Consider the following 138,351-nt stretch of genomic DNA (forward strand, 5'->3'; position numbering starts at 1 on the left):
GTTTTCAGTTTTGTATTGTTTCATGTTTGTGCTCCCCTTGTCATGTGACTGTTTCCCCTGTCTTGTGCCTGGTTCCTGCTTCTTCTCACTGGTCATACCCTTCCCTTCTGTTTCTAGAGTCACATGTCTTGATTAGTTCACAGGTGTTTCCAGTTTGATGTGTTTTTTATAGCCTGTGTCTGTGGTTTTTGTGGTCTGTGTCTTCATTCATGTTTCATGGTGGCATCTCCAGGTTTCTGTGTTTGTTCTGTTTAGCCCCTTGTTTGGGGTTTAGCCCCTTTATCAGTGTTTGGCCTCTTGTTCTCTGTTAAGCTCCATGATCAGTGTTTAGCACCGTGTTTAGCTACTTATGTTAGCGTTAGCCTCCTAGTCCATTTCAGGGTTGCGGTGGCAACAGGGTGAGCAAAGAAGCCCAGACGACTCTGTCCCCCCGCAACATCCACTAGCTCCTCCTGGGGGATCCCCAGGCATTCCCAGGCCAACCAGGAGATATAATCCCTTCCCGGGGCCTCCTTCCAGTTGGACATGCCTGGTCTACCTCCAGTGGGAGGCATCCAGGAGGCATCCTCATCAGACGTCGGACCACCTCAACTGACTCCTCTCAACGCGAAGGAGCAGCGACTCAACTCTGAACTCCTCCCTAGTCACTGAGCTCCTCACTTGTTCACCGAGAGTAGGCCCAGCAACACATTGGAGAAAACATATTTCGGCCGCTTTTATCCGTAATATCTATCTTTCTTTTTGTGAGAGTGGGTACATAGACTGACCAGTAAATAGAGAGGAAGGGCACACAAACACAGAGGGAGGCGGAGCTCAATGTGGACTTAAAGTTGTGAACAGTCAAGTTGAACAAAGATACAATGATTCCCCTAACTGAACACATTATGAAACTGATAAAGAAATTGTACAGACACATTAAAGCAGCAATCTGTTATACTGACAGCACAACTTAAAATTGCTAGTTTTAAGGAGATTGTGGTCTGCCTCCCTCCAATCTCCTTCCTCCTCAGAAGCGCTGCTCCTGTGTGTTGCCTGTTAGACGACACTGAACCTACATAAACAAGAGCAATGGCAAGTCACAAGTCCTACACTAAGTTGATCAGCTAATGTATATATACTTGCATTGTTTTTATTAGTTGCACAAAATAAACCAGCTCTTGGGTTTTATTTAAATCTGTCAGTTTTAGCTAGACACACAGCAGGCTACAGTCCATTATCCTGACAACAATAGCCCACTGCTGAAAATACACACACTGCATTCTGAGTTACGACTTTGAGTAGTAGCCCATTGTTCTTCCTGGTTGTAGCCTAATGTAGTTTACGTCTCAGTTTTGAAGTTTGAAACATGCCATAATTAAAACCAGTGTACATTGTTTCACTAAAATATTGACAGACTCTATTCAAATCTCAGCACATTCATCCACACTTGTAAAACGAGTGGAGAAAATTAGCCAACTCTGGATCTGTCTTGTAGTCCTGCTGGGCTCTGTCTCCATCTTTCAAACACATCCCCAGTATTTCCTCGTGTTTTACTCTGTCTCTGGTCATGGAATTGTTTTAAGGCTTGTTAGGTCCTGGGTGGAAAGAGTACTGGGCAAAGGGCAGTGAGTGTGACCACAGGCCAAAACACCGGCCTCTGGAAAGGACACTTGTCAAAAAAAGAACATACTGGCTGCAGCCAGTCTTCAATTTTGAACCTTTTCACAATATTCTAATTTTCCGAGATACTGAATTTAGGGTTTTCATTAGTTGGCAGTTATAAATCATCAAATTAAAAGAAATAAACACTTGAAATATATCAGTCTGTGTGTAATGAATTAGTATAATATACAAGTTTCACATTTTGAATAGAATTACTGAAATAAATCAACTTTTTCATGGTATTCTAATTTCACAGGATTCTGCAGTGAATTTTTTTTTTACTGAACTTCCATGTGAGAGTGTCAGATGATATTTGCTATTTTAATTCGAATGCCAGGCTAAATACCCTGTGTTTAAGATCAATCTAATTAAGGAATCACATAGTCGTTCTCAATCTGATCATTGGTTCATTGTCTGTAAGCTTTATCCAGTTCAGGGTCAATCCAGAGCCTACCCAGAATCATTGTGTTAGGGTTAGGGTTTAGGGTTAGAGTTCCAAGGCAGGAACACACCCTTCACATTCCTTCACAGGGCAACACACAATTACACATTCACTCACACCTATGGATACACTGAGCTGCTGTTATGGCAAATCTAAAATTAATCTCTAAGTATCACCAGGAAGGAACATCGATGCTCAAAGAATTCTTGAATAAGAGAGCATGATCAAATATTATCTCTTATCTCTCCAGTTTATTGAACAAAGCCAAGCCATATATAGGACCCCAGTCACGTACACCATTATTACATCATGTCTCGTTCCATCAACCCAAACATTCCCTTATTGGTGCCTCATTATCTCCAACTTTGTAGCCGCCAGGAAAAATGGTGAGAGATGTCCTTCAGTTGTTGACTGCCTTCCTTCTAATCTGCTCAGCGCCTTCCTCCCACAGGTCACCGTAACCACACAATGCAATAAGTCCCTTCAAGCACTAAGGCCTACATAATTTAGTAAGAATTAATCAAGATTAATCAAAACCATTACTCCCTGAATATATTATGTCATTAGTTATTATTAACCATTACTCATTAGTGTTAATCTGCATTTTTCCATCACATTCCTCCCTTTTTATGATTTTAAAACATAAATGCATGTGAACTTTAATCATAATATGAAAAAAAAGAAAGAAAATGCAAAAGATAACATTAACCATAGACTAGCTAAGCTTTCAGTCTAGGCATCATAACACATGTGCTTAAAAAATATTTTGAATGATTACATGTCAAATGATTAAATCAAATGATTATTTAAACTTATAAAATCATAAAATCAACTTGAAATCAGCATTAACCTGAACCCCGCATTTTGCGGGGTGAAAAACACACCTTATATATTCAGCTTTGTAAGTCTTGAATGTCTGAATACGTCTGGGAGCTCCGTATACCGTTAGAAAGCGCAGATCCTACCGTTTCTAAGAATAGCGCTCTCATCGCGGTGCTGTGAAGCCTCTGGGAGTAATCCAGTGTGAAAAACCACCTAAAAATCAAGGCACTCCTTCAAAATTTTTGTCTTATGTCCTTGTCATGAAAGATTCTAATGATATTCACTATAATCAGAAATGAAGACGCTGCAAAGGGACAAGAAAGACGGTGTTTACTTTCAGTTTCGTTTTGATTCACATAACGTCATCCCACGCTGTCTCTGGGCAGAAAAATATGAGTCATCAGCAAAAACATATTCCTGAAAGTCTGGGCCTACTGTGACTGTCAGAACTTTATCAGTCATACATCCCAGAGCTTAGAATATCAATAAAAATATGTCCGTCTGATGCTACAAATTTATTTTGTCACAGTAATATGACATGTAATAAATTAGCATCAAAAATGCTTATGTTTTCAACTAACAGACTACTCACACTAACAATCTCAAGTGTCAAGATATCCGATGTGTGAATATGATTTCAAGGCTATACATTGAGAAATATGAAAAAAAAGCAGGCGCTAGGTAAATTTTTGGTCAAAACATGACAAAATTATAGAAAAATTGATTTATCGGTCAGCATGAAAACCTCAAGTGATTACATATTTGAGTAGCAAAGGTTCTTTAGAAAATAAAACAACATATCGAATATGGCTATGTCACATAATTACTGTTTACATGCAACTGAAAGAAGCACTGGCAAACAAACCGAATAGCAAAATAGCTATATAAATAGGGTCCATCGGGTTAATAAATGAAAAGTGAGTTTAATGTAAAGATTTACTCCTAATCAAAGGAGTAAATTCTCCTGAGGCATAGAATGGCTGGGGCATTTCAAGAGGCATCTCATCCAGTGGATTTCTTTCATGACCAGAGGCTGCAGGGTCAAGCTTGTACACATTTGTACACATGATAAAAATTGGATTAATTTCAACTATCGTGAAATGTATAGTATTTGCCTCATTGCTCAGTAGTCAAGGGATCTTTTTGTGTCGACTTGCTGGCAACCCGTCTGATCTGGCAACCCGTTTGGCTGTTCCTGTACCTGTTTAGAAGAAGCTGTTTTGATCGCTCAGGTTTTCCTGTTTACTCGTTTCTACTGTTATTTCTGTATTTATATCTGTTTTTATAACCTACTAACCATCCATAGATCTATCTTTTAGATTGTCTCCGCTGGAATATTTATTAAAGAGGCACTAAAACTTCCACCGGACCCTGGAGTAACGTTCATGGTGTAAGTTACTAAAATCAACTAAAAGCAGTAAATACCTGCAATTCCATGGCTACTACTGGCTGTTTTGCCTGCTCAGAGTGTGGCATGTTTAGTTTAACCCACTTTTCCACCTCTAGCGACAAAGATAGTGGTTGTGTTTGTACTAAGTGTCAGCTAGTTAGCTCTCTGGTGAATAAAGTGGACCAGCTAGAAGTGCGCATCCGGAGCTTATTATTGTCAAGGGGTAAACAGCGAGATTCAGTGTTAGCAACTCCGGGTGCCTTAGGGAGAGTTAGCACCCCCACGACTCCGGCGTTAGAGCCCTCACAGCGGGGTGAATGGGTGACATCTCGGCGTCATAGCCGGAAAGTTAAGGCTGATGCTAACGCTGAGGCCAAAGCTAGCCCACCGGGACACCATGCTCCTCTGATTTGCGTGTCAAACAGGTTTGCCCCACTCAGCGAAGCACCCGCTGAGGAGCCTGTTAAGAGTGCTCTGGTTATAGGAGACTCTATTGTTCGACACGTGAAATTAGCTACTCCTTTAGGGGCACCGGCAGTAACAGTTAGCTGTTTATCGGGAGCCAGAGCGCCGGATATTAGTGGCAACCTTAGACTGTTAGCTAATAGGAGATATTCAAGGGTAGTCATTCATGTAGGGGCCAATGATATTCATCTGCGGCAGTCTGAGGTAACTAAGGGTAATATTACAGAGGTGATTAAACTGGCCCAGACGATGTCCGATGCCGTAATCTGCTCTGGTCCCATACCAATGTGGCGTGGCGACGAAGCTTACAGCAGACTTTGGGCGTTAAACTGCTGGATGTCCAAGTGGTGTTCCAAAAATCAAGTGGGCTTTATAGACAATTGGTTACGTTACGAGGGCAAGCCTGGTCTTATAGGTAGGGATGGTATCCACCCCACATGGGAGGGTGCTGCCTTACTTTCTTGCAGCATAGCACATAGTCTTTTAGTTAGTCAGCAGAGTAGTGTAGACAGCTGCTGACAATCCAGAGCCGGGACCATGCCGCAGACAGACAGGCTAAACCGACTGTCTGCGAACTGTCTTGAGGCGTCACCCAGGTTCAACTGTATTGAGATTGTGTATTTCCCCCGAACTAAATGTAAAAGTAGAAAAAACAAAATCAGCCTGTTTCAGCAACCTAATCAATATTAAATCATACACAACACCTAGCAGCAACACCTCAGAACTAAAATTTGGGTTACTCAACATAAGATCACTAAACTCAAAAGCACTCATCGTAAATTATAAGTGATCATAAATTCAATGTTTTCTGTCTCACGGAAACGTGGGTTAGACCAAATGAATATTCAGCACTGAATGAAGCCACCCCCCTAGGCTATAAGTATGCACATAGCCCAAGAATATCAGGCAAAGGAGGTGGAGTATGTGTAATTTATCAAAATACCCTAGAAATTAGTCTTAAACAATGTGACACCTTCTCTTCTTTTGAGGTTCTCTCCATTATTATTACAAATCCGGTCACAAAAAAGGACGCATTTTTATTATGCAACATTTACAGACCACCAGGGCCTTACTTAGAATTTCTGAAAGAATTCAGCGATTTTGCTACAAACCTAGCAGTGTGCAATCATAAAGTTATAATTGTAGGAGATTTCAATATCCATTTTGAGAAGGAAAGTGACCCACTAAAAAGGCATTTACCTCAATCTTAGACTCTATTGGTATTACTCAAAATGTAACAGGGCCTACACACTACTGCAGTCACACTTTAGACTTAGTTCTGACACTAGGTCTTAACATTGACAAAATTAATATCTTACCGCAATCCTCAGCAATCTCCGACCATTACTTAATTTCATATGAGCTACGTCTTAGCCATAATATATGTAAGAACCCTCGTTATTCTACAAAGCGTATAATAAAACCATCTACCGCCCTACAATTTATAGAAAACCTCCCAGAACTATCAACCCCAGTTCCAACTCCATCAGACCCAATGGACCTAGATGTACTAACTGATTACCTAGAAAATACCTGTCGATCTACTTTAGAAAAGGTAGCACCACTTAAACATAAAAGTATAAGACAGAAAAAGCTTGCACCATGGTATAATGATAAGACCCGTACTTTAAAACAAACATTACGCAAACTAGAGCGGAAATGGCGATCAACCAAGCTTGAAGTGTTCCATTCTGCCTGGAAGGACAACCTTATAGGGTATAGAAATGCCCTCACTAAAGCTCGCTCATCATATCTGGCCTCGCTGATCTCCAATAATAAAAATAATCCGAGAGCACTGTTTAGTGTGTTTTCTAGAATTACAAAAAATCAAGCAGGTTCCGAACAACTAATTCCAGCAACTCTCACCAGTAAAGATTTTATGGACTTTTTAATAATAAAATTGAGAATATTAGACAACAAACTCAAGCCACAGTATTAAATCCATCCTGGCTGCCACCCGATGTAAATGATATAAAATATAATGTAACTGTAAAAGAAAGACTTGAAACCTTTTACCCACTCCCACAATTAGAATTAGAGAAGATTATCACTTCCGCAAACTGTACAACTTGCACACTTGATGCAATTCCCACAAAATCAAAGATGTACTACCAGCTATTATCGATCCTTTTTTAACTATAGTAAACTCATCCCTTAGCCTGGGCCATGTACCCAAAGTATTTAAACTAGCAGTTATTAAACCTATGATCAAGAAACCAAATCTTGATGCTAGTACACTGTCTAATTACAGGCCTATTTCAAATTTGCCATTTCTGTCCAAGATCTTAGAAAAAGCTGTGGCCCAACAACTTAGTTCATATCTACATAAGAATCATATATATGAAAAATTCCAATCTGGATTCAGGCAACATCATAGTACAGAGATAGCTCTAGTCAAGATAACAAATGATCTTCTTCTTGCCTCTGATCAAGGCCACGTATCCCTGTTAGTGCTTCTTGACCTAAGCGCAGCCTTCGATACAATAGAACACAATATTCTCCTAGAAAGGTTAGAAAACATGGTTGGAATTACAGGGACAGCCCTATTATAGTTCAAATCTTACTTAAGGGAATGTTATCAATTCGTAAAAGTAAACAATCTAAATTCAAATTATTCTAAAGTAAGATTTGGAATTCCACAAGGCTCTATTTTAGGACCATTATTATTTACATTATACATGTTACCGCTAGGCACAGTTATAAGAAACCATGACATTAACTTTCACTGTTACGCAGACGACACCCAATTGTATATTTCAGCCAAAGCCCGATGACAAACACAGATTAAAGAAAATAGAGGACTGTGTAAAAGACGTGAAAGGCTTCATGTTGCGTAACTTCCTCCTTCTAAACAGCAACAAAACAGAGGTCCTGCTTTTGGTTCCAAAGGTGGCAAGAAATAAATTATCAGATTTAATTTTAAATCTCGCTGACTTTCCAGTTAAATCTGATTCAGCAGCAAAAAATATTGGTGTCATAATTGACCCGGATTTATCATTTGATCAACACATAGGCAGTATCACTAGGACAGCTTTTTTACATCTTCGCAATGTTGCTAAGATTAGAAATGTCTTATCCCTTCAGGATGCAGAAACATTAGTACATGCCTTTATTACTTCAAGGCTTGACTACTGTAACGCACTACTGTCAGGATGCACCAGCAGCAATTTAAGAAAACTTCAACTAGTTCAAAATGCTGCAGCCAGGGTCCTCACTAAAACTCGAAAATTTGAACATATTAGCCCAGTTCTATCATCTCTTCATTGGCTGCCTGTTAAATTCCGCATTGACTACAAAATTTTGTTATTAACATATAAAGCTCTACATGGGCTTGCTCCTGAATACCTTCAAGATACAATTTCCTATTATGAGCCTCCACGTTCACTCAGATCACAGACTACTGGATTTTTAATTGTTCCCAGAATTCAGAAGGCCTCAGCTGGGGGAAGAGCCTTTTCTTATAAAGCCCCCAAACTCTGGAATGATCTTACAGAAAATGTTCAGGACTCAGGCACAGTCGCAATCTTCAAATGTAGGCTAAAAACTCATTTGTTTAGTTTATCATTTGGTAGCTAATGCTCCCCCATAGATAAAGGCGGTAGATCCGGGGGGTGCATGGACACAGGAAATTATAGTAAACTGAGACGCTGGTGCTGTCGTCCCGCCGCTTCTCGCGATCACTCAGGTTTGTTTGAACGGTGGAGCGGAGGGATGCCAGTGTTTCAGGATGCTCCCGTGTCTGTGTGTCCTTCTGGTTCTCTCCTTTTAGTTAAAGCTGTCATAGTCAGATCTGCCGGAGTCATTAGCCACACTCTGGAAATTTTCATATTTTCTACTTTACAAACACAAAACAGTTCAAAACTAATTCCATCCCTTTACATCTTTCTGAGTAAACGACTGCCCACCTGTCTGTCTGGACACTGATGGATGACTGTCGAGATCCTCCTCCACGCTTCAGATCAGCTGCCCACGCTCCTGCAACTACCAAGTGCCTTGAAGCTGCCCCTACACTGAAGTTCTCACGGACTACTAACTATTATCACCAGTAGATTGACCAGAGGAGGATGGGTCACCCCTTGTGAGCCTTGGTTCCTCCCAAGGTTTCTTTCTCAGCTGGGGGAGTTTTTCCTTGCCACTGTCGCCCCTGGCTTGCTCACTTGAGGGTTTTACAATTTGTTTTTACATTTCATGTCAAATCTTGTCTTACTGGAATTCTGTGAAGCCACTTTGTGACAACATCTGTTGTGAAAAGCGCTATATAAATAAATTTGATTTGATTTGATTTGCACTCACCATACTGAATTGTAACAGAACGCTCAATAATTTTCATGACCAGACTTCTGATACAGGGAATAAAACAACATCCGATTAGTGCCTATTAGTACTAATAGAGAAATGATCACCATGACAGCCAGTTTCAACCCCAATGCTCCCCATTTGCCAATATAGGAATCAAACCATGCCATCCAGTCATTGTTTACACCTGAAAATCCATACAACTCCTCAGTAAAAGTTGTTAATGCCTTTATCGCCTTAGTGAATGACCCGTTTGTTGCTGTGTGATGACCCGTTTGCTGCTGTAGGAATGAAAGTGCAGCAGTGATCACCAAACATGTGACATTCACGATGTATAACTGAATAGTTGAATGTTTTTGAGCCAGCTGCTAGAGCACAAGGACATATACAGCCCCCCTTTTTTGACTGATCTAGGATGTCTTCATCCTTACACATTTTACTTTTATTCCCCTGCAGTGAGCATTCTATCTTTAATGGATCTGGATTCTTCTCATGCATTTGGCACAAGTGGAAGCATTGTAAGGAAACGGCATGATAATTGGAATGTCCTGAGCACCCATAATACCATGAAATAACATGATGAATTTGTGGCTGTAGTAACAGCATATTTAGCTTTTTGATGCCAAAAATTTATACCTGATCGTATGGCGTCGCTGGGATAGCCCGAACCTTGAAATGACCTAGTCAATGCTGGAGCCAACAACATCAGTCAAAAGATAAAGAGTAACAGTTGGAAAACATTTATTCTTGTTTCATGGTATCGCTGTCATCCCTCTGTAAGGTTGGTGCCTTTTTGCAGTGCGTCACGTGTATCCAGGGTGCACGTCCCTCGACCTTCACCGCAGTTTCAGTATTCAGCAGGACTTGGAAGGGCCCCAACCACCGCTGTTCACCACCCAGTCTCCTGTTTCAAGGAGTGTAACTTCACCTCTAATGGCTTAGATAAGGCTGCTGCTGCCTGTGAGTGAACAGAACGCAAGATTGTTAGTAATTTCTTACAATAGCACAACATGTGGTCTTCCAAGAGTCCCACGTTGTCCACGTGGCATGGTGGATCCAAACCCCATCTCGGTAGCCTGCCAAACAAAATTTCAAAAGGTGTTAAACCAGTTTTGGTTCTGGCTCACATACGTATATACATTAAAACCAGTGGTAATGCCTGCACCCAATTGAGCCCTGTTTCTACACAACATTTCTGAAGCTTGCTTTTGATTGTTGCATTCTCTCTCTCGACTGCTCCTGCACTCTGTGGATGATATGCACAGTGTAATTTCACATCAATGCCCGATTTCTCTTCTAGCTGAGTGAGTGCTGTGCTGATAAAAGCTGGTCCATTGTCACTCCCAATGCGTCAAGGAATACCCCAACGAGGAATAATGTGCTGAATCAAAACTTTGGCCACTGCCTGAGCGTCTTGTTTGCTGGTAGGAATGCACTCAACCCATTTAAAAAACATATCCACTACCACCAGACAATACCTTTTCCCCTCACACTGGTTGAGTTCAATGAAATCCATCTGCAAATGTTCAAATGGCTCATTGGGTGGAGGATGTGCCACGGTGTTATTTTAATGCCTTGAGCTGCACTGTGCTGGGCGCATATGAGACATTTTTCACAAAACCTTTGTGCAAAAATAGTGAACCCTTTTGTATACCAAGATTGCTGTACTGCAGATTCCATAGCCCCCTTAGATGCATGATCAATAAACAGAGGGTAGGCAAGGCCTACCATCTAAAGCAGTGGCGGATGCTGGTCTTTCAAGGAGGGGAAGCTCAATTTCAGCCTACATCATAAAATGTGTCAGTTTATTTATACGTAAATTCTACCCTCCGTTCCTTTTTAGGAAAATGATATGTGACCCTGTCGTACCAACAAGGCGTCTTTTCCAGGGACTTGACTAGTGTCCTCTCAATGGCCAGCAAAGCTAGGCTGCTTAAACGGCCTTGGCCCATGTGAAGTGTGTCTGCCTGTGCTCCCACGGATCTTTACACCAAAGGATCGCTGATTCGCTCATTTCACTGTCAATCAAAAAGGGATTCAGCCTCAGACAGATCATCCAATCATCATGCAGAAGCTGAGCGTCTGGGCCAGCCGAGGCCAGCCCACTGCCCCATAGACCCCCAGAGACGCTGAGCATCCAATGGGCGGGACAAAGCCCAGCATTTATCCAATGACTCGTCTCATTTCGCTGCCCTTCGCTGCTTCGCTATTGAACTCTGTGGACGCTCAGCATCTACACTGTTTAAAGCACTGTGAAGCTGCGGGAATGATTGAGAAGAAAGCTCACTTTACCCGTGATAAGAAGCTGATTCTGAACGTTGAGCGTGTTGTAGTGCATATTTATTCAATGACATGTACACACAACAGTATATATTTGATCACCTATTTTTTGACGTTTTAGGGGAAGCTGAACTTCCCTTGCAGTCTTAGAGCAATCGCCGCTGATCTAAAGCTTGCCACATTCCATCCTTGAAAACACAGCCTGCTTTGCGCCAAACAGAATGCTCTGCCTCTGAGGCCTGCGAGGTTAATTCTGTGTGTGAGAGTGTGAGAGGGTGGTGCTCCAGAACACAGGATTCCTGAAAAAGAGAAAACATTGAATCATTTCTTTTTTTTTTTTCTTTGCTGCTTGTGTCTGCAAAATGTGTGATATGCAATGTGTTTCCCTGTGGATGTCAGAAACATTCCTGTGGGACCATATCATTCAAAATAAAACACACAGGAATATGCATATTTGGAGTCAGTCCAAATATTCACAGTCTCACCCTCAGCCAGTTTGCATGCTTCTGTGAGAGCCACCAATTCAGCTGCTTGAGCTGAGAATGACCCTGGCAACCTGCCAGAACACAAACACTCATGCAGAGACACAACAGCCAACTTGGTTCTTTCCCCAATGTCATGGATCGCTACCCCATCAACAAACAAATTAAAATCAGTGTTAGGAATTGGAATATCCTTTAAAAGATAGATAGATAGATAGATAGATAGATAGATACTTTATTGATCCCCAGGGGAAATTCAAGGTCTCAGTAGCTTACAGACATCACATACAACAGCAATGGACTAATATAAAACAAAAAAAAAAAAACACTAAAACAAATATCAAAATCGACATAGTACTTCAATATACTATATAAGCTGAGTCATATATCAAAATATCAAAAAATCAAATACCAAAAAGTTAACATAGTGTGCTTAAGGATGATCAAACATAGCCTGGCAAGAATCCGTGATACAGCGAGCAGCTGAGGATGATCTCTTGAGTGCAGTATATAGTTTAAAAGTTGAAAAAGTGTGGATAGTGCAAAGGGTATGGAATGTGCAATATCAGTACAGTGCAATATCAGTGCAGTTTCAGAATTATAAATAAATATAGTGAAATAAATAGTGCAAGGCAAGGCAGTTCAGTGCAATAATCCTGTATTAAGTATAAAACTACTATTGTAGCTGTCAGGTTAAAGTACACATGAGGTAGATGAGTTGGTTGACTTGTCCAGTGGTTGACTTCTCTATAGTCCAGTTAGGTACCGGTACACATGTACAAATATGGAGGAGGTGGATGGGCAGACAGACTATGCAGAGAAGTCCACCTCTCCTCTCCCCTTGAGTGAAAACAGGTCTCCAGGAGCAGACCTGAGAGATGGCTATCAAAAGGCAACAAGTTACCAGCATGCAGCTGACAAATGACATGTCTCCTGTTCTAACAAAAACCATTAACACCTCATGTTAAATCACCAACATCAATTTTTTTTAACACCATGATATCTCTAGAAGCTAGGTTCACCAGTTTTGCTGGAGAAATATGCACCTGTGCATATAAACATTAATTATAAACAATCCCATGAGAACACAACAATGCAACATTATCTTCTTGACATGCTTCAGCATCAGACAAACACACCAATAATCTATGTACTGAAGAAGTGCACTGCCTCCTGGAAAAATAAATCCTTAAATCAGCCGTAAGGGCTGCATTAAAAATGATCAGTGATTGTGCATAACCCTGAGGCAATTGGGTCCATGTCCACAATTTACCCTTAAATAAAAATGCCAACCAGTACTGGATTTCTGTGTGCACTGGAATGCTGAAGAACGCATTCACTAAATTAATCACAAAAAAGTGCTGTTAACAGGTTTAACAGGTATCTGGGATAAGACTATGTGCTGATTTGGAACTTCTGGACAGGGTGGATGAATCTCAGGATTCATCTCAGAATTTACTGCCTTCAGGTCTTACACAAAACTCCACTCTCCAGATTCCCCTGGAGCACTAGAGTTTATTATTCTTCACCAAATAAATTAGAGTATGAACCACTAAATTAAGGCAGAGAACAATCACACCAGCAGTGACGAGCGAATTGAACACTGATGTGATGCCCTCAAAAGTGACGCGCTTGAGCGGCTTTTTTAGTTGATAGTCCCTTTTAGGATTAACTACTACAGGTTGGGCGCATATCATCATCCCCAACTTTATTTGCACTTTGCATATCAGCAGTCTGGGACTGCAGCCAGATCCTCAGGAGGAACCGAAACCCATACACTGCTCTGGTTTGTGTCTGTGTTCATGTCAATTCAGAAAACAGAAACCACAGCTGTATATTAGATGCGGAACACTTCAGAATTTTTCACCCTTTTTTTTCTATACACCCCCTCCATGATCCCGTCAATCATTCAAGGAGGTGCACTTGCACTGCCATGGACCCAGATCTCTCCACCCATCCTCAAGAAGTTTAGACAGTGATATATGAGGCTCAGAATGCAAAAATATACTTCTCTTTTGAACAAACAGTTTAAACAATTGCTTTTGTGAGGGTGAGAGGATGATCTGAGCCACTGGGTGACAATTTTCCCCACTAGAGATAAACAAGCTTTAGCTTTTCACTTAAAACCTATCAAAGTCCTCAGGCCCTTCATGCATGTGCACAGTGCGATGAAGGTCATCTACTGACATGACATCGACCCAGTCTGTAAGGAGGTCAGTGGATTGCAGAAATTTAGACTTAACCGTGGGCAGTAAATCTGCTGATAAAGCCAAGCTTTCCCAGCTTCCACTCATATGTATAACAGCAAGCCACGTGCCTGCTTCACCATGACATACACCACTGTATCCTCCACACAGCCCTCGGTGCCCACATAGACTCAGTATATATTAAATACTCAATTACACATTAAATCCCTGAATCCCTGCCCAGGAGATTAATTATATCCCGGACAACGAGCCCCCAAATTGTTATGGAAAATCTAAAATTAATCTCTAAGTATCACCAGGAAGGAAGATCGATGCTCAAATAATTCTTTGGGGAGAAGAGAGGAATAATATTCTCTCTTATCTCTCCAGTTTATTGAACAAAGCCAAGCCATATATAGGACCCCAGTCACATACACCATTATTACATCATGTCTCGTTCCATCAACCCAAACATTCCCTTATTGGTGCCTCATTATCTCCAACTTTGTAGCCGCCAGGAAATATGGTTGAGAGATGTCCTTCAGTTGTTGACTGCCTTCCTTCTAATCTGCTCAGCGCCTTCCTCCCACAGGTCACCGTAACCACACAATGCAATAAGTCCCTTCAAGGCCTACATAATTTAATAAGAATTAATCAAGATTAATCAAAACCATTTACTCCCTGAATATATTATGTCATTAGTTATTGTTAACCATTACTCATTAGTGTTAATCTGCATTTTTCCATCACAGTTGCCAATCCACATACCATTCTACTTACTATAATCAGCAAATTGTTGACCTACCTAGAACAACGGCAAGCAGACACTCTGGATTTTGAAAAAAATAGGTATGTAACTTCAGTACAGGGAACAGATTGTTGTTCGTAGAGTTCATTGCCTTTTGTTACAGACAATCTCCCCTGATTTGTATTGAATTTGCCTCCCAGCTTTGAGGGGACCCCTGCTCAGTACATGCCATGTACACATCTACCGTTTACATCTGCCGTTTATTACTGTTTATCTACAGTAATATTATAAATGTAGTCACAGTCATTAAACAACATTCAGCATTAATAACTTACTTCATCCATCATTAAAGCTGTTTTAAGTAGCAGATTATTTTCTTACTGACAGCTTCTTCTACAGAGTACCTCAGACTACTGTCACCATTTGATTGGCACCAAACTATCACACACCAATGTGTTTTTAAAGATTCTCTTTATGTGACAAAGACTACATTTCTATTTGGGAGTATATTTTTACACATCCTAGCTAAAATCCCTTCAAATACAGCTCCAAAAGAAGAGAAAAAAGTTGATTAATTTAAATCATGGGCGCTTTCAAGAACTCACTCATTCTTTCAGTCCTTAGAAAAAATATTAAAAAAACTCCCAAAAGATTTGGAAACCTCTCATCAACGTAACACACATTTGAAGCTTTTACTCCAGCAACAGTCCATGAACCCTGGGTATTGCTTTCTTAATGGTTTTGTGCATCTTTTTATTAATGATTGTAAAACTATTTTATTGATGTATAAAGCCCTGCAAGGTCTTGTGACTGAATTCCTGCAAGAAGTAATTTACAATATGAACCATCATTCCTTGTAGACCACAGGCTTTCTGCGTGTAGTCTTGTAGGCTTTCTACTAGTTCTACGTGATAAAATATATCACTCATAATATATGTGTTATTACAAGCAAAACCTGTGAATTTCGTGGGACACTAGCCAGAAAAAACTGGTCAACAAAGATTTGGTTCCACCAACATAATGTGTAACTCCAGCCATTACAACCACACAGTAACAACAGAAAAGTACATGCTATCAGAATCATTGTCTACAGGAGCAGCCAAAAAGTTCACTAATCAGGCTAAAGTTACCAGCCATTAACCCTGGCTCACTTATCAGTAACTCTTAAAAACCTGATAATGACTCTTTGTAATCAATAAAGCTTATCATTAACGAACAAAGCAATACAACAAGAAATGCAACAATGTTATTATTACTTAATAGTCCAAGAAGAAGGTCTCACTCATGTCCTTATGTCACTTCCAGCTATATCCACTGAGTAAAATCAGTCCAATATTAACCCTTGAACATCCTCTCTCACTAATTGTAAATTGTAAACAGTTTTTGTGACTGAATGGGGACCATGATAACACTTCCTGTCTTGACCAGGATATATTAGGATCATGTTTTCTGAACCAGGGTAATCTCAAAAAAGAACAGAAAACTAAAATTAAAAGGGCACTTGTGGGTACACTCTTAAAAAAAGGTGCTGCAAATGGTTCTTTGAGCGATAACATAGAAGAACAACTTGTGATTCCATAAATAACTATTTTTACTAATACATTTAAATGGGTAAAGAGCCTTGAGATCAAGTGATGGGTTTTTAAACCTTTAAAAGTTTCTTCACACTCACACACATCTTAATTAAACAACGTTTTTTTTATGAAACAAAATATGGTTCTTCTATGACATCGCTCAAATAATCATTTGTAGAACCTTTATTTTTAAGAGTGTCGTTTATCAGAAATGGAACACTCTCCAACCAGCTCCTCATCTAGGCCAGTCACCCTCTGGAGGGTTTTCAAGAAGCTCCATGGCAATAGGACTTTGGTTGACCAGTCAACAATAGAGCACAGTTTGGTGACAGTATTTGGGTATCAGATAGTTTGTGAATACTCACCACATTAAAATGGAATCTCTTCCATGTGCTGTACAGAGGCTGGAGACTGAGATCTGTGCAGATCTCCAGTAAATCGATGATATCCCTTCTCTGGTGTCAAGCCAGAAATATTACAATGCCCAGGACCTGTTTGGATTTGATCGTCCTTGGTAACACTTGGATTTTGGGTGATAATTTAGACACTGCTTCTTCTTCTGGATATTTGTTCATGCAGAAGCTGATCCAAAAAAAATGGTTGATGAGATAACTTAGTCAACCAACACCTTGTCTTTTTTACAGGTCTGTCCAGTAAGTACTTCAGGCTTAAGTCCATTTCTGAACATTACTATCATAACAGGTTCCCTGATGAAGTTTAGACAACAGTTCCCCACAAGCACTACTCTTAGGTGGATGATCAAAGAGAGCTTGGAAATTGGCAATATACTGATCATATGTGAAGGTGGCCATAACCGATTTTAAAATGTCATCAGTAAAAGGGACATCACATATGAGATTTTAGCTTGGTCAGAGCTCAACAGAGAGCTGCACAGATCATTGAATTAATCATCTGAAACACTTATGTGAAGTACCATAAAATGTACCTGGTTTACTTATGGGACATGTGGTATTAGACGAAGCTTCTAGATAAAGGAATCACAGCTTGTTAAGTTCTGTCATGCTGTTGACAAGCTTTGATAAGTGTCTGTATTGTTGATTCTGCTGCTGGGCTAGAGTACTTACAAACAGAGCAAAAACCTCCAGAATTTGTTGTTGTTGTTCCAGTAGTTGACACTGGTTAATGATAGATTATTGTAAAGCGAAAGATGGCCCAAGAAATATTTTGTAAGGTGTCAGAAAAACACAGACACTCACAGATAAAACAACACTGAATATTTAAAAAAACAGATGGGGAAAATGACCAAGTAGAGGTCAAAACCGGAGTAAGCCAAACAATCCAGTGACACAGACCAAAAGAAAAAAGAAAGGAGCAGTAAAATAAAAACAGTCAGGGCCACAAGACAAACAAATACAGAACAAGGAAGAATGTTCAGTATGCTCAGAAAAAATAATGGAACAGAGGAACTATGCTCTCTGGAGTGATGAAGCTCATCTATCCATTACCTTTGGGATCTAGAACTAATCCCAATATTAGAATCAGATATCACTAATGCTCTCAAGGCTGCCATTAAAATCCTCACAGAAATATTATTATCTCTAGTGCAGAGGTCTTCAGTTCACACTGTGAATCCAGTGCCTGGTTCTTTATTTTCTGAGAGAAAACTGACCCCTTGGTGTAATCGGCTGGTTCACTATTGTCACACCTATCCCACAGTTCTCTCTGGCTGTTATTTCATTTATAGGGGCAATGAGGAAGTCATGATGTAAATGAAAGGTATGAAAAACCAAGCAATTTCTAAGAAATTATTTTCCTGTCATTTTCATTTCAGGTTTTTACAAGTTTCACATTCTTTAAATCTTAAGACTACATATATGTAATCTGGCAGGGCATGAAAGTGGAGAGGCTTTAATGAACAGAAAGGGAAAGCCAAACTCTAAGTGAAAATACAAGCAGATGTCAAAAGCAGAGATATAAAACACAATACAGTGACACCTAGGGCTGAATAGTTTTCATACTCATAACACATTGTTCCATGCTGGTCTGGACTCATGAGACTGGTTATGGTTTCTGTCAAGGTGAAAACAATACTGAAATGGTTATACACCTTTCTCAAGACCATTCGAACCTGCAGCCAGTATTATGTTACAAATTTTGTTACAAATTATGTTACAAAAATTTTCTGATGTGGTTCCAGACAGAAGCCCATCAAACATTTGTGTCTGTGGGTGTAAGTGCAGACACTGCAGATTATTATTCACATATTTTTACATAAATGTACAGTCCAGAATTTATTGAGATTTGGGAAATTAGAGACCTCTCTGGTGAAATTTCTAATTGCCCTTAGCCTCTGTAAGATTATTTCTAAAAGGCGAGTTGTGGATCGGGCTCTTTCTAGAGTGGATGAATCTGCTGAGTAGTCAGAGAGAGCTCAGTCAATAAAAAATATTTTCAGAGGAAGTAATAGATTTATATAATTAGGTCCCTGTATCATTTTTTTTTAAATAAAAATAACTACCAGTAAAAACAATACCAAAATCACACATTTCCAACTATTGAAATTGCTTCAATAATTTAGCAATATTATATAACAAACTTAATAAAGTTGTCCAGTATGTATAAGCCAAACAGTGTCTAAAACCAGTAAACATTACTAGACATCTGTAAACACTGTAGGGGCTTAACATTTAGCATGTTTAACATGTCAGCAGACATTTAACATATCTTCTGATCTCACTATGACCATTGTTCAACCCAGAGGCCTCCTGCTTGCAGCCTCACCTATGAGCCAAAGACACAGATGGACATGTAAATGTAAACAGGAGTGGGGAAGGTACCATACCAGACTTATGCTACACAGGTGAATAGCACATTGTGCTTGACTGCATCAACCTAAAGTAAGCATGAATTTTTTGACAATTTCAGATTCTATGCATTTCGGTCTTTATATCTTCATTTCAGTTTAAACTCTGGTCTAATGGTTAAAAGACCAGTTTTGGCACTGCATAGTTGCCGGTTCAATTCCCAGGACTGCCTGGAACATTCATGGCTGAAGTGCCCTTGAAGATATCAAATCTAATTTATTTGTATAGAGATTTTTACAGCTGATGATGTCACAAAGCAGCTTCATAGAATTCCAGTAAAGATAAGGTATTGAAATGAAATGTAAAATTGTAAAGAATGTAAATCCCCAGGAGAGCGAGGCCAGGGCGACTGTGGCACAGAGAAACTGAGGAAGAAACCTTTGGAGGAACCAAGACTCACATGTGGGACCTACCCTCCTCTGGTCAATCTACTGGTAATAACAGTTAGGAGTCTGTGAGAACTTCAGTGTAGGGGCAGCTCCAAGGCCAGTGGTGGTGGCTGGAGTGTGAGCAACTGTTCTGAAGCGTGGAGGAGGAGCTCGACAGTCATCCATCAGTGTCCAGTTGTATTCAGAAAAAGGTAGAGGGATGGAGTTAGTTTTGATCTGTTTGGGTGAATGTAAAGCAGAGAATATGAACGTTTCCAGAGTGTGGCAAATGACTCCGGCAGATCTGACAGTTTAAACTAAAAGGAGAGAACCAGAAGGACACACAGACGTGGGAGCTTCCTGAAACACTGGCATCCCTCCGCTCCACCGTCAACAAACCTGAGTGATCGCGTGAAGCGGAGGACGACAGCAGCGTCTCAGTTTACTATAATTCCCTGTGTCCATGGACCCCCTGGATCTGCCGATCTGCCACCTTTGTCTATGGGGAAGCATTAACTACCAACAGCTAAACTGAACAAATGAGTTTTTAGCCTTGATTTGAAGATTGCGACTGTGTCTCAGTCCCAAAAATTTTCTGGAAGATCATTCCAGAGTTGGGGGGCTTTATAAGAAAAAGCTCTTCCCCCAGCCGAGGCCTTCTGAATTCTGGGAACTATTAAAAGTCCAACACTCTGTGATCTGAGTAATCGTGGAGGCTCATAATCTGAAATAATATCTTGCAGGTATTCAGGAGCGAGCCCATGTACAGCTTTATACGTCAGTAATATAATTTTATAATCAGTACTGAATTTAACAGGCAGCCAATGAAGTTATGAGTTCTAACAGTCATGGAGTTTTCACAACTTTCAGAAATGTTTGTTCCCTCCACACCTAGGAATTCTACTGCTTTCACATTAGGTCAAGTTAAATTTATTGGTCTAGTGCCAATTACAACCTGAAGGTATATCAAAGCAGCTTTACAGACAATTAAAATAAAAAATTAAACTAATAACCCCAGGTGAACAGCTAAATATGAAACTGTCTGGAAAACTCCTTAGAAACTGGATGAAGAACCTTGGAAGGAACCAAGACTCACAAGGGGGCCCATTTTCTTTTGGTTGAACAAATTATAAACAATAGTTTTTTTCATTTAAAACAACAAGGAGAAAAAGCCTTGGAGTGGGTATAGGAAACCTGCATCTACAGCCTTTACATAAGGAAAAGACTAATGACTAAAAGCTACACTAAATGGGAAAATTTCATCAGCACAACAGTGGAAGAAGAACTCGTTTCTTAATCAAAATTTAATTGCTGCTCATTGCTGCTCATCATGCTCATCAAAAGCTGTACGTATGTGACTTAAAAGAGGTTTGATTATAACTGGTAGTACTCCTTTAAGCAGATTTTTTGGAATTGTGTCGAGTGAACATCAGAATTTGATGAATGATTAGTTTTTCCAGTTCCAGCTGCTGAAATGTGGAGAATGCTTCTAGCAACTCTTTAATGTTTTGTGCTATATCAGCCTCATCAGATAATGGACAGGCAGGAGTCAATACTCCTGGCTGAATTTTAATTATTGAATTTTAATTATTATTGATTTTATTATTGATAAAGTCCATAGAATTGCTGTTGTAGAGAGCCTGTATAGTAAGATTTAAATGAAAAACCTTACAAAATGCAGCTTTAAAACTAAAATCAACATATACATTAAAAGCCTGCCTTCAGTCCCATTATTAATACATTTAAAATAATATAAAATAATAAAGCACTAATAATGTAGTCATTCTCTTTGCTTTGTCTTCAGAAAAGGCCCTATTCCTGTACACAGAAAATAAATACTTTCACTTTCAGACACACCTCACCTTCTCCTTATAAGGCATTTCTGATTCAGCTGCTCAGACACTCCTCCCTATAAATTCAGCTCACCTTCACTTGAGCAGGTATTCTCTTCATCTTCACTTCAAGAACACCATCCACAGTTCAACAGTAGACTCTCTGTACTGAGACACAACAACCCAACAAAGAGCATACGGTAGGGTGTAAACTAGACGTCAGTGATAGATAATTTCTATCTATATACAGATATATTAATTTTTGGTGATAATTTACCCTTAGTTAGGGCTGAATGTTGAGAAAGTTTGAATTTATGTTATAACGTCTTTAAAATTAACTTACTAAACTTGTGTGAAATGCCCCTCTGGTCATGGAATAAAACAATCTGAAAGCTCCTCTCTGTTCAGAGTCACAGATGTAGAAGTTTTTCCAAAATAGATATAATTTATAAGCCTTAAAATCTCTTTCCAACGTCTTGTAATGTCACTATTGAGATGCGTTTTTTTTTTTTTTTTTTGTATATGTGCCACATTTTAGAACCTTGTACTGTTCCCGAACCTGTGCAGGGGCTGTCTGCGTTTGGCTCCTTGTACACTGCAGTGTTTAAAACATGAATTTTTAAGCCCTCATTCATCTGAGAATCATCCCAGGAATTCTAAGCTGTTAAACTTGACACACTGCAACTGGCACGAGGGTGTGTGTGTGTCAAAATGATACAATCACAGAGTCTGAGTGACCTGTTGCTGCATGGGTCAGGCACCTCCAATGTTTTATAACTTGCTTCATACAAAACGAACACATTTAAAGGAACACTTGCAAATCAGGAACAAATCCACAGCTATTTATTCCTCTATGAGAGAGTCAAAAGGGCCAAAACATATAGAAGAAATTGGGGCAGCTGTGACCTAATGGTTAGATACTGGGCTTGGTACTGGAAGATTGCCTGATTGACTGTTCGATCCCCAGGACTGATGGGAACATCCATGACTGAGGCGTCCTTGAGCAAGGCACAGAACCTACAGCTGTGTGTTTACAGCCATAGTGTGTGTGTGTGTTCAGTACCACACCGGAAGACATTCATGATGATCAGGTACCGTCGTAATTCTGACCGTAAACTATGCCGACCCGCGATCCGGCGGCGTTGAGTTAACGACTAGGACCCGCCGGGCAGCGTCCGGGAAACCACGAGTCTTTGGGCTCTGGGGGGAGTATGGTTGCAAAGCTGAAACTACCACCAGGAGTGGAGCTTGCGGCTTAATTTGACTCAACGCGTGGATGTTCCTCAGGTGTCCCCGCGTTGAGTCAAATTAAGCTGCAAGCTCCACTCCTGGTGGTAGTCTCAGCTTTGCAACCATACTTCGTAAACATGTGGAAGACATGTTTCTTTGTACACTGTACAATGACAAATAAATGCACATTACATAAATGCCTTTACCTTCCGTGCAGTTCCCCACCTTTAGCAGAATTCTGCCATGAATTTACAGTTCTGTGCAAATGTCTGTAGGCCCCTAAAATTATCATTTTGTAAAATAATATATCTTCTACATGAGTCATGCTTATATACAATTATATATAATTATAGATGGAAAATATGATATTCTTTTGTAAAAGTGTCGGTGCTGTGAGTAAGTGTGAAGAAAAAGTTTGTGTTCTCCTTAATCATATGGATTTGTGAAATCAGCAGCACACTTTATTTAGCATAATGAAGTATGATACCCTCAAATAAAACTGCACTGCCACAAGGAGAGATGTTAATGGTTAAACCAATACATGAACACCCAGGATATCACTGCTTACGGTAATAATGTTATTTGTTTTTATTTTTATTTGAGCAAATAATCTCTTACTGCTCAGGTAATAGCTTCTTAAATCTCATATTCTCATGTGCCTAAAAGTTTCTGCACAGTACCATGTAACTCAGCTTTTAGACGGCATAATGAGTCTAAAGTCTCCCTATAGTTTCCCATAAGTGAGTAAATAATATACATTGAATTAAACTAAAAAGTGCAGATTTGAATGCACTTGAATAAAATTGATTTCTGCTCAGAACATTTGTTTTGTTTTACTTCTCTGTGGAGATTTTTAATGCTTTTTGCTGCAGTTCCTTAGTCCGTGCACTTCCTTATAAGGTAGTCATTAGGAATCCATGGGCAGAGATTATGGCAATGGGATGTTAATTGCAAAGAAATGTGTGCATCCTCCCAATTTGCAAACATTTGGTATTTAAAAACATACAAACATTCTACTAAAAAATCTGATGTTTACGCAGAATTCATGAAAGTTTTCGGGAATGTTCATTTCTTCACAAATTATACATAGTTTGCTCATGTTTTTTTCTGAAGACTTCATGAATGAGGCCCAGTAAGTGCAATACACAGCATCTAGTCCATGCTCATACCTAGAAAAAAGGAGTTAAGTGCAGTATAAGTGCAATACAGTCTGTTATGGTGTTCACTGAGATTAGTGCTCACTAAAGTGGGTCACAAAGAGATAGATCTTCAGTCTGCGTGTGAAGACAGTGAGAGAGTCCGCTGCTGAAAACCAGTGGAAGTTCGTTCCACCATCTGGGCACCAGGACTGAGAAGAATCTTGATGCTAGTCCTCAAAGTCTTCACTCTCAGTGGAAAATCACGAGGAGGTGGAGTGTGCATCTACATCAATAACAACTGGTGCACAAATGTTAAAACTGTCTCAAGCCACTGTTCACGGGATATTGAATTTCTCACAATAAAATGCAGACATTTTTACCTGCCAAGAGAGTTTACTGCTATTTGCTTCATAGCTGTTTACATCCCCTCTGATGCAAACACAAAAGATGCACTATCCACAATTTACAGATCTACCAGTTTGTCCCAAAATGCCAACCCGGACTGTGTTCATATCATTGCTGGAGATTTTAACCAGTCTAAATTGAGGACTGTACTGCCACATTACTACCAACATGTGGAATTTGCAACAAGAGGGAAAAACATACTGGACCATGTTTAATGTAACATCAAGAGTGCATTCAGAGCAGTTCCATACCCGCACCTGGGGAATTCAGACCACCTCTATGTCATGTTAAGACCAGTATACAGACCCCTGCTTACCAGAAACAAACCATCCGTGAAGCAGATTAGATGCTGAACAGAGGGAGCAGTTTCAGCTTTACAAGACTGTTTTGAGTGCACGGACTGGATTATGTTTAGAGAAGCTGTCACTGTCAACCAACACATCATTCTTGAAGAGTATGCTGAGTCAGTAATCGGATACATATCCAAGTGTGTGGAAGATGTGACAGTCACCAAAAACATCACCACACGGGCTAATCAGAAACCCTGGTTCAACAGTGAGGTGCATGCTCTACTGAGAGCATGAGACACTGCTTTTAAGTCTGGAGACAAAGATGCACTCAGATATGCAAGAGTCAAACTGAATAAGGGTGTGAGATCTGCTAAGTGTGCCTATGGAAAGAAAATCAAGAGCCACTTCACTGACTCAAAAGACCCCAGACGGCTGTGGCAAGGCATCCAGTCCATCACAGACTACAAGCCATCCACTTCACTCAGCAATGCCAACATCGACTTCCTCAACAAACTCAACATATACTTCAGCAGGTTTGATGAAACTAACACCACACCAATTAAAAAAAAGCCCATTTGGATCTGGTCGATGAAGTACTTAGCTTAGACCAAGCCAAAGTACGGACAGCCCTACACAGGGTCAACCCACGAAAAGCTGCTGGTCCTGATAACATATCAGGTTTTGTTCTTAGGGAATGCATTGACCAACTGGCACACGTGGTTACTGACATCTACAACACCTCCCTGAGCCAAGTATTCCCAAGTATTGAAGTCCACCACTATTGTGACATTACTAAAAAAAATCTGTATCATCACTTAATGACTACCGTCCGATTGCACTCACCCCCATCATAATGAAGTGCTTCAAAAGGCTGGTCAAAAGTTCACATTACAGCAAATCTCTCTGCTACATTCGACCCACTCTAATTTGCATATCGCCCAAACAGATGATGCCATATCAATAGCACTTTACTTGAGCTTGACTCATCTGGAGCAAAAAAAACTCATATGTACGAATGCTCTTCATTGATTTCAGCTCCGCATTTAATACAGTCATCCCCCAGCACTTGATAAAGAAGCTCACAAAGATAGGCATCAACACACCACTATGCAACTGGATATTGAACTTTCTCTCCGATAGACCCCAGATAGTAAGAGTGGGAAAGAATACCTCTCAAACCATCAGCACGAACACTGGGTTTCCTCAGGGCTGTGTTTTGAGTCCCCTGTTGTTTACACTGATGACTCACGTCTGTTGGGCAAAGTACAGTTCCAACCATATCATCAATTTTGCGGACGACACAACAGTGGTGGGCCTCATTAACAACAATGATGAGGTGGCCTATGGAGATGAAGTGAACCAACTGGTGGACTGGTCTGACAAAAATAACCTGTTACTGAATGTCAACAAAACAAAATAAATCACAGTTGATTTGAGGAGAAAACACACAGTTCACACTCCACTCATAATCCGCGGCAGTATCGTGGAATCTGTTAAAAGCACTATATTTCTGGGGGTTCATATTACAGACAACCTCAGTTGGACAAACACACAACCTCTCTCATCAAGAAAGCACAGCAGCGCCTCCACTTCCTGCAAATGCTGCGGAGGGCACATCTTTCCCATCCTGTCCTCACCACCTTCTACAGGGGCACCATTGAGAGCATCCTGACTTGCAGCCTCCCTGTCTGGTATGGTAACAGTACAGCTGCAGACCAGAAGTCTCTCCAGAGAGTGGTGAGAACAGCAGAGAGAATCATCAGTACCCCACTCACATTCATACACCAGCTGCACCAGTCACACTGTCTCAGCAGAGCCACAAGGATAGTCAAGGATCCTACCCACCCTGCACACGGACTATTCAAGCTTCTGCCCTCTGGGAAGCGTTACCGCAGCATCCAGTGTAAGACTGCGAGACTCTGCAAGAGCTTCATCCCTCAGGCCATCAAACTTTTGGACTGTAAAAGCTCACACAATACATGCTGACAATTAAAATAAAAAACTCATCACCCTTATCTTGATATAAATCCATGTATATTATGTATACTACAATAATGCAGACGTGCAATAACTGATGTGCAATATACTCAGTTTATACAGCACAACTTACATTCATTTATATACCTGATGTGCAATATTCATGTGCAATATTTTTCTGCTTCATATGTATATTACATTCTATGCGTATACCTATTTATTTATACACACTGCCATTCCTTGCTGCTTGCTGATGGTCTCATCGTAATAACAGTGAAAGTGAATGTTGTTATTTATCATTATACATTTATTATTACAGGATTAGGCACTCTCTCCAGAACGATATCAAATATAATCCTCTTCCAGATGTAGGCAGCTGTAGTGTTAGGAGTCTGGCCCATGGACGCTTATTGGTGTAGGATGTTCGCCCAGACAGGGAATTAAACCCTGGTCTGGCATGTTAAAGTCAATGGTGTTAAAAACCAGACATATATTTATGGATATTTTTTGTTCCAGACACGATGGCGTTTGGATATAACAACATTAAAATGTCTGCCCCAATTTGTCTCATCAATAACACGGAAGATGGAGGGCTAGAGGTCTGTGGAGAAGCGCTGGAGATCCTGGATCAGATCACTCAGCCTGTGGTGGTAGTGGCAGTGGTGGGTCTGTACCGAACTGGAAAGTCCTACCTCATGAACCGACTGGCAGGAAAACAGACAGGTGAGAAGTAATAGTGCATTATAACTGTGCTTACAAATCGCTGTATTGAAATCCAGTTACTTCTTCTTCTACTGCTTCCAGGATCAATATTTCAAAAACAACTTAGCATAGAAATGTTTGTTCTAAATTTGTTGCGTAGGTCTTGTAAATGGCACAGTAGCTGTGACTTTTCTATTTTCTACATTTTATACTGGACTCAGTAGCCATAATGCTAGTTTCTTACTGCCTTATGCTTGTAAACTTTCATTATATATCATTTATTATGTAGTATATTTTTTACAATGTTTTTCAATTAAATGTTTTTCATATCCTCTACAAAAAGAGATGCCCATATGTGCATGAAAACAGACTTTGGGATATGACTGTGGGCACACAATAACACACAATATCATACAGATTTTTGAGCCCTCTAGTGTCTGACTAACTTAGAGCACATGACCAATGGCAGTTCTCCTCAATAGACTCCCTGATGGAACAAAGAAAAGTATTTTATTGTGAAGGGTATCAGGGGATGATGAGCTGGAAATGACAACTGCTGCCAGATTTACACAGATTTATATTACAGTTACAAATACAATTTGTGTTGTTTCATTGAATTCTGTCATTATTAGCTGCCTTGTCGATTTTAATTTCACCTTTATTTCACTTTTTGTTACATATTTAATATTTGTTTTCTCTTTTTTGGGTCATTAGTTTTTGTTTTTAAAATTGCTTTATTGACACTGTCCATTCAGACAGCGGTGCAATAACACCTTCAAAACTTTTGTGTAAGGAAATTAGACAGTTGGGAGTAAATGTGAATTAAGATTTCACAAATATCTTGTAGAGTTCAAAACTGCATTTCTACTTTCACGAACAGTAATACATTTACAATTCAGAGTTACAGGTAAGATACACATTTAAAGCATATCGTATGACTGTGATTCTGGGAGCAGTACAACAAAACCAATGTTTTCACTTAGCAAACTGACCCACAAACTCGTAAACGCTGATCTGAATGAACGAAAACTAGAAAATGAAGGCAAAATGCAAACTGATTTAAAAAAGACCCCAAAATAACTCACCTTTTGTGTTTGCATTTTAATAAATTTGCATTCAAAAATTAATGTCCACCTTCAAATCACAGTTTACAAATACAATAAAATTTGTCAAAGTCTAACTCAATAACTGGGTGTGTGAGTGACTGGGTGAGTGTGTGGTGTTCTGTCCAGGGTGTGTTCCTGTCATGTGCCCAGTGATTCTGGGTGGGCTCTGATCCCATCTTGACCCAGATCAGGGTAAAGCACTTGCAGACAATGGAAGAATACAATATTATTTACTATTTTTAATCTAATTTTCAGGTTTTGCTCTGGGCAACACCATTGAGTCTAAGACGAAGGGAATCTGGATGTGGTGTGTGCCTCACCCTCAGAAAAAAGACCACACTCTGGTGCTGCTGGACACTGAGGGACTGGGCGATGTGGACAAGGTGGGGACTGAAACATTAAAATTAGAAAATGATGAAAGATTTTAACAGAAAGAAAACAAACATGTTTAAATTAACTTTTGTATCTTTTATCTAATGAAGTGATCAAAACACTGACATCTAGTGGCCAGGGTATATCAAGGATTCTGTACTAAACCTGCTGTAAACATGGCCACACTTACACACAAAGGGATCTATTTTACAGAGTATACAATGGTCAAACAGATCTTCATAAGTGAAAAGGACAACAGGGGTTAATCTGCCACTCCAAGCACTTAACGATGATGGGTGTGAGTGCTATAGGATGGTATTCATTGAGGCAGGACACTTCCTAGGGGATGATTGTGGTTGCCTTGAAGCACAGTGGGACAAGGAAACTGCTCAGGAAATCTCTGAAGTTGTCAGTGAAGACATCTGTTAGCTGCTCTGCACGTCTTTTGCACTCTGCCAGGAATGTTGTCTGGTCTGGCAGCTTTGTTTGGGTTAACTCACTGCCATCCGCCCTCCTCCACTTAAATAAACACATGAACCTGTCCACATGAAATTCAGTAAAAGCAGTGAACCCCAGGCCAACCACCGTCTTCGCTGAAAATTACTGCACACAGGTTCCACATCTGTGGCTTCAGATGCAACATCACATAAACTCATAACATTTAAGTTCAGTTAAAATATATACAACCACAAACAGGAGTCTGCTAAATCAAAAGTGTACAGTTTCACAAGCTCAAAGAGAAGAAATTATTGAAGATATTTGGATTGTTAAATTAGAATTTATCGATATATTTTAAGTTAGGATCGCTCAATCCATTTAATTACTTTGAACATTGGCGTTTAAAGTGCATGGTCACAGAATTGGAGATGCTGATTTACATACTGACCAGTTCACACTCAAATTTTACCAAGTGCCTGCTTTTTTTTGCATATGTCTCAATGTACAGCCTTGAAATCATACTCCCACCTCAGATATCTCTGCACAGATTGTTAGTGTGAGGTGTCTGTTAGTTGAAAACATAAGCATTTTTATGCTAATTTATTACATGTCATATTACTGTGACAAAATAAATTTGTAGCATCAGACTGACTTATTTTTCTTGATATTCTAAGCTCTGGGATGTTTGACTGATAAAGCTCTGACAGTCACAGCAGGTCCAGACTTCAGAAATTTAGTCTAGGGCTAATATGGACAATATCCCAACAAATAAAAAATGTTTTGGTACTTTGGCAGATTTCTCAGATGCTGATAATAATAACAATTATTATTATTATTATAATCTTTTAAAAATATGATGAAATAATACTTGTTTATTTAGAATACACACAATGAAGAATTATTTAAGATTTTTAGTTTATATTTGTTGATCTAATGTAATATTATTTGATGTGAAACCTACAAAAACTTTGAAACACTATAAATCATTAATAGGAATATGTTTTTGCTGATGATTCTGCCTGGAGACGAAACTGAAAGTAAACACCATCGTTCTTGTCCTGAGAATGATTTTATTACTCATTATTATCCTCAGTTATGATTATATTACAGTCCTTTATGAGAGCAACATAAAACATACATTTTGAAGGAGCCCTTGTTTTTTTTAGTGTTTTTTCACACTGGATTACTCTCAGTGGCTTCAAAGCACAGCGATGAGAGCACTATTTTTAGAAACGGTAGGGTCTGCGGTTTTGTATACGGAACACACAGATGCCTTCAGGCATTCAACAATTATAGAGCTGAGAATATAAGTTGTGCTTTTTATTCGAATTTGGGTCCAAGGAGTTAAAGAAACTCATGAAATAATACAGTGTTTACAGTGATGCTTCTGATGTTTAATATTTGTAACCTATTGATAAAATGTGTTGTGTGTTTATAGGGAGATGAGAAACATGATGTCTGGATCTTCTGTATGGCTGTTCTCCTCAGCAGCACTCTGGTCTACAACAGCTTAGGAACGATTGATAACACAGCACTGGAGAAACTACAGTATCCTTAATCTCACACACACACACACACACAAATCCCCTGAAATTACCAAGTGATGTGTATAATATATTAATACATTTATTTGCCTTGCTGCAGCCCCAGTGGACTGGGTCCATTGTTAATATATAGTTATAAATATATAAATATATACTATGTTTTCCTGAATTAAGTTGTTACACAGCTATGTGGCAAAGCTGACGGAGAATATTAAAGTGAACTCAAACCCCAAAAATGACAAGGCGAAGTACAATACATCCACAGAGTTTATGAGAGTCTTTCCCTCCTTCGTTTGGGCAGTGAGAGACTTCATTCTGAAGCTGGAGCTGAACGGAAAACCCATCACAGCAGATGAATACCTGGAGAATGCTCTCAAACTCAAACCAGGTAACTATATAAATATAAAATGCATCACAGTAGATGAATACCTGGAGAATGCTCTCAAATTAAACAGGGTAAATATATAAATATGAAACCCATCACAGTAGATGAATACCTGGCAAATGCTTTCACACTCAAACCAGGTAACTTTTGGGTAACTAGCTTGCTGATAAGCTTATTTTCAGTCATGTGTAAAATCCGTGTTTGTGGGCCAAGTTCATAGTTCTGATGTTTTGCTGATACCTGTTTTTGAAACCTTGCTTTGTGTTTTGGACTTTGACTGTGTATTGGCCTGTTATTATTATATGGTCTCATGCGACACCAAGGACAAAACATTTGTTTTACTTTTAAACGATGACTCTGCCTTGGTATAGGCGAATTATATGTGGACCTATCAGCACGAGTTAACTTACTCACTGGCCTGGTTCTGGCTCCACTCTATTTGGAGTTTGACCCCTGGCTTGAAGAGGAAGAGGCCTGCAAAGATCTGTATATATGGGCATGAATCTAAATTCATAGCTGATAAATCTTAAAGGTGCACTATCTGAGATTTTCCAGCACTAGCGTCTCAGAGCCAAACATAAACAGTAATTTTGAAATGACCTTCCCTTCAGCTTTGCCCTCCCCCACACCCTGTCTTAACTTCTCGATGCTTAGAGCAAAAGCTGAAAAAGTCACACTGACTCACTCACAACTAACTCCATAACAGCTAAAGTTATCATGGCAGTCATTCAAGAAAACAAACATGGAGCATTATAACAATAACTCATGAAAAAACTTTGAATATTCCTTTTCACAGTGTGTGTTGTGTGTTTGTATGGTGTGTGTAATGATAATGTGCTAATAATAATGATGATAATGTGCAGTTCTTTGCCATTGTACCACGTACAATGAAATGTGTCTTCAGCATTTGACCCGTCTGTGGCAGTGAACACACACAATAGTGCACTAGGGACTGTGAACACACACCCAGATCAGAGGGCAGCCATCCCCGGTGCCCAGGGAGTGTTTGGGTGTTCATCCACTTCAGCCGTGGATGTTCCTGTGGGTCCTGGGGATCAAACCTGGGCAACCTTCCAGTACCAAGCCTGGTCTCTAACCATTAGGCCAAGGATGCCCCAAAGCAGGTGCCTAAGGTCACCCTCATTAATTTACAAACACAGGTCAAATACATAGGGCTCATCCGGGATTTGAACCTAGAACCTATCGCACCCTAAGTGAGAATCATATCCCTAGATAAATGAGCCTGGGCACATCACACACAGCTGTGTGAGGGGTGTGTTTGTGTGTGTGTTTATATATAATGTATCTTCCAATTATTCTGAAGTTTTGAAATTCTGCAAGGCTAAATTTGTTAGATGTTGGTATTTACGCTATACCTGTTAAAGTTAGGCACAGTTATAAGAAACCATTACATTAACTTTCACTGTTACGCAGATCATATCAGTCCAGTTCTGTCATCACTTGATTGGCTGCTTGGGTTCCGCATTGATTACAAAACTCTGTTATTAACATATAAAGCTCTACATGGCCTCCCCCCTGAATACCTTCAAGATATTATTTCCTATTATGAGCCTTCATGATTCCTCAGATCACAGTCGCAATCTTCAAATCTAGGCTAAAAACTCATTTGTTCAGTTTATCTTTTGGTAGTTAATGCTCCCCCATAGATAAAGGTGGCAGATCCAGGGGGTCCATGGACACAGGGAATTATAGTAAACCGAGACACTGGTGTTGTCCTCCGCTTCAGGTTTGTTGACGGTGGAGCAGAGGGATGCCAGTGTTTCAGGATGCTCCCATGTCTGTGTGTCCTTCTGGTTCCTCTCCTTTTAGTTAAAGCTGTCATAGTCAGATCTGCTGGAGTCATTAGCCACACTCTGGAAATGTTCACATTCTCTGCTTTACATTCACCCAAACAGATCAAAACTAACTCCATCCCTCTACCTTTTTCTGAGTAAACGACCGCCCACAAGTTTCTCTGTGCCACTGTCGCCCCTGGCTTCGCTCACCTCAGTGGAGGGACATGTGAATTGTTGATTTGTTCTGAATGTTTGGTAGTGGAATCCACCATCTTGTTCAGAGAAAGCTTTGTGGGCATTGCAAGTCTCATTGGGGAGGACCAAGTTTCCACAGGGCGGGGCTATCTGTCATCCTTGGGAAAACAAGGGCTTGAGAAGCGCAAAACAGAGCAGAGTGTGGCTTCTTTCTCTGCTCGGGATGCCTTAACTGATATATAAAATGTGTAGTATATTGAATACTGCACCTTTAAATGAACACTATGTAGTATTTCTACCTCAAAATTAGAGCTTCTTAATGATGTTGCACTGTGCTGTATCAGGGAGAATACAGCCTCTGTGGCTGCTACACCGGGTCCGGGTGTGCGACTTGATTTCATGACAGTACTGTAAATGTGAATTACACTCAGCAGCCAGTAGGGGCTCAGAAGACAAAAAAGCCATTTCTTACAGTGTATTCCTTTAAATCTGGCTGGTTTGCTAAATATTTCTCATTGAGACCATTTGCGTTTATATATTATGAGGCCACTTTTAAATGTACATTTTGTGATGAACTGATCTCACTAAACATGCAGCACCAAAAATCTTCCACTTTAGCAATACTTTTACCTACATTGAGTCTAGAAATATGAAATATTAGCTAAATTAACTGGATTTCACTATGAAACTTGATAAAAGATCAGTGTCATTGAAAGGCCATTAATATATATTAATACTCATACTTTTTGTGTTTAATGTAAAGGAGACAGCACAAATGATGTAAGGAACAAGACAAGGAGCAGTTTGCGAGACTTCTTCGCTGTTCGAAAGTGTTTTGTGTTTGAGCGCCCAGCAAATTCCAAGAAGATGATGAATATGGAGAGTCTAACCGACGCTGATCTGGAAGAGGATTTTGTGACGGAGGCAAACACTTTCTGTTCATATATTTACCACAACTCTAACCCTAAAACCATGAGGGGAGGCCTGGAAGTCACTGGGAGAAGTGAGTACATTAATCAGTCATCACATACATGTAAAATAGCATATACATGAGGGAGGAAGGAGATTAATACATGAGGGAATTCTTCTATGATAACTAGCTTAAGTTTTACAAAGGGAGCTAGATATTATCCCATAAATATATTCAACCCCAACCTCTGAGTCATGAATGAATGAACCTTACTTTATCCCTGGAGATGAGTTGGGGCGGCGTGCAGAGGACTTCACAGACACGCAGAGCTTTCTGGAGCTTCTTGTAGCCTGGGGCCTTGTTGCAACGAGGCAGAATTCATCTATTGTTTCTCTTCTTGCCTGGGCTTTGCTCACAGACATCACCTTAGTAGGTGACCACTCTGAAGGAGCCCGTCACAGGATCTGCCTCCTTTGGTGAGTCACGGGCCATCTGTCCTAGGCCACAGACTGGGGCATGACGCTCGTTCCACAACTTCAGGGCTCAGAGGTCTGTGGTCCCTTTCATGCTCAGGGAGTGGCGTTGAGCGTTCCTGAATTAAACTAAAGCTTCCTAATTTGTTAATATAAATGTTTAAAAAGCTGGGTGTGACGAACAATTTGGAGGACTAGAACCTCCCTGAAGTGATGACAACGAATATAATTTATGACATTTGACAAGACAAAGTATTGCTACATCTGAATGAATGAATGAATCATGCCTTTGCAATTATGAACGGACAATGTTGCTTATACAATGTTCCCACACATGAGTTTCTTGCATGAGCTTAGTTACTCCAAGACTGCCTAGAGCTGATTACACGTTGATTACTTTTCAAAAAGATTAATTAAGATGCAGTGTAAAAAATTATATGTTAACACAAATTATTCAGACTATCATTCCGACTAAATATAATTCAGACTAAACATAATGTTTTACACAATTCTTAACCAAAAGACACACAGAATATAAAAGATAGCTGCCTTGAAGATTCTGTTATTTGTGATTAAAAGGTCATTTTAAACATATAATTATAATTCTAATTTTGATTGTCCAACTGGAATTAATTTTACACCATGTGTACCATGTGGAAGAGCATCCTTTTACAAACATTGATAATTAAGGAAGGTTTAATTCCATGGTTTGAATAGCTTTTGATTAAGCAGTTTTATGGAGGTAATACATTGATTTGGAGTGATTTGGAGTGTCTCTAGCTTTTTGTCTTATTCCTCTGTGTACCTCTGGAGACCTTGTGTCATGAACAGAGTCTGGGGAGTCATTTTATGACCCTCTCTTCACACTAGAAATGGGTGAAGGGTGTGGAATCTCTGAAAGTGAGTAAGCTACATTTCTGAAGAGTAACAGTCCCAAAAGTCCACATCCACTAAACCACATTCATCTCACTACACATATATACATATCAACTACAAGTGAAATACAGATGTGGACAAATGTGTTGGTACGCTCCCATGATAAAAGAAGGACCCACAGTTTTTTTTAAAATTACTTGAATCTGACAGAAGTAATTTCCATCCATCACTGTCTATTCAAAACTTAACAGATTTTAAATAATTAAACTCATGATATCATTACAGACAAAAGTGAAGGGACATGTAAACTAATATTATGTTGCACAACCTTAAACCTAGTACGTGATTGTAATAAAAAAAACACATTTTATAAATTTCTGAATATTTTTCCTCACCATTTGCAAGCTCTCTTTGCGTGTTCGAAATTGGTGTAATGGTGTTTAAGACGCCGTAGTGTCTGTAAATAAATGAAAAGTCTAACTGGCTCAGTCTGGTATGCTATGCTTTCTTTCTCTGCTCATGTCAGAAACATCTGGAGTATTGTTAGCCAATGGAGAGAGTAGAAATGTTGAAAAATATGGACTAAGATGAGGATATTACTCATGAGTGATCTATAGGTGTAAGGGTTGACATGGGTGCCAACCCCACTCTAGCCACCAGGGGGAAGCAGCAGGGGGGCAATCAGCCATAACACTCCGCACCTGGTTACGGGTCTATAAAGACTCACTAGAAGCAGCCCAAGTTGCCAGTTTTTTGGCACTAGATGTGTGAGTGAGTCTTGCTGGTAATGTTGGGCAAAGGGCTGAGAGTTTTTGCGCTCCCCCTTCTTTTGGAATGAAAATAATTATTCTGAGAGTTTATTATTTCTCAGAGAGTTTACCTGTTCCCTATCACTGTCTCTGTTTTTCTCCCCTGCCATCACATTATACTGGGGCTAAGAGATTCCTCTCTCTTTCCCCATTTGTGGGGTCTCTATACTGCGGATTTAAGTAATCATGCCCCCCTCCTCTTTCTATCTTCTCTGTTCTCCTCAGCTTCCTATTTGTCCAACTCCCTTACTGCTTAACACTTGGGTTCGTTCCTCAAATGTGCTGGTAGCTCACCCACTAGGATTTCTGGATAGCATCATCATTTAAGAACCAATATCTGAGAATAATTAATTTCTGTTGCTCTGAGTGAGGCATCTCACCTGTTGACAGGTAGTTCAGCCCTCTTCCTGAGCAGACTGCTAAAGTCTCAGATTTGAAGTTTTTTTCAGACACAGATTTAAACTCTTCCCAGAGATGTTCAATAGGATTCAGATCAGGGCTCAGAGAAGGCCACTTCAGAACAGTCCAGAGTAATGTTTTCAATTATTTAGTGCTTTTAGCTAACTTGCAACTGAGAGTCTGTGTGCTGAACTGATACACCACCAGAAATCCCAGAGACTTTTACACTTTTTCAGAAAAAAACTGTCACTGTGGTGTTATCTTCAAGGGAACATATTTAGTACCTTGTGTTATGGAACATACATGAACCTTATTCTATTATAATTGTAGATTTTAAAATTGTGTTGATGTCATTCGCCCCGTTTCATCTCCAGGACGTTATTCTGTTCATTTATTTGACACAGCTGTATAACGAAAGATTAGATAGCCCCCTCTGCTTCTGGAGAAGAGAATGTAATTAACCTTTAGGGAACAGAAGTGGACATTAACTGTTTTATTTATTTATTTTTACATTTTACATTGAGGTGACTAAAACAAGAAAATAATTAACTATACTAGAGACTACACTGACAGATTATATAACAATTTAAAATTTTAAATAAGTTGAATATAGGAACTCTGATTCACTCATGCCAATAGGTGTCAGTATAATGATTGTTTCATGACATAAAGAAAATCAATTTTGAAAAGACTACCTTCCTTTCTTTTTGTAAGGAAATTGTTTTTTTCTCTTGTATAAAGCTGCTTTCACATTCTTCTCCAAGCAGAAAAACACATACGGTTGATATGTAAATTGTTCGTGTGCAAAAACCTTATTACCATTGTTTTGTATCATTTTAAAAACTTTGTATGACAAATTAGATATGCAGGTAGTTATTTAGAGATACAAATTTTGTTCCAACTAGCATATGAACTCTGCAGTGCAAAAACCTTCAATCTCTAATTTATTTCACTTAATATGTAATTAAAAAAAGTGTCAAAAGAAATGCTGCAAAAATCCTGCTGTATTTACAAATTAATGCTGTGATCCATCAGAGTACTATTGCAGTATCTGGTGTAAACCTTCCCTGAAGAGTGGAAATTGTTCCTGCAGAGATCCTAATTAAAGAACTATTATAGAAGAAATATTATAACAGAAGAACTATTATAACACATATCAAAGTATTACACAATATTGTGAAATACAGTTCCTCATACATACACCATATTGCCAAATGTATTCACTCATACATCCAAATCACTGAATTCGTGTTCCAATCTCAGGAGCTCAGTGAATTCCTGTGCAACACATCCAGTCGTGAAATTTCTTCTCTACTAAATATTCCACAGTCAACTGTCAGTGGTATTATAACAAAGTGGAAGCCATTGGGAACGACAGCAACTCAGCTGTAGCGTGGTAACAGTATTTGAATTATTTATGCTTAGTGGTGATTATCACTTATAATTATAATAATTATTACTGAATTTAAATAATATTAGTAATTCATCAGAAATTGGGATACTGTTCACGCTAGGGAGTGAGTTTCAGTATTTTCAGACTTTTATGAATAGACTCCACACACAGTATTATTTCAAATCAAAGAAAGCTTTATTGAAAAGGAATAATAATTATTTGACACATAGCATAATTATTAAATATTAACCAAGGGATCAACTGGGGTGAAACCCATCTTCTGGCTTAATAATCAGCTAGGCTATATGACTTGGGACTAATGTGTTGCTATATGAAGTTAATTCATATGTAACTTTATCAAAAGATTTAATTAGACATCAGCTTCTGAAAATGAGATTTTATGAGCTTACGTGACGCTGTTATAACCAAGCCGATGGGTCCAGCAAACTGAATCTCCGTTCTCCGGTTCTGGGCTTTCTGTCCTCCCCATGTCACGGCTGAAGATAGGCTTGCTATGGAGGAGATTCCCTCCAGGATGAGTAGGCTGCTTTCGGCGTCCTTGGACGGAGTGACGTCAGTCGGTGATTCCCTTCATAAAGAACTGCTGGCCTGACTAGAGAGTACCCGAAATAAAGGGGCATCGAAAGGAAAGCTCGCTGGTTTCTCAAATTTTCAGAAGCGACGTCCTCAGAAGTCAGAGTATAATGCTAATATACCAGCTATCAACTAATCTCAGAGGTGGTATCTTATTCTGGCCAAAAATAAGTTTTCACCTGCTTTTGATCAGCCGTAAGAATGAGGCTTTGATTGGGCAATAGGAAAAGACAGACCTAAAATAATTTGAGACTCGCTGACGAAGCTAGTCGAAGTATATCGCTGGCTCAATCACTGTTTTAAGCAATGCTAACTGACCAAAGGCATCCCTTGTTCATTTGCATGAAGATCTGTCTCTTTCAAAGTCTTATTTCACTAAAGCACTTCTGGAAGAATGGTCAAAAATTCCCATTAACACACTCCTAGACCTAAGAAGAGTTGAAGCTGTTATAGCTGCAAAGGGTGGGCCTACATGTTAAACCCTATGTATTAAGAATGGGATGTCATTAAATTCATGTGTGTGAAGGCATACAAGCAATGTGCATAAAAGTTGTATTTTTGTATAAAATCAATTGTCAATTTAAAACAACTCACAGGTAATCTCACAGGAAAAGCACAAAAAATCCTGGTATGATATACCTGGTATGTTCATGTTTTTACATTATATACAGTATATTACATAATTTTACATTTGTCACAAAGATTACAAATGACAAGGATCTATTATGTTGACAGTCATCACTGTGTCTGCTCTTGTGGGAAGGCTGTGTAGCAGCTGCTGATAAATGCCAGTGGTATTTACACCACTCCAACTCCTGCCAGTTTCATTGCTCAGCCAGTCGTGTTGAGCTTTATATCTCTATACTTGCAGTTTTGTGTGTGGGGTTTGAGAGTCGAGTTCTCACTCAATATGACATTTCAGCTGCTCAACAGTCCGTAGTCACTGTTGTCTTATTCTTCCCTTCATGATGGCCACAGGAGACAGATCTGTATATTCTTAATAAAACTTCAGCTGTTCCTGTAAATAAGTCATCGGCCACTCTGGCTCAGACGTATGTGGACTCAGCAGTGGTCAGGTTCTGTCTCTGGACAGTGCCATAGAGTCTTTGGCTCAGATACAGAACAGTCGAGCAATAACAGAAGCTGTAGACTTTTACCGCAGTGAGATGATCAAAAAAGTGAAGTTACCCACAGAGACTCAGCAAGAGCTTTCTGACCTTCACTCAGCCGTAGAGCCATCAGCATCTTCATCAGAGACTACTTTAATGTCCTTGACCAGAAATACCAGAAGGAGCTACAGGTATGAAATGTGATGTTTTTCCTCATTTTAAAACTCAGAAATTGATGTAGGAAGGAGAATGAGCTGTAAACATTCCTATTTTCTGTGGTGTTCAGATACAGCTGGATCGTGAATATGGGGAGCTGGTTAAACAGAATATTCAGGAATCTCGTAAACTGAGCAGAAGTGTAATCTCTCGAGTGTTTGGTCCTCTGGAGGAGGAGCTGAGGCAGGGGGCTTACCTACAGCCGGGAGGATAGTCAAGATTCTGCAGAGCCCTGGGGGCAGCAGTTCAACAGTACAAGCGGGAGAAAGGACAAGGACTTATGGTGAGTCTTCATTTAGAGAACAACAATGTTATTATTTTAATAATATTTTGTTAGGTTATTGACACAAGTAATTGTACATACCTCTGAATACTGTCTTACTCAGACCCTTGCTACATGTGCAGCCCTCATAATTATTATGGAATATCTTTAAATCTGCTACAAATGTGAACAAGCTAGTATTTGCTAACCATGTTGGCTGCCGGTGATATATACGACAAGCTTACTAACTGTACTAGCCGCCAGGCATTAGAATCTGAAACACCGCTGAATGGGAACTGGGTCATCAGAGATGTATAGAGCAATAAGTTCTATAAGTGTTCTGCTTTCCTTATATTACTCTGAAGTTATACCAAAAACCCACCCATGCGTCATGACCATGTAGTGATATTTACAAAACACAGTCTCTAGTTTTTCAATCTCTGGTTTGATATTCTGAGTTGCTCCCTCCTGAAGTGTTCATCTGTAGACCAATACCAAGAGTGCAAAAAAGATGTGGACCTTTCTGCAAACTGCTGGCTCTAAATAGTTGGCACTTTTCCACTGCATGGAACCTACATGACTCGACTCAACTCGGTTCGGCTCTTTTGCTTTTCCACTGACCTCATCTGGTCCTAGTCCCTGGAGCCAGGGCCTTTTTCAGGCTTTTTTTTTTAATACTTTTAACTGAGACTTGGCACAATGTATGAATGAATCTAGTGCTGAAACTGTTTTATTGGAGTCGGCTCCTCCAGATTTTAATTTTTTTAAATGCATCTCGTTCCAGTAGAAAAGGTGGAGGTCTAGCTGCTCTGTTACATGGTTCTTTTCAGTGCCATCAGTTATCATTTGGTAACTTCACAACATTTGAGTACCTCTGTGTAGTTCTGAAAGGGACACCACAGATATCACTAGTAACGGTCTACAGGCCTCCGAAGTACACTTTTATTTCTACTGACTTTGACCATTTTGTTATTGCTGGTGACTTTAACATATCGACAATCCGAAGGACTGTTTTGCCAAGGAACTACATGCCATATTGAACTCTTTTGGCCTTTCACAGCATGTTACAGGGAGTACACATTGTCATGGTCACATGCTGGATATTGTTATCTCAGAGTCGCAACATATCAGTGGCTTCGCGTTGTCAGATCACTACTTTGTGTTTTTTGATGTGTGGGCCTCACCAGTCATCAGTGACAGAAGAGTTTGTGTCAAGAAAAGGATTGCACAGCTAAACTTTTCATAAGTAAAATGTGCACTATACCATGTGAACGATCCAACTCCCACTGTTGATGATCAGCTGAATAGTTTTAATTAAAAAATTGTTAGTGTTATGGATGAGATTGTGCCAGTTAAAGTGAAGGCTATGTCTTTTAAACAGAAAGCACCATGGAGAAATGCTTCTGTTGTTCGAATCCAAAAGAGGAAACGTCGCAAGGCAGAACACAGATGGCATAAAACAAGTCTTCATTTTCACAAAGAGAGGCTACGTGAATACAATACGATAATATGCAAAACACGACAATCCTATTTGTCTAGCATCATCATCAATAACATTAACAACAGCAAAATCCTCTTCACCAAGAATGACAAACTTACAAACTCACACACACTAATGGCCCCTGAATTATTAACAACTAATTTTTTTTTTAATAATTAAATTTTAATTGACACAGTTAATCATCTCAAACCATCCACTTGCAGTCTCCACACACTACCAACCAAATTTATACAGAATGTGTTTCACATTATAGCACCAGACATACTCCACATTGTAATCACCTCACTCATGTCGGGGATCTTTCTGAACTCACTAAAGACTGCAGTTGTAAAGCCTCTTCTAAAAAGGAAAGATTTAGAATCGTCTCTGATAAGTAACTACAGACCAATTTTTAATTTACCGTTTATTGGCAAAATCATTGAGAAAATAGTTTTTCTACAAAACAGTAGTTTCTTGTCCATAAACAGTAGCCTAGACAAAATCCAGTCCGGATTCCGGTCTAATCACAGCACTGAGACTGCTCTAATCAAGGTAATTAATGGCATTCGCCTAAATACGGAGAATGGAAAGGTATCTCTTCTATTACTTCTTGACCTTAGTGCTGCCTTTTATACCACTGACCGAGATTCTTATAGACAGACTCGCAAACTGGGTTGGACTCTCAGAAACAGTCCTGAAGTGGTTCGTTTCTTACCTGGAAGGCAAGAACTACTTTGTAGAAATAGAAAATAATATTTCAGAGAACATGCCAGTGACCTGTGGTGTCCCTCAGGGCTCTATTCTTTGTCCACTTTTATTTAATTTATATGTGCCTCCTCTTGGCCAGATTCTACAGGACTATGGGCTGTTCCTATCACAGCTGTGCAGATGATACTCAGATTTACATGGCCCTCTCCCCAAACGGCTCTGGTCCAGTTAACTCATTAAGCAAGTGCCTTTTACACATCACTAACTGGATGGGGCACAACGTTCTACAGCTGAATAAAGATAAAACTGAGATTATACTATTTGGGAACAGCAATGAGAGACAAAGATTGGCTGTGTATCTGGACTCGAGAGCCCTCAAATTTAAGAACTGGCTCACAACCTTGGTGTATTAATGGACTCAGATCTCATTTTAAGTCTCATATTAAAGCGGTTACTAGATCATTTTACCATCTTAAGAACATCAGTAAGATTAGAGATTTTCAGACTAAACCAGCGCTGGAGAAACTTATCCATGCCTTTATTTCTAGCATTGATTACTGTAATGGTCTCTTAACTGGACTTCCACAAAAGACCATTAAACAGCTTCAGTGATTCAAAATGCAGCTGCCAGAGTCTCACTCGGAGCAAAAGAAGAGATCACATCACCCCTCCCCATCCTCAAATCCTTACACTGGATACCAGTCTGTTACAAAATAAATTTTAAGGTGTTATTACTGGTCTATAAATGTCTAAATGGGGTAGGACAAGTGTATTTATCAGATCTGCTACAGAGATATGACCCGAGCAGAGCTCTCAGATCTTTAGGAACTAGAGTTAGTCCTGCCTCAGGTGAAAACTAAACATGGAGAGGTAGCGTTTAGCTACTATGCCGCTTTTAAATGGAACCAGCTGTCTGAGAATAATAGAAGAGCCTGACTTTAGACACTTTTAAATCAAGATCTAAAACATTCCTGTTTGAGCAGCTACAGCTCAGTTTAAAATATTCTACACTTTTATTTCTTTAACAGCATTTGATTTCTTTTCTTTTATTGTATCATTTTAAATTGGTTTAATCATTTTTAATCATTTAATCATTTTACTCTTTTTATGTAATTGTTTTATTGGACTTTTATAATTTTATTTTGGCTTTTAATTTAACTGTTTTTTTTCCCTGTAAAGCACTTTGAATTGCTTCTTTATGAAATGTGCTCTATAAATAAACTTGCCTTGCCTTCAGTCCCTGCTTGGTTATTGTTCCAACCGAGTTGAGTAGAAACCCTGCAGGGCTCTGATTGGCCAATTACTTGTCTATCACCATGAAATGCAAAACTCCAGCACAAATTCACTGCTTGTAAAATATCTGAAGTTACAGCAGCTTCAAGTAGAAGTTCAGTAGACTTTCAAACGTTCCTTGGGCCACTGGAGCTCACAGTCCCCTCTGTGAAAATCTCTCAGAGACAGAACTGGGGAGGTTGATGACATTCTCCTTCTCTTACACAGATGGGAACTGCTTAGATCTGATAAACTGGAACACATGCTCTGTGTCAGTTTTGCATTTCACTTCTTTCCAATAGCTGGTGGCATAGCTTTCAGAATCAAAATAAATCATAATTAATTCAGAAGTACAAGATGCATTAACTAAAAAAATCTGAGTAAAGAGTAAAGAGGTTCTAGCTGCCTGTCTGTCAGAGAAGAATGAGGCTGGATGTTATATTCTGGCTACTGACCACTCCCTAACTGAAGCCCTGCAAAGAAAGAAGGGTATAAACACATTGTGGGGAAAATTACAGTTTGTGGCTTATGTGCAACTGTCCATTTTTTTTTCCTATAGAGGAACAACTCAGGAGAGAAGCTCTGGACCAGCAGAATAGATATCTAGAAGAACAGAGGAAAATCCAAGAACAACAGATTCGGGATCAGCAAAGAGCCCAGCAGGAATATGCTGAGCAGCTGAGGAAGAAAACGGAAGAAGAGAATGCACACAGGAGGGAAGAGATGCAGAGAAGGATAGCTGCTGAACATGAGGTAATGAGTTTTCCAAGTCAACTGCATACTGTGTGTGTTATTTTTTATTGATTTTAATACAGTATTTGAAGCACTATTTATATTGTGTGGATAGTTGACACTAAAACTGAAAAAAATTATGTTAATTAAATAAATGTTTACATTCTGTAAGGTGGTGTTTCATGTCTGATGTTTAATATTTTCAGGAACAAATGAGGATCATGGAGCAAAGATGCGAGAAGGAAATTCAAATGATGCAGATGGAGATATACAGACTCCAACTACAGAACTATAATAATCCAGATCCCTGTGTTTTTTCTCTAACCCTGTTGTTCAATAATGAAGTGATTGTTCTACTTTCATCTCAGTCTCACACTAACACCATTTTCCTAAATTTTCAGTTGAAAGAAATTACAGTTTGTACCTCCAATGTCTGTCATTTTAACAGATGGTTATTTTTCACTATTTTAATATTTTCTCTTAGTCCATTTGTCAATGTTTTTTTACAGAAAGTAAAGACTTATCTGTTTTGCATTAGCACAGCTTCTGTTTTTGACTAATTCAATTTATTAAAGTGCACTGTCTGAGATTTTAAACATTTTATATATAATTAAGCGGCTCATTTTAATGTAAAGGTGTAGTGGAGTTGAGGCGTCCTGAGCTGAGAAGGAAGCCACACTCTGCTCTGTTTTGTGGTTCCACGCCCTGTGGAAACATGGTCCCTCCCCAATGAGACTGGCACTACCCACAAAGCTTTCTCTGAGCAAGATGGTGGACTCCACTACCAAACATTCAGAACAACAAAGCAAGCCACATGTTCTTCCACTGAGGAAAAAGATACATTCTTCAGCAAAACCAGTCTAAAACAGAGAGAGAGACGACAAGAAGCAATGCTGGACTGACTTTTATGATATTAAGAACACTAAGTTCTGCTGAAAGGCTCTAACTGGAACCTGAACTCACGGTTCTTTTCCTAGAAGTGCTCTCCCTGGTCAGTGACTTTCCTGCCTCTGCCTCTACCTAAATGTATCTGGTTTTACTCATAGAGAGCGTCTATCAAATATATTGTGTACATCAACAATACAGAAACTTGTTCTGAATAATGTGAGTGATGCACCACAGACAGGGACTATCCCCAGCAATGTCGAAACAATTACATACCATAATTAATACAAAAATGTTTTAATTTATGCTGAAATCCAGTTTATTTCCACAGGATCGAGCTCTTCAGATAATTATTGTAATGTGTGTTTCAGTGTTGGCCACTCTGGCTCAGACATACGTGGAGGCGATCAGCAGTGGTCAGGTTCCATCTCTGGACAATGCCGTTGAGTCTTTGACTCAGATTCATAACAGTCGAGCATTAACTGAAGCCGTAGACTTTTACCGCAGTGAGATGATCAAAAAAGTCAAGTTCCCTACGGAGACTCAGCAGGAATTTTCTGACCTTCATTCAGCCGTAGAGAAGGAGGCCATCAGTGTCTTCATCAGAGGCTCCTTCAACGATCTGGAACAGACATACCAGAAGGAGCTGAAGGTACAAAATGAGATGTGATGTTTTGTCTGATTTTAAAACTCAGATGATTAATGCAGGGGAAAAAAAATAGCTGTAAACTTTCCTCTGGTTTCTTAATGTGCAGACACAGCTGGAGCATGAGTATGGGGAGCTGGTTAAACAGAATATTGAGGAATCTCGTAAACTGAGCAGGAGTGTTATCTCTCAAGTGTTTGGTCCTCTGGAGGAGGAGCTGAGTCAGGGGACTTTCCTGTGCCCAGGAGGATACTCAGATTTCTGCAGAGCCCTGGAGAGAGCAATTCAACAGTACAAACGGGAGAAAGGACTAGGACTTATGGTGAGACTTCTTACTTTATATAATCTCAAAGACAAAAAATCAAAAACACACCAAGACATTGTTGGAATGGAATGAAATTGAATTGGATTAGTGTTACAGACAATGAATGAATGTAAAGTGCAATAGAGGTTATAGACTAGTCTGGATAAAAGATGAGATATGGATGAAAATGGAGGAAATACAGGTTCTGTATGTTGCAGCTGGGCCTGTAGATCCTGCACACACACATGTTGCAGAAGTTGCCATCCCTGCTGGTCACATAAACCCTTGATTGGTGATAAATCTGGCGAGCAAGGCTGAAGAAGTATTTATGCTGAATGATGCCAGTCTAAAGCCCTATGATGGGAGGAGCGTGTGGCCCCAGGACATTCTGCACATATCTCTGAGCTGTTCGTGTCCCTCGTATGACTACTATGGATGATCGACTGTTGAATGCTATGGCTCCCCATATCATACCAGCAAGGGGCAGTGTGTCACTCCACAGCAAAAGCAGGATTGAAGTGCTTACCATGAGGTTTCCACCCTCAAACCAGACCAATGTCTGATCTCAGGTAGAACTTGGAATCGTCTCTAAAGACAATGTTCCAGTCTGTAGCAGTCTACATTTTCATCCATGACATCACTGCTGAACAATCCTGCTTCTCTCCGTCCAATGATGCACCCCCCTCAGTCTGTCCTCTGGGCAAAATGTCTTTGAGGTCATTGTAGAGGCATGTCTCGCAGTGAATGATCTTTCGCCAAGAGGTACATGACCCAAAAGTAACCCCTGAGACGCTATATACAGGGCAATGGGGATGTATTTTATCTCTTGCAGTAAGACCCAGTGTCTAATCAGATCACACCAGTAATTATTTGTGTATCTGTAAATAGCGAAACATCGCTGCATTCAACTTTTTGTAAAAGTCTGGATTTTCTTCTTTTTTTGTTTTTGTTCAATCAGTGTTTCAAAAAAGCAGTGAGTGTATAAATATTCATGTTCTATATCATGTACAATTTATTATTTTTTCAGCTTTAAATTACAAAAATGCCTCACCAAACAAATATCAGTGTTTACTTTGTCCACTCTTCACCTTTATTCCAGCTTCTGTTCTTTTCAGGAGACTAGTCTTAGTTTCTCAAATTTAAAAAGCCTCTGACTTATTTCAGTTCAGTTTCTGGATGTTCTTTTTTTATGTCTATATCCTTTCCCTGTGCAGGCTTCTTCTCTCTAGCTCTACATACTTTCAGATCACAGGGCTGAGATATTCTTCTCATAGATGGAAGATGCACAGACAGCTGTGCAAGTATTCAGAAATAAAGTGAAATTTGAAACATGTTCTCCCTGTGTTTTTCTCAGAGTAAAGAGGTTCTGGCAGCTTATCTGAAGGAGAAGAATGAGGTTGGGAGCAGTATTCTGTCCGCTGACCGCTCCCTTAGTGAAGCTGAGCAGAAGATACAGGGTAAAACACACAGAGGGAAAATGATTAAAAAACACAGCGGTGAGATTCTGTGTCTTTTTTGTAACTGTACATCATTCTGTTTCTTGTAGAGGAAAAACTTAAGAGAGATGCTCTGGAACAGCAGAATAAATATCTAGAAGAACAGAGAACAATCCAGGAACAGCTGATTAAGGATCAGCAGAAATCTCATGAGGAACACATTCAGCAGCTGAAGATAAAAATGGAAGAAGAGAACGAACGCAGTAGAGAAGAGATTCAGAGAACTCTAGATGCTCAACATAAGGTAATAGTGTGAAATATTTATGGATTATTAAAATGCCCTGTATTACACCTCCCCTTCTAGATTCCAAAATTAAAACCAAATGTTTAGTAATTTATCACAAAATCAAAACATGCTTTTTTGAGTAGTTTTAACCAATTTTAACAAAAAAAAAAAAAAAAAAAAATTTCCAGGCAGCTTTTTGTCAGCCTCACTTGCTAACACTGCTTGCTAAGGGCACACTATATGACTGAGTTAACAAGAGCTTCACAGAAGTTGTCTAATTTAAGGTACCAGGCTGAAAAAAAAAGAGCTATTGCGTGGTCACGTGTTATAATTTAGCTGGTTTAGCATAAAACTGTTTTATGCTATACTTGTAGAAGGACTTCTAAGGTGATGAACCCAAATATGAGAGATGATTATTCTTTTGTTTTCCCACTGGAGAGACTCAATACAGGTAGCCTAAATGTATTCAGAAAATGAATATCCATATATCAAAAAAAACAACAACGAATACCTGCACAACAAACAAATATCTATATAGCTGAATATTCGGGACTAGCTCTGCAGTCTATTGTACTTAAGTTTTTTAGTTCTTGCTTAAAGTTATAACTTCATCATTTTCAGGAGCAGTTGCGGAGCATGGAGGAGGGATTTCGTGAGAAAGGTTTGGCGATGCAGAGGCAGATGGACGAGCTCAAAGAGGAACAGAATAAAAAGGGTTTCTTTGAGAAGATTGGGGGAGCTGTTCTAAGCGTTCTAGATGTGCCTGAAAAACTGGTTACTTCAGTTGTGGATTATTTCATGGATCTGTAGCAGATGAAAAAACAAGAATCAAAAGAAATAATGAATGAAAAACAAAAACCCAAAAAAACATATGAATAAGCTACTGAAAGAAATCACACACCCAAACACTGAATGATGATTAGGCTATGAATCTAAGTGAAATTAAAAAGAAAACATCTGTCAATATTCAGTTTCTAAGGTTAGATATTTGAGTTTGTGAATACGCCCCACTATTAAATTAATAATTATACATTTTTATCATCATTTTAAAATAAAACCTGCCTGGGTTAATATAACAGCTCGGCTTATTCTATGTCTTGTATCCAATGATTCCAGGTGGGCCTCGGACCCTGATCAGGATCAAGTGTTTATGAAAGATGAACGAATGAAGGTTTATTCTACAATGTTCTGTTCCTTGAGTAGTAATCAGAGTGTTGATTCATTATAAAATCTAATCATTAGCTAAGAGTGATTCTTGTTTTCAGTAGGAGTAGTAGGACACATGTAGACTTCAGTCAGGGTTTAGCTTGGTCCAGGACTAAAAATGCCTGAGGTTACCATGATAAAAGTCAGACAGGTCATCAACATCATCTGGAAAAATAAGCTGCACAAGGGGCCTACAGTCTAGAACTGAGAGATTTTTGTGACTTGAAGCTGTGTCATTGAGTTACACGTACTTTAGCTGTAACTTCACTACAACCCCATTTCCTGAAAATCAGGGACATACTGTAAAATGAATTACAAACAAGAATCTGATTTATTAATTATCTTGAAGTTTTATACAACTGATAAGAGAAAATATTATAAAATTAAAAAGACTTTCACATTAACAGCACCATTTGTAACTTCAGTACACTCTATAAAAAATGTAGTATGATTTAACCCATTCTGTTATTTTCAGATTTGTTATATTCTATATATCTTATATTCTAAATAAAAGTTCAACCTTCCCCTATTTACCATCACCTTCAGAAACAAATATTTTAGAGACTGAGAAACACAAGGCCTATTTCTAATATAGTTAAGATAATACTATCCCTTAAACCTGCACCACAAGAGAGGATCAGAACAGTTTTGGCAGAGGGACCAGGTAAAGGAATATGGAACTTGGTGTTTTGCTTTAACACACATCAGCTTGTCACACGTGCGGGGTGCACCAAATCGACTCTCTAAATTCACGCTTATTTCATGCTGTCCCGACATTTTTGAGAGTGTTGGAGGATTCTAATATAAGATCATTCTTTAATAGTCCCACAGTGGGGAAATTTACAGCGTTACAGCAGCATAGGTACAGCACACAACAATAAAAAGTGGCTGCAGAACAAAAATTAAAGATTAACAATATGAACATTATATTATAGAAATCTGAGCATCAAGAAATTACAAATAACTTGTACTGCACATATGTAGGAAACAAATATATTCTAAACATGTTTATTTTTTACAAAACACATTGGGTGGTGTGAGTGTGTCTGTGTTGCCCTGTGAAGGACTGGCGCCCCCTCCAGGGTGTATTCCCGCCTTGCGTCCAATGATTCCAGGTAGGCTCTGGACACACCGCGACCCTGAATTGGATAAGCGGTTACAGATGATGAATGAATGAATGAATTGGGTGGTGGGAGTAGTCTGCTGTAAGGATCCTGTGTGATCCATTCCCTGATAAACGCCTAATGTACTAAATAAATGTTAACCCCATTTGATTGAAGTGTTTGGATTGGATCTTTTTTTTTTTTTTTTTTAAAGATGTCTGTAGAGTCGGTTCAGCTCAATTATTTGAAAATAGAATCACTAATGAAATCAGTCCAAAAATGTCCAAATAGATTAGTTTCACTCAATCAACATAAGTATTCTTAATGTATATTTATTTGTTGTTTTAAATTTTCTGATTAATATATAACATGTTTTGGAAAAGATGCGGTGTCTCAAGATAAATAAAAAATACATATATACACCCAGACAAATATATACAGTATCAGGTCTTTCATCACAAAATGACTAAATAAAAATTATTCACAACTTCAAATCAGATAAAAAGAAGCTGAGACCATATGGAAAATGCAGATTTTTAAAATAATGCAGTGTTTCTTAAATTTCCATCGCCTTTTATTACACTGTAGAGAGAATATACCCCAGATATTCCATGTTGTGTCTGGTGAACATCATCTCATTTTTTTATATCCATTCTCTGAGTTTTAAGCTTGTCACACGTTTCAAAATAAGTTTGGACGGTGAAACATTTATCATTTTGTAAGTCTGCCATTCTTTCTCCAACACTTAAATATATTTTGTGCTTTTGTGGATACTGCTTTTCAACCAAATCATTATCACAGTCACCTGCTGACATCACCTGTTTAAAATCACATCATTATTATTGTTTTTAAATCTCAATACTCACCCTAAATTGCCCCTTACAACTTATTTGGAATATTTAGCGGGCCTGAAATGCAGGGATGTACAGAATGTAACAAATTAAATAAAACAGATCAGACATCTATCTACTATATGTTTCCAAACCTGGCAACATTTGGAAAAAAAGAAATGTCTACAATAAGGTAGAACTAAAAATACTGAAATTCTTATTGTATCATTTTACAAACTAATACTGAGATAAAACCTGAATATACACATCAACTACAGTCAAATGCATGCAGCATGTAACTGTTACAGATTTACAAACAGCTGCTTCCAGAACAGTTTGGAATTATGTGAAATGCAATAAAAACCTGAATCTTGAATGTGTTAAATGACAAATGTATGCAGAGTATATTTCTAGTGTTACGACCAACAGAAAGGCTGCAAAATTACTCTGAATAAAATTCTTTTGACTTCCACTGAAATTTAAAAAAGGTTTTTCTTCTTCTGTGAAGTTACTATATTGGAGATTCATGTATTTCTTTGGAAAGTGACAAGTGAAGTTATGTAATAACATAATTTTGGGAGTAGAACCATGCCCGAACTCCTCCTCTCAGCCCTATATATACTCTGCAAATTCACGTCATTTCCACGTCAGACAAACTTGCCTCATTTAGTTCAGGACTCGACTGCTTCACGACGTCAGCTCGCTCCTCTGCGCTGGGTCATTCCTGCTGATCCCCATATTTGGAGCCATGTTTGGCCTTTATCAAGCCCACTGAGCCTCCTGTTTTAAACTTGCTCCCACCTCAACCGCATCTCCACCCTTTTCTCATATTCATTTATCCAACGGGGGGATCCGGCTGAACTCTTCCCCAAAGACTTCTGAGATCACCTCCCTGTTTCAGCCTCTGCGGGCGTAGTCCGTACTAGCAAATATAACTATATATATATTTTTTTCAGCGCTAACACATCAGACATAACATTTAAGTTAATATAAGCATTTCCCTCCTTCCTTTTTCCTTTCTTTTAAACTCCTTCAGCTATTGAATATGAATGTATATGAATGACGTATCAAAGCAAAGCCTGTGATATCTACAACAAATATATTGAAAGTTAAAGCCATTTTTAAAAAAGGTCTGGGGATGAACTTTGTGAAATATTTGATCTTTTAAAACATTGATGGAATTTGTATATTCAGTTTCAGGATATAAAATTAATCTTTACTTTTTGAAACATCATCTAAATAAATATCAACAAAATGTACTGGATTTCTTTCTAATTTTACTTATTATATCACTTTTAAGAATCTTAACAAATGTGGATGATACAATCCACAGCCAACACGCTGAGCTTGTGTAAGAGTGAACCCCAGTTCCCCATTCCGTTTGAATGCCCTCTGTAAGTTCTAACTCTAGTTATTAACATTTACACTTTCTCACCCAATGAGGGGCAGTCTGTCCACTAACAGAACAAATACATGCACTCAGGGATATTGATGATAGGGGATGGGTTGCAGATATAAATTTGAAAATTATCTGACTTTAAATGGAACTTAAGCCCATGTGAATGATCTGATCTATGGGGGAGATTTGAACAATAAAATAAAAAATGTGTCCAACTACAGAATTTGGGGCACTCTATGTCTGAATGGAGTGATGGTTGACTTGTGGGTGCTGAAAGATTTCAGTATTGTGAAGAAGACGCTGAAAAAGACCTCTATGCCGACACCAATCTTTCATCGCAAAATAATCAGGTTTATTACAATGAAAAGAACAACATCTTAACAAGCCCCTATAGACAGCTTGCTGAGAAGTTAGCCAATATCTTCTGACATGCTAACTGGCAGGTTTAGTTTATATAGGTTGGTCAGTGTCAACATATGGTGAATACTATGGCTTTTGTTTACTTCATTTCCTGTCCTAGTAAAAAGAGATAACTTGTAAGGACATCCTGTCTTTCTAACTCCAGGAAAGCTTACCCAACATCCCATTCACACAGAGACAAAATCCCTATATAGGCAAAAATTTAAGAACAATCGGTCATCCTATGTACTGCACCCACTTAATAACATATGCCTATGTAAGACATTAAATTCATGTATGTTGCATGTAATGCATGTATGTTGTAGCAATTTAATGTTAAACCCTACACAATATTATAAATTTGTGTGAGTGTGAGAGCAAATAAACCTGCCAGGCCATCTTTCTTGAAATATCCTCCAAACATTCTAGACAGGAAAAATTCTCTCATGATCCTGCTGCCAAGCAATCACTTAAAAGTACTCCTGTCCAATTTAAATTATTACTATATGTGTAGGGACTTAAGTAAATGTATATAGAAACCTCAGGAAATAAAATCACAGACTATCAAATGGACTAATGTCCAAATTCAGGCTGGTCGACCCATTAGACCTTCCAATGGACCTGTTCCTACCTGAAAAACCCCATATCCCTATCATTGAGAATAAAACAAAACATCTGAGATTCCAATACATTTACACAGATTAAATGACATCAGTCTATAATCATCATTGCAAACCGTTGTTACATTTTTAAGTATCACTCATCCAAAATTCTATCAATATCCAAAAAGTATCAATTAATTAAACAATTCAATATTAAGAAACAAATGGAATTGTGTCACTCCACAGTCCTTCAGCAGTATCACCTTTGAATGTAATGATGAAGACGTTGAATCTGATCAAGTTTCCACAGTTCTGTTTCAAAGTCCTTTAGTTTTATTGTCCTCTTTTGAATTTTTGAATCCTGTAGTACCTTGAACAACCATTCACCCTTACTCTAACAATCTAACAGAACAACATACACACACAACAGTTACCCCAAAGTCAACTTAACAACACCACTATAGCATGCTTTTAATTTCACTGCCGCTCCTTATTTCATATTGTAATTTATGCTACCTGATGAGGTGTAATAATTCAGAGAGGCAGCATCAAACAGTTTTCATCAACAGTGTTTTGAGTGGGCACCCCAAATTACACCTTAGTTTACTCCTCCATTTCCTATGAACTGACCTCAAAAATCATATAATGATTTTTCAGGATTTAGGCCCAGCTAATCCCGCCTCTATAAAAGAGGGCTTCATCCAATAGTGGCTATCTACACTATTTTCTCTTTTTCCTTTATTCCTTTTCCTTTTAACTCATTATTTTCTCTTTTTCCTTTATTCTTCTATTTCTTCACTTTTAATTTTCTCATTTCTCTTCTATTTCCCTTATATTCCTTCACTTTAACCTTACATAAATTTTAACCAAATGCCACTGGGCCCCAGGGCTTCCAACTATTTTTAATATAATCCAATTATCCAAATAATCCAAAAATTCATGTCTTACAATTTTAAGCAAAAAATGGCCCTATTTACTATAATCTGCATGTTATTTATTAGCTCACGTTATCATTACTAATTAAGCTATTCTACATTTATACTTCAACTCTTCCTTTCCTTTTCTTTTTCTTCTGTTACATTTGTTCCTTTTAGACTTTTACCATTACCTTATTACTATATTTACATTATTCTAATTTACCCCAATTTAAAATGAAGAACTCGCTCAGCATCATCAACACAATACTGCATAAACTAATGAGTCTAATACGGTGCAAACCTTCAACTAATCAAAAAGCTCAAGCATCAGCGCTCAAATTTGTGAAATGCTCACCTTATATTTGCCGGCTTTAAGCGGTAGTCTGTATGAAGGAGCTGCCAGATGATTAAGGTCACAACTCGGATCCCACCCTCGTCGCCAAAATTATTGTAGTTTATTTTCAGTATTGTGAAGAAGACACTGAAAAAGACCTCTACGCCGACACCATTCTTTCGTTGCAAAATAATCATGTTTATTACAATGAAAAGAACAGCATCTTAACAAGCCCCTATAGACAGCTTGCTGAGAAGTTAGCTAATATCTTCTGATATGCTAACTCGCAGGTTTAGTTTATATAGGTTGGTCAGTGTCAACATATGGTGAATACTATGGCTTTTGTTTACTTCATTTCCTGTCCTGGTAAAAAGAGATAAATTGTAAGGACATCCTGTCTTGCTACCTCCAGGAAATCTTACCCAACATCCAATTCACACAGAGACAAAATCCCTATATAGGCAAAAATGTAAGAACAATGGGTCATCCTATGTACTTAATAACATATGCCTATTTAAGACATTAAATTCTACTTCATTTTAATATACTTCAGTTGCCTGTCTGTATGTAAGGCCCCCTGCCACTAGAGGGGGACACACAGCTGCAACACAGTAATCAGAGGCAATTTGCAATACCTGTGTCTACTCTTTAAACACCAAACTCCCCCAATGACTTGTGCTCAGTCCTGGTGTTTCAGACTTGTTGCACCAGACTGGCTGGTAATTTTGGTAGAGGTTCTTAAAGTATTTACTCTCACATTCTTTTTACATTTATTCTGTTGCACACTCCATGACCCCAACTCTTTCTCTCTTTTAAGAAAAAAAAAAAGAATAGAAAAATACACCACATTTGAACTCATTTATGATTCTTCCCACTCTGTTCTCTGCTTTTAGCTGGGAAAAGGTTTTGGGGGGAGAGAGAGTCTTCATATTTTTATGAAAAGTAAAAATAAGTAAACAAAGCCTTTGTTCACTCCTTAAGCCTCAGTTTCTAGAGATCTAGTTATCTAGTTTCCCATGTTTTCCTCCTTTTCAAACTCTGTTTAGTTCTGCTCTTGGGTTCTGCCTTTGTCCACTGATTGTTAGCTCACTAATAAATTTGGGACTCTTGAGCACAAAGTCCCTTTCTGAGTTTGTCAACACATTATACTGTAAGGTAGCCTGTCTGAAACAACCAAGGGCTAAGCCTGAAATCCAGAAAAACCTCTGATACTGAGCATGAGATCTGAGAGTGGAGTAAGTGTTAAACATAAGTTCCTTTGTTTATCACCACAAACACGGCCTGTAGAATGTCTGTGTTGGATCGTCAGGTTTCAATGGTCCTCAGCCATTGAAATTCATAGCTCAGTTTGTGCTAATTGCTCCACACAGTTCCTTATCTCCATATTTGTTTCTGCAATGGCTGCAGCAAATTTGTTGCCTGATTCTGCATTCAAGCATACTTGCAGTGCATGATCCCACTTCCATATCGCTGCTGGCTTGCGGAGACAAACTGCCAGAAACAAAGTAAATTTAAGCATCGCTCCAGACCATACATGTTCCTTTTAATGGCTTGTCCTGTTAGCAGCCATCTCAGTATTCAAAAGGACAAATCACTGTTTCATTTTTTGCACAACAATGAGTTTACAACAACTGAGTTATTAGGACTTGCAGTGGAACAGTGCTTAACTTTTCATGCAGCATTGCTGCCAGTTCCCCATAAGTGGCCATCTAATACAAGGCAGCAGGCCCATACTGCAGACACCAGTTACAGTGAGAGCAGCGGGCTCAGGACTGAAAAATTGTCGGTTTGGTTCCTATGACCAGCAGGAAAATTGAAGGAGGTGGGAGTGAAAGAACATCTCTGATCTTAAACCACAGCTGAACTTCCCTTAAGCAAGTCCCCCCCGCCCCACACTGGGGATGGCTGCCCTCCTCATGTTCATGTATCTAGTGGAGTTAGCATTCATAAAAGAGAAGCAGGCTATAAAAGTGCCTATAATACAGACCCAAGGGGATCCACACTATTTGCTGTTGTTGTTGATGTTGAGGTGGTGTTGAGGGCAGATGTTGTAAGTATGGTGCTGAATAATTTAAGACCATCTGCTTCACATAGCCCTACAATGTGACTCCTCTCAACAGAGCAAGTTTGCTTTAGAATTCTTTGCAGAGGTACACTTCACTTGCAAAGGAACAGAACACAACAGCAGGTATCAGTTGTAATGAGAGACTTCCAAACAGGAGTTAGAATCAAGTGCAGGTTTAATAACACAAAGTCGGCAACAACAATAAACCAGGTCAAAACCGTGAGAGCCATCCAAGGTACCAAGCATACAATCCGAAAGACACAATCCCAAAACCAGTAACCTAATAGAACAAACCAAGGGTCAATACATACAAAAGCTAGTTCAGTACAAGAATACTCAGAATTGCAGTGAAAATACAAAACAAGACTTCGCAATGAAGCCTGCAAGACAAAGGGTTGGTATACCAAAATGGCAGACACAGGAATCATGTGACCAGTTCTAAAATTCTGGTGAGAGTGACTACTGTTGGTGTGGAGGATTGGCAGCAGATGTGACATCAGGATGGAAAGCACATGTAGCAGGATTATGTCATATAGTCCATTCAGAGGTGAGGCCTGTCCTTATTTACATCACATGTGTGATCAATTGCAAAACTTGAAGTATTTACATGTTTTACGAGGTTGAACATTCCACAGCAGATTTCATTCCTGTCAGTTGAATCCTTCTGGGTGCAATTTATATAATATATACACTCAAGATCTTAATATTATTTCAAAACTAATCACAGTCTTTGAACTGTTCCTGTCATTCAATCACATCAGTGAATTTGAACTGTGTTTCAGTGTTGGCCACTCTGGCTCAGACGTACGTGGAGGCGATCAGCAGTGGTCAGGTCCCATCTCTAGACAACACCACAGAGTTTTTGGCTCAGATCCAGAACAGTTGAGCAATGACTGAAGTCATAGATTTTTACCACAGTGAGATGACCAAAAAAGTCAAGTTCCCCACGGAGACTCAGCAGGAGCTTTCTGACCTTCACTCAGCCGTAGAAAAGGAGGCCATCAGTGTCTTCAACAGAGGCTCCTTCAACGACCTTGACAAGAAATATCAGAAGGAGCTACAGGTATGAAATGTGATGTTTTCCCCCCCTGCTTTTTAAAACTCTGAGATTGATTAAAGAAGGAGAATGAGCTGTAAACATTCCTCTGGTTCTGTGGTGTTCAGACACAGCTGGAGCATGAGTACGGGGAGCTGGTTACACAGAATAAGGAGGAATCTCGTAAACTGAGTCGTAGCGCTATTTCTCGAGTGTTTGGTCCTCTGGAGGAGAAGGTCAGGGTGGGGACTTACCTGCACCCAGGAGTATACTCAGAATTCTGCATCACCCTGGAGACAGCAGTTCAACAGTACAAACTGGAGGAAGGTCTAGGATTTATGGTGAGTCTTCACACTTTACCCACTTAAGGATCTGGATTAGGATCCTTGTATCTACACTCATTGTCCATTTTATCAGCTTCACTGTTCACACCGGAGCTCTCTGTAGTTCTACACTTAGACTGTAGTCCATCTGTTCTCTGCATACTTGATTAGCTCCAGTTTTCTCCTGTTCTTCAATGGTCAGGACACTCACAGAGCAGAGAATGATCCACCACACAAACCATACCTGCTCTGTCCTGACCATTGAAGAACAGGATTATTATCTGAATTTGTAAATCAATTTGTGCGCTCTGACGTGACTCAGATGTGACTCTTTTATTTATCTATCTGTGGGTGTATTCAAACCTGAAGTCCAATCTATACTTTTTACTCTTTCCAAACTGTGTTTGTGTTGTGTATAAATGTGTAGTATTGTAGGATTACAGTTATTTAGGTAGGTGACATGTGAAAATACCAAGGCATGTCAGACTAACTCGGATGTGGCTGGATAGCCTTAGATCTCAGTGGGTTAAGGGTCGAAGTAAGATTGCTAAATGGCAGTAATGAGTTAGTTTGTTCTCCCACCTCTAAATATGTTACAAGCTAAAGCACATTTTATCCACTTTTCATATTTAAACTACACAGATATCACAAGCAATATCACTATTTACTTTGTCCACTCTTCACTTTTTAATTCCAGTTCTGTTCTTTTCAGGAGGAGGCTCACTTTTAGTTTCTCAAAGAAATCTGCAGTCACACTTCCAAAGTTCAGTTTCTGAGTTCAGCCGTCTGAATCTGTCTCCTTCCTTTTCTCTCAGAGGGAAGAGGTTCTGACAGCCTATCTGTTAAAGAAGAATGAGGTTGTAAGCAGCATTCTCTCTGCTGACAGCTCCCTTAATGAAGCCAAGCAGAGAACAGAGTGTAAAACTGGGAAAAATGATGGAGAAATTAGAGAAAATATTTTGTGGCTTTTTTATTAACTGTCCATTTTTCTGTTTCCTGCAGAGGACAAACCGAAAAGAGACATTCAGGAGCTAAAGAATAAACATCTAGAAGAACAAAACAAGGAAGCTGAAGTGACACGGAATTGGTGGTGGTGTTACTGTGTGTTGTGCTGGTGCGAGTGGATCAGATACAGAGCTGGGGAGTGTTAAACCCCCAGTGTCACTGCTGGACTGGATACCTTCTGGACAGCGTCCTGTGTCACAGATGAAGGACTAGAGGACGACCGACACACACTGTGCACCGACAAAGGAGCTACACACGGACACTGGGAGAACACACCACACTCCTCACAGCCAGTCATCTGGAGCAGAACTCAAACCCACAACCTCCAGGTCCCTGGAGCTGTGACAGAGACACTGTCTGGTGCTCCACCTTGCCACCCTTCCATACAAACGGCGAAAACAATTTCATACAAAAACAATACTTCACAATTTTTAATGCCTAAAAAATGTATTACATTATAAATTATATTCTAATAAATAATAAAATTTCAAAAAGTCCTCACCTCTTATGGTCACTTATTAAAATTACTTTTTCTAGATATGACAATGTAGGCAGTCTGTAGAAAATGCCATGCTGCCAATCAACAAAGGCATCAATTTCAGCTGGATTCTGTTTGTGTGGTCCACTCCTCCCCTTGTAGTGTGAGTGGACACTTGTGTACTGTAGGTGCTGTGCACTCCTGAGTGGTCAGTATAAGTGGAGAAGGTTAAGTGAAATTGAAATGAGCACTGTACAACAATCAGTGACACATGACCAGGGTGTAACGAGAGATGACTAAACCAAATAAATGACTATGGTCTAATGTATTTTGATGTATAACGCCCACGCGACCTAATAACCTCTGGCTGTGTTCATAATTATAACCTACAGGTGTGGCTTTATTTAATGTGTCATAGTCGCTGGGTCTAATCCAAGTTTGTGAGACAAAGAACATCAATTACTAATTTAATTCACAATAACAGCTTTGGAATTAGGTGTATTTATATTAATCAGAATAAACTTCATATCGGAGGGGCTCCTGTTAAACGAAATGCAATATTTAACTTGTTCAGGAAAACTCTTTTCTTATTATAAAAGAGCACATTTCTATCAGGCTTTTCAGTGAGTGTTTTACTAAGTGGGGCAGCTGGTTTGATATGTGAACTGGGGGAGTTCCGGTGGGCTGATGGGCTAACACTCTCACACTGTGAAGTCTCTCACACTGGAATCACGGGGCACTAACTGCCCTTGAAACACCTAAGGCTGATTAGATTGAGTCCTGCTATCAATCTCTAATTAAATCCTGGATGTGCAGCTCTGATTTACCTTAATTAATTAGTATTAACTGACATTTCTCACAAGCAAATACACTATTATCACTGTTACCCACTATTACAACAATGAAGAGAGGTTTATCACTCTACATGTCACACAACAGTCAAGTGAGGAAATGGTAATGGTAAAGTCACTCAGTGACTGCAGTAATTTTGTTTCCATTTAAAGTAGAACTGAATGTTCAGTAGATTCCAGAATGTCCTTCAGAACATCATTCATAGTGTAGATTTGACAACAGAGGAGACAGTTTTGGAAGGGAATGGCAGAAACCCACAGATTTAACAATGAGTCTTATGCAGTTGGATATAATTTTAATAATTGTAGAAAAAAATGCAAGCTGGTGAAACCTGGAAAATGGATTGTGGAAGTTTCCCAATCAGTGAGGGATAGCTGACAGTACTTATGCATGTAGTGATGCATATTTTTTTATTTAACGTTATCTATATTTGGACATTACTAGTTTATATAGAAAATGTCTGATCGTTTGTTAACCCTTTAGCAGTCATATATGTTGCACACATTTCTGACACAATGACATAATCTAGCACTGGGCTATAAAGCAGTGGAACTTGTTCAGTGAAGTGATGGAGAACCATCCTGCACCTTTAGGATGAGCTGGTAAACTGAATTAATTTAGCATTGGTACCATTCATTGTTTGTAGCCCTTATCCAGTTCAGAGCGGCGGTTCAGAGCCTACCCGGAATCACTGGGCGCAAGGTGGGAACACACCCTGGAGGGGGCGCCAATCTTTCAGAGCGTGACACTTACTCACACATATGGACACTTTTTTGAGTCTCCAGTCCACCTACCAACATGTGTTTTTGGAATGTGGAAGGAAACTGGAGCACCTGGATCAAATCTTAATCAAATCCCTCTGTGGTGGTGAAGGGCCTCTGCCCGCTGACAAGCTCTGCTCCTGCCCCTTGCACAGTTAGCACCAGCTGGCTTCTGTCTTAAAACAAGTGTAACAGGTGTTCAGCATGTTACTCAAAGATGCGTCTGGAAATCAGGATTGTCTAATCTGTAGTCCCTTCCACAGCGTTCTGTGACAGAGCATGACAATCTCATCCTCTGCAGTAGAGATGCTGCTTCCCAGGCAAACACACCATAAAAGATTGTGGATGCTATGACAGTGTTAAAAAGGTTCCCATTAGTGCTCTCTATGCTCTAAAATACCTGCTCAGGAGAGTGAGTTTGTTTGAAGTCCAGCTTATTTTTGAGATGAACACCAAGATACTTCCTAGAGTCTACTTTCTCAGTGTCCGTACTGAGGAGTGTCTGCATTTGTGGAAATCCACCAGCAATTCTTTGACCTTTCCCACATTAATCTGGGCATTGTTCCGCAGGCACCAGTCCACAAAGTCAAAAATTAGTTCTGTAGACTCAGCCATCCTCATTTGGGATATGACTAATGATCAGAAACCTGCAGCTAATTACTACCAAAATCTGGAGAGGCACTGAGCCTGACTTTGTGAACATGCCACCATCTTGGTCTTAGAGCATTATTCAGTTATTTTTACTGGACAATTATGCTTTAAAAGCCTGTTTTCAGTCACATTATTAATAAACAGATAAATTAGTAACTATTTATGGTCTCAGTATTTTATTAATACTCTGTTCATAAAATAGTAAATCACAGTGCATTTCTGTGGAATAGGCACCTTCTATTAAAGCAGAGGAGGAACACTTTCACTTTCACTACAATAAGATCCTGTTTTCACCTGATAAACATTACCCCTCCCTATAAACAATGAGTTTCACTTGCATTCACTTGCAGGTCTTAAGGTGTTTCCCATCTCCTGCTCAAGTTCTCCCTATAAATACAGCTCACATTCATATGCTTTGCACATCATCCTCTGCTTTAATTTCAGGGAAAGCATTCACAGTAGACCCTCTTTACTCACAGATACTATTCTGTTTGCAGCAGACTAGTTTGTTAATAGAAGACCATCCTTCCTCCCTTCCAACAGGCTTAGATCCATCTACTTGGAACATACGGTAAAATTTTACCTACACCTTACAGACAACTTCTTTCAAAGTTAATTTTAGAAATGTTTTCTTACAAAATGTGATTTTATTTGAATTAAGGGTTAAAAATACATGTTTACATTTGGAATTCATAGGTAACAAGATGATATTTAATTATTATAAAATATTTCGATGATGTTCCCACCAATGTGTGTAATATTTTGAATGTATGCCATGCTCTCCTTAAAACTGATTCAATAAGCTTTGAAGGCCATTTTTGATCATTCAATAACATCTAAAAGTTCTGTTCAGAGTCACAAATTTAGCAAATATTAAGCCTTAAAAATATCTTGCTGTAATTCTGCACCTTCAGCTTCATTCAGTATGAACAGATCCACGAACACACGCTAATCCACACACAAAACAGTTTGAGAGGTTGTGTCAATGAAAAATATGATCTCTTAATACTGGTCAAAGTTGGTCAAATTTTGTGTATTTTGTAAGATGTCTTATTTCTCAAAATCTTTGACCTGTAATCTTGCTTTGTGTGACATTCAAACATTCACATTCCTTTGAATCTTCACTGATGTTTTCAGAATGCACATTATACAGACAGTTTATGACTAGAACAGGAATATTCTCCAGTTACGCTGATAATGCCAAAGTGAGTGCAGCAGGCTATCGTTAACTTTAGTCTGAGTTTACTCCTGTTGGGAGGGAGTTATCAGAGCAGCTCCTAAAGACAGTATGGTTGTTTGAACAGCACACCGGATATTCCTGTCAGTGAGAGTCAGTCTCTTACTTTTCCAGAAGTCATTGCATGGGAAGACCTTTTGAAAGGTCATAATTTATTATAAAATTCTATGTTACTCTTTTTAAATATTCAAACATTTCCAAAGGCTTTGTGCCACTACACTCAGCCATATGTGTATTAACATTTTCTGTTCCAGACACAATGGAATTTGAAGGCAGTTATGTTAAAATGTCAGCCCCGATTTGTCTCATCAATAACACAGAAGATGGAGGACTGGGGGTCTGTGGAGAAGCACTGGAGATCCTGGATCAGATCACTCAGCCTGTGGTGGTGGTGGCAGTGGTGGGTCTGTATCGAACTGGAAAGTCCTACCTCATGAACCGACTGGCAGGAAGGCAGACAGGTGAATTATTAATGATATTGAATTATATTATGGTGTGATATTAACATTAAACTAATTCTAAATAAAATAAAGTTCAGTGTTAATGAGAATTAAATATATTTACAAATATAATGTCACATACATGCAGTGAGTGATATTTTGTGTTTAAAACAACTAGTAAGCCTCAGATTTTTGTTGTCAGGAACAAAATGAAATACCTTGAGTAACTCCAAATTAAAATGAAATACCCAAACCCAGAGGGAGCACACAAAGCACACGTGGAATGGTTGAGCAAACTCACATGCACCCTCCCTCACATGCCTCAGAGTCATTTCCCATGTGAGCATTGAAGTCCTGCAGCAGAACGATGAGCCATTTCCAGAACCTCCTCTAGGGTCTCCAAGACGGCTGAGCACTCTGAGCTACCGTGACATTACCCTCTAGTCCACTGGGGTAAATCCCAATGTATAGGTGCTGAGCTAGGGGCTATGAGTATGCACAGTTTATACCTAGTTGATACTTTCACCTTTATGAACCAGCTCAGGCTTCTTTCCCACCAGAGAGGTAACATCCCAAGATTTCCAGAGCTAGTTTCTGAGGATCAGAATGCCAGGGTCCGTGCAATCATCTTCTGCACAATCCACATTGCACTGGACCCTGATTACTACCTCTACCACACCATTAGCGATGATACAGGTTTATGGTTTATTAGCTGATAGTAATGATTCACTTTTAGGGTTTAGATGCAATAGTCTGTTTTAGTGTAGGTTGTATATACACTGTGATATAAGTATATTTTATATATATTTATATATTGTGTTTGTAGCATTGACCTTATTCTTATGATTACTGATATTTGACTAATGATAGTAATTAAAATGTTATAATTGGCTTACATAATTAAAACGTTAATAATTAATTTGAGAAATGAATAATGGCCAAGCTAAGTGAGTTCTTCAGGATCTTCAGACTTTTAATGAACAGACTCCACACACTGTGATTTCAAATAATGAAAGTATTTATTAACAAAAAGAAGAAGAATATTTACTTAACATAGCATAATCTTGAAATCTCACGGCATCAACGCAGGGGAAGCCGATTCGAATTTAAAGATAAGCTAGGCACTAGGACTTGTGACTAATGTATTGCTAACTGAGGTTTTACTTAGTGTATAAATTTATCAAGGGACTTAATTAGGCACCAGCTTCTGGAGAGTGAATGAATTTTGGCTTGCTTACTCTTTTTGCCGTTTTCACCGACCCGTCGAGTCCTGCTGTTTAACCTCCGTGCTCTAGGGGTTGCTTCGTGTCCTCCCCGCGTCGTTGAAGGTAGGCCCGCTGACAAGGAGATTCCCTCCAGGTTGAGTAAGACACTCTCGGCCTTAGACAGGGCGACGTCGATCAGGAGTTCCCTTTTTCTGAGAATTGCAGGCTTGGCTGGTCTTTCCCCTGAGTGGGGTGGCTTCTCAGAGTGGTTAGCTCGTCAGTCGAATCTCCAGGAACAGTGCCCTCAGAAGTCGGTTTATAACGCTAATATATCCACTTTCAACTAATTTAAAGAGGTGATATCTTATTCTGGCCACGAATAAGTTTCACCTGCTTTGATCACTCATGAGATTAAACTTAGATTGGGTGATAAAACATAAACACAATTAAAAAGAAAAGAATTCAAGGTATTCAAATCACTCGACGTTGTTCGTACATTTCTTTCACACTCTAGCTAACTCAAGACGCCTCTTGGGGGATGAGTGAGGTCCTTTTAAAGTCTTTGTTCGTCAGCGTGGAGAAGAGAAAAACGTCTTGCTTGGAGAGGTTGGAACTTAGAGAGATAGGGTAAGCTAGAGCACGTGGGAGCACGTGAAGTAAGAGCAGAAGTAAGAGCATGATTCAAAGAAGAAAGCTCAGAAGTCGGAGCAGAAGTCAAGAAGGAAGTTCAGAGAGAGTCAAGTTAAGAGAGTTTCAGCAGTAAGAGAGTGAGAAACTGAGTCGGCACCCTCTTTTCAAAGGTAGCGCGGTCATGCCCTATTGGGAGGTGTCCTTCCTTTGATTGGATCCGGGGTCCGAGGCTCACGTGACTTGCTTCACGAGAGAGAGCTACACACCATTGAATATCATAGAATTTTACTTATACATACTCGTGGTATAGCATAATATGTGTCCTAGATTATCAATATCAAACATCTACATATAATTTTATTTTGGGTACGTCATGATTACGTCCCACTACAATATCATGTTAGAAGATATTAATTAGTTTTCTTAGTTAGAGACAGAACTTTCTTTCATGATTGAAAACAGTAATACACATCACTTCATTGGTTGATAGATGTTCCTCTGAAGACACAAAAAGTGACATTCATAAATATCGCGTACACATATTTATCAGAATTTGATTAATCTTTTCATTATGTATCTAGGCGACATCGGGCGAGACGTAGTTTCTCCAATGTCCACTTGGGGTCGCTGTTGGTCCATGCTGTTCGTCCTGTGCGGATGGTTACGGGGAGGTCAACCCGAGTTCAGTCAGTTTTACCATCTGGGGCTGTCTGTTTAGTAGGCCTGAGATAACGTTTCCGTCGTTTAGGCGCCACGGCCATAAAGGGTCCTTTGAACTCTGGTTTTCACCACTTTGTTTGTTCTTCTTTTCCTTAAGAGCATCATAAACTGGGTTTGTTATCTGGAGGCGTTAGACAGGCGCTTTTGATGTAGACTTTAAGTGAATTTTTGTGTGTGGGGGAAGAGTGCAGCGTTTTCACACACACGCAGTTCTGTGGAATGTGGGATTCTGTTGCAAACAAAAATCCTTGTTAGGGTGGAGAGTTTTTATTAAGAACTCTCATTTCTTTATTCGGTCCATACTCCACTACATCTCCCCCTTTTTTCAGTTTTATGGTCTGGCAGGGAGCATGGAGCTGAAACGAACTTTTGCTGTGGAGGAAGGTGAGATCAGCAAGCATATCCAAACACATTTCCAGAGCTGATGTCTTCCTATCAGTGTATGGGTGCATATGGAGTGTTGATGTTTGCATGCTGAAGGGATTCTATTTATTTAGGGGTAGGTCTTGTTCAAACGCAACCTCGAGAGCTCGTTCTTCGACATGGCCTTCGTCTTCATATCTAAAACTTGGGGGTTCAACTCTCTGGGCTCTCTTGTGTCTAACGAATTTGACCATTTTATTAGACCAAGTTTCTAACCTGCTCTGGAGGGCTCAAGTGCGTTTGAAATTGAACCAAGCTATACCAAAGGTCAAAAGATATCCTAATCCTACCAGGGTAACTAGTAAGTGTAATAAAAGTAAGTAGAGTGCACCATGCATAGGTGACAGGCTGAACTGGCCATAGGGGTTGAGACGACAGCTCTCTAAGAGTGTTATCTATGGGGGTTAGATCAATGACTAGGGTTCCCTCATATTCTAGGTGAGTTAGGGTTTTAGTATGTAGCTCGATGGTGTATTTGGAGAAGAACTCTGAGATTTCTATGTCGCTCTCATATTGGTCAGGGTTTAGGTGATACAGGGCCAGGTCTCCTACATGTAGGATTGCGTTTACGGGGACGTCTACCCAGAAAGTTTGGCTAGGAAGGAGTACCCTTTCTGAGGTGTCATGTTGATCATAGGTTAGTAGGGCCTCTCTAAAGGGGGTGTTAACCAACCAACGGTTTCCAACAATCTCAGCTTGAGTACTAGTTACCAAATGTCGGGGTGTGACAACTACCGGACATTGAGTATTACTCATCAAAGGCTTAAGGCCACAGATCCCATTTGCGCTGTCACGAATAAAAGGTTTGCTAGGGCACAAGTAGTGGATTTCTTTAGTGAGTGTGCACATAAGCAAATTGGGTACCAGATATAGGTCAGGGTTATCATCTTGGTATGCTACAAGAGATGTTGTCTTTACACGAACATAGGCAGAATCTTGCCAGAAGCCAACGTTGACAACATCTTTCAAACGGTAGATGTTTTCAGGCACCATTATGGGAAGGTTAATGATGAATGCTAATTCTCGATCTTGAGGATTAACATAAATTGGTCGCTACCTAAGGTATAGTCTAGGTGGGCCTGGTAACTACTAGTAACTACTTCTCGAGTTGCTGTAGACAAAATCTCCTGTACTAAGGATAGAGGCACCAGGTAGGGAGGAATTCTCCCCATGGCTAGGCTATCCACAGAGGAGCTGATTTCTTGTAGCATATAAGACAATAGCATATTCACAAGCTGGATGTGGGCAAGGTCAAGTTGCACTACTGAAAGCATAGAGTTGACCATCTGGAGCGTTTTTTTCAAAGCGACACTGTGAGCATTGAGCACTACTACGGTGCCCCGTAGGGTTTGCCCAATTGTTTGTAGGCGTTGCTGCTGTTTGTCTAATTGGGTTTTAATGTTTGGAATTTCAGCTTGCAATTCTCCTACTTGACGTTTAACAGTGGCTACATTGACAGCGTTGACGGCGGACGTTCCGAGACTCAGTAGTGATCCCACAGTTGCAGCTGCCATTAGCAATCCGCCTATGAAGCGTTTAGGTCATTTGTTAAAACCTTTTAGTTTTGATTGCATTACGGTAAACTTTTGTAGCTGGCAGAGCATATGAGTTACGTCAGCTTCAGCATGGCTGATAGCTTCCTCAGTCCATCTATCTCCATTCCGGCCAGTCTGCAAAGTGGTTATCGGTAGGTTTTTGCTACACGCTTCGGCGGGATTCAACCGTACGAATACTCTCTGGGTATGGAGGCGGCAATAAGTGATTAGCATTCCTGGCTGGTCTTTCAGTATTATTCCTGAGTCAGGACCCGGTTCAATCACTTCAGGGAGCACGGCAGTTCCTAGGGAGCCGACGATCAGGAGAATGAGCAGCGGGGTCATCCTACCGGGAGAGACGTTTTAGACGAGTTATACAATTTTTCACTATACCCCCCTTTTGATAAAAATATCCTAGGGTAGACACTCTACAATAATTGACAATGAGGAACTAGGGTCTTGCACCCTGAGTGTCCTCAGTCTGTTAGAAGCTTGTTGCCTGCTAAAGAGTGAGAGGGAAGGGGGAAAAGGGATAGAAGAACTAAGGTGTGAGTAGAAGGTTGTAGTTGTCTGTTACCCAACACCCTTCCTGCCTTTGGTTCTGTTGTTTATGACCTAACACAAGCGTTAGTATTCCCTACAAGTCCCATGGGGGTTGTGTGTGGTCAGATGTGGTTGCGGTGGACCCACTTGAGTTCAGTACTGCCCCGAGCTTTGTTTATCTTGATCCTGTAAACAATGGGGGACAGTTTGTCTGTGATCTTATAGGGACCGGACCATCGGGGTAGGAATTTGCGGGCTAGATTCCCCCCTGTTTTTCATGACCTTCCAACAGGTTGGACAAAGATGTAGTACCATACCTTGTCCCCTACTTAGAGTTCGTCGTGGGATGCTTTGTGATCATAGTACGCTTTGCGACCTTCTGCACTTTTTTCCAGTTTCTGCTGGGCAAATGCGAAAGTGGCTTTGAGGTGTTTCTGTAGATCCTCCATATACTGATGAGTGGTGTAGGCTACGGCTATGCTAGCTTCACCTGGCTGATATAACAGATGTAGAGGCAGAGTCATCTGTCTCCCTGTCATCAACTCAAGGGTGAGACCCCGACCGCATCGCGTGGGGTCGCCCGTATGGCCATCAGTACAAGGGGTAGCTTGACATCCCAGTCTCGTTGGTTTGCTGCTACGTACTTTTTCAGTATGCTAACAACAGTTCGGTTGGCTCGCTCTACCTGACCTGAGCTTTGAGGATGGTAGCTAATGTGAAGGCTGGCTTTTACTCCTAAGAGTTGCCAGAGCTGCTGCATGACCTCAGCTGTGAAATGTGTCCCTCTGTCGGAGTCGACACGGCTGGGTAGGCCAAACCGTGAGAAGACATGGTTCATCAGTAAGTATGCAGTGGTTAGCGCTGTGTCATTCGGTGCGGGGAGGCATTCTACCCATTTAGTGAATGCACACGTGACTGTGAGGAAGTACTTGTTACCTCTTACTGTTCGAGTAAGCCCCTTGTTTGGCTAAGCTCTCTGCTTGGTCATTGAATTCTTTGTCATCTCCCGGGATGCGAGAGTGACCCTTCACTTTCTTCCAGTAGATCTGCAGGTGAGGTGTGTCTACCAAGTGTTCACATGCCGCGAAAAGCTCTTTGTGTTTGACTGGCTTTTTGTTTGATGTGGTGTAGTTGTTGGTTTTCCACAGTTTCAAGTGGCATGTGAAGCTTAGGCGCGCGTAGTTGGAATCTGTGCAGATCACCAACGTTTTTACGCTTTTCTGGACCGCAGACTGAATTGTGATGAGAATTCCTGCTATTTCAGCATATTGGGAGGACTGAGCACCCAATTTGAAACTTAGGGGTTCGTGAGGCCACCCGTTTATTCCGATAATACCCACCCCTGCCATCAGGGTGTGTTCTCGGTGGAACGAACAACCATCTACATACGCAGTGACAAGGTCTTTGCATGTGTTAGGATCGAAATAGTGGTGGTTAGCCATGGTAGGTAAGAGGGTTTCTGGAGCTTGTGGCACTTGGGAAGGAATGTCTCCTTCGCATCGCCTGCAGGAAGCAAGGCCTGTGCCTAGGGGGCTCTTGTAGTTTTGTGCATAACGTACCTCCAAATCAAAGCTTTGGAGAGCCATTAGCCAAGAGGCTACTCGAGCGTTAGTTACTATACCCTCTCAAATTCGTTGGCTGTTTAGGAAAGTGACTGGCTGCTGATGAGTTTCAACAATCAACTTCTGACCACCTAGGTAGTTGGAGAAATGTTTGACTGCCCACACTGTTGCTAGTAGTGCTTTTTCACAGTCACTGTATTTGTTTTCAGCAGCCAGCATAGTTTTACTAGCATAGGCTATGACACGTTTGTCTCTGTCATGTAATTGATACAGACCGGAGCTGAGACAGTGGTCAGAGAACCCTACTTCTAGGTAGAATTCTTTGCTACTGTCAGGGTAGGCAAGGCATGGGGCCGTGCACAGTTTTGATTTCAGTGCCTGCATGGCGTGTTCCTGGGCTTCGCCCCAGGTGAATCGAGTATCCTTTTTTAGGAGGTCATAAAGTGGACGAGCTAGGTTCGCATAGTTTTCTATGAACTGGCGTGAGTAGTTGCATACTCCTAAGAAACTGCGGAGTTCTTTAAGATTGCTGGGGGCTGCGAGGTTTGTTACTCCTTGCACTCGACTCACTTGTGGTTCAACACCATCAGTGCTTACGAGCAGATCGACGTAATTCACCTTTGTTCTGCACCACTGACATTTGGAGAGTGATATTTTCGCACCTGCTGTTGTGAGCTGGTCAAGAACATGATCAGCATGAGTATGTCGTCCACATATATGAGGGTGCCTCGCTCGCGGGCATCAGGGCATGCTTTGTTTAAGAAAATGTTGAACTCCGCGGGCGAGTTGGCATATCCAAAGGGTCACCGAGTGAATGTGTACTGTCAGTTTGCAAAGGTGAAAGCTAGCTTGTGTTGGTCTTCTGTTTGCACTGGGATGGTCCAGAAGCCAGAGGCTACATCGATGGTGAAAAAGTATTTAGCGTTTCGGACCGAGGGGAGTTCTTGCTCCAATTGTGTCATCGGCCACCGAGACAAGGGAACCTGTTGATTTAGTTTCCGATAGTCGATGGTCAGGCGCCATTTGCCATTGGGTTTTATGACGGGCCATAATGGTGCTGAGTACGTGCTGTTGCAGGGTCGAATTATGCCCTTTTCCAGCAAGTCATCAATGATTTCTTGTACCGGTTCATAGGATGCCAACGGAATTTTGTATTGGCGGACAAATGTGGGTGGTGCTCCTGGACGAGTGGGAATGCGCACTGAATGAATGTCAGTGCGACCACAGTCTGTTGAATCTTTGGCAAAAGATTTTTGATATTTAAGAAGCACTTCACAGAGTTTCTCACGTTCTTCTTTGCTTTGGAGGGCATCGGCCTCCTTTAGAACTTGTTCGACTTGGATACGAAATTCGGAGTCAGTTCTTTTGAATTGCGTGAATTTGAAGTGTCTTCTCCCGCTTTGGGAAGAAGAGACGGTTCCCAGGAGGATTCTGGGGATGAATCTAAAGAAAGAACCGTGACCGTCATTTGATCATCGTCAGCAAGATCTGTTCTGCAAATGGCGTCTTTACTCATATCCAGAGCTGAGAAGAGGGCAACAGCTCGTGTCGCATGAGTATAGAACACCTTTGATTCTGGATGATCAATAAGCAGGGATTCAGGCATTGGTCCTATAATCGGGATTCGCAACTCGAAGTCATGGAATTTCGTACTGACCAACCAACCCAAAGGAGATGAATGAGGGATTGTCGAGGCTTGAGTGGTTTCGTTTCGTACGAGCAGATAGGTGGATCTTGCTCGTGTTTCCACCAAAGGTGTGGCTACAAGGGTGAGGCCTAACTCAAAGAACTGAGGTGACGGTTGGAAAAGTGCATGCGCGTGGCTTAAGTGTTGGCCAGGTTGCATGACTAAGCAGATGGGTACATTTGCGGTGTTCGCAGGTACCACAAGTGAACCTTGGTTAGTGACTTGACATACCTCGGGAATAGTTTGTCCTGAGCCTAGGTTGCTGGGATCTGAGGACCAGGTTTCCGTTGAAACATCAGTCAAGGACCACAGCACACTATTGAGGGTGTCTACGTGGACATCGAGGTGCACCAAGAAGTCACTTCCAATGTAAGCGTCATGCGGCAAGTTAGGGACGACCAAGAAATAATGGGTGAGTACCCATTTGTTCCACTGGATGGTTACAGCGCAAATTCCATCCATGGGTGACATTACTTTTGATTTCGGGTTGAGAGGAAAGCGACAAGGACTGCTCACCAAAGGAATATTTGGTTGAGTGAGGCGCAGGGTGTCAAAGAGGGTTTGGCTTATGGCGGACTTGTCGGTCCACAGAGCCAGAACTTGTCCACATGATAGTCCTGCATTATGAGACCATTCATGATGGGAAGGCTGGGAGTGTCTGTTGTGGACGGCTTAGTGAAAGTGCACAGGAATGTGTTCCGCTGTTCTAACATGGCATTAGGGGGCCAGGAAGAGACTGCAGTCTCTGGTGTGGCCGCCATGGGCTCAGTTTCCTCTTCCTCAAAGTGAGGGATCTGACTTGGTGGATCTCCTATTGATTCAGGCCGGATTTCAAGGCGGCAACACTGAGCTTCCCGGTGGTGTGGGGTGCAGATGGGCCCAGATTTTTGACCTTTTGAAGTCAATCAGTGGTTCGAAGCGATTAAGAAGATCTTTGCCGATGAGGAAGTGAATTGTTTCGAGAAGAGACACATGAACTGGATGCACTAAAGTCATTGGTCCAATGGCTAAGTGTATTAGTGCCATAGATTGGATCGTGAGGCCTGCATGTGAATACGGCTGAATTTTAAGAGAACAGTTTTGGAGCTGTATCTCGCGATTTTCGCACCGCACAATGGCTCGAACCTGGTGGAACAAGGTGGACGACATGAGCATGACATCTGATGAAGTGTCCAACAGGGCCTCATGTACTAGCTTTCTCTCCACAATGGTGGACAAATAGAATTTGCATGCAACCCCTTTCTCAGTTAAGTGTGCCATGAATTGTTGGGCGGGTGTGTCGCCTTCAATGACTGAGGAGTCGTTTGGCGTTAAACCTTCCTTACCGTCTAGCTGAACAACCAAAACAGCACTGGAAGGTGTTTGCGAGTCACCCCCCTGTATCATTGGGTCTTCAGCGTTTGTTTGGGTCACGAGGAGATTGCACGGTGCACTAGAAGACGGAGCTTCGCTTGTCACTTCTCCTACATAACTCTCTAACATTTCTGGGGTGTTTGAGGATGGCTCTGGGTTAGACCGCACAGAGGTGATAGAAAGAACGTCAGGTTTTTCTTTCTTTTCTCTATTAGAATCAGAAAGCTGGTTCTGAGCTGTTCGCTCATATCCCTTATGGGGATGCGCTGGTTTTCCGCGGCCCGCACCGCGGTTTTCTGTAGGGTAATAGTCACGACCATACCCAGCCCTGTCCCGAGGGTTCCAGAAATCTTTGTCGCAATTTCTGTCTGGCCTGCGAGTAGGGTAGCGCTTGTATTGGTGTGAGGGCGGAGGAGGTTTCGGGCCCTCACTGGCCCACGGAGTAGAGGAAGGGTCCAGGGCGGATCTTGGTGGATCGGCCTGGGTGGCACCTTCCAACTCTAAATGTGGGGAGCTGGAGTCGACATTAAAGACTTGGGGTGTTTCGGACCGTCTGTTGGGAATTTGTTGGGATTTTAGGAAACCTGAGTGCTAAATCACGCAGCTGTCTGCTAGACAGGGCAAGCTGAGACTCCCAGCTGATGACTGGTGTGGGGATGGAGGTTTTGGATAAATAGTGATTTGAAATTTAACTCTTCCTCCATTCCGGAGTCATTTCTAGGTCCGAAATACGCCTGTCTAAGTCGGTTATAATATTGTTGAGGGGATTCCTGGCATTGCTGTTTTATGTTCAAAGCAGCGGCCAGTCCTGTCTGTGACAGGTGATTGGAGAATTCTTCCTCCAATGCTTGGCACAGCACATCATATCGCGCTTTTACATAGTCTGGCTGACGTTCAATGAAGTTACTGACGTCTCGGTTGGAGGTCAGTTTAATCACATATAGTCTGTCATCTATGGTGATCCCGGGGAACCTTTGGAGGTAGAAATCAATATCTTTTAGGTAAGAAAAGATATCATTAGATCCGTCAGGTTTGGGATCAAAGCGGGTTATGTTACGCGCGATTATGTCGAGGTCCTTGTATGAGGGACCGGGAGAGGGTAAAGGTTGAGGGGGCCAGGCACTGGGTCGCAGTGCTCTGGGTGTAGCAGGGCGTTGTAAGGGATGGCTGACAGGAGACACAGGGGAAGGTGAAATACCTGTTGATACCAGAGGAGGTGCTGCATCAGCTCTAAAGGTTACGGTCCCTGAGTTTGGTTCCTGATCCTCACTATCTTCCTGCTGGTCTTGTCTTTCTGTAGCGGCACTAGGTGGTACATCAGGAGTGACATGGGGCAATGTGTTCCCTTCAGCTATTTCGCTTTGAAGTTGACTTAACTCTGCCTCCACCTTTGCCCGCTGTCGCCGTGATATGTCAAGTTCACGTTCACTGGCCCTGAGCTGTACTACAGTGAGGAGGGCTATTTGACCTAATGCCTCAGTTCGAGGATTGCCCTTGAGGATGTCTGTTAAGTGGTTTTCTATCCACTTGGCCACCATGTGGTCACGGTTGGCCTGTGAGGCTTTCTGCACAGTTTCTGCGAGTCCAGGCATCACATCACTGGTGATGCTGGTCACTAAATAAAACTAAATAAAATTTCCAATTAAAGAATTATGAATGTAAAAGAATTTTCCAAATTGAAGAGTTATTAAGAATAGCGAAATTAAAAGACTTTCTCTTTTAACTGTGTTTATGATCTGGTACAAAGTTAAAGTGTCAATCTCTAATTACTGCACACTGTCTGCTATAGCTGTATCAGCTTACTATGCTTCCAAGCCTTTAATCGTAATTATTCAGATGTGAAGAGTTTAGAGACAGCCACTAGAGCTGTAATACCAGGTCTTATCAGTGTGAACTGGTCAACAATTTCAATTGCGATAGCAAGTTTCTCCACTAGAGGGTACTGAAGGTAAATCTGAATGGCAACAGCAAGCTTCAGTATTAAAGTTGAACTTAAATTGTAATACCAGACTGGGGCACCAGAGGACAAGCAAGTTTATAATGCAATAGCAGCAATGAACACCAGTCGGCGCTGGTGGAAATTCTAATAAAGACAGCACGAGCAGACACAATATAACACAAATGGGAATTTCCACTGTAGCGGGAAGTTTTAACCCTAGAGGGCGTTATCAAATTAAAATCTAAAATGGGATAAAGATTTGAAACGCTCAGATACAATCAAAATTAAAATTAAAAAGGGAACAGAGATTTTACACTAAGGTACTTTAAAAGAATTTCATCTGTAATGACAGCTTTTAAGCACCAGAGGGCTGCTAAACACTTAAGGTTCCCTCGGCGGACAACCTCCCAACCACTAGAGGGTGTACGGGAATCAAACGTCAAGGGTAGCACCACACTTGACCACAAGGAGGAGCACGGGAGGACACACTTCAATAGACGCTAGTTATGAAGTAGTTTCCCTGCAATTACGCACTTAAACCACAAGAGGGAATTAGCCTTCCTCTGTTTTGGGGGCATTTTGAATTTCCCTCCTTAGTTTCAGCTCCGCCCCTTCAAAGGGGTCGTTCCTTTTCTGAATTCGTGTTCAGTCTAACAGGAAGAGCTGATGAGAGCAGACCGCTCTTAACACAAGCCGTATTTTCGGCTGTTTCTTTTAATAACCTCCCAATCGCCTAGCGCGCGATCTCGTTATTAATGCTGGTAGTGACCCAGTTTTAAAACGAACGGAGGAGTTCGGTTCGGTGGTCCTTCTTCGCCGGAATTCGCGGCGGAGGGTCAAACCGACGGCACTATCCCAAAATGGAGTCCGCGTAATCCAAGGCCTTAATTTAACGCATGCAAAATGGCGCAGAGCCGCGCACTTCAAAAACAACCAAGCTTATTTTTCTCAACGGTATATACCACAGAACAGATTTTCAACAGTAACATACACAACACGAAATTGCCCACATCAAGCTTTGAATCTCAATCGTTATTCAGCAACATAAACAGCGGAAAGCATTTCATAAACCCAAGCTGAGATTATTTATCAGTGTTTACAGTTTGTTCATGAAAAGACTTTTTCCTGGCCTCGCGTGGGCGCCAAAAATAATAAACTGGTAATATGTAGTGCAGGTTGTATATACACTGTGATATAAATATATTTTATATATATTTATATATTGTGTTTGTAGCGTTGACCTTATTCAAACTCTTATGATTACTGATATTTGACTAATGATAGTAATTAAAATGTTATAATTGGCTTACGTAATTAAAACGTTAATAATTCATTTGAGAAATGAATAATGGCCAAGCTAAGTGAGTTCTTCAGGATCTTCAGACTTTTAATGAACAGACTCCACACACTGTGATTTCAAATAATGAAAGTATTTATTAACAAAAAGAAGAAGAATATTTACTTAACATAGCATAATCTTGAAATCTCACGGCATCAACGCAGGGGAAGCCGTTTCAAATTTAAAGATAAGCTAGGCACTAGGACTTGTGACTAATGTATTGCTAACTGAGGTTTTACTTAGTGTATAAATTTATCAAGGGACTTAATTAGGCACCAGCTTCTGGAGAGTGAATGAATTTTGGCTTGCTTACTCTTTTTGCCGTTTTCACCGAGCCGTCGAGTCCTGCTGTTTAACCTCCGTGCTCTAGGGGTTGCTTCGTGTCCTCCCCGCGTCGTTGAAGGTAGGCCCGCTGAGAAGGAGATTCCCTCCAGGTTGAGTAAGACACTCTCGGCCTTAGACGGGGCGACGTCGATCGGGAGTTCCCTTTTTCTGAGAATTGCAGGCTTGGCTGGTCTTTCGCCTGAGTGGGGTGGCTTCTCAGAGTGGTTAGCTCGTCAGTCGAATCTCCAGGAACTGTGCCCTCAGAAGTCGGTTTATAACGCTAATATATCTGCTTTCAACTAATCTAAAGAGGTGATATCTTATTCTGGCCACGAATAAGTTTCACCTGCTTTGATCACTGGTGAGATTAAACTTAGATTGGGCGATAAAACATAAACACAATTAAAAAGAAAAGAAGGTATTCAAATCACTCAACGTTGTTCGTAAATTTCTTTCACACTCTAGTTAACTCAAGACGTCTCCTGGGGGATGAGTGAGGTCCTTTTAAAGTCTTTGTTCGTCGGCGTGCAGAAGAGAAAAACGTCTCGCTTGGAGAGGTTGGAACTTAGAGAGATAGCGTAAGATAGAGCGCGTGGGAGCGCGTGAAGTAAGAGCAGAAGTAAGAGCGTGATTCAAAGAAGAAAGCTCAGAAGTCGGAGCAGAAGTCAAGAAGGAAGTTCAGAGAGAGTCAAGTTAAGAGAGCGTCAAGTTAAGAGAGTTTCAGCAGTAAGAGAGTGAGAAACTGAGTTTCAAAGTTTCTTTTCAAAGGTAGCACTGTCATGCCCTATTGGGAGGTGTCCTTCCTTTGATTGGATCCGGGGTCCGAGGCTCACGTGACTTGCTTCACGAGAGAGAGCTACACACCATTGAATATCATAGAATTTTACTTATACATACTCATGGTATAGCATAATATGTGTCCTAGATTATCAATATCAAACATCTACATATAATTTTATTTTGGGTACGTCATGATTACGTCCCACTACAATATCATGTTAGAAGATATTAATTCGTTTTCTTAGTTAGAGACAGAACTTTCTTTCATGATTGAAAACAGTAATACACATCACTTCATTGGTTGATAGATGTTCCTCTGAAGACACAAAAAGTGACATTCATAAATATCGCGTACACATATTTATCAGAATTTGATTAATCTTTTCATTATGTATCTAGGCGACCTCGGGCGAGACGTAGTTTCTCCAATGTCCACTTGGGGTCGCTGTTGGTCCATGCTGTTCGTCCTGTGCGGATGGTTACCGGGAGGTCAACCCGAGTTCAGTCAGTTTTACCATCTGGGGCTGTCTGTTTAGTAGGCCTGAGATAACGTTTCCGTCGTTTAGGCGCCACGGCCATAAAGGGTCCTTTGAACTCTGGTTTTCACCACTTTGTTTGTTCTTCTTTTCCTTAAGAGCATCATAAACTGGGTTTGTTATCTGGAGGCGTTAGACAGGCGCTTTCGATGTAGACTTTAAGTGAATTTTTGTGTGTGGGGGAAGAGTGCAGCGTTTTCACACACACGCAGTTCTGTGGAATGTGGGATTCTGTTGCAAACAAAAATCCTTGTTAGGGTGGAGAGTTTTTATTAAGAACTCTCATTTCTTTATTCGGTCCATACTCCACTACACTGTGTAAAGCCTAGCCAGTATTCACTAACATACACACATTTTACTAATAAATCTGGTGTTTACCTACCATTCCTGAATTTGTTATTGATACGTTTTCTATGAAGGTTTTTGGAATGAGACACATTCAACCCATTACCTCTGTTATTTTAATCATTTGCTTTATTTTTTGAGTTCCAATATTTCAAAATAGTGTAACTGACTTAATAATAAGCCTTAAATATTACTAACATAGATTGCAAAAAGCTATTTTATAAGTCCTGGACCAATGGCACAAATTTATATTCGAAAATTTATGAAAAATAAAAAATTAAAGCAAACAGCCTCAGTTTGAATAAAATGTCAGAGTTAAAATATTATTTGTATTAATATGTTCAGGTTTCCCTCTGGGCAGCACCATTGAGTCCAAGACTAAAGGAATCTGGATGTGGTGTGTGCCTCACCCTCTGAAAAAAAAACACACTTTGGTGCTGCTGGACACTGAAGGACTGGGGGATGTTAAAAAGGTGAGGACATGCAATGTTTAACATTTAAGTGAAAAATATTAATGGAAAAGCTTTGAAAATTATGAAAGGTTTTAATAAAAATGTGTATAATTTTTTGAATTATGTGTTAAACAATCTTCAGTGATTCGTCATTCAATTTATGGTATACTAAGCTCTTTGTTGATCTTAAATATTAACCCAGCCTTCCTCTGTGTGCTGTCATGAAAATGAAAAAAAATGTATAATGAAAATGCAGCTACAACATCAGAACAGTGATTTGGCCAGAAATAAATAAACAGCTGCTGGGCCTGTATAATTTCAGAATGTTTTGGGCACTCGGGCAAAGGCTGTGAACTGAACTGATTCTGGTGATAAGTTTGATCAGACTGTGGGGAAAGTTGCCAGACAGATGTGGTAGGCCCAGATTTATACTGAGGGTTTGGCTGAGAAGTGAAGTTATGTAATAACATAATTTTGGGAGTAGGACCACACCCAAACTTCTCCTCTCAGCCCTATATATACCCTGCAAATTCACGTCATTTCCACGTTGGACAAACTCGCCTCATTTAGTTCAGGAGACGTCAGCTCGCTCCTCCGCGCTGGGTCATTCCTGCTGATCCCCATATTTGGAGCAGTGTTCGGCCTTTCTCAAGCCCACTGAGCCTTCTGTTTTAAACTTGCTCTGGCTAAACAGTTATGGGACTACCCGGTATCTGAAGTTACGTACGGCCGTTGTCGCGCCTGCAACCGCTTCGACTGTTATATGCTCTGCTGTCTTACCCGCTCCGGATTGGTGCTCTGTTCTCCTGCTTCTCCTCCCGCTGCATTCGGCCTCCCGAGTGACCCCCTGCATCTGCCTCCGATGCTGGCGCAAGGCTTCGAGCCTCCCCTTATCTTTACCTCCGGTTATGCTGCTACGGGACTGCCTCGTGTTTTGGGGAATGCAAATCTACCATTGTCACGGCTGCTGCAAATCGGCTCCTCTTTCCATCTGAACACTGCCTTGATTGACAGCATTGCACCCATTTAGAAACAGCCCTCCAAGTTCGTTTTGTTCTTTCTTATCCTCTGTACACATCATCCCACCCCTCCCTTTATCATCCCACCCTTCCCCTACATCTGTCTCTACGCATAATCCCACCCCTCCCTTTATCATCCCACCCCTCCCTTTCTCTTCCTCTACATCTGTCTCTATGCATCATCCCACCCCCCCTTCATCATCCCACCCCTCCCCTTCTCTTCCTCTACATCTGTCTCTACGCATAATCCCACCCCTCCCTTTATCATCCCACCCCTCCCTTCCTCTTCCTCTACATCTGTCTCTATGCATCATCCCACCCCCCCTTCATCATCCCACCCCTCCCCTTCTCTTCCTCTACATCTGTCTCTACGCATAATCCCACCCCTCCCTTTATCATCCCACCCCTCCCTTCCTCTTCCTCTACATCTGTCTCTACACATCATCCCACCCCTCCCTTTATCATCCCACCCCTCAATTACTCTTCCTCTACATCTGTCTCTACGCACCATCCCACACCTCCCTTCAACAAACCCACCTCTTCCCCCGTTGCAGCCGCAGCTGCATGCTTCAGACCTTCTAGCCCGCACCCTCTATAGGTGCTGCGGCGGGCCTGTCTCCTGTCCAGCGCTCTGAGCACTCGATGCGGTCTACTCTACGTAGGTCTACTCTACACATCATCCCACCCCTCCCTTCATCATCCCTCCTCTTCCCCCGTTGCAGCCGCAGCTGCATGCCTCAGACCTTCTAGCTCGCACCCCTCTATAGGTGCTGCGGCAGGCCTCTTTCCTGTCCAGCGCTCTGAGTACTCGATGCAGTCTACTCTACGCATCATTCCACCCCTCCCTTTATCATCCCACTTCTTCCCCCATTGCATCCACAGCTGTATGCCTCAGACCTTCTAGCCCACACCCCTCTATAGGTGCCGCGGTGGGCCTGTCTCCTGTCCAGCGCTCTGGGCACTTGACGCGATCTATTCTACGATCTATTCTACGCATCATCCCACCCCTCCCTTCATCATCCCACCTCTTCCCCCATTTCAGCCGCAGCTACATGCCTCAGACCTTCCAGCCCGCACCCCTTTATAGGTGCTGCGGCGGGCCTGTCTCCTTTCCAGCACTCTGGGCACTCGATGCGGTCTTCTCACTGCATGGCTTCCTCATTGCTGATTCATTTTCTTTCCACCCACCCACCCCCTGTTTCTTCATCCCACCCTCTACCCCTGCTGCTGCTCTATGCATCATACTTTCCAGCACGCACCCCCTCTACAGGGTGCTGTTGCGGGCCTGCCTCCTGCCTGGCGCTCTGGTCATTCTATGCAGTCTCCTTGCTGCACAGTTTCCTCACCCTAGATTCGCTCTTATCCTATCGTCTCATTCTCGCAGCCTCTACATCAGCAGCTTGCATACTTCATGGACGCTCATCCCAACTTCTTCAATTTGCGACCATGCCATACCCTGCCTCTAACATTACAATTTTCATTTTTCTATTTAGGTGCTGCTGCACACCCTCATCCTGACTCCTCTGCTGCTGTGCTTCTCCCACCCTCCGGCTTCCAGTTTATATTCTTTTCAGATGCTGCTGTGGACTATCATACCGGACCCTCCTCTATGCTGCCTTGCTGCTCACACTCTACAGCTTCTAGCTGCTGCTCTGTTTTCAGGTGCTTCGGTGGACCTTCATCCCTCACTTTTTGCTGCTGCACTACTCTGAGTCTCTGACTTTCCAGCTAATCGTCTTCCCTAGTGCCGTTACAGGCCATGTCCCAATTCTCTCCTTTGCGGCTGTCCCGCACCCCACCTCTTTCTTTACAGCACACCCTCTCTTCTGATGTGGACCTTCATCCTAATCCCCTTCCCCTTGTGGTTTCGCTGCATCCTGCCTCTTCCTTTACAGCCCTCCTCTCTCATGCCACAGACCTTTGTCCCAACCCCATAGCTTTGCAGCCACACCACCCGCCTCCAACTTCACAGCTTGCACTCTCTCCTCAGAAACTGCTGTGGACGCTCATCCCTATGGCTTCCCCTCACAAACAAACGGCGCCCTGCATCCACTGTACGGCTTGCACTCTCTCCTGCTGGGTCTTACCTTCTGCTTCTGCTTGCAGCTAAGCTTCTCCTAGCAACTGCACCTCACACTGCCTCTTATGGTACTGTTCGTACTGATTCTTCCAGCAGCTGCGGGCTTTCAACCTGACCTCTCCTCTTTGTGATCATGCTGCTCCGAGCTCCTAAGTTCCAGCTTATGCTCTCTTCTCAGGCGTGGCCTTGGACCAGCCCCCCTACCTAGCACTCAGGCCCTTGACACCACCTCAATTTCTATTCACCCTCTCACATGCAGCCTTGTCGCTCTCAGCTTCTAACTTTCCAGCTCGTGCCAGCAAGGACCTTAATCTTTCATCTCTCGGCTAGCAACAGCACCTCACCCTGCCTCCTGTGGTACTGTTCGCACTGATTCCTCCAGGCGCTGTGGACCTTTAACCTGTCCTCCTATCTTCACAACCATGCTGCTATCTAGCCCCTAAGTTCCAGCTTTTGCTCTCTCCCCAGGTTACCTTGTACCAGCACTCAGGCACTTGACACCTGTTTTTCATCACCCTCTAGGCATCTTCGTTATCTTTGAGTCAACTTTCTATCTTGCCTCCTTGCTTGAGCTCCTCAGCACCTTTTGGATTTTCTCTTTCAGAGTTTTCTCCCGTGTGACAAACTGCCTTCTCTCTTTCTCGCCTGTCCTGCGGTGCTGACCTTTTGGGGCTTCTTAACTCGCCTCATCTGTCATCCCCCTAGATCACCATTCCGTTCTCAATTCCCTCTATGCCATTGGAAAGGCACCACCAGGGCACACCTGCCAACAAAGCAAATCTTGCTTTATCAATGCTGCCCCTCTGTAGTACTTGACTTCAAGGATGCTACTAATCCACTTTCCACCTATTGTTGCCAGCCTCAGACCCCTCACTATTACCCAATCACCATCAATTACATTGAAGTAGAAATTGGACTTAGCAACACTCTGTCTAGTGCACCCAGCCTGATGCACTATCATGGTGGCCCCAGATAAATTATTGTTACACCATAGCTTAATGACATTTAGCTGGTGATATCTTAATATTCTATTATTAGTTGATCAATTTGATTTCTGCCGACACGATGATCTTGTCCATCTTAAGACCAACTCTGACTCTATCACATTTTGCAGTCATCACCCATTTACCGCTGCGGCATCTGAATAACCAAATTACCAGTCACGCTAGAATTTCCGATATCATAATCAATAAAGGACATTCAACTTACTCATGCACCAGTTTATTAAAGGTAGTTCATTCAAAGACTCACTAACCAATTTCATTCACCTACACACAATCAGGACATCATTCAAACCCTTGATCAGAGTACCTGAACCTGTCCATTCTGTAGCACTTAATGACCAGCATTCCTGTAAATTCTTGGGGTTCCGGTTTCATACGCATGCATAAGCCGCCCTGAACTCTTCCCCAAAAGACTTTCGAGTTCACCTCCCCGTTTCAGCCTCTACGGGTGTGGTCCGTACTAGCAAAGTGAAGTTATGTAATAACATAATTTTGGGAGTAGGACCACGCCCGAACTCCTCCTCTCAGCCCTATATACACCCTGCAAATTCACGTCATTTCTGCCTCAGACAAACTCGCCTCATTTAGCTCAGGAGATGGATCTCGACTCGACTGCTTTGTGACGTTAGCTCGCTCCTCCGCGCTGGGTCATTCCTGCTGATCCCCATATTCGGAGCCGTGTTCGGCCTTTCTCAAGCCCACTGAGCCTCCTGTTTTTAACTTGCTCCTGCCTCCACCCCGTCTCCACCCTTTTCTCATATTCATTTATCCAACGGGGGGGTCCGGCTTCATACACATTCATAAGCTGCCCTTAACTCTTCCCCAAAAGACTTCTGAGTTCACCTCCCCATTTCAGCCTCTATGGGTGTGGTCCATACTAGCAAAATGCTGGTGGAGGACTGCTGGTGGATTTCAACTTTCACCTCTGAGAGAACTTCTCACATGTTCTGGAAGAGGTAAGGGGCATGGAGTCTGAATATAGCTGTGGTCAAAAGCTTGCTAGTGCTTGTTATGGTGGCAACCCAAAAACCCATTGGTGGAAACCAGGGGTGAGGGAAGATGTCAAGGAAGAAGGAGGCTTTTCATTCTTTGATGGCTTGGGGAAGTCCTGATTCCACAGATGGATCAAAGAAAAAAAACTGCTTCATTGTCAGAACTTGGTACAGGGCATATGGAGGATTAAAAGACAGCAATAAACATTAAATAAACTCTAATACACACTAATCATAAATAATATTAAGATTCTGCAGGAATCTTAAAAACAGCAGGAGACGGAGATGCCTGGGTTTCTTTGTTTTCGCTGTTTCACCAAGACCATGAAATGGATTAAGTGAAAAAGATTATGATGATTCAATTTTTTGCAGGAATATTTTCATCAGTGAGGTTTCACATGTCTGAGATATGGACACACTTCACTGTGTGTGTACAACACTCAACACTGTCTCTGGCAGGTCAGGTCAAACATAAAAATAATCAGCATGCTGCCAGTGCTTTATTGTACAAAATTAAATTTGTGAGAATATATATATATATATATATATTAATAGTTCACACCTTCAGATAGATGTATGCATGTTTTTTGCATGCACCCCAAAGACATGAAATTACAGATTGTGAAAGTGTTTGCTCAGAATATTTATGACCCAAATTTGATTCAGTGGATGCTGTACACATGTATTAAAGCTGCTTGTGCCTTTCAATATTTCTCACAAACTGATTAATTATTTTGCTTGTTTGTTTTTAGGGAGATGAGAAACATGATATCTGGATCTTCTGTATGGCTGTTCTCCTCAGCAGCTCTCTGGTCTACAACAGCTTAGGAACGATTGATAACACAGCACTGGAGAAACTATAGTATCCTTAATCTCACACACACACACATACACACACAATCACTGGTTTCCATCAGTTTTGTAATACTGTTGCTAGTGATTCTTGAATTTCAATGACCTTTGAATTGATTAGAATTTGCATTCCTGTGTCTCACACCTCAATTCATATTTACATTCCAGTAACTCAACACTGACTGATGTTCCAATGACACATGTCTTGTTTCTAGTTGTACTGTGGTTCAGTCTGATACCTACCTTTTTTTTTTATTTATGTTTTTGCTGGTCTTAATTTACAAGCAAATTAATTTGTTTTCCTGAAAATTTTTTTACACAGCTATGTGACAGAGCTGACAGAGCACATTAAAGTGAAGTCAAAGCCCAAAAGTGACGATGAGATGTACAACCCATTTCTAGAATTCATGAGAGTTTTTCCCTCCTTTGTTTGGGCAGTGAGAGACTTCTATCTGCAGTTGGAGCTGGATGGAAAACCCATCACAGCTGATGAATACTTGGAAAATGCTCTCAAACTCAATCCAGGTAATTCAATAAATATATTGATGCAGATTAGTTGTGTGTGGACAAAACAGAGCAAGTTCACTCACTGGCTTGGCATTGGCAGCTCTTCCATTAGCCGTTTGACCCTCGGTTGGGTGAGGATGTTAAACCGATCCAGCTGCAGACATGATGCTGCTGAGCAGAGCAATGGTGCCACATCATGAATAGAGACCAGGACAACAGAACTAGTGCTTGGTCCCACAATGCTACCCAGTGCTCTGAAGTGCATCAATAGGCCAGTGCAAGGTGCCACAGCACAACCCAGTAGTCCAGAAAGAGTCAGTGAACCATTGACAGGTCCTATAGTGCTGTGAACAGTGTCAGCTAACAGGTACTGGGTTCCAGAGCTGCTCCACTGGTACCTGCTGATCAAGTAACCTCACTAAATCAGCAGCAAAAATAATTTTGAAGACAAATGCTTGATGCAAATTAAAAAGGTTCCACTGTACTTATACATTTACCTAAAACAATTCTACAAATACAGTATTAGACAAAGGGGTGGTTTCAAGCTCTGGACTATATCCTCCTTTCAGAGGAAAATCACACAATTCAAAATGCTGTGTTTTCCAGGACTAGGTTTAATCCCTGTTTGGGAAACCAGCCCATTGTCACTATATTTAAGATTTAAGTGAACACTGAAAAAAACTGTTAACATGTTAATAATTATTTTTGTATTTAATTCGAAGGAGACAAACCCGATGACTTAAAGAGCAAGACTAGGAGAAGTCTGCAAGAGTTCTTTGCTGTTCGTAAATGTTTCGTGTTTGAACGTCCAGCAAGTTCCAAGAAGTTGGTGAATATGGAGACGCTCACTGATGCTGACCTAGAGGATGATTTTGTGAAGGAGGCAGATGCTTTCTGTTCATATATTTACAACAACTCTAGCCCTAAAACCATGAGGGGAGGCCTGGGGGTCAGCGGAAGAAGTGAGTACATGAATCATGTATCTAAAACATTTCTAATACAACACTGCAAAACACAATCTAGTATATTTACTGTACTTAGTCATACAATGTCCAGGGCGTGTGATCTTAGATTAAAGAAACAGGCTAAGCTGAAGCACTAGCATCGCTGATAGCAGTGTTGAATCAGTATAATGCCAAGTGGGGCTCTATGGGATTTTCAGACTGAGATCCAGCCCTCGGTCCAATCACAATGCAGTTCAAATCCACCAGGTTGCCAGGTCCCCAAACATAGAGTCTAGTAGTCATTATGTGACTGAGCAGACTTTTTACCAGACCAAAAAAATGTGCCCTTCTAAAACTCTCCATGACCAGACATGGTGTATAATGAGAGGAAAAAATGGCCTTGTGTTTGAAATATAGAGGCAGCTTAGGTGCAGCAAAACTACAAAACAGATCCATAGTTGGCTCATTTTCCCCGGAATATGTAACTGTGATTTATTTCTGAAAAAAATGTAGAAGTACAGACTCCTGAAGTGAAAGCATGTTATTGGTCTAAGAGGTCTAAAAGACAGTCTACGTATAAAGCATGCCCAATCATCTTGTATAAAATTAGTGAGTAAAAAAAAAACATTAAAACACACACTCTGGTGTTGTGGCTTTAAAATCCAGAGATTCATATTGTTTTTGGTGTAAAGTCAAACAGATGCTGTAATAAATTCGTCAGAAGGCAGTTTAGCCAGATTTTTCCAATTAAACACTCCATCTGTCTGTGGAAGTTTAGTTTTCCTGAAAACAGAGTGTCTGCGGGTATGGGGAAATTAAATGTAACATCTTTTTAATACAACTTTGAAACTACATTAAGGTCACTTTCACAATAGCAAAATGGCAAAAAACACAAAAAACCAATGCTGTATTTACCAACTTTAATGTAAGTATTTGATTCCTATATTTTTTGATGAACCAATATTTCAAATTTCTGGGGAAATTCTAGGATCCTAACTTTAGGGGTGCTGAGTACCCAATGAGACCAGACTTTACTGTTCTTTTTTGTTTGTTTGTTTGTTTGTTTTTAAACAAAAAAAAAAATCATACATTTTATGTAAAATGTGTGATTTGATATAATATGGAAAAAAAGAATAGATCCATATTAATGTATAGCATTTCACATTGAAAACTGAGCTGCTTTGGTCCAGGACAGGAGAGCTGGATATATAAAAAAAATCTAAATGTAGAAATGAATTCACTTCATTCTGAATTGTTTGTGCTGAATGATAAATAAAGAAATCCTCATCTGCAGTACTTACTGGAGCCACCACACACACACACACACACACATTAAAACTATAACTAGCATGTTCGTGGGGCGAAGCAGAGAGAAAATGGATCATATTATTTGCAAGGCATGTTTGTTTTTAAAATACCATTTATATATATATATATATATATAATTTTTTTTTTCAGCTTATGAAAGACTAACCTTTGAAAAAATACAACAATAATATTAGGGACTCATACCCTCCCCCCCACAATTGCCTACCGTACTGTCTCTGCTGGCTAAAGGCAAAAGTTGAACGTACCTGAAATAGCATCCGTTAGAGCCATAAATAATGCACTACTTTATAAAAACAAAAATATATATGTGTTTTTTGTTTTATATTATGAGTTTGTGTTTACTGTGATTATATATATAACTTTAAACAAGCACCACGCTCACTGAGAATACATTAGTTTAAATATATATCAATAACTTAGGTGTCTAAGACCTCTGCACAGTACTGTAGACAATGTAAGCAATGATGTAGTAGTAGTAGTAGTAGTAGTAGTATTAATAGTTAGGAGTCCATGAAAACTTCAACGTAGGTTTCTATCACCTATCTCTACCGGTCTTACATGTGCCTGCCACCCGCTTTCCCTCTCCTCAGCCGCCAAGTCCACGTACTTCAGCTTCTTCCTTTCGAATGCTTCATCCACTGCATCCTCAAATGGAACTGTTAACTCTAACTCTACTGTTAGCATAATCCACAAAATGTTTTCCAAGTTTTCCTTTGACAATTGACAGACTTATAGATTTGCTCTGTTTAGCTTTCAGCCTAGCCAACATTAGATTATCATTCAACTTCCCCAGCAACCGCCGTGTTCAAGGCACAGTTGTCATCTGGGTCATTGTCATCCATGTAAGCCATAACTGGGGGGAGCTGAGTACTGTCATGCAAACTCTGCTGGCCTATGGCCTCTTAGATGCCCTGATTACTACCTCCATTGCCATTGTAAATGTTAATGGTGAGATTGTTACACCATGGCAGCAATTAGAAATAGGTATAATGGCTGAATGTACAAATTCCCCTATACTAAAGCAAATCTGAATATCCTCACAGTATGCTTTAACCAGCCTAGTAACCTTATCTGGCACCTGGAAGAATTCAAAAGCTTTCCACATAAATGTATGGCACTGAGCTCAATGCATTAGCTAAATCTAGGAAAATGACAGGTAAATCCCTGCCCTCTTTCTTTGCTGTCTGAATCTGATGCCAGATCATGCTGCTGTGTTCCAAACATCCTGCAAAGTCAGAGACCCTGCCTTTTTTATTGACCTATCAATTAATGTATGTGCTTACAAATAAGCAGCAAGTCTCCATGCTCTCACAGCATCTTCCTCCTTAGGGATAAGGATACCACCTGCACTACTTCACTCTTTTAGAATGATCCCTTTCTTCCAAACTATGACCACCAACCTCCAAAAAAAAACTTAAAAAAAAAAAAAAAAGACCACAAGACCTCAGGTGCATACTTTTAAACCCAATATGGCACACCATTATGCTCTGGAGCAGAACCTGCCTTTGCATGATGAACTACATATACATTTTTTTATCAGAATACGATTAATTAATTAGTTAATTAATTGTCTGTAACACTTATCCAGTTCAGGGTCACAGTGGGTCTGCAGCCTACCCGGAATCACTGGCCGCAAGGCAGGAGCACACCCTGGAGGGGGCGCCAGTTCTTCACAGAGCGACACACACTCAGACATTCACTCACAAAAAAAAAAAAAAAAAAAAAAAAGAATATTATAATTTTCACCAAACATGTCCAAAGCCCTAAATATGGTATTCAGGACAACCTACCTATTCATCTGACTGCTGTAACTGACTTTACTCAGAGCACCGTGTTGGGTGTTGTATCTGAAGTCAGTCACAGTGCTCAAATAAGCACTGGTTCTCACCACTATAGGGTTAAATGTGTCACTAGTCAAGGCTGATGATATCTTGAGTATATATTTTTTTCCTTTCCACCGTAAATGTCATTTTAGCCAAAAGGCGTTTGCTTTTTATTCTCAATTTTCCTATTCAAATGTTTATTTCCACATTAAATGAGTCAGTTTACTAATATTGCCGTTGTTCACTAGCCTCACATAAGGTCAATACATGCAAAATTAAATTTAGTGGAAGAATGTGGAGGAATGTGGAGATAGGTTGTGGTGCTTTTCTTTTGGAATATTTATACATTGCTGTTTATTTTATTTCAAGGATGGTGAAAATGTTTGTCCAATAACCTCATAAATATTTTTATGCAGGAAATTTCCATTAAAAAATTAACTAAATATTTCTGCAGGTTGTCATTTATCATTTTTAGAAAGAAAGGTATAAGTCAAAAGCACAATAGGCCAGACATTGGCAATAAAATTGTTAAATAAAATGGCAATGAGTACATCTCTAAAATCGAGCCAGAAATCTTTCTGAAAAATGTGACTGCTCCCAATGATCTAAAATAGAACCATTTAGTTTATTCCAGTGGGTTCTAACTCTTCAGGAAATTATCGAGCTCTTTTTTGGTATGGATCACGTGTTTTGTCTGGAAGTTAAATTCTACAGTTGTGTTGTCATAGACATATAAAGAGCTGTGAGTTGATAAGGAACTCCTAAGCTCCTAAACCCACAACTCCATATTTGGGGATGACATGACTACTGTGGTCTACACTGCAAATGGAAAAAGTTCAGATCACTGGTTAGTAAGTGGTGTATTAAACAGTATTAAATAAATAGTATTTGCAAGACTGAAACTCATTCATTAATCTGAACTGTGTTTCAGTGTTGGCCACTCTGGCTCAGACGTATGTGGAGGCGATCAGCAGTGGTCAGGTCCCATCTCTGGACAGCGCCGTTGAGTCTTTGGCTCAGATACATAACAGTCGAGCAGTAACTGAAGCCATAGACTTTTACCGCAGTGAGATGATCAAAAGAGTCAAGTTCCCCACGGAGACTCAGCAGGAGCTTTCTGAACTTCACTCAGCCTCAGAGAAGGAGGCCATCAGTGTCTTCATCAGAGACTCCTTCAACGATCTGGACCAGAAATACCAGGAGCAACTACAGGTATGAAATACGATGTTGAAGGATTAAAGCAAAAAAACTAAACAGAACAAATATTGGACTGAAACATTTATTCACATTCCTGTAGGTTTTCAGGTGAAAAATGTGGAGGCAGTGTTCATACCCTGAACCCTTCATGTCTGCTAAAAAAGTCAGATTATGTAACGTTAAGATGGCCTCACTATCAGGATTCTTTCTAACTGCCTCCTCCTACACATCATGGCAACATTTTTAATTTGCTATTGGTCCCTAGAGAGTCTGACAGTGCAAGACTATGCAACATGTAACCATTTATACTGTTCTTTAAAGCAGTCATCAAGCTGAAAAAAGCCTTTAACCTACGCTTTATTTCAATAGAACCATTAGTGTTTTAAGCAAAAACATGCTTTGGAACAGCTTTTCTATAATTTTATTTAAATCTATCAAATAGAAGTGGCTCCAGAGTTGTGGACATACATTTTCAGGACATAAAGTTTCAAATCATTATTATTCATTATTATTCTTATCAGAAAACCAGACAAGAAAGTAGAGAAGATAGTTTGATTATTTAATAAAAAGTTTTATTCACAAATTTTTGCCTTTTGGCAGTAAAACCATGAGCCTGTTTCAGGGGTGTTTCTACATCTGAAGTAGCTATGACTCCAGAAGTGCAGGATAAGATGAAAGACGCTGGAGCAAGAGGTTGTGATTTCTCACTGGAAATTCTGAGCACTGTAAAGACTGTACAAAGACAGTAAAGACTGTCATTGTACCACAAAAGATATAAAGAAACAAACAAACATAAATCTTTGCACTGGATCAAGTTCCATAACACTTTGTTTTCATGCTTTTTTATAACTAAATACCATTCTTGAAATCATTCATGGAAAGGCCAGAAAGTAATTTTCACTGAATTTTTTAAGACTGAGATTCTCTTTTCTGCCAGCTGGTGTCACAAATGTTTTCTCATTCTAATCCTGTTATTCAGACACACAATTAATATATTAAATATAGAGCATATCTCACCAATCATCAACAGCATGACACCTCTGACCAGATAATGGCCAGAGGATGGATGGAAATCTGTCATATTGACAGAGAGCTGTAATCCCTGAAAATTTTGTGTAATTTTAAAACTCAGTGATGACAGATGTATAAAGGAGAATGAGCTGTAAACATTCCTCTTTTCTGTGGTGTGCAGACACAGCTGGATCGTGAGTATGGGGAGCTGGTTAAACAGAATATTGAGGAATCTCGTAAACTGAGCAGGAGAGTAATCTCTCGAGTGTTTGGTCCTCTGGAGGAGGAGCTGAGGCAGGGGACTTACCTACAGCCGGGAGGATACTCAAGGTTCTGCAGAGCCCTGGAGGCAGCAGTTCAACAGTACACGTGGGAGAAAGGACTAGGACTTATGGTGAGTCTTCATACTGTATATAAGTCTAATAACAGCAGTGACTATAAATACTGGGCTATTGTTCATTTACAGTTTATTAATTTGTGAGCTTTGAATTCCCCAGATGCCTCAACATATAATTATCAGAGTTTACTTTGTCTTCACCTTTATTCCAACTTCTGTTTTTTATTTTCTGTAGGTTCACTTTTTCAAAGAAATCTGCACTCACACTTTTAAAGTTCAGTATCTGAAGCTGGTGGCGCTTCTTCTTCTAACAATTCAACCCAATTATGACTCTAATTCACTAAGCCTCAGCATTAGTTAAATTTCTGGATCAAATCTTTTCTTTTGTGTCTGTTTCTTTTTTCAGTGCACTTTTCTTCTCTCCAGATCCACATCCTTTCAGACCCACTGGGTTAAGATACTCTTCTCACAGTGGAATGGACAAAGACAGCCATGGATATGTTTAGAACTGAAGTTATAATCTTCCTGTGTTTCTCTCAGAGTGAAGAGGTTCTGGCAGCTTATCTGACAGAAAAGAGTCAGGTTGGGAGCAGTATTCTGGCCGCTGACCTCTCCCTTAGTGAAGCTGAGCAGAAGATACAGGGTAAAACACAGAGGGGGAAATGAGGGAGAAAGATTCTGTGGCTTTTTTATAACTGTATATCATTTGATTCTTGTAGAGGAAAAACTTAAGACTGATGCTGTGGAACAGAGAAAATTCTATGAGCAGCTGATTAAGGATCAGCAGAAATCGCATGAGGAACACATAAAACAACTGGAGAAGAAACTGGAACGAGAGAGAGAACGTAGTAAAGAGGAGATTCTGAAAATGCAAGATGCTCTAAATAAGGTAATATTGAACAGTATATGTGGAGCAAAAAGAAACTTTCAACTTTAAGCTAAATTCACATCTGTGTAGAATTCGAATAACTTTGTTGGCCAAAGTTAGCAGCTGCAAACCCTGGCTTACTGCTCAGTGACTCTCAAAAACTGATTATAAAACTTCTGTAAACAAATCTAATCACTAACTAACACCACAACACATGACGGAAGGGCAACAACATGTTACTGACAAATCCAACACAGAAAAAAGTGTCTTTGCTCCCGCCTCTGCCATAATGTCCGTATTGAGAAAGTCGAGCTAGATTCCACTTGTAACGAGTTATACACTTGTGAGTTGTAGAGGGTTACGCAGTTCTCGTGAGACTTCTCCGTCCCATGGTTTCCAAGTTGCATAGACAAGTTTTTAGGGGATATACCAGGCACTCAGCCACCAGAGGGCAGCGGCAGACGGCCAATCAGCCATAACACCCCGCACCGGGTAACAGGTCTATAAAGACTCACTAGAAGCAGCCTGAGTTGCTGGTTCTTTGGCACTACATGTGTGAGAGTCTGCTCAAATTTCCTCTGTTTTCTCAGAAGGCTGAGAGGTCTCGCCCTCGCCTTCTTTTCTCAGTTTTCTTAGAAGGCTGAGAGGTCTCGCTCTCCTTCTACTATTTTTTTTATTATTTATTTATCTTTCAGTTGGGAGTTACTCACCAAACCTCAGTTTCTCAAGGTAGCCCTGGCATCCTTTGTTTTCCCCTTCCTGCTTAAACTTTCCCTGAAAACGGGTGGGTTTGTGCAGAGTATTGTTTTTTCAACCTGTTTTACTTTTTCCACATTATCATACCTCTTTCTATAAATTTCTGCCCCCCTTCCTTACTGCTTGGCACTTGGGTCCACTCCTCAATTATGCTGGTAGCTCACTCGTTTGGATTTTTGAATATCATCCAGGAATAGAAAGTTCCAACCTCACCAGGGGCTACCATTACAGACACAGCTGGAAGAGATGCTAATCTTCCTATTACATGTCGGAGGAGCATCATAATAATTTTGAACCTGTCATTTTATGCTGAAAATTAGTGTTCCTTTAAGGTGGAGCGGTGTGTGTGAGTAAGAAGCGACTTTATCTTGTTGGTGTCTGAAGTGTAAATTGTCTGTAAGTGTTTATTCACTGTTTGAATTCCCACTAACTCGAGCTGTTTAGTTTTGTAGCACTTTCGCTCTGTGTTTACTTTCATGCAGTTAGCGCTCCTGAATTTAGAGTCAGTTCCACCTTAAGTAATGTAACTGTAACAGCAAAAATAAGTCAGTGTTACCCCCCCTATGGAGCAGGAATAGAGCAAATCTTTGTTGTTTTTTTAGCCTTTTACAGACGCTGGGGCCTCCTAACCGCATTAGGCCGGTTTTGAACGCGTAAAGTGACCTGAGTGATAGCAAATGGCGAAGAAAAATCTATTTTATATTTTGATTAAAATACTGAACATTTAAGTTATTCAAACAGTGACTTAAGAGTTGATTAGCGACTTGCTCCCAAATGACTTGGACTCACGAACAATCTTTGGTAAATAATGTTGTTTGTATTATATTATTTTCTTAATATATACCTTTTTTGATTGGTGACCTGCATTCAGTTCCCTCCCTGACACGCACAACATAATGCATGCATGCTGCCACAGATATCAGCACTGACCATGGCAGCAGCAAGTTAAAATGACTGAGCTGAGCTTTTTGTCATTAAATTTGGTTATAAAATAAATTTCTTAATTAATAATTATTTGATTTTGCTAGATATTTATTATTAAATGAACTAAACATATAGGCTTCATATTTGTTTGTAATTATTTGGTTAATTTAGCTGACTGCATCTTCTGTGTAGGTATGTTTATACTGGCTGGTTATAAGTTTTGACACTAGTGCAGTGGTCTCCAACATTTTTATGTATAAGATTACACATGGAGGTTGTATTCTGTAATAGCTTTTCTAACAAGCTGTGCTACCTTTCGATACCAGACAAGGCAGATACAGAGCAGCAGCTCTATTGGTCAAGGGCAAGAATTTGTGTGTCATAAATCGCTGACACAAACCAGTGTGAACGCGGCTTTATATGGCCCTGCTTAATTAGCGAACCATTGCGGATACACAGCCAAGGTAATTTATACAGTGTTTTATGATGCCATGATTTACCACAATCGAGGCATGGTTTTGGAGATTGAACACTGGTGTAGTGTTTGCTAATAAATGACAATACAGCACATGCTTTAAACTCAAAAGAAATAACAAAGCAGTGTTGTGGGCCGAGCAGATGCAATTCATGCTTTTCAACCATAAACTTAAGAAAATGACTTGTGAACATTTCTGTTTATTGACTATAAGCATCTTGGAGTCTTTGAAAAGCACTATAAATGTTTTATTGGTTCTCAATTTTCCCCTTAGACTAGCTTTCACTGTATCTTTTCAGTCTGCTAATACACAGTAAATAGAGCTCAACAAGCTTGGAGGAGATCACTAAATGTTATATTGTGATAAAAATTAATCTTTTGTTTATTTTTTCCCCCAGTAAATTTTAAGTTGTTTTATACACCAGTTAATGTTTTCATTACAGCTATAATGTTTCACAATAATTGTGCAGCAGAGTTTCGATATACTTCCTCTTGTTTATCAGTAAAATGACATGAAAGAAGTAAAGACAGGGATTTCAGGTTACACTTTTCCACTGTAGTGACTGCACGACTAATTACTGAACTGGACATTGACTGTATGCCATTAAGGTTTATTCATTCCTTCATTCATGTTTCATGTTAAAAAATTCAGATTAATTTCCTGCATATTATAAATTGTTTAAAAACCACTGCATTGCATTAAACTAGTCATCTCTACTGTCCCCTCTCTCATCTCCACCGTCCCCTGTGGAGTGATGTGGTGGTGCTGCAGTGACACCGACGTGGTGGTGGTGTGTTAGTGTGTGTTGTGCTGGTGTAGAGTGGATCAGACACAGCAGTGCTGCTGGAGTTTTTAAACCCCTCAGTGTCTGGAGTGCAGTGAGTGTGTCATTTAAAATAGTCATATGTAAATATCTTTACCATACACAATGTACAGGTATGTAGATACAGATCCATCATATCACATACAGACATCTGTTGTATTATACTGTATTGCTCTTAAGTTGTGTTGGGGTTTTTTGTTTAATGTTATTTCATTTACTATCTTTTTTTTATTTATTTTTTTTTTATGCAGATGAATATAAGGTTGGATGAAGTTCCGAAGATCAATTTGGAGCTGATACGTCGTTTAAACCACCCCGTAAGACTAGGAGGGGGTCTTTTTACGAGACTTCTTGAACCAGTCTTAGACATCTTTTAAAATCTGTTTTAGAGGTATTTTCTGATAGTAAATTAACCAGTATATGACTCAAATAATGAAACAAAACTAGAAACTGATGTGAATAATGAATCATAGCTAATAACAAAATGAATAAAAGAATGAAAAATTAATTGAAAGAAATAAAGAACAAAAACAATAACATGACCAAAAAAAGACACTGATTATGGAATAATTCAATTGAGTAACTTTACTCATTAAGCCTGCGTGCCATTTAAGCCCACTTTGATTCAAAGACAAATTAAATAAAAGGAGGTTAATATATCGTGCTAGTCAGTGTGCCATGGTCAAGGACACATTCAGGACATAGTTTATGAACTATCTTTATCTCATTCATTCATTTTTAGACGATATTAATCTTACAACAGATATCTGATATAGGTCCGAAATTTTTGTTTAAATACTTATTATTATTATTATTAATGTGGTAATTTCCATGAAGAATGAAACATCCCGAGGGTAATGTAATAACTCTACTAACACTAAGCTTTGTACCCAATGATTCTGGGTGTGCTCTGGACCCAACACCACACTGAACTGTATAAAGAGTTTATGGTCTTTTGTCATTTGTAATCGAAACGTTGATTAACATATAGCCATTAATTAAGAGTGATTCTCGTTTTAATTAGAGGTAGTACAATACAATCAGGGTTTACCATGGTCCAGGTCTAAAGTCTCATTTCTGAGCAGAAGACTAAAATGATTGAGATTATCTTCATAAGCCACACAGGTCCTCGTCATCATCTGAAAATATAAACTGCTCGATGGGTCTAGAGTCTGTGGAACTGTGATTTTTGTGATTTAAAGGTATATATAACTGAGCTGTATGTAGTCATACAGCTCAGTCTCCAGAAAAAGCAATGCATTTAAATCAAGAATCTGATAAATCCTTATACAGACAAAAATAAACCAAATGTAGATTTAATTTCAACCAGTGCAGTTCTGACAGTAGACCACTGTGGTTTCTAAATGTGTGTTTATTGTTTCTAGTGTTTCAAACACACAGAGCCGAGGGGAACTGAAGAATTAACACAGCACTGATTCTGTTCTTACTGCAGTTTGCCCCATGGACAGAATGGGACGGGGGTTGTGTAATCCAGCTGTATGTTTTTAGAGGGAGGAGTTTCTTTTCCTGTGATATCACTAATTACATTAGTTTAATAATTTTATTAATTGATTAGTTTCAGTCCGTCTTCATATAGCTGTGGTCCTTTTGATTCTTTATTAATTCTTTAAGGTGTAACATGTTTTGGGAAAAATGTGGAAGACTTCAGATAAATAAAAATATACAGATGAATACAGTGTCATGTCTTTTATTCCAAAATGACTAAATAAAATAAAAGACAAAAAAAGTTGAGACAATGCAGTGATTCTTTCACTTTAACTTTTATTCCACTGAATACAGGATGGACCCAATATTCTTAGTTTAATTTGTTTATATCCATTTTTTCATTTCAGACCTGCAACACATTACTAAATAAATTTGGACAGAAAAACACTTACCACTTCGTAATGTTACAATCCAGCATTGAAGTGGATACTGCTTAGGAACCAAATCATGATTAAAATCACCTGAATTACCTGTTGATTTCATTTCAGCAGATGATGGATGAAGACGATGTGTTTCCGTCATCATCAGGGCGTTAACCTCAGGGTCCTCACAGAATAATGAGTGAATAAACATACTGTAAAGTCAAAAGTCACTACTATGGGCTGCACTTTGCTCACTTTGTTATAATCCCTAGTCATGCTTGTTCTCGTTTTGTGTCCTACTCCAAGTAACGTCGTTTTGTTAGAATTCCTAGCTCTAGTCATGTTTCATGTTCTCGTTCCTAGTCATGTTCTTTCCTCGCTTCGTGTTTGCCCTCGAGTCAGTTTGTGTTTGTTTTGTTATTTTCTTGTAAATAAAAGTCTGTGTTGTAGCGTGTGCATCCGCCTCCGTCAGTCCGACTCAGCGTTCCTAACAGAATGACCGACCAAACAAAGGACACAGCTAGCACGGACTGTTTGTTCAAAGAGACGTTCAAGAAAGTACAGGAGTCTCTAGCTGTAAAGGTGGGGGATCAATCTGCTACTTTACAGTCCTTTATGGGAGTTCCCTCCGAGTTTGAGGGGACTTCAAACTGTGAAGGTTTTCTGCTTCAGTGTCACCTTTACTTTAACTACCTGGCTGTTCCTGTGCCACATGAATTCGTTAAAGTAATGTTTATGAGATCCCTTCTCAAAGGGAAAACATTGCAGTGGGCAGATCAAGTGCTGGGAGAGAGAGCCCTGCATCTTATTTAAAGATATCTATTTAAATATAAATAAAAACACATCAGAGCAGATGAATGCCAGGAGAGCATGTTCAATATAAGACAGGGTATGTTTGGCCAAATGACACACATATTGAATTATTTTTTTAAAGACATAAACCTCTGGAGATACTTTTAAACATCAAATCAATCAGTGCAACTGTGATAGTTGCTTCCTCCTTGGACACTGGAACATTTTTGACCAGAAGAACTCTTTGAATGGGTTTGGTTTAGGATTCGTAGAACCATGGTGCTATCTAATGAACTGCTCAGGAACCTCCCTTGTCTCCTCTTGGGTTTGACTAGAGGTCCCAGTAACATCTCATACTGGGCTTAGTGCTGACAATATAACATTCCTGTTTATCTGCAGCTGAGTTAAAGACAAAGCTTCAGTGCTGACAGTCTGCTCGGCTCTGATTCTGAACATAACACTATCATTTTCATTTAACACAAGCCTCCACATCTGTCTGAGACTGTTCTCTTGGGGAATGTTCGGAGAACCTCTGTGATCACAGAAATAATGACATCCTGGCAAATTAACCTTAAAACTAATGGATTTGTTTAACTTTTAGATACAGTTTACATTTATTCATTCATTCATTATCTGTAACCGCTTATCCAGTTCAGGGTCACAGGGGGTTCCTACTTGGAATCATTGGGCGCAAGGCAGGAATACACCCTGGAGGGGCACCAGTCCTTCACAGGGCAACACAGACACACACACACATTCACACCTACGGACACTTTTGAGTTGCCAATCCACCTACTAGTGTGTGCTTTTTGGACTGTGGGAGGAAACCGGAGCACTCAGAGGAAACCCACGCAGACACAGGGAGAACACACCAAACTCCTCACGTCACCCGGAGCGGGAATCGAACCCACAACCTCCAAGCCCCTGGAGCTGTGTTACTGCGACACTACCTGCTGCGCCACCATGCCGCCCAGTTTACATTTAATTAATTTACAATTGTATTTCAATTACATGTCTAGAAATATCATATAATTAGAATAAATTTTATAAAATATGACTTAAAAGAGATCATTGTTGTGGAAAGAGAATTAAATTAAGTTTATAATTATTTATGTGTTTAATTTAAAGGAGACAGCCCAAATGATGTAAGGAACAAGACGAAGAGCTGCGTGCAAGAGTTCTTTGCTGTTCGTATATTTACAGCAACTCTAACCCTAAAACCATGAGGGGAGGCCTGGGAGTCACCGGGAGAAGTAAGTACATTAATCCATCATCAAAAACCTGTAAAATACACTCTGAGTACATGCCAAATATACACATCAACTACAGTCAAATACATGCAGCATGTAACTGTTACAGATTTACAAACAGCTGCTTCCAGAACAGTTTGGAATTATGTGAAATGCAATAAAAACCTGAATCTTGAATGTGTTAAATCTGTGTTAAACAATTTAAGTGACAAATGTATGCAGAGTATATTTCTAGTGTTACAACCAACAGAAAGGCTGCAAAATTACTCTGAATAAAATTCTTTTGACTTCCACTGAAATTTAAAAAAGGTTTTTCTTCTTCTGTGAAGTTACTATATTGGAGATCCATGTATTTCTTTGGAAAGTGACAAGTGAAGTTAGGTAATAACATAATTTTGGGAGTAAAACCATGCCCGAACTCCTCCTCTCAGCCCTATATATACTCTGCAAATTCACGTCATTTCCGCGTCAGACAAACTTGCCTTATTTAGTTCAGGACTCGACTGCTTCACGACATCAGCTCGCTCCTCTGCGCTGGGTCATTCCTGCTGATCCCCATATTTGGAGCCATGTTTGGCCTTTATCAAGCCCACTGAGCCTCCTGTTTTAAACTTGCTCCCACCTCAACCGCATCTCCACCCTTTTCTCATTCATTTATCCAACGGGGGGTCCGGCTGAACTCTTCCCCAAAGACTTCTGAGATCACCTCCCTGTTTCAGCCTCTGCGGGCGTGGTCCGTACTGGCAAATATAACTATATATATTTTTTTTTCAGCGCTAACACATCAGACATAACATTTAAGTTAATATAAGCATTTCCCTCCTTCCTTTTTCCTTTCTTTTAAACTCCTTCAGCTATTGAATATGAATGTATATGAATGATGTATCAAAGCAAAGCCTGTGTTATCTACAACAAATATATAGAAAGTTAAAGCCATTTTTAAAAAAGGTCTGGGGATGAACTTTTTCTGAAATATTTGATCTTTTAAAACATTGATGGAATTTGTATATTCAATTTCAGGATATAAAATTAATCTTTACTTTTTGAAACCTCATCTAAATAAATATCAACAAAATGTACTGGATTTCGTTCTAATTTTACTTATTATATCCCTTTTAAGAATCTTAACAAATGTGGATGCTACAATCCACAGCCAACACGCTGAGCTTGTGTAAGAGTGAACCCCAGTTCCCCATTCCGTTTGAATGCCCTCTGTAAGTTCTAACTCTAGTTATTAACATTTACACTTTCACACCCAATGAGGGGCAGTCTGTCCACTAACAGAACAAATACATGCACTCAGGGATAGAGATGATAGGGGATGGGGTGCAGAAAATTATCTGACTTTGGTCTATGATCTATGGGTGAGATTTGAACAATAAAATAAAAATTCAGGCTGGTCGACCCATTAGACCATTCCAATACATTTACACAGATTAAATGACATCAGTCTATAATCATCATTGTAAACCGTTGTTACATTTTTAAGTATCACTCATCCAAAATTCTATCAATATCCAAAAAGTATCAATTAATTAAACAATTCAATATTAAGAAACAAATGGAATTGTGTCACTCCACAGTCCTTCAGCAGTATCACCTTTGAATGTAATGATGAAGACGTTGAATCTGATCAAGTTTCCACAGTTCTGTTTCAAAGTTCTTTAGTTTTATTGTCCTCTTTTGAATTTTTGGATCCTGTAGTACCTCGAACAACCATTCACCCTTACTCTAACAATACAACAGAACAACATACACACACAACAGTTACTCCAAAGTCAACTTAAAAACACCACTATAGCATGCTTTTAATTTCACTGCCGCTCCTTATTTCCTATTGTAATTTATGCTACCTGATGAGGTGTAATAATTCAGAGAGGCAGCATCAAACAGTTTTCATCAACAGTGTTTTGAGTGGGCACCCCAAATTAAACATTAGTTTACTCCTCCATTTCCTGTGAACTGACCTCAAAACTCATATAATGATTTTTTCAGGATTTAGGCCCAGCTAATCCCGCCTCTATAAAAGAGGGCTTCATCCAATAGTGGCTATCTACACTATTTTCTCTTTTTCCTTTATTCCTTTTCCTTTTAACTCATTATTTTCTCTTTTTACTTTATTATTTTTCCTTTTAACTCATTATTTTCTCTTTTTCCTTTATTCTTCTATTTCTTCATTTTTAATTTTCTCATTTCTCTTCTATTTCCCTTATATTCCTTCACTTTAACCTTACATAAATTTTAACCAAATGCCATTGGGCCCCAGGGCTTCCTACTTTGTTTAATATAATCCAATTCCACAATAACTCAAAGCTTATTTTCACGTAGTGACTAAAATACATGTCTTACAGTTTTAAGCAAAAAAGGGCCCTATTTACTATAATCCGCATGTTATTTATTACCTCACCTTATCGTTACTAATTAAGCTATTCTACATTTATACCTCAGCTTTTCCTTTCCTTTTCTTTTTCTTCTGTTACATTTGTTTCTTTTACAATTTTACCATTACCTTATTACTATATTTACATTATTCTAATTTACCCCAATTTAAAATGAAGAACTCCCTCAGCATCATCAACACAATACTGCATACACTAATGAGTCTAATACGGTGCAACCCTTCAACTAATCAAAAAGCTCAAGCATCAGCGCTCAAATTTGTGAAATGCTCACCTTTTATTTGCCGGCTTTAAGTGGTAGTCTGTATGAAGGAGCTGCCAAATGATTAAGGTCACAACTCGGATCCCACCCTCGTCGCCAAAATTCTTGTAGTTTATTTTCAGTATTGTGAAGAAGACACTGAAAAAGACCTCTACGCCGACACCATTCTTTTGTTGCAAAATAATCATGTTTATTACAATGAAAAGAACAGCATCTTAACAAGCCCCTATAGACAGCTTGCTGAGAAGTTAGCTAATATCTTCTGATATGCTAACTCGCAGGTTTAGTTTATATAGGTTGGTCAGTGTCAACATATGGTGAATACTATGGCTTTTGTTTACATTATTTCCTGTCCTGGTAAACAGAGATAAATTGTAAGGACATCCTGTCTTGCTACCTCAAGGAAATCTTACCCAACATCCAATTCACACAGAGACAAAACGCCTATATAGGCAAAAATTTAAGAACAATGGGTCATTCCATGTACTGCACCCACTTAATAACATATGCCTATGTAAGACATTAAATTCTACTTCATTTTAATATACTTCAGTTGCCTGTCTGTATGTAAGGCCCCCTGCCACTAGAGGGGGACACACAGCTGCAACACAGTAATCAGAGGCAATTTGCAATACCTGTGTCTACTCTTTAAACACCAAACTCCCCCATTGACTCGTGCTCAGTCCTGGTGTTTCAGACTTGTTGCACCAGACTGGCTGGTAATTTTGGTAGAGGTTCTTAAAGTGTTTACTCTCACATTCTTTTTACATTTATTCTGTTGCACACTCCATGACCTCAACTCTTTCTCTCTTTTAAGAAAAAAAAAGAATAGAAAAATACACCACATTTGAACTCATTTCTGATTCTTCCCACTCTGTTCTCTACTTTTAGCTGGGAAAAGGTTTTGGGGGGAGAGAGAGTCTTCATATTTTTTATGTAAAGTAAAAATAAGTAAACAAAGCCTTTGTTCGGTCCTTAAGCCTCAGTTTCTAGAGATCTAGTTATCTAGTTTTCCTCCTTTTCAAATTCTGTTTAGTTCTGCTCTTGGGTTCTGCCTTTGTCCACTGATTGTTAGCTCACTAATAAATTTGGGACTCTTGAGCACAAAGTCCCTTTCTGAGTTGGTCACCACATTACACTGTAAGGTAGCCTGTCTGAAACAACCAAGGGCCAAGCCTGAAATCCAGAAAAACCTCTGATACTGAGCATGAGATCTGAGAGTGGAGTAAGTGTTAAGCATATGTTCCTTTGTTTATCACCACAAACACGGCCTGTAGAATCTCTGTGTTGGATCGTCAGGTTTCAATGGTCCTCAGCCATTGAAATTCATAGCTCAGTTTGTGCTACTTGCTCCACACAGTTCCTTATCTCCATATTTGTTTCTGCAATGGCTGCAGCAAATTTGTTGCCTGATTCTGCATTCAAGCATACTTGCAGTGCATGATCCCACTTCCATATTGCTGCTGGCTTGCGGAGACAAACTGCCAGAAACAAAGTAAATTTAAGCATCAGACCAGACATGTTCCTTTTAATGGCTTGTCCTGTTAGCAGCCATCTCAGTATTCAAAAGGACAAATCACTGTTTCATTTTTTGCACAACAATGAGTTTACAACAACTGAGTTATTAGGACTTGCAGTGGAACAGTGCTTAACTTTTCATGCAACATTGCTGCCAGTTCCCCATAAGTGGCCATCTAATACAAGGCAGCAGGCCCATACTGCAGACACCAGTTACAGTGAGAACAGCGGGCTCAGGACTGAAAAATTGTCGGTTTGGTTCCTATGACCAGCAGGAAAATTGAAGGAGGTGGGAGTGAAAGAACATCTCTGGTCTTAAACCACGGCTGAACTTCCCTTGAGCAAGTCCCTCAACCCCCGCCCCACACTGGGGATGGCTGCCCCCCTCATGTTCATGTATCTAGTGGAGTTAGCATTCATAAAAGAGAAGCAGGCTATAAAAGTGTCTATAATACAGACCCAAGGGGATCCACACTATTTGCTGTTGTTGTTGAGGTGGTGTTGAGGGCAGATGTTGTAAGTATGGTGCTGAATAATTTAAGACCATCTGCTTCACATAGCCGTACAATGTGACTCCTCTCAACAGAGCAAGTTTGCTTTAGAATTATTTGCAGAGGCACACTTCACTTGCAAAGGAACAGAACACAACAGCAGGTGTCAGGTGTAATGTGGGACTCCCAAACAGGAGTTAGAATCAAGTGCAGGTTTAATAACACAAAGTCGGCAACAACAATAAACCAGGTCAAAACCGTGAGAGCCATCCAAGGTACCAAGCATACAATCCGAAAGACACAATCCCAAAACCAGTAAGCTAATAGAACAAACCAAGGGTCAATACATACAAAAGCTAGTCCAGTACAAGAATGCTCAGGATTGCAGTGAAAATACAAAACAAGACTTCGCAATGAAGCCTGCAAGACAAAGGGTTGGTATACCAAAATGGCAGACACAGGAATCATGTGACCAGTTCTAAAATTCTGGTGAGAGTGACCACTGTTGGTGTGGAGGTTGGCAGCAGATGTGACATCAGGATGGAAAGCACATGTAGCAGGATGATGTCATATAGTCCATTCAGAGGTGAGGCCTGTCCTTGTTTACATCACATGTGTGATCAATTGTAGTTTGTAGTGCGATCAACTTGAAGTCTTACGAGGTTGAGCATTCCACAGCACATTTCATTCCTGTCAGTTGAATCCTTCTGGGTGCAATTTATATAATATATACACTCAAGATCTTAATATAATTTCAAAACTAGTCACAGTCTTTGAACTGTTCCTGTCATTCAATCACATCAGTGAATTTGAACTGTGTTTCAGTGTTGGCCACTCTGGCTCAGACATACATGGAGGCGATCAGCAGTGATCAGGTCCCATCTCTAGACAACACTGCAGAGTCTTTGGCTCAGATCCAGAACAGTCGAGCAATGACTGAAGTCATAGATTTTTACCACAGTGAGATGACCAAAAAAGTCAAGTTCCCCACGGAGACTCAGCAGGAGCTTTCTGACCTTCACTCAGCCGTAGAGAAGGAGGCCATCAGTGTCTTCAACAGAGGCTCCTTCAACGACCTTGACGAGAAATATCAGAAGGAGCTACAGGTATGAAATGTGATGTTTTCCCCCCCTGCTTTTTAAAACTCTGAGATTGATTAAAGAAGGAGAATGAGCTGTAAACATTCCTCTGGTTCTGTGGTGTTCAGACACAGCTGGAGCATGAGTACGGGGAGCTGGTTACACAGAATAAGGAGGAATCTCGTAAACTGAGTCGTAGCGCTATTTCTCAAGTGTTTGGTCTTCTGGAGGAGAAGGTCAGGGTGGGGACTTACCTGCACCCAGGAGGATACTCAGAATTATGCATCACCCTGGAGACAGCAGTTCAACAGTACAAACTGGAGGAAGGACTAGGATTTATGGTGAGTCTTCACACTTTACCCACTTAAGGATCTGGATTAGGATCCTTGTATCTACACTCATTGTCCATTTTATCAGCTCCACTCTTCACACCGGAGCTCTCTGTAGTTCTACACTTAGACTGTAGTCCATCTGTTCTCTGCATACTTGATTAGCTCCAGTTATCTCCTGTTCTTCAATGGTCAGGACACTCACAGAGCAGAGAATGATCCACCACACAAACCATACCTGCTCTGTCCTGACCATTGAAGAACAGGATTATTATCTGAATTTGTAAATGAGAGGGGAATCATTTTGTGCACTCTGACGCGACTCAGATGTGCCTCTTTTATTTATCTATCTGTGGGTGTATTCAAACCTGAAGTCCAATCTATACTTTATACTTTTTACTCTTTCCAAACTGACATACTTGGGTGGGGTGGGTGGCGACACTTACATGTGTGTTTACATTTAACTCATGAATAATCAATGAGTGAACCAATGTTAATAAAAATAAAATGTTACATCAGATTTGTAACAATACAGAAGGAACACATTTGAAAATAGGTTTTGAATGTCTTTAGAGTTAATTTAAGCATAAATAGATTCATGACATTTTAACTACTCTCATTTTTTGCTGAGTTTGTGTTGTGTATAAACGTGTAGTATTGTAGGATTACAGTTATTTAGGTAGGTGACGTGAAAATATCAAGGCATGTCAGACTAACTCGGATGTGGCTGGATAGCCTTAAATCTCAGTGGGTTAAGGATCGAAGTAAGATTGCTAAATGGCAGTAATGAGTTAGTTTGTTCCACCTCTAAATATGTTACAAGCTAAAGCACATTTTATCCACTTTTCATAGTTAAACTACACAGATATCACAAGCAATATCACTATTTACTTTGTCCACTCTTCACCTTTAATTCCAGTTCTGTTCTTTTCAGGAGGAGGCTCACTTTTAGTTTCTCAAAGAAATCTGCAGTCACACTTCCAAAGTTCAGTTTCTGAGTTCAGCCGTCTGAATCTGTCTCCTTCCTTTTCTCTCAGAGGGAAGAGGTTCTGACAGCCTATATGTTAAAGAAGAATGAGGTTGTAAGCAGCATTCTCTCTGCTGACAGCTCCCTTAATGAAGCCAAGCAGAGGACAGAGGGTAAAACTGGGAAAAATTATGGAGAAATTAGAGAAAAGATTTTGTGGCTTTTTTATTAACTGTCCATTTTTCTGTTTCCTGCAGAGGACAAACCGAAAAGAGACATTCAGGAGCTAAAGAATAAACATCTAGAAGAACAAAACAAGGAAGCTGAAATGACACGGAATTGGTGGTTTTGTGTTACTGTGTGTTGTGCTGGTGCGAGTGGATCAGAGACAGAGCTGGGGAGTGTTAAACCCCCAGTGTCACTGCTGGACTGGATACCTTCTGGACAGCGTCCTGTGTCACAGATGAAGGACTAGAGGACGACCGACACACACTGTGCAGTGACAAAGGAGCTACACACGGATACGGGGAGAACACACCACACTCCTCACAGACAGTCATCCGGAGCAGAACTCAAACCCACAACCTCCAGGTCCCTGGAGCTGTGACAGAGACACTATCTGCTGCTCCACCTTGCCACCCTTCCATACAAATGGCAAAAACAATTTCGTACCAAAACAATACCTCACAATTTTTAATGTCTAAAAAATGTATTACATTATAAATCATATTCTAACAAACAATAAAATTTCAAAAAGTCCTCACCTCTTATGATCACTTATTAAAATGACCTTTTCTAGATATGACAATGTAGGCAGTCTGTAGCAAATGCCATGCTGCAAATCAACAAAGGCATCAATTTCAGCTAGATTCTGTTTGTGTGGTCCACCCCTCCCCTTGTAGTGTACTGTAGGAGCAGTGCACTCCTGAGCGGTCAGTATAAGTGGACAAGGTTGAGTGAAATTGAAATGCAGCTCTGTACAACAATCAGTGACACATGACCAGGGTGTAACGAGAGATGACTAAACCAAATAAATGACTGTGGTCTAATGTGTTTTGGTGTATAACGCCCACACGACCTAATAACCTCTGGCTGTGTTCATAATTATAACAAACAGGTGTGGCTTTATTTAATGTGTCATAGTCACTGGGTCTAATCCAAGTTTGTGAGACAAAGAACATCAATTACTAATTTCATTCACAATAACAGCTTTGGAATGAGGTGTATTTATATTAATCAGAATAAACTTCATATCGGAGGTGCTCCTGTTAAACGAAATGCAATATTTAACTTGTTCAGGAAAAGAGCACATTTCTATCAGGCTTTTCAGTGAGTGTTTTACTAAGTGAGGCAGCTGGTTTGATATATGAACTGGGGGAGTACCAGTGGGCGGATGGGCTAACACCCATTCATTCCTGCTGGAATTCAATTTCACACTGGAATCATGGGGCACTAACTGCCCTTGAAACACCTAGTGCTGATTAGATTGAGTCCTGCTATCAATCTCTGATCAAATCCTGGATGTGCAGCTCTGATTTACCTTAATTAATTAGTATTAACTGACATTTCTCACAAACAAACACACTATTGCTTTTACCCACTATTATAACAGTGAAGAGAGGTTTATCACTCTATATGTCACACACCAGTCAAGTGTGGAAATGGTAATGGTAAAGTCACTCAGTGACTGCAGTAATTTCGGGTCCATTTAAGATAGAATTGAATGTTCAGTAGATTCCAGAATGTCATTCAGAACATTATTCAGAGTGCAGATTTGACAACACAGGAGACAATTTTGGAAGGGAATGGCAGAACCCCACAGATTTAACAATGAGTCTTATGCAGTTGCATTTAATATGTAGAGAAAAAAATGCAAGCTGGTGAGGAAAATGGATTGTGGGAGTTTCCCAGTCAGTGAGGGATATCTGATAGTAGTAGTGATGCATATTTTTTGATTTCATGTTATCTATATTTGGATATTACTAGTTTATATAGAAAATGTCTGATCGTTTGTTAATCCTTTAGCAGTCATATATGTTGCACCCATTTCTTGACATAATCTAGCACTGGGCTATAAAGCAGTGGAACTTGTCTAATGAAGTGATGGAGAACCATGCAGCACCTTTTAGGATGAGCTGGTAAACTGAATTAATTTAGCATTAGTAACATTCATTGTCTGTAGCTCTTATCCAGTTCAGCGCGACGGTTCAGAGCCTACCCGGAATCACTGGGTGCAAGGTAAGGGAACACACCCTGGAGTCTTTCAGAGCGTGACACTTACTCACACGTATGGACACTTTTGAGTCTCCAATCCACCTACCAACGTGTGTTTTTGGAACGTGGAAGGAAACCCACGCAGAAACAGAGAGAACACACCACACTCCTCACAGACAGTCACCCGGAGGAAACCCACACAGACACAGGGAGAACACACCACACTCCTCACAGGACCCTGGAGCTGTGTGGCAGTGACACTACCTCTTGTGTCACTGTGCTGCTCACATTAGTACCAGCACTTACTAAAACTAATGACTGCTATCAAATTCTCACAATCATATCCTAAACTCTAGAAGTAGTCTTCCTGTCTGGACTGAATCCTGTGTGTGGTCCTGTTTTCAATGATGGCAATCTAAATTTTTGGGTCCTGTCACACCTACTGCACACTCTGTAGATCTGTCGCAACAGGTTTGAGGGTCTGAGGGTCACATGGACACAAGATGAAAGAGAAACCAACTTTGTTTTCCAGTTAATAAAGTCACACTGCTCCAGGGTTCTCAGGTTTTCTCTGAGTGCTCTGGTTCCTCCCACTGTACAAACTCCCACATTTGGTAGGTGGAGTGACTGAGTGAGGTATATGTTTGTTTGTGTGTGTATGTGATAGAGAGAGAGAGAGAGAGAGAGAGAGAGAGAGAGAGAGAGAGAACCCCGTGTAGATAAATACAGTATGATCCAACAATATACAGCACTCTAGAAATTCCTAATATTTTCTTATTAGTGTTTTTGCTAATATACCTTTTTTGTTTCTCAGTTGTTCTGTTTGAATGCTTCCCTTCTCACAATCTGATACTCAGGTTTGTAGTCAGATTCCAGCACATTGTCTTTGCAGCTGTGAGCTAAGCTGCACAGGCTTTGAGAACTCGACTGCGGATACCTTCTAGTGACATTGCTTTACAGGTATTTGCTCTTCTGAACACTTTAATCAAATCCCTCTGTGGGTGGTGAAGGGCCTCTGCCCACTGACGAGCTCTGTTCCTGCCCCTTGCACAGTTAGCACCAGCTGGCTTCTGTCTTGAAACAAGTGTAACAGGTTTTCAGCATGTTTCTCAAAGATGTGTCTGGAAATCAGGATTGTACAATCTGTAATCCCTTCCACAGCATTCCGTGACAGAGCATGACAATCTCGTCCTCTGCAGTAGAGATGCTGCTTCCCAGGCAGACACGCCATAAAAGATTGTGGATGCTATGACAGTGTTAAAAAGGTTCCCATTAGTGCTCTCTAGACTCTAAAATACCTGCTCAGGAGAGTGAGGTTGTTTGAAGTCCAGCCTATTTTTTAGATGAACACCAAGATACTTCCTAAAGTCTACTTTCTCAGTGTCCATACTGAGGGGTGTCTGCATTTGTGGAAATCCACCAGCAATTCTTTGACCTTTCCCACATTAATCTGGGCATTGTTCCGCAGGCACCAGTCCACAAAGTCAAAAATTAGTTCTGTAGACTCAGCCATCCTCATTTGGGATGTGACTAATGATCACTGACTCATCAGGGAATTTCTGAGGATGGCAGTTTGGTGAGTTGTACCTGAAACCTGCAGTGAACAGAGTGAAGAGTAACGGCATCAGGATTGTTCCTTGAGGGGTTTCTTTCTCATATTCTCTTACAATCACATACTGTGGTTGATTTCTAAAGGTTGTCCACAATCCAGTTTGGAAGGTGGTGGTTAACCCATGCATGTTCTAGCTTGTTTTTCATACAGCGAGCACAAAGACAAAGGACAAAGAAAATTACAATGACTAATAAATATTCCCAACCAAAATTTAACTGACAATGCCATGGTGTGAATTTCACCAAGAGACAAGACCAGAAACCTGCAGCTAATTACTACCAAAACCTGGAGAGGCACTGAGCCTGACTTTGTGAACATTCCACCATCTTGGTCTTAGAGCATTATTCAGTTATTTTTATTGGACAATTATGCTTTAAAAGCCTGTTTTCAATCCCATTATTAATAAACAGATAAATTAGTAACCATTTATGGTCTCAGTATTTTATTAATACTCTGTTCATAAAATAGTAAATCACAGTGCATTTCTGTGGAATAGGCACCTTCTATTAAAGCAGAGAAGGAACACTTTCACTTTCACTACAATATGATCCTGTTTTCACCTGATAAACATTACCCCTCCCTATAAACAATGAGTTTCACTTGCATTAGACCTTAAGGTGTTTTCCCGTCTCCTGCTCAAGTTCTCCCTATAAATACAGCTCACATTCATATGCTCATCATCCTCTGCTTTAATTTCAGGGAAAGCATTCACAGTAGACCCACTTTACTCACAGATACTCTTCTGTTTGCAGCAGACTAGTCTATTAATAGAAGACCATCCTTCTTCCACTTCAACAGGCTTAGATCCATCCACCTGGACGAAGAACATACGGTAAAATTTCACCTACACCTTACAGACAACTTCTTTCAAAGTTAATTTTAGAAATCTTTTCTTACAAAACGTGATTTTATTTGAATTAAGGGTTAAAAATACATGTTTAAATTTGGAATTCATAGGTAACAAAATGATATTTAATTATTATAAAATATTTCAGTATTTTGATGATGTTCCCACCAATGTGTGTAATATTTTGAATGTATGCCATACTCTCCTTAAAACTGATTCAATAAGCTTTGAAAACCATTTTTGATCATTCAAAAAACATCTAAAGGTTCTGTTCAGAGTCACAAATTTAGCAAATATTAAGCCTTAAAAATATCTTAGCTGTAATTCTACACCTTCAGCTTCATTCATTATGAACAGATCCACGAACACACACTAATCCATACACTATCCACCCAGCTCTCTGGTGAGGAGTTTAAACTGTATCTACAGCACCAGTCAAAAGTTTGGACATCATCTCATTCAATGGTTTTTCTTAATTATTTACGTTGTAAATGAATGTGGAAGACATTAAAACTGTGAAGGAACACATATGGAATTATGTAGTAAACAGAGAAGTGTTAAAGAAAACAGAGTATGTTTTATAATTTAGTCTCTTCACAATAGTCCCCTGTTGCTTTGATGACAGCTTTGCACACTCTCCCCGTTCCCTCAGTCAGCTTCATGAGGTCATCACCTGGAACGGTTTCAGTGAACAGCTGTGGCCTCGTCGAGAGTTAATCTGTAGAACTGCTCCCTTCTTAATGTGTCTGAGACTGTAATTGGGGTTGGTACTGTACCTGAAATGAGAGAACCTAGAAGAGAACTAATGCACGTAAAGAAAAAGGTAAAATAAGATATAAAATCTACTGTGCTGTAATGTTTTTAAAGAAGCAGCTCAATATAATCCAGAAGCACATGCTGCGGAAAACGGTTTGAGAGGTTGTGTCAATGAAAAATATAATCTCTTAATCCTGGTCAAAGTTGTTATATTTATTTAACGACCTGCTAATTATGTGACAGCCGTCTGCTGCAGTTAATTTTATGTATTTTGTAAGATGCCTTATTTCTCAAAATCTTTGACCTGTAATCTTGCTTTGTGTGACATTCAAACATTCACATTCCTCTGAATCTTCCCTGATGTTTTCAGAATACATATTATACAGACAGTTTATGACTAGAACAGGAATATTCTCCAGTTATGCTGATAATGCCAAAGTGAGTGCAGCAAGCTCTCGTTAACTTTAGTCTGAGTTTACGCCTGTTGGGGGGGAGTTATCAGAGCAGCTCCTAAAGACAGTATGGTTGTTTGAACAGCACACCGGATATTCCTGTCAGTGAGAGTCAGTCTCTCACTTTCCCAGAAGTCATTGCATGGGAAGACCTTTTGAAAGGTCATAATTTATTATACAATTCTATGTTACTCTTTTTAAATATTCAAACATTTCCAAAGTCTTTGTGCCACTACACTCAGCCATATATGTATTAACATTTTCTGTTCCAGACACAATGGAATTTGAAGGCAGTTATGTTAAAATGTCCGCCCCGATTTGTCTCATCAATAACACGGAAGATGGGGGACTGGAGGTCTGTGGAGAAGCGCTGGAGATCCTGGATCAGATCACTCAGCCTGTGGTGGTGGTGGCAGTGGTGGGTCTGTATCGAACTGGAAAGTCCTACCTCATGAACCGACTGGCAGGAAAGCAGACAGGTGAATTATTAATTGTACTGAATTATATTATGGTGTGATATTAACATTAAGCTAATTCTAAAGAATATAAAGTCCAGTGTTAATGAGAATGAAATATATTTACAAATATAATGTCACATGCATGCAGTGAGTGATATTTTGGGTTTAAAACAACTTGTAAGCCTCAGATATTTATTGCCAGGAACAAAATGAAATACCTTGAGTAACTCCAAATTAAAATGAAATACCCAAACCCAGAGGGAGCACACAAAGCACATGTGGAATGGTTGAGCAAACTCACATGCACCCTCCAGGTCTCAGAGTCATTTCCCATGTGAGCGTTGAAGTCCCGCAGCAGAACGATGAACCGTTTCCAGAACCTCCTCTAGGGTCTCCAAGATGGCTGAGTACTCTGAGCTACCGCGACATTACCCTCTAGTCCACTGGGGTAAATCCCAATGTATAGGTGCTGAGCTAGGGGCTATGAGTATGCACAGTTTATACCTAGTTGATACTTTCACCTTTATGAACCAGCTCAGGCTTCTTTCCCACCAGAGAGGTAACATCCCAAGATTTCCAGAGCTAGTTTCAGTATCCGAGGATCAGAATGCCAGGGTCCGTGCAATCACCTTCTGCACAATCCACATTGCACTGGACCCTGATTACTACCTCTACCACAGGTGTTTGGCTCATGGGAGAGTGGGCCCATATTGTTGTTTCGGCTAATTGCTAAGGCCTGGCCTGGCTCCAGGGTGGGGCCCTGGTAACCATACTCCATAACTCCTAGGCTCATGCAGGCACACAAACCACTCACCATGATAAGGAATTGATCCAAGGAGGGGAAAAAATAAAATGAAATTTCATAAAGTAAGCAAACAGTTATCTTAATGCGGGCTGTTACTCAGTGTGTAACTCTATAGTGCAAGTTGTTCCTAATATATTTTGTTAATTGTTTGGTCAAATACATAATGTGAATTAGTGTGAAGTATTGATGGTCTGTAATATCATGGGTGTGAACGGCTGATCTTCACTGCTGCTGCACCATTCGCGATGATACAGGTTTATGGTTTATTAGCTGATAGTAATGTTTCACTTTTAGGGTTTAGATGCCATAGTCTGTGTAAAGCCTAGCCAGTATTCACTAACATACACACATTTTACTAATAAATCTGGTGTTTACCTACCATTCCTGAATTTGTTCTTGATACGTTTTCTATGAAGGTTTTTGGAATGAGACACATTCAACCCATTACCTCTTTTATTTTAATCATTTGCTTTATTTTTTGAGTTCCAGTTTTTCAAAAGAGTGTAACTGACTTAATAATAATACATTTATATTTATATGTTCAGGTTTCCCTCTGGGCAGCACCATTGAGTCCAAGACTAAAGGAATCTGGATGTGGTGTGTGCCTCACCCTCTGAAAAAAGACCACACTTTGGTGCTGCTGGACACTGAAGGACTGGGGGATGTTAAAAAGGTGAGGACATACAATGTTTAACATTTAAGTGCAAATGTTAATGGAAAAGCTTTGAAAATTATGAAAGATTTTAATAAAAATGTGTATAATATTTTGAATTATGTGTTAAACAATCTTCAGTGATTCGATACAGTATACAAAGCTCTTTGTTGATCTTAAATATTAATACAACCTTCCTCTGTGTGCTGTCATAAAAATTAAAATGAAAAAAAAATTATAATGAAAATGCAGCTACAGCATCAGAACAGTGATTTGGCCAGAAAAAAAATAAACAGCTGTGAACTGATCACCTTCTGGGGATGAGTTTGATCAGACTGTGGGGAAAGTTGCCAGACAGATGTGGTAGGCCCAGCTTTATACTGAGAGTTTGGCTGAGAAATGCTGGTGGAGGACTGCTGGTGGATTTCAACTTTCACCTCTGAAAGAACTTCTCACATGTTCTGGAAGAGTTAAGGAGCATGGAGTCTGAATATAGCTGTGGTCAAAAGCTTGCTAGTGCTTGTTATGGTGGCAAACCAAAAACCCATTGGTGGAAACCAGGGGTGAGGGAAGATGTCAAGGAAGAAGGAGGCTTTTCATTCTTTGATGGCTTGGGGAAGTCCTGATTCCACAGATGGATCAAAGAAAAAAAAACTGCTTTATTATCAGTACTGGGTACAGGGCATACAGAGGATTAAAAGACAGCATTCTGCAGGAATCTTAAAAACTGCAGGAGACAGAGATGCCTGGGTTTCTTTGTTTTCCCTGTTGCCACCACAACCATGAAATGGATTAAGTGAAAAAGATGATGATGATTACATTTTTTGCAGGAATATTTTCATCAGTGAGTTTTCACATGTCTGAGATATGGACACACTTCACTGTGTGTGTACAACACTCAACACTGTCTCTGGCAGGTCAGGTCAAACATAAAAATAATCAGCGTGCTGCCAATGCTTTATTGTACAAAATTAAATTTGTGAGAATATATATGTTTTAATAGTTCACACCTTCAGATAGATGTATGCATGTTTTTTACATGCACCCCAAAGACATTAAATTACAGATTGTGAAAGAATATTTATGACCCAAATTTGATTCAGTGGATGCTGTACACATGTATTAAAGCTGCTTGTGCTTTTTAATATTTCTGACAAACTGATTAATTATTTTGCTTGTGTGTTTTTAGGGAGATGAGAAGCATGATGTCTGGATCTTCTGTATGGCTGTTCTCCTCAGCAGCACTCTGGTCTACAACAGCTTAGGAACGATTGATAACACAGCACTGGAGAAACTATAGTATCCTTAATCACACACACACACACACACACACACACACACACACACAAAAAATCACTGGTTTCCATCAGTTTAGTAATAGTGTTGTTGGTGACTCTCACATCTCAATGACCTTTGACTTGATTAGAATTTGTATTCCTGTGTTTCACAACTCAGTTCATATTTACATTCCAGTAACTCGACACAGACTGATGTTCCAATGACACGTCTTGTTTCTAGTTGTACTGTGGTTCAGTCTGATACCTACTTTTTTATATTTATGCTTTTGCTGGTCTTAATTTACAAGCAAATTAATTTGTTTTCCTGAAAACAATTTCACACAGCTATGTGACAGAGCTGACAGAGCACATTAAAGTGAAGTCAAAGCCCAAAAGTGACGATGAGATGTACAACCCATCTCTGGAATTCATGAGAGTTTTTCCCTCCTTCATTTGGGCAGTGAGAGACTTCTCTCTGCAGCTGAAGCTGGACGGAAAACCCATCACAGCCGATGAATACTTGGAAAATGCTCTAAAACTCAATCCAGGTAATTCTATAAATATGTTGATGTAGATTAGTTGTGTGTGGACAAAACAGAGCAAGTTCACTCACTGAGGTCACTGAACTCACTGAAGCGATTCATTTCCAGGAAAATAGCAGTGCTGTTAAAGTAGCTCTGTATTGGTCTGCAGAGGAGTGCTGCTGGATTTCAGTTAAATTTATGGCACCATACACTTTAAATGGTCAATATATTATCACCCAATCCTCTCTCTTCTATGATACAGAAAAGTTACAGCTTTTTATTCTGCAGATTTTTTCAGAACCTTTCAGTTCCACCTTGTAGTAACACCAGGTCCTAGAATTTAATTTATTCACCATTTAAGATGGAACAGGAATTAACTAGCTAATTATAGAGACCTCAGCTGCTCATCATGCTGTTTTCTGCTTGTTCTGAAGTAAAGGGCCATAATCCACTGAAACTACATTAAACTCAGATAATACACTGGGAACCAGACTTTAAAGGAGTCTTTACAAATACTGACATTTGTTTGTTTGTTTCTCACCAAGAGTCGAAACACCCCAGCCCTAGATAAAACAGAGTAATGCGATTCACCCTAATTCTAAATGTTGCTTACAGTAGTATTGAGAATCAAACAGGCCAACATCAGTTATGTTGATTTTTAAAAAGTAGTAAACACTACTTGCCCTGCCTGGACCATTTGTATTTACATCATAGACACAACTTTTACATGTAGGTTTTTGTAATCAAGTAAAATAATCTCACTAAATCAGCAACAAAATTAATTTTGAAGACAAATACTTGATGCAAATCAAAAAGGTTCCACTGTACTGATACATTTACCTAAAACAATTCTACAAATACAGTATTAGACAAAGGGGTGGTTTCAGGCTCTGGACTCTATCCTCATTTCAGAGGAAAATCACACAATTCAAAATGCTGTGTTTTCCAGGACTGGGTTTAATCCCTATTTGGGAAACCAGCCCATTGTCACTATATTTAAAATTTAAGTGAACACCAGAAAAACTGTTAACCTGTTAATAATTATTTTTGTATTTAATTTGAAGGAGACAAACCCAATGACATAAAGAGCAAGACTAGAAGAAGTCTGCAAGAATTCTTTGCTGTTCGTAAGTGTTTCGTGTTTGAACGTCCAGCAAGTTCCAAGAAGATGGTGGATATGGAGATGCTCACTGATGCTGCCCTAGACAATGATTTTGTGAAGGAGGCGGATGCTTTTTGTTCATATATTTACAACAACTCTAGCCCTAAAACCATGAGGGGAGGCCTGGGGGTCAGCGGAAGAAGTGAGTACATGAATCATGTATCAAAAACATTTCTAATATAACACTGCAAAACACCCTGTAGTATATTTACTGTACTTAGTCATACAATGTCCAGGGTATGTGATCTTAGATTAAGGAAACAGGCTAAGCTGAAGCACCAGCATCACTGATAGCAGTGTTGAATCAATATAGTGCACAGAGGGGACCTCTGTCCAATCACAATAGAGTTCAAATCCAGCAGGTTGGCAGGTCCACAAACATAGAGTCTAGTAGCCATTATGTGACGAAGCAGACTTTTTACCAGACCCAAATAAGTGCCCTTCTAAAACTCTTTATGACCAGACATGGTGTATAATGAAAGGAAAAATTGGCCTCATGTTTGAAATATTGAAGCAGCAAAACTACAATACAGTCCCAGAGTTCACTCATTTTCCCCTGAATATGTAACTGCGAGTCATTTCTGAAAAAAATTTAGAAGTACAGACACCTGTGTTTACATTAAAATAGTAAACACCATTGGGATTCCCTGGTATTTGGGGCTGTGTTCAGCAGATGTAGCACCTGCTTTCTGCTCCAACTGCTCTAAACTCTGTGGCGTGTTCCGGTCTTTCCCACTCCGGGTCCACGAGGCCTCTGCTCTCTCCTGCTTCTCCTCTTACTGCAACCAGCCGGACTCACTAAACCTTTCACTCACCTACTCACAATCCAGGACACCAACCAAACCCTTGACCAAAGTACCTCAACCTGTCCATTCTGTAGAACTGATTGACTAGCATTAATGTCATTTTTGTGGCATGGCTTCATAAATATTCATAAATCACCCTGAACTCCTCCCCAAAATCTTCTGAGTTCACCTCCCTATTTTAGCTAGTGCTATATTTAGATTTGCATAGCTGTCATTTTAAGGTAGAAAAGAGTATTCAAGAAGCTGGAGAATAACGGCAATTGTCTTTGTCAATGACATGTGATTTTTGCTCCTGATTAATGTGCCATCAAGGCTGTATATTCACAGGAAAAACATTATTTTTATACATGGGCAGTAGTGAGAGCACTAAAATTGGAGCATTATGAGCTATACATATGAACCTATACTGTATTACCAGTGTCTGTACTAGCTGTACTATTTTGTAGTAAATTGTACTAAATTGTTTATTAAATACACTGAGATTTGAAGTGAAAGCATGTTATTGTCCTAAGAGGTCTAAAAAACAGTCTATGTATAATGCATGTCCAATCACCTTGCATAAAATTAGTGGATACAAACTATACAAAAACACACACTCTGGTGTTGTGGCTTTAAAATCCAGAGATTTGAATTGTTTTTGGTGTAAAGTCAAACAGATGGTGTGATAAATTGGTCAGAAGGCAGTTCAGTCAGATTTGTCCAAATAAACACTCCATCTCTCTGTGGAAGTTTACTTTTCCTGAACACAGTGTATATGTGGGTATGGGGAAATTAAATGTAAGATATTTTAGAAACTAAATTAAGACCACTTTCACAATAGCAAAATGGCAAAAAACACAAAACACCAATGCTGTATTAACCAAATTTATTGTAAGTATTTAATACTGTATGAACCAATATTTAAAATTTCAGGGGAAATTCTAGGATCAGAACTTTAGGGGCACTGAGTACCCAATGAGACCAGCTTTTCCTGTTCTTATTTGTTTGTTTGTTTTTAAACAAAAAATTCATATATTTTAACAATGAGTGCATAAAATCAGAAAACAGGTTTGTCTGTTATTTGCCTATAACATATACATAGCTCTCCTGCTAGCCTGTTCACTGTATCTGTTAATAAGACAAAATCAGAAACTTTTGAGAAAATTTATCACATCTCAAACCTCTAGACTGTCCAGACTATTCCAGGGCATCTGGTCACCGTCCTGTAGGCAATGAATTCACTTCATTCTGAATTGTTGGTGCTGAATGTTAAAATAATTAATTAATACATTAATTCATTGTCTGTAACCTTTATTCAGTAACCCTGGAGGGGGCGCCAGTTCTTCTCAGGGCGACACGCACTGACACATTCACTCCCAAAAAATACCCCACCCCTGAATATTAGACTTTTCACCAAATGTCTAAAGCCCTAAATATGGTATTCAGGACAACCTACCTATTCATCTGACTGCTGTAACTGACTTTACTCAGAGCACTGTGTTGGGTGTTGTATCTGAAGTCAGTGTAGCACTAAGTCACAGTGCTCAAAAAAAAAAAAAAAAAAAGAACTGGCTCTCATTGCTATAGGATTAAATGTGCCACTAGTTGAGGCTAATATTATATTTATTATAAATTTTTCCCTTTCCACTGTAAATGTAATTGTAGCCAGCAGACATCTGATGAGTCAGTTTACTTGGCTAATATTGCCGTTGTCCACTAGCCTCGCATAAGGTGAATACATGCAAAATGAAAGTTAGCTGTGGAGGAATGTGAAGATAGGTTGTGGTTGTTTTCTTTTTGAATATTTATACATTGCTGATTTTTTTTCAAGGATGATGAAAATGCTTGTCCTATAACCTCATAAATATTTTTATGTAGGAAGTTCCCATTAAAAGAAATTTTGAAATAAATATTTCTGCAGGTTGTAATTTATAATTTTTAGAAAAAAAGGTATAAACCAAAAGCAGAATCTGCCAGACATTGGCAATAAAATCGTTCAATAAAATTGAAATGTGTATAAATCAAAACAGAAATATTTCTCAATAATGTGCATGAATTAACACACAATGTTAAATAAAACCATGTATGTACAATTAATGGTTTGGGAGAGTTTTGTCCTGAAATCCAGTTTAATCCCGTGGGATTTTGGTATGGATCACATGTGTTTTGTCTGGAAGTTAACTTCTGAAGTTGTGTTGTCATAGACATATAAGGAGCTGTGAGTTGATAAGGAACTCCTAAGTTCCTAAACCCACAGCTCCATATTTGGGGATGACATGACTACTGTGGTCTACACTGCAAATGGAAAAAGTTCAGATCACTGGAATTTAGTAAGTGGCATATTAAACTAATAGTATTTACAGGACTGAAACTCATTCATTAATCTGAACTGTGTTTCAGTGTTGGCCACTCTGGCTCAGACGTATGTGGAGGCGATCAGCAGTGGTCAGGTTCCATCTCTGGACAACGCCGTTGAGTCTTTGGCTCAGATTCATAACAGTCGAGCATTAACTGAAGCCGTAGACTTTTACCGCAGTGAGATGATCAAAAAAGTCAAGTTCCCCACGGAGACTCAGCAGGAGCTTTCTGACCTTCACTCAGTCGTAGAAAAGGAGGCCATCAGTGTCTTCATCAGAGACTCCTTCAATGATCTGGACCAGAAATACCAGAAGGAGCTACAGGTATGAAATGTGATGTTGTGAAAAGTGACGAAAGCAAAAAAACAACAAAAAATGATTTTCACAACAGAAAGTCGTCAAAAAGCAGTTTTACAGAGATCCGGGTCTGAGCTCCTATGAGCCTGGGGCAGCAGTGGCAAGAAAAACTCCCTCAGCACATGAGGAAGAAACCTTGGAAGGAACCAAGACTCATACGGGGAACCCATCCTCCTCGGGTCGACACCGGAGACACAACAGAGAACAGAACAGAAGTAAAAGTGAACTGATGGAGATAGTGAGTAATAGTAATGTGAAGGTGAAACATTAGTGATGTAAGAGTCTGAGGAAGGAGGAGGTGGTCAGTGATTCTGTCGAAGGGTAAAGGCAGGTGCAGTGTTAATTTGAGTTTAAACAGCATCCCTGCACGGCCAAGTGTGATGCTGTTAAATGAGACAAGGCCAGGATCTTGTACAGGATCCACAGGATCAGGGTCTGGATCAGGGCAGCACCAGGAGAGCAGCAGGAACAGGGCTCGAGGCACGAGAGACACAGGAGAAAGAAAACCAGACAGGGGGGGAGGGGAATAAAAATAAAGGCAAAACTGACAGAGACTAATAATCTAAGTGCATTAAGATGGTCTGACTGTCAGGATTCTGCCAAACTGCCACTTCCTACACACATAATACATAATTCTTTAATAAAAAGTTTTATTCACACATTTTTGCCTTTTGGAAGTAAAACCATGAGCCTGTTTCAGGGGTGTTTCTACATCTGTGGTGTTTCTACATCTCCAGAAGTGCAGGATGAGCACAAAGACACTGGAGAAAGAGGTTGTGATTTCTCACTGCAAATTCTGAGCACTGGTCATTGTCCCACAACACATCAAAAAGAAACAAACAAACAAAATTCTTTGCACTGATCAAGTTTCATAACACTTTGTTTTTCCATAACAACAGTTTTTTTTTGTTTTTTGTTTTTTATAACTAAGTACCATTATTCATGGAAAGGCCAGAAGTAATTTTCACTGCATTTTTCAAGACTGTGATTCTCTTTTCTGCCAGCTGGTGTCACAAATGTTTGCTTATTCTAATCCTATTACTCAGACATACAATTAATAATGTGTCTGAATAAAAGTCTATAGCATATCTCACCAACAATCAACAGCATGACACCTCTGACCAGAGGATGGATGGAAATCTGTCATATTGACGGAGAGCTGTAATCCCTGAAAGTTTTGTGTAATTTTAAAACTCAGTGATGACGGATGTATAAAGGAGAATGAGCTGTAAACATTCCTCTGGTTCTGTGGTGTGCAGACACAGCTGGATCTTGAGTATGCAGAGCTGGTTAAACAGAATATTGAGGAATCTCGTGAACTAAGCAGGGGTGTAATCCCTCGAGTGTTTGGTCCTCTGGAGGAGGAGCTGAGGCAGGGGACTTACCTACAGCCGGGAGGATATTCAAGGTTCTGCAGAGCCTTGGAGGCAGCAGTTCAACAGTACAAGCAGGAGAAAGGACTAGGACTTATGGTGAGCCTTCATACTGTATATAAGTCTAACAACAGCAGTAACTACAAATACAATCCTGTTGTTTATGTACATTTGAGTAATTTGTGAGCTTTAAATTCCCCAGATGCCTCAACATATAATTATCAGAGTTTACTTTGTCTTCACCTTTATTCCAGCTCCTTTTCACGAGGTTCACTTTGATTTTCAAAGAAATCTGCACTCACACCCTTAAGTTCAGTCTCTGAAGGTAGTGGCACTTCCTTCTTTTGACAATTTGACCCATGATGATTTGATGATTTACACTCTACTTCATTAAGTCTTTTTACGTTCAGCATTAGTTACATTTCTGGATCATATGTTGTTTTCCTTTGTGTCTGTTTCCTTTTTTCAGTGCAGTCTGGGTTAAGATAATCTTCTCACAATGGAAGGATGAACAGAGACAACTGTGGATATGTTTAGAACTGAAGTTATAATCTTCCTGTTTTTTTCTCAGAGTGAAGAGGTTCTGGCAGCTTATCTGAAGGAGAAGAGTGAGGTTGGGAGTAGTATTCTAGCCGCTGACTGCTCCCTTAGTGAAGCTGAGCAGAAGATACAGGGTAAAACACAGAGGGGGAAATGAGGGAGAAAGATTTTGTGGCTTTGTATAACTGTATATCTTTTGATTCTTGTAGAGGAAAAACTTAAGGCTGATGCCATGGAACAGCAGAATAAATATCTAGAAGAACAGGGAAGAATCCAGGAACAGCTGATTAAGGATCAGCAGAAATCCCATGAGGAACACATAAAACAACTGGAGAAGAAACTGGAACAAGAAAGAGAACGCAGTAAAGAGGAGATTCAGAGAATGCAAGATGCTCTAAATCACGTAATTATTCCAGTTCTCCTTTCAGAAAATAGAATGTTCAACTTTATTCTAGATTCATATCAGTGAATTAGAATTAGAATCATTTTAATGGCCACGGTGATGCACACAGAGGAAATTGTTCTCTGCATTTAACCCAATCCGTGCAGTGAAACAAACATTTACACACACACTAGTGAACACTAGGGGGCAGTGAGCACACATGTGGTGGGCAGCGCTAGCCACAGTGCCCGGGGAGCAGTTGGGGTTAGGTGCCTTACTCGAGGGCACTTCAGTCATGACCTGCCGGCTCTGGGGATCTCTGGTGATCACACTTGCTTGTTCTATCTTCTGCTCAACATTCTCCAACTCTCTCTGTGTTCAAATCAAAACTCAAAATAACATTTTTTCCCCTTTTTTTGTCTCCTTTTGTCACCTCTCTCTCTCTTACACACACACAGGCACACACACACACACACACATCTTCTAAGCCGTGGTATATTCACATCTGTCATGACCAGCTCTCAGGGTCTTCTACTGATAAATGCATATTCTCTCTCTCTCTCAGACAATCACACACACTCCTCTGTCTCCCTCTGAGCGAGTGATATTCCAGTGATAAACACACACTTATTACCAGAACCGATTTCCAATGCTAAAAACTGCGCTATCCGGCTAAAGTTAGCAGGCGCTAGCACTCGCATTCATCAGTAACTCTCAAAAACCTGATTATAACGCTGTCCTCAACTAAGCTTGGGTTCCACCTACACAAAGTGCAACTTTAGTTATTTAAGCCACACAGCAATCAGAGAAAAGCACTTATTACCAGAATTGATGTCTAACACTAAGAAGTGAGCTAATCTGGCTAAAGCTAGCAGCTGCAAACCCTGGCTAACTGCTCAGTGACGCTCAAAAACCTGATCATAACTGGTTTACACACCTTTGTAAACAAATCTAATCACTAACTAACACCACAACACATGAAGGATGAGCAACAATGTGTTACTGACTAATCCAACACAGAAGACAGCGTCTGTCTTTGTCATGGCTCTCTCAGCTCCATTCACTGAGTAAAGTCAGTCCAGTATAAATTCTTATATGGTCTCTCTCCATGTCCATTTCTTCTCCTCTTTGCTCCAGCCTCTGCCATAATGTCCGTATTGGGAAAACCAAGCTAGATTCCTCTTGTAACAAGCTAAACACTTATGAGCTATAAATTAGCATGTCATAAATTGTGGACACAAACCAGTGTGAGTGCTGCTTTATATGTCCCTGGTTAACCAGTGAACCACTGTGGATACAGAATGATGCAGCTATATTAAGTTATATGCCATGATTTATCACAATCGACGCATGGTTTTGGAGATCGAACACAGCAGATGTGATTCATGTTCTTCAACCATAAGAAACGTAAGACTCAACTTGGACTTGCCACTCAGACTCAGACTGGACGAAAATGACTTGTGAACATCTCTGTTTATTGACTATAGTAAGCGCTCCAGTTTCCTCCCACAGTCCAAAAAAAACACACGTTGCAGGTGGATTGGCGACTCGAAAGTCCGTAGGTGTGAGTGTGTGAGTGAATGTGTGTGTGTCTGTGTTGCCCTGTGAAGGACTGGCATCCCCTCCAGGGTGTATTCCCGCCTTGTGCCCGATGATTCCAGGTAGGCTCTGGACCCCCCGCGACCCTAAATTGGATAAGCGGTTACAGATAATGGATGGATGGATGGATGGACTATAGTAAGCATCTTGGAGTCTTTGAAAAGCACTATATAAATATAATGTATTATTTCCTCAGGTTTTATTGGTTCTCAATTTCCCCTTAGACTAGCTTTCACTGTATCTTTTCAGTCTGCTAATACACAGTAAACAGGGCTCAACACGCTTGGAGGAGACCACTAAATGTTATATTGTGGAAATTTTAAGTTGTTTGATACACCAGTTAGTGTTTTCACTACAGCTATGATGTTTCACAGTAATTGTGCTGCAGGGTTTCGATATACTTCCTCTTCTTTATCAGTAAAATGACATGAAAGAAGTAAAGACAGGGATTTCAGTTTACGCTTTTCCACTGTAGTGACTGCACGACTAATTAAGTACTAAACTGGACATTGACTGTATGCCATTAAGGTTTATTAATTCTTCCATTCTCTTTTCATGTTAAAAAAAATTCAGATTAATTTGCTGCATATTATAAATTGTTTAAAAACCACTGCATCACATTACACTAGTCATCTCCACTGTCCTCTCTCTCAGCTCCACTGTCCTCTCTCTCAGCTCCACTGTCCCCTCTCAGCTCCATTGTCCCCTCACTGTACTCTCTCAGCTCCATTGTCCCCTCCCTGTCCCCTCTCTCAGCTCCACTGTCCCACCACTGTCCTCTCTCTCAGCTCCACTGTCCCCTCTCAGCTCCATTGTCCCCTCACTGTACTCTCTCAGCTCCATTGTCCCCTCACTGTCCCCTCTCTTAGCTCCACTGTCCCACCACTGTCCTCTCTCTCAGCTCCACTGTCCCCTCTCAGCTCCATTGTCCCCTCCTTGTCCTCTCTCTCAGCTCCACTGTCCCCTCTCAGCTCCATTGTCCCCTCACTGTACTCTCTCAGCTCCATTGTCCCCTCACTGTCCCCTCTCTCAGATCTACTGTCCCCTCACTGTCCTCTCTCTCAGCTCCACTGTCCACTCTCTCAATTCCACTCCCTACCCTCACACAGTAGTCCATCTATTGCTCTGCATACTTTGCTACCCCCTTCCACTACTTTCCCCCTGTTTCTCAGCGCTCAGGACCCCCACAGAGCAGGTGTGATGTGGTGGTGGATCATTCTCACTCCTGTGTGGTCAGTGGAGCTGATCCAATGGACAGTGAGAAGTAAATAATGTGCTTTGGCTGATTCGTATAAATGTAATATATATGTGAATGCAATACAGTATGTGTGTGTGTGTTGATAAGTTATAACAGACAAAATACAAAAATATATTGTACATAAAGTAATATGGGTGCACCACCGCATGGCCGGCAACATTTTTGCGGCACCATTTCTGTAGGGACGCAACTGAACAGCGCACCTCAAACAAGTAGTTCTCAGAAGAAACGGAAGGTGGCGCTGTACTCAATGCCTATATCAGTAATTGAGTGAATGATAAAAAAACACTATTAGATCCACAGCAACTTCACATAGAGAAAAGTAAGGTATCATTTTCTGTGCCATCACTGTGTGAGTAATGGTCTCAGTCTGGACACCCCTATGAAAACTGTCTTGCTCCACCACTGTATGCAGATACAGTTCCATCATATCACACAGAGAATCTATTGTATTGTACTGTAGTGCCTTCAAGTGTTTTTTCGTTTAATGTTATATAATTTATTATCTTTTTTTGTTATGCAGATGTATATACAGATGGAGGATCTGCGGAAGCGTATCGACAGACCAGGTTTTATTGGGCAAGTTCTTAAACATGTTGCACCAGTCTTAGACTTCCCTGAAAGAATGATAAAAAAATTATTTTTTTAAAGTGAAATTAAAATAAAAAAAAGCTAATAAAAATATGAACAAAGAAGTGAAAGTAAGTAACTGAAAGAACCAAAACAGTGGTGAGCCCCCGTTGATTCAAAGACGGATTAAATAAAAGGAGATTAATATTTTGAGCTAGTCATTATTTTAACAAACCAGCATTTGTTACTTCCATGTAATTTTAATAAAAAGTTTGTATTTTGGAATCTGTCAGATATTGCCACATTTGTGCTAAGTACATTTGGTAAGTATTAAAGGAGAATTTATATATTTTTTCAAATATTAAACGTTACAGGGTGAATATATTATAAAATGTAATAATTTCCATGAAGAATGAAACATGCCGAGGGTAATGTAATAACTCTACTAACGCTAAGTGTTGTACCCAATGATTCTGGGTGTGCTCTGGACCCACCACCACACTGAACTGTATGAAGAGTTTATGGTCTTTTTTTATTTGTAATCGAAACGTTGATTAAAATATAGCCATTAATTAAGAGTGATTCTCGTTTTAATTAGAGGTAGTATAATACAATCAGGGTTTACCATGGTCCAGGACTAAAGTCTCATTTCAGAGCAGAAGATTAAAATGATTGAGATTATCTTCATAAGCCACAGCTCAGTCTCCAGAAAAAAAAACAATGCATTTAAATCAAGAATCTAATAAAACCTTATACAGACAAAAATAAACCAAATGTAGATTTAATTTCAACCAGTGCAGATCTGAGAGTAGACCACTGTGGTTTCTAAACGTGTGTTTATTGTTTCAAACACACAGAGCCGAGGGGAACTGAAGAATTAACATAGCACTGATTCTGTTTTTACTGCAGTTTGCCCCGTGGACAGAATGGGACGGGGGTTGTGTAATTCAGCTGTATGTTTTTAGAGGGAGGAGTCAATGCCTTGTGTGTTCCTTTTCCTGTGATATCACTAATTACATTAGTTTAATAATTTTATTAATTCATTAGTTTCAGTCCGTCTTCATATAGCTGCGGTCCTTTTGGTTCTTTATTAATTCTTTAATGTGTAACATGTTTTGGGAAAAATGTGGAAGACTTCAGATAAATAAAAATATACAGATGAATATAGTGTCATGTCTTTTATTACAAAATGACTAAATAAAATAAAAGACAAAAAAAAAGTTGAGACAATGCAGTGATTCTTTCACTTTAACTTTTATTCCACTGAAGACAGGATGGACCCAATATTCTTCATTTAAATTGTTTATATCCATTTTTCCATTTCAGACCTGCAACACATTACTAAATAAATTTGGACAGAAAAACACTTACCACTTCGTAATGTTACAATCCAGCATTGAAGTGGATACTGCTTAGGAACCAAATCGTGATTAAAATCACCTGAATTACCTGTTGATTTCATTTCAGCAGATGATGGATGAAGACGATGTGTTTCCGTCATCATCAGGGCGTTAAACTCAGGGTCCTCACAGAATAATGAGTGAATAAACACACTGTAAAGTCAATAGTCAGTACTATGGGCTGCACTTTGCTCATATTAACTATAAGTGCTCACCTGTAGTTTATGACTTAGACTTTTATAAAAGCACAGGGTTCAGGAAAAAAGGGGTAAGAAGGCCCTGACCTACTGATTTACCCCACAATCACACCGTCAAAAAAAAAGGTCCTGTGTGGAGCAATGATACAGCGACTATCACAGTCTTTTACTTAAAAATGGATCCAATTACAGCTGTTTGTACTGAAACATGCATATTATTATTAATCAAATCATATTATTATAACATTAATCCTGCTACTGGGCCAGAGGTTGTGGGTTTGAGCCCTGCACACGTTGGTAGGTGGATTGTGTCCGTAGGTGTGAGTGTGTGAGTGAATGTGTGTCGCCCTGTGAAGGACTAGCGCCCCCTGCAGGGTGTGTGTAACCTCCCAATAACTAATCAATTACATTTACATCTGCAGTTGATGTTTTGATTGATATTTTATTTACACAAAGGTTTAAATGCTTTTAGAAACAGCTTTATTTAAATGAAAATGTATTTCACAATTTTAATTAAAAAGGTTTCCTCTGATCAAGCAACTGTTTGCATTCTCACCCCCGCGCACACACCGCAGCCGCTGAGCGCACACCTTTGTGACATTCCTCTACAGACAGAAAGGTTATGTACAACAAAGAAAACAAAACTTAAATATATTTTATCTTTATTGCACCTATTGTTCATTTTAATGTTTACAATCATGCAAATTAGCAAAATGTATATACACTGATCCACCATAACGTTACAACCACCTCCTTGTGCATTCGATCAGCTCCACTGTCCACACAGGAGCACTCTGTAGTTCTACAATTACAGACTGTAGTTCATCTGTAGCTCTGCATACTTTGGTAGCCCTGCTTCACCTGTTCTGGAGAGGTCAGGACCCCCTGTGAATCTGAGATGAGGTGATGTCTTCCGTAAAATATTCAAGCTCTAAATAAAGAAGAGATGCAGGTCTCACTCAGTTTTATAAACTGATGTATAACGTTTTAAAACGGTCACTTTATCGCAGGGGGTGGGCAATCTTATCCACAAAGGGCTGGAGCGGCTGCTGGATGTTGTTTAAACCAAGCAGGAGGTCACATGATCAGATTAAAGGAGTGCAATCAGCTGTTCTCTGAATGGACTACAACCCAGCAGCCACATCGCCCCTGTGTGGATAAGACTGCCCACCCCTGCTCTAGTGGCCCATAAAATTCAGTGGATGACCCCTAGGTGTCACTAAATCCCATCTTAAGTTTATATAAACAAACATGCATCAGATTAGAAATACAGAAATAAACAATAAATGAATCGATATTGACATATAAATATAAATACATAAGGAAATAAATAAATTCATTTAATCTTTTTCTCTAATTTAATTACGTTTTGGTCTCTTTTTATGACCAAAAATTATTCATGAGCTTATTTCTTTCAGGGGTTATTTGTACATTTGTTGTTTACTTAAATTCACTTCATTTTTTTGTTCTCCGTAAACGTGAGCCGTGTGCGGCTCATTATCATTTAAAGGAACAGGTGCTGAAAGCGGGCGTTCTGAACAGGGCTGTTTACACAGGGGGAGAACACTGCTGTGGGGCTCGTGGGGTTTGGACCAAAGCAGGTCACAGACGTTTGTCTGAATGTCTGAGAGATCTCCCTCAATCTGAGCAGTGGCACCGTGTCTCTTCTCTGTGTGAAGACGCTGGTGTTTTCTGAGATTCCTTTGTCTAGTGAAACACTTCCCACACTCTGGGCAGGAAAACGGTTTCTGGACGCACTGGTGTCGTTTCATGGCGTACTTTTGAGCAAAACACCTCCCACATCCCGAGCACTGATAGGGTTTCTCTCCCGTGTGAATGCGGTGGTGTTTTTGGAGATCGTTCAGGTAATTAAAGCTCTTCCCACACGCTGAACAATAAAACGGTTTCTCTCCTCTGTGGACGCGCTGGTGCCTCTGGAGATTACTCAGGTGATTGTATCTCCTCTCACACTCTGTACACTGGTACGGTTTCTCTCCCGTGTGAATGCGCTGGTGTTTCTGGAGGTCGTTCTGTCTGGGAAAACTCTTCTCACACTCTGAGCACTGATACGGTTTCTCTGTAGTGTGAACGTGCTCGTGTTTGTGTAGATCGCTCTGTTGACTGAAATTCTTCCCACACTCTGAACAGGAATACGGTTTCTCCCCTGTGTGAATGCGCTGGTGTCTTCTGAAGGCGCTCTGATGACTAAACCTAGTCCCACACTCCAAACACTGGTACGGTTTCTCTCCGGTGTGAATGCGCTGGTGTCTTGTGAGAGCGCTCTGATGATTAAACCTTTTCCCACACACTGAGCACTGATACGGTTTCTCTCCAGTGTGAACGCGCTGGTGTCTTATAAGAGCACTCAGGTATGTAAACCTCATCCCACACCCTGAGCAGTCGTGAGATTTCTCACTGTGTGTACTTTTCTGTGATTGTGAGACGGAAGGGTTTGATTGGGAATTAGTTGAAGATGTTTCCTGAAAACTGGAGCTTCCACGCACTGTGTCCTCACAGTGAAGCTCTTCTGATTTCAGCATTGTGATGTATTCTTCTTGGAGATGTTGCTGGATATATTTGTGGAAGAAACATAGATTTGTCCGCGACAGGAGCAGGCGTAGAATGTTTTTTCTAATCTGGAGAATAGAGGGAAAAAATGTAAAATTTAGTGTCAATTGCTGTCGTTCCTCATATTGGAAAATTGAGGTGTTACATTATGTTGCAAATATCTATCTCACAAATCGGCCTGAATTCTAAAGGTTTTAATCAACTTAGGCAGCATTATTATGTAAATTAGCCCAGACAATGTTTGAAGGAGGTGTCTGCTCCATCCTGTTTCAGCACGGCTCACTTCAGATTATTATCTGACTATTATAAATGTAAACAATAAATCATCTGTACTTAAAGTAAAACATGGTGTTCTGCATGGTTCGGTTTTAGGACCTCTGCTAGACATATGATGGTGATACATACGTTTATGACCGCTCTCTCTCTCTCTCTAAGCATTAAGACCCTCTACAATCACTATTTGTTTTACTGCTTTACTTATATTACTTAGTGTTTATGAGCGCCTTCTCTTTACTTAATTCAGTAATTATTCTTGTGTCCTGAAAGGACAACAAGCATCTGATTAGTCTAAATGTATTATCTGGAAACATCAGGGCTGGAAAAATTCAAATGCAAAGAAAACAATATCCCCAGGTTTTAGAAAAATAGTTTAAAAAAACAGAGTCAAGTCCAAAAAACAATTCATTCTTGGACATATTTAACTGAAGGAATTTAAGAGACATCGTGTACTTAATGCTCTCTGTGAGAATAAGTACACTATCCATCATGAGAGGCATTAAACAGCACTACTGTTATTGCTTTGCTCTCTCAGAACAGCTGTTTCCAAAACGGTTTCTATTTTGAAATGTACATTCCACCTTAAATAGCGCAGCCGCTATAGTCATTGTTTAAGGTGGAGCCGAAGACTCCAAACTGAAAGCCAAACTGAGCCTCGTAGCAGTTAAAGAATCTGTCAGTCATTAGAGAATTATCACAACGATATACAGAGGAAGCCCGGGGGCTGCGTAGTTGTGAGTTTAATCGCTTTATCTTGATGTTTTAGAGTGAATATTTTCGTGAGTTTACCGCCAGTTGTTTGCTCCCCAGTCGTGCTATGTTCCTCAGGCGCGTCTACACAGCGGTTTACGGTAGAAAGTGTAGCAGGAGCTCCGCTGAACAGCCAATCAAGTTGCGCTCTTATCTCACATGATTTGGACGTTTCGTCCGTAAAACACTGTGTGCGCACGTATAATTATTTTTTTCTATTTTTTTATTATTATTTTTATTATATGTGTACTTTGCCCTAAAATAAATGTCTTTTTTTCTTTTTTCTTCATTTGTTTGTAGTACAGGGGCAGTGTAGATCAGTTGTTTAAAGACTTTAAATGTGTAAAAGTTAGAGTTATTGTTGTCAAGGCTCTGATAACAGCTGTGATTACCAGATGTACTATATAATTACTCAGAAAACACCAACATTACACATTCTTAACGGTATAGAAGCTTAATAATATTTATTATAACAAATGAATTAACAGCATTTTAGAGCTAAAATAAGTTCTTCAAAAATCATTGTGATGGTTCGCTGAGCTGTAATAAGGAGAATAGAGCCTCTGTCATTGCATCTCCAAGCTCAGCACTACAGAAACTGCACTATGTAACTGCTGAATGCAGGTAGGAAACCTCTTAATGAGAACTGCACAGTGTTTTACAGCTCATGTATCACTTATAAAGACTGTGACCCAGTGAGAGACTGGACAAGAATATACCTGCTGTTAGTGGCTGCTATTATCGACTGAGGAACTCCGTCTCCATCTAAAAGCCTGTGACCTTGTTACTAGCTTAACTCCAAATGAATCATATTTGATTAAAGATTTTTGAGAAACCTAAATCAATGTGATCAATTTCTTCCTGAAAAACCTGATGTTTATAATTAGACACATGTTCTGGTCCCTGGTGTATTATCCATGAACTGCATGCACCAGAAGACTTGCAATTAATGCATCCAAAATGGCCGTTGGCTTCCTCTGGGTGCTTCGGTTTCCTCTCATCGTTCCAAAACACATGTTGGTAGGTGGATTGGTGACTCAAAAGTGTCTGTAGGTGTGAGTGAGTGAGTGAATGTGTGAGTGTGGTGCCATGTGAAGGACTGGTGCCCCCTCCAGGGTGTATTCCTGCCTTGCACCCAGTGATTCCAGGTAGGCTCCGGACCCATCGCCTTCCTGAACTGGATAAGGGTTACAGACAATGAATGCATGAATGAATTCAATCATACATTCTACATTTTGTCATGTTATGATGACTGTGTGTCATATTAATAATCACATTCTCATTTTATTCAACAGAAAAGAACCTAAAAAATCAGTGTCACTGCGCGCCGTTCCCGACTCTGTCTCCGTTCTAACAAACCCCCATCTGTAAATGGTCTAAACCCACACTGACACAGACCTTTGGACACAGTATTGTCCCCAAGAACAGAACAAATCCATTACAGTCTTCTGCAGCTTTTTCCTGATGGAGCTCAGAACCAACGCAGCGCCCAATAAACTCTTCACTTTTCACACGGCTTCAGTTTTAGGTTCTTTTCTTTTGAAGAGCAGACAATATTGAAATTTTGAATTACAACTTTTTTTTACACCAAAATATGGACAATTTTTGTAGCCTCTGGCTCTTCAGGCTCTTATTTTTGCCTGTGGGTCTTACAGGGAGAACCACAAAGACTCTCCCTGACATATTAATTCCCTCAAAAAAAATATCAGTGTGAGGCTCCATAAGATGGATCTGGAATGACTTCATCATATTTGTAAAATGGATAGACACAATTGAAATATGGTGTGCTCCACAGTTCACATTTTCCTTGACATTGCTACAACCACCAGATCTTGGTCCAATACAAACAACCACTGGCACAGAGCAGTCCTGGAGGACCTGACGTCTGAGCTCTGTGGCCAACCTCTCCTCACAGCTCCGGCCAAGTCACCCACAGTCATCTGATGTCCATGCAGAAGCCCCAGGGAAAGATCCACAGTGGGTTGTAGGAGGTGTGAACATTGCCAAAGCCAAGGAATGCAAAAGGACACAGTGGAAATGCAAGGAGTGGGATGTTGCCCTGTGTCTGCAGTTGGACAGAAACTGCTTTGCTGAATGACATATTTACTGCATATTTAAAGCTTCTACTAATGTTGAGTTTTATCAAAGTTCATAAATATTGTACCAAGTAAAGTGGCAGATCACACCTTTAGGCGCTACAGATGAGTCGGCACTGGTTAGCTAGAAGTGCCCTGGGACAGAACCACACTAGAGATGCAGCCTACGGAAGATGTCAGATTTGACCCAAATATTCAAATCTAGACAGGAGAACAGGAAGGTCTAGATTTAAAGACTTGGGGCAAAACCTGGCATCTTCCAAGAGTCTCTTCACACTTCAAGGCAACATTCACGATTTTAATCAAAAACCCTGTGTATAAAGCTCTGTGTGTGTGTCCTCTCCGTGTGCTGCTCTGCAGTCGGTTTGCTCTGGAAACCACTCTAATGTGTTTACGAAGCCCCAGTGTCTGTAAATGGGTAAAAAAACAAAGTGTCTGGGTCCGGTGCTAGGCTTTCTCTCTCTCTGCTCACGGCAGAGAAACGCCATCTGGAGGTTTTTAGACAACGGAGAGACTCCAAACGCTGAAAAGCACCAACCGAGATGAGGATGTTGCTCTATTGCTGCTCCATTGGGGGGTAACACTGACTTATTTTTGCTGTTTCAGATCACCTAAGGTGGAAATGTATCCAAACTCAGGAGACAGCTAACTGCATGGAAGTAAACAGACCAAAATGACTACAGAACAACTCCAGTTACAGGTGGATATCTGTGGTAGTTTCTGTGGAAGTTAAACCCCAGTCACGTATAAACAAGAGTCGTTTTTTCCTCAAATACACGGTCCCACCTTAAAAGACATGGAGCTTGTGAACGTAAACAAATCAGAGTCTCCTTTCAGGCTACATCTATATTTTTTACATCTCTAATTTATTCTATTTCTTTTACTTTCTAGTTTTGTATTGTACTTTTATTAAATGTATTTTTTTATTGTATTTGTATTTTAATTACTTTTTAATAAATGTTTTATTTATCTTTTAGCTACTGTAATACTTCTGTATTCACCATTCACCATTGAATCACACATTGATGTGCCATTTACTGCGGTCGTTACATGATAAAAACGATGAAAGATCTTTGCTGTTTTCACGGTGACACCACCTCAGAAATGGCACAACAGTGACTTCACGGGGAAAGAGGACACAGGGCTGAGAAATGGCAGCTGTAATTCTAAAAGGTATTTGTGGGAGGTATTTGACCAGACACCGTTGCTGCGCAGCTCGCTGTCGTGGGAAACAGTCGTGGAGAGAATGAAACGGAAAGAATTTGAGCTCCCGGGCTGAGGGAGACAGAGTAAAGGGATGTGGTTTACTCGACAGACTGGGTTTACTTCACCAGGTGTCAGTCAATGACGCCATAACGAGGTTTCTGCTCTTCCCCATCGTCACTGTGTTCAGGTTAAAGTTGAAAACAGGATATAAACACATTTTTATTTATTCTCAATCTTTAAACTGCTTTGTGACACCATCAGGTTGTAAGAAGCGCTGTACAAATACATTTGACTTGCCTTGAGTTGACACAATAATTTTCTAACTCACTTGCCCTGACTCTTGCTTATGGACTGGTGCAATCCCTCCTCTGCTGGGTTTAACTGCAAATGCTTTTTCATTAAACCCTTTTTACCAGATTCCTTCTGTGGCATGAATTCACAGTGGAGATGAATGTTTTAGGTTCTTCCTCTATGTGACACTGTCCTTTATTTTGTTGTCTTTTTGTCCTTTTTCTGCACGTCCTGAGGAAGAAGGTGTCTCCTTTACGTTTGAAGACATCGCCTGGAATCTAAAACATACTTCATTCCAGCTTTACTCTTTTGTTGCATTAGATCTCAGCAGGTTATTGGTAATTCGTCTCGCTGCCAGAAACTAAGAACGATTCTGCTCAGATCCGAGGAGAAACCAGAGTAATGAAGACACATAGTCATCTCTCTCTCCAATCTCTAGTTTATTTGGGCAATCATCAGTGTATATGTGGCTTTTGTCACGTACACTTGTTATCTCTGATTACTTCCCGAAAGTCCCAGACGTTCTCGATATGATTCTGCTCACTCACTTCTTACTTCTCCTTACGTTGCCCTCTTATGTATTTTTGACATTTTGCTTAAACTTCCCTAAATCCAACTTATGATTTACCTGCAAAGCACTTCTCTTTTCTCAAAGGTTCACACAAGGTCAGGCACAGCACGTTCTGTTCTCTACCACTGTCACTACATATCGTCTACTGTGTTAGATCATCGTACATGGATCACGGTGTTAGTTTGCATTATTCCATCACACCGAACACATCTCCTTTTCCTGTTCCCAGCCAACTCACACACATAAGACCCAAATGCACAGCCTGAGTACGTATTGTCGAAAGTTGAAACGATGGCCCCATATGCAGATGCCCTCTGGGGGTCAGTGTACACAACCCACACTGGACTCTTACCCAGTGGAGGCAGCCCACATGTCCCATTTCTAGACAAATATAAAGGAAATATACCACACTGTGCAAAGGGCTTACGCAGCTGGAATGATGATTCATTATTTCAAATTATAATCTCAATGAGCATGGTGCTTCTTTAAATTGATATAAAATTACAATAAACACACAAACAAACACAGTAAAAGTAAGAAGTAGGCGCTGTGTTGTGAGGGAGTGAAGAACAGTGTTTTCAGATGTTTCCTGATCATATGGATTTATTAAATCTACAGCACACTTCATTTAACACAGTGATGTATTTATTAACCTCTGACACTAGAGAGTAGAAAGGGTTAAACCAACACACAGACATATACACACACACACACACACACACACACACACACATGGATAATGTAGTTGGGTTTATTCTGATATCAGAGAGGGGTTTGAGTAAATAAACTCTTAATGCTCAGATAAATGATGTTTGAAATCTCATTTTCTCTTGTTTCTAAATCTTCTGGAAAGTGCTGTTCATAAAGTGTCTGTGTGTCTCAGCACCTCAAGTGGCTCCTGGGCGGTCAGGTAGATCCACTCCCAGCAGAGAGAGCACCACACACACACACACACACACCCACACTTAACAAAACCCTGGTGTGTGTGATCTGAGAAAATATTTTTCATTCAGCTGCTGGACTGAGAACAGAACTCTATCAGAATAAACAGAGGTAAGGTCCCTCTCTCTCTCTCTCTCTCTCTCTCTCACTCTCTCTCTCTCTCTCTCAGTAAAGGATATTGAGTAGTCTTATATGTGATTAATCATTATCTTTCATTACACAGTCACAGGGGGATTGTTGCAAAGTGGTTAATTTCATATTGATTCTATATTTTATTCTGATTATTCTCTTATGCTGTGACCTCTTTCCGAGCCGTTTGTCTCTCCTCTGACTGTGTGTCACTGGTCTATGACCTCGATGTTCTGGGCGGTGGGGAGTTGTTCATGGAACAACTGAGAGTGATAACATTTTCTATAACGTGTGTAGACTCCCACTGACAGTGGGCGAGAGACTGACCAGGTCTTGACCGAGTAACACCTTTGTAATCTTTTCCATTTCCACTTTCAAATAAAACATCTCCTCACCTCTCTTCTAGACTCTGTCTAATTCATTCTCAACAGCCTCCACGAACACCTCAGTCCAGCAGATGTGGATCACAAGCACAGCTCCAACTCGTCCCAGAGGAACTGCACGCCTTTAAGGGCTATGAGCTTCTGATGTCAGTGAGGAATATTAAGGCGTTTATAAAATAGCTATAATCCTGTAGGGCACATGCCTTTGAAGCATATTCATCCACAACTGAGCTGTACTTTCTGGGATGAGTTGGAGTGGTGAATGTGATCCACAACTAATCACCAGCCCCTGACTCTCACTGACGGCTGAATACCATCACATCCTCACAGCAGTGTCCTGTTTTCTTTTTATGAAGCATTCCTAGAAGAGTAGAGACTGTTTGTGCAGTAAAAGGAGGAACACTCTGTCTCAGCTCTTTCTCACTTCGCCCTGGGGGTTAAACAGCAGTGTGTTTGTGGCTGATAAAAGCAGGGGGTTGATGAGGAATTCTAAGCTAATCCTGGTCCAAACGTCTTGTTTGGACAGGTGGACTTTTAGGGGAACACACGGACCTCGGCCACTCTCTCGGAGGAGTGTGTAAGGAGAGGGAGGATGAGCAGCAGTGGACAGGACGACGGGTCAGGGCCCCGGGGCTTCGGTCTGGTGGATTACGGGGTGTTTGCGGCGATGCTCGCGGTGTCAGTGGCGATAGGGCTGCTCCAGTCCGTCCGTCTCGCCTCCGGACGCTCGGGTGTGGACGACTTCTTCACCGGGGGCAGGAGGATGCCCGCTGTGCCTGTGGGCATGTCCCTCTGCGCCAGCTTCATGTCCGCGGTGCAGGTGCTGGGCGTCCCATCCGAGGCGTATCTCTATGGCCTGAAGTTTCTGTACATGTGTCTGGGGCAGGCGCTGAACTCCCTCCTCACTGCTCTGCTCTTCCTCCCTGTTTACTAC

General features: G+C 40.2%; 5 protein-coding genes across 6 annotated transcripts in view; 4 read left to right on the top strand and 1 right to left on the bottom strand.

The window, feature by feature from the left end:
* Positions 1–26,913: 26,913 nt before the first annotated feature.
* On the top strand, positions 26,914–48,613 carry LOC136665938 (guanylate-binding protein 1-like). Its single transcript, XM_066643820.1, has 10 exons — positions 26,914–27,115; positions 28,456–28,583; positions 30,449–30,558; positions 30,740–30,942; positions 33,694–33,933; positions 45,420–45,700; positions 45,804–46,016; positions 47,353–47,455; positions 47,545–47,738; positions 48,342–48,613. The coding sequence occupies exons 1-10, from the start codon at positions 26,914–26,916 to the stop codon at positions 48,528–48,530; spliced, it is 1,863 nt and encodes a 620-aa protein (XP_066499917.1). The 3' UTR covers positions 48,531–48,613.
* A 14,591-nt stretch (positions 48,614–63,204) lies between these two features.
* On the top strand, positions 63,205–93,338 carry LOC136665633 (guanylate-binding protein 1-like). Its single transcript, XM_066643277.1, has 10 exons — positions 63,205–63,379; positions 78,625–78,752; positions 84,579–84,688; positions 85,001–85,211; positions 85,913–86,147; positions 90,213–90,493; positions 91,671–91,883; positions 92,367–92,469; positions 92,546–92,715; positions 93,285–93,338. Exons 1-10 carry the CDS (start codon positions 63,205–63,207, stop codon positions 93,336–93,338), a joined length of 1,680 nt encoding a protein of 559 aa, XP_066499374.1.
* Positions 93,339–112,813: 19,475 nt separating this feature from the next.
* LOC136665634 (guanylate-binding protein 1-like) lies at positions 112,814–128,123 on the top strand. Its single transcript, XM_066643279.1, has 10 exons — positions 112,814–112,988; positions 114,318–114,445; positions 115,614–115,723; positions 116,047–116,249; positions 117,290–117,529; positions 120,573–120,853; positions 122,146–122,358; positions 122,831–122,933; positions 123,009–123,202; positions 128,076–128,123. Exons 1-10 carry the CDS (start codon positions 112,814–112,816, stop codon positions 128,121–128,123), a joined length of 1,695 nt encoding a protein of 564 aa, XP_066499376.1.
* Positions 128,124–128,878: 755 nt separating this feature from the next.
* Positions 128,879–131,894, bottom strand: LOC136666453 (zinc finger protein 345-like). The gene is made up of 2 exons (XM_066644632.1): positions 131,839–131,894; positions 128,879–130,841 (listed from the first exon to the last, which is right to left on the bottom strand). The coding sequence occupies exon 2, from the start codon at positions 130,743–130,745 to the stop codon at positions 129,627–129,629; it is 1,119 nt and encodes a 372-aa protein (XP_066500729.1). The 5' UTR covers positions 130,746–130,841; positions 131,839–131,894; the 3' UTR covers positions 128,879–129,626.
* Positions 131,895–136,931: 5,037 nt separating this feature from the next.
* Positions 136,932–138,351, top strand: part of slc5a5 (solute carrier family 5 member 5) — an 11,589-nt gene continuing 10,169 nt past the window's right edge. For both annotated transcript variants that reach the window (XM_066643832.1, XM_066643833.1), the window contains exons 1-2: positions 136,932–137,016; positions 137,944–138,351. The exon at positions 137,944–138,351 is cut by the window's right edge and continues 27 nt beyond it. In XM_066643832.1, coding sequence (XP_066499929.1) covers positions 138,010–138,351 — 342 coding nt within the window. In that variant the 5' untranslated portion in view covers positions 136,932–137,016; positions 137,944–138,009. The remainder of the gene's footprint in view (positions 137,017–137,943) is intronic.

Source organism: Hoplias malabaricus, chromosome 14 (genome assembly GCF_029633855.1).
Source record: "Hoplias malabaricus isolate fHopMal1 chromosome 14, fHopMal1.hap1, whole genome shotgun sequence".
NCBI lineage: Eukaryota > Metazoa > Chordata > Actinopteri > Characiformes > Erythrinidae > Hoplias > Hoplias malabaricus.

Coding starts and splice junctions, on each gene's coding strand:
- LOC136665938 (XM_066643820.1), top strand. CDS start 26,914: ATGGCGTTTGGATATAACAACATTAAAATGTCTGCCCCAATTTGTCTC. Junction 47,456..47,544: donor AGCTGAGCAGAAGATACAGG/GTAAAACACACA, acceptor TGTTTCTTGTAG/AGGAAAAACTTAAGAGAGAT. Junction 47,739..48,341: donor CTCTAGATGCTCAACATAAG/GTAATAGTGTGA, acceptor CATCATTTTCAG/GAGCAGTTGCGGAGCATGGA.
- LOC136665633 (XM_066643277.1), top strand. CDS start 63,205: ATGTCAGCCCCGATTTGTCTCATCAATAACACAGAAGATGGAGGACTG. Junction 91,884..92,366: donor AGAAAGGACTAGGACTTATG/GTGAGTCTTCAT, acceptor TGTTTCTCTCAG/AGTGAAGAGGTTCTGGCAGC. Junction 92,716..93,284: donor TGCAAGATGCTCTAAATAAG/GTAATATTGAAC, acceptor CTGTTTTCTCAG/AAGGCTGAGAGGTCTCGCCC.
- LOC136665634 (XM_066643279.1), top strand. CDS start 112,814: ATGTCCGCCCCGATTTGTCTCATCAATAACACGGAAGATGGGGGACTG. Junction 122,934..123,008: donor AGCTGAGCAGAAGATACAGG/GTAAAACACAGA, acceptor TGATTCTTGTAG/AGGAAAAACTTAAGGCTGAT. Junction 123,203..128,075: donor TGCAAGATGCTCTAAATCAC/GTAATTATTCCA, acceptor ATTTCATTTCAG/CAGATGATGGATGAAGACGA.
- LOC136666453 (XM_066644632.1), bottom strand. CDS start 130,745: ATGCTGAAATCAGAAGAGCTTCACTGTGAGGACACAGTGCGTGGAAGC.